This window comes from Embiotoca jacksoni, unplaced genomic scaffold (genome assembly GCF_022577435.1).
Source record: "Embiotoca jacksoni isolate LCO1_2020_lvr unplaced genomic scaffold, fEmbJac1.0.p SCAF_4, whole genome shotgun sequence".
NCBI classification, from domain to species: Eukaryota; Metazoa; Chordata; class Actinopteri; family Embiotocidae; genus Embiotoca; species Embiotoca jacksoni.
Window position 1 is genome coordinate 469,896 of NW_027185392.1, and position 139,288 is coordinate 609,183.

General features: G+C 45.0%; 11 protein-coding genes and 1 long non-coding RNA gene across 22 annotated transcripts in view; 5 read left to right on the forward strand and 7 right to left on the reverse strand.

Moving 5' to 3' along the window:
• The window catches only part of krt97 (keratin 97), a 4,722-nt gene extending 521 nt beyond the window's left edge, over positions 1-4,201 (reverse strand). The window contains exons 1-8 of the mRNA XM_069167896.1: positions 3,733-4,201; positions 2,960-3,042; positions 2,502-2,658; positions 1,840-2,004; positions 1,618-1,743; positions 579-799; positions 200-255; positions 1-109 (exon numbers count right to left, since the gene is read on the reverse strand). The exon at positions 1-109 is cut by the window's left edge and continues 521 nt beyond it. Of these exons, the coding sequence (XP_069023997.1) occupies positions 6-109; positions 200-255; positions 579-799; positions 1,618-1,743; positions 1,840-2,004; positions 2,502-2,658; positions 2,960-3,042; positions 3,733-4,119 (1,299 nt within the window). The 5' untranslated portion in view covers positions 4,120-4,201 and the 3' untranslated portion in view covers positions 1-5. The remainder of the gene's footprint in view (positions 110-199; positions 256-578; positions 800-1,617; positions 1,744-1,839; positions 2,005-2,501; positions 2,659-2,959; positions 3,043-3,732) is intronic.
• A 6,826-nt stretch (positions 4,202-11,027) lies between these two features.
• Positions 11,028-31,478, forward strand: krt222 (keratin 222). Its single transcript, XM_069167085.1, has 11 exons — positions 11,028-11,210; positions 13,405-13,578; positions 13,781-13,984; positions 16,949-17,031; positions 18,022-18,175; positions 19,988-20,260; positions 24,276-24,401; positions 24,872-25,092; positions 26,993-27,213; positions 27,327-27,429; positions 29,564-31,478. The coding sequence occupies exons 1-11, from the start codon at positions 11,205-11,207 to the stop codon at positions 29,775-29,777; spliced, it is 1,779 nt and encodes a 592-aa protein (XP_069023186.1). The 5' UTR covers positions 11,028-11,204; the 3' UTR covers positions 29,778-31,478.
• Positions 31,479-31,537: 59 nt separating this feature from the next.
• On the reverse strand, positions 31,538-42,910 carry LOC138208879 (tensin-4-like). The gene is made up of 12 exons (XM_069167086.1): positions 42,787-42,910; positions 41,093-41,332; positions 39,022-39,349; positions 38,352-38,773; positions 37,712-37,846; positions 36,028-36,120; positions 35,691-35,768; positions 35,533-35,595; positions 33,311-33,482; positions 33,152-33,220; positions 32,767-32,796; positions 31,538-32,632 (listed from the first exon to the last, which is right to left on the reverse strand). The coding sequence occupies exons 2-12, from the start codon at positions 41,313-41,315 to the stop codon at positions 32,500-32,502; spliced, it is 1,746 nt and encodes a 581-aa protein (XP_069023187.1). The 5' UTR covers positions 41,316-41,332; positions 42,787-42,910; the 3' UTR covers positions 31,538-32,499.
• Positions 42,911-44,029: 1,119 nt separating this feature from the next.
• On the reverse strand, positions 44,030-46,666 carry ccr7 (chemokine (C-C motif) receptor 7). Its single transcript, XM_069167380.1, has 2 exons — positions 46,529-46,666; positions 44,030-45,456 (listed from the first exon to the last, which is right to left on the reverse strand). The coding sequence occupies exons 1-2, from the start codon at positions 46,542-46,544 to the stop codon at positions 44,378-44,380; spliced, it is 1,095 nt and encodes a 364-aa protein (XP_069023481.1). The 5' UTR covers positions 46,545-46,666; the 3' UTR covers positions 44,030-44,377.
• A 2,098-nt stretch (positions 46,667-48,764) lies between these two features.
• Positions 48,765-56,694, reverse strand: LOC138208873 (SWI/SNF-related matrix-associated actin-dependent regulator of chromatin subfamily E member 1-like). 4 transcript variants are annotated; one of them, XM_069167076.1, is made up of 11 exons: positions 56,535-56,691; positions 55,700-55,786; positions 55,399-55,442; positions 55,054-55,158; positions 54,181-54,261; positions 53,717-53,848; positions 53,298-53,469; positions 51,124-51,296; positions 50,885-50,986; positions 50,161-50,425; positions 48,765-50,080 (listed from the first exon to the last, which is right to left on the reverse strand). In XM_069167076.1, exons 2-11 carry the CDS (start codon positions 55,704-55,706, stop codon positions 49,875-49,877), a joined length of 1,287 nt encoding a protein of 428 aa, XP_069023177.1. In that variant the 5' UTR covers positions 55,707-55,786; positions 56,535-56,691; the 3' UTR covers positions 48,765-49,874. The 4 variants fall into 4 exon arrangements, with proteins under 4 accessions (XP_069023177.1, XP_069023179.1, XP_069023178.1 ...); XM_069167078.1 differs by lacking the exon at positions 56,535-56,691 and adding an exon at positions 56,411-56,513; XM_069167077.1 differs by lacking the exon at positions 56,535-56,691 and adding an exon at positions 56,026-56,391.
• A 7,236-nt stretch (positions 56,695-63,930) lies between these two features.
• Positions 63,931-77,886, reverse strand: LOC138209428 (insulin-like growth factor-binding protein 4). The gene is made up of 4 exons (XM_069168011.1): positions 77,517-77,886; positions 68,153-68,316; positions 66,229-66,354; positions 63,931-64,077 (listed from the first exon to the last, which is right to left on the reverse strand). The coding sequence occupies exons 1-4, from the start codon at positions 77,884-77,886 to the stop codon at positions 63,940-63,942; spliced, it is 798 nt and encodes a 265-aa protein (XP_069024112.1). The 3' UTR covers positions 63,931-63,939.
• Positions 77,887-78,166: 280 nt separating this feature from the next.
• Positions 78,167-93,058, forward strand: LOC138209427 (zinc finger protein Aiolos-like). 6 transcript variants are annotated; one of them, XM_069168006.1, is made up of 10 exons: positions 78,169-78,257; positions 80,390-80,546; positions 83,063-83,146; positions 83,830-83,895; positions 84,100-84,210; positions 86,153-86,533; positions 88,291-88,458; positions 88,716-88,832; positions 89,591-89,701; positions 90,715-93,058. In XM_069168006.1, the coding sequence occupies exons 4-10, from the start codon at positions 83,844-83,846 to the stop codon at positions 91,341-91,343; spliced, it is 1,569 nt and encodes a 522-aa protein (XP_069024107.1). In that variant the 5' UTR covers positions 78,169-78,257; positions 80,390-80,546; positions 83,063-83,146; positions 83,830-83,843; the 3' UTR covers positions 91,344-93,058. The 6 variants fall into 6 exon arrangements, with proteins under 6 accessions (XP_069024106.1, XP_069024107.1, XP_069024105.1 ...); XM_069168008.1 differs by lacking the exon at positions 80,390-80,546 and adding an exon at positions 83,627-83,638 and having other exon boundaries at positions 78,249-78,257; XM_069168004.1 differs by having other exon boundaries at positions 83,063-83,895.
• Positions 93,059-96,204: 3,146 nt separating this feature from the next.
• On the forward strand, positions 96,205-114,622 carry LOC138209229 (protein AF-17-like). Its single transcript, XM_069167674.1, is given in 21 exon segments — positions 96,205-96,560; positions 97,375-97,454; positions 98,533-98,587; positions 98,678-98,787; positions 101,563-101,666; positions 102,017-102,110; positions 102,607-102,717; positions 103,139-103,240; positions 103,393-103,540; positions 103,647-104,146; positions 104,149-104,530; positions 104,947-105,146; positions 105,473-105,590; positions 105,726-105,792; positions 105,989-106,137; positions 109,411-109,587; positions 109,774-109,850; positions 110,032-110,396; positions 110,543-110,636; positions 113,262-113,465; positions 113,553-114,622. Coding segments are annotated over 21 exon segments (3,282 nt in total). The 5' UTR covers positions 96,205-96,451; the 3' UTR covers positions 113,589-114,622.
• A 3,565-nt stretch (positions 114,623-118,187) lies between these two features.
• On the forward strand, positions 118,188-125,485 carry LOC138209368 (CDGSH iron-sulfur domain-containing protein 3, mitochondrial-like). Of its 2 annotated transcripts, XM_069167912.1 has the most exons (4): positions 119,555-119,641; positions 122,677-122,794; positions 124,053-124,169; positions 124,267-125,485. In XM_069167912.1, exons 2-4 carry the CDS (start codon positions 122,708-122,710, stop codon positions 124,450-124,452), a joined length of 390 nt encoding a protein of 129 aa, XP_069024013.1. In that variant the 5' UTR covers positions 119,555-119,641; positions 122,677-122,707; the 3' UTR covers positions 124,453-125,485. The 2 variants fall into 2 exon arrangements, with proteins under 2 accessions (XP_069024012.1, XP_069024013.1); XM_069167911.1 differs by lacking the exons at positions 122,677-122,794; positions 124,053-124,169; positions 124,267-125,485 and adding exons at positions 118,188-118,487; positions 121,137-121,555 and having other exon boundaries at positions 119,525-119,641.
• Positions 125,390-132,846, reverse strand: LOC138209367 (polycomb group RING finger protein 2-like). Of its 2 annotated transcripts, none has more exons than XM_069167910.1 (9): positions 132,788-132,846; positions 131,711-131,841; positions 129,901-129,997; positions 129,745-129,800; positions 129,504-129,633; positions 129,327-129,366; positions 129,097-129,195; positions 128,183-128,263; positions 125,390-126,703 (listed from the first exon to the last, which is right to left on the reverse strand). In XM_069167910.1, exons 2-9 carry the CDS (start codon positions 131,826-131,828, stop codon positions 126,329-126,331), a joined length of 996 nt encoding a protein of 331 aa, XP_069024011.1. In that variant the 5' UTR covers positions 131,829-131,841; positions 132,788-132,846; the 3' UTR covers positions 125,390-126,328. The 2 variants fall into 2 exon arrangements, with proteins under 2 accessions (XP_069024011.1, XP_069024010.1); XM_069167909.1 differs by lacking the exon at positions 132,788-132,846 and adding an exon at positions 132,457-132,754.
• Positions 132,847-133,800: 954 nt separating this feature from the next.
• On the reverse strand, positions 133,801-136,808 carry LOC138209369 (uncharacterized). Its single transcript, XR_011179155.1, has 2 exons — positions 136,711-136,808; positions 133,801-134,271 (listed from the first exon to the last, which is right to left on the reverse strand). It is a non-coding gene; the product is annotated as an uncharacterized lncRNA (long non-coding RNA).
• Positions 136,809-136,858: 50 nt separating this feature from the next.
• LOC138209366 (phosphatidylinositol 5-phosphate 4-kinase type-2 beta) overlaps positions 136,859-139,288 on the forward strand; it is a 14,226-nt gene continuing 11,796 nt past the window's right edge. The window contains exon 1 of the mRNA XM_069167907.1: positions 136,859-137,546. Within this exon, the coding sequence (XP_069024008.1) occupies positions 137,400-137,546 (147 nt within the window). The 5' untranslated portion in view covers positions 136,859-137,399. The remainder of the gene's footprint in view (positions 137,547-139,288) is intronic.

Consider the following 139,288-nt stretch of genomic DNA (forward strand, 5'->3'; position numbering starts at 1 on the left):
TCTGTCTACTGGATGATATCTGAGTCCACGTCTTCTGTGCGGGACACGACTTTTCCATCGACGATCTCCTCGATCACGACCCTCCTCCTCTGAGTTATCACTGGTTTCCCTGTACAGGAAGTCAGAACAACACTTAAATCTGTAGAATATTTTTACTTTAATTAATAATATGTTTTGAATAAATATGATGTAAACTTACTTATTTCTTCTTTCACCTCCACAACTTTTTTCACCTCTTTGATCTGGACGCATTTCCTAAGAAGACAGAAAAGTTAGAAAGACGTGAGGCAAATGTTAAAAGAGTCGTTCGGCGCTTTTTTGAAACACCTTCATGTGCTTGTGATAAACGCAAAAATAATGGCTACCAAAAAAAACAACAAGTCTTCTAAAGGTCACAAATCAACACGTTGTTACTTGTTTGTTCATCACGTGGTAATCGGGGAGCTTTACACGCGTTGCCGGGTGCATTGGACCGAGACAGGTGAGCTGTTTGTGGCTCCAGTCTTCATGCTAAGCTACGCTAACAGGCTTCAAAATCTCTATTGCTTTCAGTATTCAAACACGAGGAGCTCCCTTACGTGACGCTCTCTCCGTCCAGCAGCCGTCGGTACTCTGCGATCTCCATCTCCAGCCTGGTCTTGATGTCGAGCAGCCTCTGGTATTCGACCGACTGCCTCTCAATGTCCGTCTTCATCATGCCCAGCTCGTTCTCCAGGCTGTCCACCGTGGTCTGGAGCTGGCGCAGCTGCAGGCCGTAGCGGGACTCGGTCTCCAAAAGCTGTCCCTCCAGGTTCGATTTCTGCAGGTGGAGAGGAAACATGAGGTCGTGCGAGCGTTTACGTTTTCTTTCTCCGTGAAGCTGCCCGATGCATACAAATAAGTGCGGAAGCAGATGCAGAAGGTGACCGACGGGTTTATTGACGCCTATTTATAGAGCGTGCAGTGAAACATCTTGTAAAATGTGTTACTGCAGTGTTTGTGTTGACGCCGGGCAGTGCGACAGGTCAGACTGATAAATGTAGAAATGAATGCATGAAGATGTGCTGCAGCTTCTTTAAGGATGTGTGTCTGCAGCAAGCGGCAACCAGCAGTGACTTCAGCCGTTGGTTTGTGAACGGCCGTTACGAAGCCTCCAGTTCGGATTTTGTCCGTCGCCATTTTGTTAGTTCGGAGCGGTTTGGAGCAGGAAAGTGACCATATTTGGACGAGCTGGGGGGGGAGCGGTGGATCTGACGGATCTGTTTTGAAACCTGACGATACTAAGACCCACTAAGAGCTGTAACCTGACTGCACCACAGGCCTGTCAATCAAACAGACACGCCCCCGAAAACACGTTTTATTGAGGCTTATTTTTTAACTGCCGACGGGATTATTTGCACATGGATCTCCAGAAAACAAATATAAGGAGCGACTTTAGCTAACAACACCGAGATAACTGAGAATTTTTTTGAGAGAAGTTGAATGGGAGTCTACGGAGCAGGAGGCTTTTTGGAGCCGACCTCTAGTGGCACTCGGTGGTACTGCAGCTTCAGGCACTTCCGCTTCGGCCTCATTTTTCAGATTCGGAAGCTACAAACACTTTTATATACAGTCAATGGTCCGTAGATGTGTCCTTACCAGGCTGAGCTGGGACTGCAGCTCGATCTGCAGGGCCTGCACGGTCCTCTTCAGTTCGCTGATCTCACTTCTGGAGGACTGCAGGGTCTCTGTGCTGCTCACCACCTGCTTGTTCAGGTCGTCAAACTGGAGGGCATCAAAATGGGCAAAAAACGGTCACTAAGGTATTCATAGCTTGATATTAAGAAGACATCTTTCTTTAAATGCAGGCCTCCTTCTCACCTTGACTTTGTACCAGGCGTCCATCTCGCGGCGGTTCTTATCGGCGATGCCCTCGTACTGGGCTCGGATCTCGTCCATGACGCTGCTCAGGTCCGTCTTAGGCCCGGCGTCCACCTCCACGTTCACGGACCCGGAGCTGACTTGGCACCTCATGGCGGCGAGCTCCTGCAGGCAGGGAGGGGGGGGGGGACAGTCAGAGGTCAGGTAAGGTCAAAGGTAAACCCCTCCTACCCCCGCCGAGAAAAGCAGAAAGAAAGGAGTGGGATCTGGACCGCAGCAACACACGAAGAAGAAACACTGCACGCCGAGGGATTTAATTAGAGATTCGATAACTGACATTAGTGAGGTCTCTGAACTGGCTCACTTTTATGAACATATTTTTCAAATGAACCTTCATGAAATGGCATCGTTGAATTTATGAGGCAGCAAAAACAGACTGACGACGTCTCGTTATCAGACGATCTCGACGCTCGTCGCAGCGCCGGCTCCGAAGTGCACGTCAAACTCGAAGGCTCCTCAGACGATCCGAACAAGTTTCGGATTAGCTGCTGTTTGTACAAGCAGACGATGTCACATCTCTTCAGAAAATAGTTGACAAACTGTCTCGCGACGGACTCTTCTGATACTGTTCTTCCTCTATGGCGTCGGTGTGACAAGCTCACCTCTGCGTGGTTCTTCTTCAGGTAGATTAGCTCCTCCTTCAGGCCCTCCAGCTGCATCTCCAGGTCGGACCGGGCCATCGTCAGATCGTCCAGAACCTTGCGCAGCCCGGCGATGTCCGCCTCCACCGACATGCGCATTGCCAGCTCGTTCTCAAACCTGTCCGGCAAAACAAAAAAGGACGGAGGTTTTTGTTGCTGTGCCAACAAAGTTCAAACCTGCAACAACAACAAACAAAACCAAAAAAAACACACAAGGCGGAGCTCCACGGAATCCAGTTCCCCCAGTTCTACCATTGTGTTAACCGTTAAAGCCCCGTGACAGCGTCCACACTACATAGCCTCAAACGATATCTCTCGGAGCCCCAGGCGACTGCTTTTATGAAATATGTCGAAGCTAATTTCAGCTGACGGGGATTAAAAAAACCCACAAAAAAACCCTGAAGAAACCTTTAACTCACTTGACTCTGAAGTCCTCTGCAGCCAGCCTGGCGTTGTCAATCTGCAGCATCAGCCTGGCGTTGTCCAGTGCGGCAATGCTGATCTAAGAAAGACCAAAAAAAAACACACATAGTCAGCATCGTCAGTGTTTTTCTTATCCACATATTAAAACCGCCACAGGTTGTTTTAGCGATTCGTTATCTTTAATGTGGGCCGGCAGGGTTCTGCTGATCGGCAGAAGAGATTTCTTTGCGCCCGACTTGGAAGTGTTTTCTGAATGGCATCACACCTCACGGTTAACCATTAAGCGTTGAACAGCAACTCTTGGCAGGGTTCGCAGGTTTCTTACAGACACAATATGTCTCCTTTGTAATGTTTTACGATGATGTGTCACTCCTGATCCACACCCTGAGGGGACGTGGTTGAGTAACCGGTGTCTGCAGTCAGTCAGTCAGTATGTTACTTAATGCAGGTGTATTGTGCTGGGAAATAGGGTAGATAAAAAGGATTTCCTGCAGTTTATTTTAAAGTCGGGCCACTTAAGAAAGAAGCTTTAACATGAAAGACAAGGAAATCATAACTTTCTCTTTTTTTTTTTTAGTTAAAAAAGGAATAACGAGTCATAAAGAACATATTTATAATGATGGCTAGAGTTAAAAAAAAAAATAAAAAAATAAAGGTTTGAAGGCTAGAAGACAGTGTTATGGCATTATTTCACAGAAGAAAAAAAAAATGGGCATTTTGGTTCATATTCATAGAACAGGTGATTACGGAGGAGGTGATTAAGGCTCACCTTTTTGCGCAGGTCTTCGATGATGACCATGTACTTGCTGTAGTCCCTCACAGTCGGGGTCTTACTACCGTACCACTCCCGGATCTTCAGCTCCAGGTCCGCATTGGAGGACTCCAGCATGCGCACCTTCTGCAGGTACGTGGCCAGGCGGTCGTTGAGGTTCTGCATATTGCCCTTCTCGTTGCCCATCTCGAAGGTGCCGCCGCCGCCGCCGCCGCCGCCTGCGAGCGCCGAAGCCAGGTCGAAGCCGGTGCCGAGCCCGTTGGAGGCGTAGGACACCCGGACGTTGTTGCCACCTGCCCCGCCGTACATGCTCGTGCCGCGGCGTGAGCTGACGGGTACGGAGTACATGGACATGGAGGATAGTCCAGAGCGCACGGAGGTCATGGTGACTTCTGGTGTTCGGTCTCAGCTTTCACTAAAAAAAAAAGAAGAATAAAGCCCAGGAGCTGATGTGGAAGAGATGGTGCTGAGCCAGCCGCGAGGATGGATTTTTAAAGCCTGGGAGGAGGGAGCGGCCTGGAAGGGGAGGTGGGGAGGTGGGGAGATGTCCGCCATCACAGGTGTGACCGCGGAGGGCGTGGTGGGGCCGGGATTCAGGTTTACCTTCAGTGTCATGCAACTGCTGTCAGCTCACATTTCCGTTGAAAGGGAGGAATACGTGTGTGGCATACTTCAGTCAGGTTGCCATTTTTAATTGAGCATGTCTGATCTTAATCTCAAGTGATTCATTATTTCTTTTAATAACTAATGATGTTTGGCTTTCAATTTTAAGGATGCCTGTGAAAACTTGCCCATTTTACCAAAATAACAAAAAAAAAGTTTGATGTGCTAGAAAGCTAACATTTGCTAAACAGCAAAGTATTTAACAAACATCATTTTTACCAAATGTCAGAGGATCACCCAAGAGGACCATGAATGTCTGTACAAAATCTGACGGCAACATAGCGAATATTTATTGAGATATTTCGGTATCGAGCGGTGGACGAACGCAACACAATACGCAGATTTCCAGTGACTCCCAAAAACGACAAATATGAGCAATTTAAGCGCCGACACGTCCGCACACCTAAATAACAACGTACCAGATCCTTATGTTTCCTTGCTTATGTTTCAGAAGTAACTACGCTTGTGACGTGATTGATGCTGCGCATGTGACGTTACTTGTGAAATGCTCAGTACGTCACGTTAAGTACGTCACGCTACGCATGTGACGCTTTATACGCGACACTACGTATGTGACGGTAAGGTTAGGTTAGGTTAGGTAGTTACTTTATTAATCCCCGAGGGGACATTTTTTTCGCTACAGCAGCATACAGGAAGCAATAGATAATAATAGAATAATAGAAAGCAATAAAATAGCAGTAAAATAGCAGTAAAAATATAAAATATAAAATGCACAGTATATACAGTATATACAGTACAGTATATATCTATATATATTATATACAACCAACCAATAACAAGTATGTGAGAGTAATTACGTGAAGCTATATACGTGACGCTACGCCCGTGATGCTCGTACGTGATGTCACGTTACAATATGCATGTTAAATAAGTCAACGTTGACTTTTGGTTTGACGCGGGACGTAAACGCCGTCCTGAAAGTTTGGTGTTTGATCCCGACCTACCTCCTCGGACAGGCTTCCTCACTTCTGACCGCCTCCATTTCTCCCGTCATAGTTACTACGACCACTAGAGGTCGACAAAAACACATACATGCAGGTTCTTTAAACACCCTTCAGTCGTGAACCGCTGTTTTCGGTAGGAGGACGAGCTGTCCCCCTGCAAAGCCCAAAAAAAGTTAAGTATGCTACAGCTGCTGTGTAATCAGTTCACACAATCACACATGCTGTTAATACCTCCCCACCCCACACAACACACACAAACACACAAACACACAAATACACACATTTCAACATCAACCTTGTGCCACCAAGGTGCTTGAACACTTCCATGGAGCCCGTTTGTTTTTTAGAAAATTAGTTTTAATTAAAATTACCATGTCTTTGTAGGTGTTGGCCCAATAATCAGAAACAAGGCAGTTCATTTCTCAGAAACCTCCAGTGTGTCGCTGCCTCAGGCTGCTGCTGTTGCGCAAGCTGTTCGAGGGTGGAGTTTAGTTTGACGTCAAAAGCGGGATCACAGGTTTGTGTGAATTTTCATGAACTCCACAGGAGGTGATGAGAGGTTTGCTGGATTATTTTTTTTTTTTTTTTTTTATTTATCTTATACTAAGATTCGAAACGTAGATAGTTAAAGTGCTTCCTCCACAGTCTTCCACGGCGTTATCTCTTTTACAGAAGCAGGTCTCCTGCAGATAAAGATCATTAGATCCTCTGTCTGCCAGTCCGTCAGCATTTTTTTAATAGCAGATGACTTTTATGTGCAGCAGGTGTATCGAAAAGCACGTTTCTCTTACCCTCCAGTGATGGACACACCACACTGGGCGGATGTATTAGGATTCAGGACGACTGACCACAACACGGCGTCCACGAATATCACATGACCCTAAAAGTCTTTGGGAATCTTCCTCTCTGTTTTGCTACCAAGCTTGTCATACCTGAAAATGTTTCACAGTGCAAGTAAATATTGATCTTGGCCTGCAAAAAAAAAAAATTACAAAGACCATATTATTGCATTTTAAACAGCAGCTTCCGGCCAGCCTCGTTTTAGATTTTCACAGTTGCTCTGAAAACCCAAACAATTCCCACGAAACCTGTTTTTTCTCAACTGTAGACATTCATCCAACGACATGAACGCTACGCTAAAATTATGTATAATTACCAGTGTAAAATGGTTCAATTAGAGATGACATACTGTAATTAATGGACCTGTCATTTAATCGTGGTCTTAATTTATGTCTTTTTTTTTTCTTTCCCTTTGTGCAGAGTAACTGTTCACTCTTTAGTAATCAGTAATGAGCCACATTTCTTAGAAGATGTGCTGGCATCGAAATGCCCCTTAAAGAAAATAGAAAAAAAACATATATATTCAGGTAAGTGTCTTTTATATACTGACATGCAATACATACCAACTCAAACCGAAGTTAAACTGAGAAAAGAGACTAAACTTTATGTTAAATGTTTAACATAAAGCTGCTTCAATCAATATTTTTATATTAACAGGGGATCAAATTACTTTGTGTGGTGTGAAAGGGGGTTCACCTGCAGAGAATTGTCACCCAAATCTGCAGTTTCCCCATTTTAGCAACTTTCAGCTCATTGTTTTGGTTTAACAGCCCACTACGCTGCTCTTTTTACTGTCTATCTGGTCTTTCAGTTAGAAAAACGGATTCATTTACCTTAAATCGCAGCGTATTTAGCATCTGATAAAGACAGTTTTTCACCTTAGTTTTGGCCTAAAGGTTGAAAGAAACACGACTGTAAATGATGCAAATGTTTCTCCGTGCCGGCTACAAATAGGAAACAGTTCGCTAATATATCAGCATTGTGCTTGTAGTGAAAGTCCCCCAAAGAGGCCAAATAGTTAGTTATTGTAGGTTTTCGACTGACAGGTGTTTAAACTAGAGATTGACACAGGATTATTTTTAATTGAGGTTCAGTTAAATTTAAATTAATTGCAATTCGCAGGAGTTCAAACAAGGGATTTGGGGTCTTGTTATGAAATGAAATCCGGCCAGTGAAGCTCTTTAACTAGGGAATTTTTCAGAAATTCACATCTCAGTTTAAGCCGCAAAAGCTGTCTTGAAAATAGTTTTTTTTTCTAAATAGTGGACAGAATCAGTTCTGAGCTAATTGCGGCCCACAGCTCTTTTTACCATGGGGCTTTAGGCCAATATAATTTTGTTGTTTATCATTCGATGACATTAAGATCATTCCCTTCAGCTCTGACGGCTTTGTGGTTTGTCCATCTAATGAAATTCTTCTCTCTAGTGGCTCCACTCAGAATAAGCTGACCAGTGCTTATTGATTGTTTGATCCCCTGCCTTGCTGTAAGTAAAAACAAAAGTGAAAAGTGGCCAATTTTGAACGCGCCATAAGTTTAATCAACACCTGAGTCTCTATTGGCTAAAATGTCCCAGTTGTGCTGTAACACCAGGCCTAACCTCAGAGATTTACAAAAGCTTTGGGACACCCCGTCCACCGGTGCCAACACCGGCCTCACTGACAGCCTGTAAGAAGCGCTCGATTCCGACTTGTTCGGGCCATTTGAAATATTTGCCCAACCTTGTTCTGAATGACAGCAAAGTGTGCCACTCCTAGTGTAATTGTTTTTGTGAGAAGCAAGAACGTAGCTGCCCCGAGGTACTTTTCAAAATGTCAAACAGATTATGACGATGATAACAGTTTTTCAGGCTTGATTTCTTTTTAAATATAATACAAATATTTGATAATTTTGACATTAATTTAACTGTTCCCCTCTTGTTAACTTTACTGCTTAAATGATCTTTGCAGGTCGTTGTTCTCATGGAAGCTTAGTTTTTCTGTTAATTCTTCATGCTGTGGTCCCACGTTATTATGTGAGAACCAGATGAGGATGTACACATTAATGACATATAGTTATCTAATGATTTTGATCACACCATCAGCCGGACCGGCGGCGCCACCCTGCCCGTCTGGTTCACCTGAGACAGACGCATCGAGCCTTTATCGCACGTTACCTTCACTGTAGAGTAGGAAAGGGCCTTCAACGGTATTTTGTTTTTCTCCTTTTGCAGGTTCATAACTTGAGAACTGTATGGAATGTATGGAATGTGTCTGGTAGATTGCCTCATGACTGTTTGTCCCCCGCTGGTATGATCGGTATTGAACTCGTAAGGTGTGGAGGGCTTGGTTGGCAGCAGTTAGGTCGACATTGTGCTCATTCATGCACTGATGCTGTCTGAGTTAAAGTTCATTGTAAGAGCGTGTAAAGAATTTCTAAAGGCTGCTCTCTGTCATTAACGTCAATGAGGTCCACCAGGAAAAACACCTGGTTTTCAATCTGTATTCCAGTTTATACAAAAGATGCCTGAGTCAAACCCTTTCACACCAAACTGAGGAAAACCCTCTCTGTTACTTCGTGCAAGGAGAGACATGTTGAAGCAGTTAAAGAGCCTTACAAAGACTTCCGTCTAAAATGTCATTGTACTTTAACATTTCCCTGTACTGGAACTAAGTGCTCAAGTTCAAACCTGAATAAATGGCAGACTAAATAAACATGTTTGGCCATCTAATGCAGCTGTCAACTGACCTTTCGTATAGTAAAGGAATACGTGAACATCTGAAATGTTGTTGACTGAAGTAGAAAGGCTTCTGGTTAAAGTTGTCAAAATAGATCATTTTGGCTGCTTGGGGCAGTAACAAGCTATAAAAAAAAATGAATAGATTATCACCTTTAAAGTTGATGCAGCAAATATGTCGCATTTAGACACCTAGAGTTGTGTTTTGGAGTCATGTGATGAATGAAAGTCCAATATTCACTTGCCTTTTAGCTCATTTTTCCTCAAAAACAAAACCAAAAAGCTCCTTTATGTTCACCTGCTGTTAAAGTGTTGCAGACTTAGCGGCTCGTCTGGCAAGAAATCTCCGAGACTTTTGAGGCAAATTGTAACTCATGTCTCGTAGAGAGACGCCAATATTTTCCAGTGGTACCGTGTGACTCTCCTTTCACGGGAGTAGCAGCCTGTTTGGTCAACCAATTAGCAATCGAACAGAAGAATGAATGAGATGGAATAACCAATCGCTGATCCCCATTGTTTGTAGGGGGGAGGTACCGCAAACGCAAGAACAAGTTTACTACGTTAGTGTCGTTCCACAGGCCTGCAGCTTATTAAATTAAAACTTTTACAACCTAGATTATTTTCCCATCATGCTCAGTTTAACGGACTGATGACAATAACAGTTTTGAGCGAGAGCGCTTCATGTGGCAGCTGTGATTGAAGCAATTGCGTCCAGTCAATGAACGGCCACTAAAAAAGCTGCTTGTTTTTGCCACCGACAGTTTCAGATATAATTGTCTGACAACATAATGCGATCCTGAACTTCAGCTTGAAAGATAATAATAGCCAATAACGAATTTAATAATGGTTTGTTGAGTTAAATTTAGCTTGGCCTAATGTTTTTAACTTTAGATTTTGTTTTAATCTTAATGTGTAAATAGTCAAAAGTAACCGCCTTGAAAATCTAGCGATATCTAGATTACATTTCTACTTTTAATTGAATGTCGTTGGAAATACTGAACTAGTTGCTAACTGTGGCAGGATGCATACATACATACAACTTGTACTGGGAAGTCCAAATTTCCGTGTTCACAATGCAAAATTTTAACTCAAAAGTTGGATTTCCGACTCGAAGAGTCAGAAGAACTTTACCAATCCCAACCTCAAAATCCAAGATGGCCGCTCCACTCTTCAACAGAAGCGAAAACCTGCAGTAGTACTGTTTATTAGCACTTATTTCTCTTATTCTATTCTTTCACTTATTTAAAAAAAAAGGACTGGAAAACCAAAACAATGAGCTAAAAGATGCTAAAACTTTCAGTAGAGGTGTGGAGAGCTCCTGATTTTCGTGTCATTTTGTTACCACGAGTGACCCCACCCACATTACTCAGGCCATTTGATCCGTTGTTGAACATAAAACTATTTGTCAGGGCAGCTTTAAATGGTACGGTGATTATAATGATTACTTTCAGCAGACACGAAAAAAAATGATGCCTGATGGGTAGAGATACATCCCAAGGGTCAGTGCTTTAAAGAGGACCGTTAATGCAAACACTGTTATTGCCGTGCCTTTTTTCGCAGCAAGTAAAAGCATGAGACAAAGCTTTCGGTGAACATAACGCCTGCAGCGGAGGCTGTTAAAGAGTTTATGTGAAGATAATCCTTTCTGTGGTTTTGGATTTAGACCACAATGGTATCAGGTTCAGTCTCCAGAGAATCGGATAATTATATCATGTATGGACAAAAACCTGCTGGCACGGAAGGTTTTTGTTTGACTATTATTCGAGAGTGGATCAAAGCTACTGTGTGTTTTTATTACAGGTGTTTCTTCAAAAAAAAAAAAAGTGTCTGTCTAACACATAAGGCTCTTTGTACGTCAAACGAGGGGATCACATGAGTGCGGATCAAAGAGCTCCTCGGCGCCCACCCTTCAGTGGAACGGAGGCTGAAGAATGTGAAGTCACGAAGGTCAGGTACTGGAGACTGTTCCCTGTCGAACTCCTAATCTGAGACGGACTTGTTGTGTTTTTCACCCTCAGTGTCCGCCTCTCGAGCCCCCGCCTCCACTCCTAAAATTCGACCGATGATTCAACACCGTTAATTCCCTGGAACACTCCGGATCTGCATGAACCTGTAAACAAGCTCGGTGGCATTCCCTGCTCTCATCTGAAATCATCTGTCCCAGACTCCCTTCAACGCCCTCAAACTATGTTTTTTCAAGATTTTAAACGACTGCTAAACGCCATTGTCAGCATCGCTGCCTTCTTGCCAAGAGGAGGCCACCTTACCAAGAGGGCGTGGGAGCGCGATGACAGTAAGTGTCTCTGCAGTCCTGTTTGCCATTGTTTGCATAGTGAGTATGCTTTGCGTGCGTGTGTTTAATTACTAATACATACACACTTTTTGTCCTCACCCGTCTCTGTCTTTTCGGACCGTACTGATGGGGGATGACCACAATCCCGACGATCTGTCTGCAAAACCACATGAGAAAGTCAGCCGGCTGCTGCTCTTCTGTCAATTCTCTGCGAAAGAGAAAGAAAGTCTAGACAGAGACAATATTTGTACAAAGGTTGTAACAGAAAGAAGTTTTCCGTATTCACAATCCCCACATCCTGTCTGCAAAGGACTCTTGTTTACCCAGCGGCGAAGTCTTCTGATAAGGCAAATCCTCAGATAGCAGTATTTGTCAATTTACAAATGCGGGGACAAAGTAAGCGCATGGAAACACATTGGAAAAGAAAACGGTGAAATCCTGCATCAAAATAGATTTAGTTTAAATTGTTATTATATTATTATCTTTTACGCACAAAGGATCAAGTTTCATCTTGAATCATAATTTTAGTAGAAGAATAATGTACTTTTTGTGCCAAGCAGCTGGATTTTGGTAGTCGAAGGTCAAAGGTCATTGTGACCCGACGTTCTTCCCATCTGTCTGTTCGAGTCTCGTAAACATGATCAGAGATGCCTCGAGGTAAATTTCTTGAAGTTTTTGCACAAACGTTCACTCTGGACTCGAGGATGAACTGATTGCATCTTAGTGATCGAAGGTCAAAGGTCACTGTGACCTTACGTCCGTCCCATCTGCCCGACATATTGTTTTGAACGTGATTTAAGAGAGCCGAAAGTTTGCGGCAGTAAATCCACCCTATTTTTTTTGTTTGTTTACCTTTTCATTGACAAGTGACAAACCGCGTTACCATTGACTTGGGAGGTAAGGCAGAGCACTGAAAAGGAGAAGGCCAATAGTTTATTTGCTTTTTTTCACCATACAAACTCTTAGGTAAAAATGTTTTGGACCCATTTATACCTTGCTCACTGGCATTTAGCATGGTTTAAAGTTCGGAGAGCTTTTCTGACTGACAAGAATTGGTATTTTCGTAGCTGGCTAGCATGTTAGCTTCGTGAGGAAGCCCCGTGAGTACGATACCAACCCTCCACCTGTTCCACCAACATAAAGTTTGCTGTGCCTCTTTGTGTTGTGACCACACGATTGTGCTACGTTTTAGCATTTAACCTGTGATTCCCACATGTGGCCACAAGGGTCACTGTTCACCAAGTTACGTAGTCTCGCTTTAGCAGTGTCAGGAGAAGTCAGTATTTTAAATGTAGTCGTTGCACGGTGTTATTTTCTTCAGTTTGGGAGCCATTCCAGGTTACCATCTTGTGTTGTGAATTTTTTTTTGTAAGAGATGCCGTCCCACCCATTTGTTTTCATTTGGATCACTTTGTGCCTTTTAAGCATTACAGTGGCGTCTCTGACGCACCCTGAGCTTAACCCAAAAAAACATCTCATCCTACATTTTAAATATTTGTTTTCTCATATTGATGTCTTGTGAAGATACCGAACTGTCTGTCTGTTTCTGCTTAAAGACGGGACTGTAGTTGTTATCGCTGATCTGTAGTCGCAACAAAAAAAATATTCCAATTGCATCATAATATGTGGTAATGAAAACCTTTTGCCCAGACTGTCCCGACACAAACACTCAGCTATTCCCCAGAAACAGCCAACACTCTTATTGAGCAAGAGGTAACTCAGCACACAGTGAGTGTTACTTGACTTCAGAGCAGAGTGTATAAAGTGTAAAGGGACACAGATTTCCCATTGATTATAGTACATGTAACCTCTAATTAAAGCACCACACACACACACACACACACACACACACACACACACACACACACACACACACACACACACACACACACCCACACACCGGTCCTGTCACAGTGTCTCCCTGAACATTCCCTCCGCAGCTTGTGTCGCTGCCTGTTTGAAAGCGGCTCAGTAATCCTGGATCAGAGAGTACAAAGGGCCCCAGAGTGCTGGTGATGTAAGCACTGTGTCCAGTACTTTACCCCCGCTGCTCTCCACCCCCCCCCCCTCCCTACATGCTGCCTGTGGCGGGGGGGCTGAGGTGGGACAGGGAGGAACATCCCCGTCGTGGCTGACCCCTGAAGACTAACGGTGACACCGGCAGGCTGACTGCAGCGTCTCTGCTCTGTCGCAGGGATCTGATGAAGCCGGGACACAGCGGGGACGGAGGAAGGTGTTGGACCAGCTCGCTGTAGAGGAATGTGGCTGGGCTGTGGGCAGCGGTGGATGGGCTCGGTGTGACCAGGCGAACAGACCGACTTACTACATTTACTGTGCCTTATATTCGTGGAAGGCCACGTTGCTTAAGGTGAGTATATGGCTGGGTAAACATTTGCCTTGTAAACGCCTTTGGTTAGCATGTGATCTCAGATGGGTGGCAGACTGTTTGCTGTGAAAGTTGTAACCTCATATTGCTCTGTCAGCTGCATACCGTCGGAATATTTGTGGCCCGTCGGAGGCACTTCCATGCGTGTGTGCGACAGTAAACATTTGGGTGTGCGCCCTCGCAGGTCTCCAGGGACATGCTGCAGGACTGCAGTCCCACGATGTGGGGTACGAACGCCCGTTTGAAGGGCTTCTTGGAGCAGGTGAACGGGCTGCAGGAGGCCAACCGGCGGCTGGAGGCTCAGGTGGCCGAATGGGGCGTCAGGGGCATGTCGCGCTCGCAGGACTGGTCCCGGCAGGAGCAGACCGCCAACGAGCTCCGCGCCCAGGTCAGACTTTTACCCATCAGGTGATCAGTGGAAATCTATTCTGACTTTTTCAAAGTGAAGTAAATTGCACTGATGTGATGATGATGATGTTCGAGAAACGCTGCCGTGTCATTTCCACTCGGGTTTTGTGACTCAGACTGTGCTCCATTATCTCAGCTCAGAGCTGTCTCGGATTCCAGAGAACAGGAGCAGGTGTGTATAATGAAAGACTGCAGTAAAAAAACACAGCCTGTTGTCTGGTTTAGTGTTGATGACAGCTGCATGCAACATGTTAATCATCTCAAATACACATTCAATCAAAGGCCAAGGTAGGGGGCTGAATGGCAGTGGGCTGAACCTAACTTTTAAGACTATTAGATGGTGGTTTATTGATTATAAACTCATCATGGAGCTGTGGATACAACGACTAAAAATTAACATAGGTTTGAGGCTGTAGAAGTTGTCGATAACTGATGATTTTCGCGTTTTTAATTTGAGCTAGATAGAAGCGGTGACCTCTTCTTGATATATACAAGCTTTATTTTGGAACCAGCTGGATCTAAAACCTCAGTTATCACCAAGCTAAAAGAAATACATTATTATTAAGAAATACATATAATACATTATAGAAAGTCATGAGTAACGTATTGAAGAGGATTACAAGCAGACGTGTGTCATTACGCCTGGACCGGAGCCAGGCTGTCACACACCACAAAGAATGCGGAAATTTTTCAGACTTTTTGAGTCACTCAACCACTAACTGGTTCAGTGATCTTACATGACCCCACCCGATGTTTTTTAAGCTGCTCCCTGGATTTACTGTCACTTTCTGTGTGAAACGCATGAGTAGGTGTCGCTGACAGACGTTGTAATTGCTTTTCTTGCCTCTCGTCAAATGCCGCGTCACTCCAAGGGTTGCCAAATGTTTCCATGGCGACGACGACGACGGGCTTGAGAGCAAACTCTGCCTGTCTCACTGTCTGCTGATCCAGGGAGTGCTTTGGTGTTAACATATAGGATTAAGTCGCTATTCATCTCCTTAAAAAGTGCTCAATATTATCTTTTTTTATTTAAACCGAAGGCTTATTGATGCGTAATCAGCCTCAGACATAATTAGGTGATCTTGACAGTTTCAATACCCACTCATCCCACGAGGGATCAGAAACAGGCGTGTGTGTTGTGGAGGTTTAGTGTGACATCCACATAATGAGTGTATGGTAATGTTTATGGTATAAAAATCCATGTTGGCTTTCCTTTAACATAGGTGTGTCTCATTCTGAAAGTGAGAAAACAAATGTAAATAAGGATTTGTTAGCATTTTGTTGTGTGATAAAAGAGAAGGAAACACTTTTTTGTTCTTGTATTTCTAATAAGAATATGTTGGATTTTGTAATCACACAGCTTTGTTATCCTAAACAGTGAGAATGAAAAGACGGTGGAGAGCACTATGAATTCGTTGTAATTATTTCACAAATCTCTGTATAATGCGATGGCACCCACCATGTAAAGTACGCAAACGGTACGTATAAAACTTTGGCACTGATTGACTTTTTTGAGTCCAGAGTTGAGGAGTGATAAACACTACAACAGAGGGGAAGTTGCGTATTTCAATTTCAGTTTATAATCACATCTGAGAGGACAAAAATGACACGCGGAGTTCCACAAAACTCCTTTGTGGGGCCTCTTCTATTCAACATCTACTTGCTCTCACTAGCTCCGATTTTGGTAAAAAACAAAATATCATACAACTACAACGCACAAATTTATTTTCCATAATCTAAGATAGTGGCAGCAAGTACATCTATATTACCAGTGGAGTATAATCCCATAAAAACTCTGATTAAGTGCATTGAACAAATCAATTACTGGATTTTCCAGAATTTTCGGTAAGACAAAACTGTAGGTAAACAGTCCATAAACTTTAGCGTGGATTGGCTTTTTGAGTGCAAAGATGAGAAGACATAAAGACTACAGAAGAGGTATAAATGTATCTTTTAATTTCAGTTTACCTAAAAGTTTGTGATTATCCGAGTGGTCAAAAATGATACTCGGAGTTCCCCAAGGTTCCTTTCTGGGGCCTCTTCTGTTCAACAGCTACTTGTTCCCACTGGCTTACATTATGGAAAACAACAAAATATGTTACCGTAATTATGCAGGTGATACACAAATATACAACAAAGATCAAACTGTATGGAAACACAATGTACAAACTTTAGCTATGATTGGCTGGGAGGGTGGGAAGGGGTTAACACATCGAGAGGTACAGTTGAATTTCAGTTTACCGAACAATTTAAAAGAATCAGTGCTACAAATCACAATGATTATTACTAAAATTAGCGTTTAACCTGATTATTTTAATATTTTATAAAAGACTGCACAGTCACAGTGGTGAACATCAGGAGTAGACATAGTGATCATAATTCATTCATCTTAGTCTCAGAATGAAAATATTATGTTGTGTTCATCTATTTTTTTGCAAATATCATTTACCAAAAATACTAAAATAATGATATTAGGCTCCGCTCATTGAACTGCATGATTGTGGTACAAATGCTTTGGTTTAAAACTTTTGACTCATCATTGCTTTTTGTTTTGTTTTGTTCATGGATGAATTCACTGTTGCAACAATCCCTGATCTCCCCAACGTGTACAAACAAAGAAATCTGGTTTGGTGAACATATTTCCTGAGGGTTATCGTTACAAAGAAAGAAAATAATGATTCCACCCCAAAACCGCAAATGTTGCCTCGGTTTGTTTTGTGGTTTGCCTCATTTGTTGGGAAGACTTTCCCAGGAAATTCTGTAAAGCGTCAGTTTTCTCTTATGACTAACAACAAAGATAAAGTATTGCAAGACTCCTGTTATTAGATTAAGATGACAGAATGTTTCAGATCTGACTTCAAACTGAATCAGCGTGCAGCGATTTGGTGCATGTTGTGTCTGCACATCTAATCGTGTGTTATTGTCTGTTTTTTGACTCTGTCAGGTCGGTAAACTGCTGATGGAGAACGCCCAACTGGCTCTACAGTCTGACAGCATGAAGTCCAGAGCGGCTGCCATCCAGGCCAGGTCAGCTGGATCTGTCTGTCGTTTTTCCTGAAAGCTCTAATGCTCGTCTCCCTCAGTCAATAACGGTCTGCCGCTTATTGATCAGTAATATTAGGTATTAGATCAAATCTCATAAACCTATACATCCTCTTTGATCCACTTCATGTCCAAAGTGATACAGTTATAAGCACATTTTTGTCTTTCGATTGGTAATATGTGGGATTATAATCCCCAATCAATGTTTGAAGTGTAGCTGTGGAGTAAATGAGGAAAGACTTCCTGTTTTGCTTTCTTTCCCAGCCCCCTCCCCCCCATTCCCTCCATTCCCCCCCCCTCCCACTCCCCCCTTCCAGTTATCTAACTCGGGCCGCTTCCCGCTCCTCTGTGAGCCAACCTGCATACAAATTCAGGCCGGGCTTTGTGCCACGTCAGCACTTTCACTTATGTATTGATGCAGAGTGACACCGAGCCACCCCCGCCCTCTTCTCCACCCACCTCCCTCAGCATGCAAACACACAACCACGGCTATACACACACATACACATCTCCCTCCGCTGTCAGCCATAAACCCCTGAAGGACAGAGGCGACACACCGCAGCCATAAACACGTCCACCTGTTTCTATAAAAAGAAACAGGTGGTGATGTGTCTCCTAACCGGCTCGATGTGTCTGTGAGACTCTGCACTTTGTTTATGACACACTTAATATGATGTCAAGGTCTTTTTTTTGTCCTTTTAGTCGTGATTTCTGCAACTCACTGCCTCACAGTCACACACCCGATCTTTCAGCTGAATGTTCAACCGAGAGTTAACTACTTACTAGCTCTTCTTGGATTCCCTTTTTACAATGAGGAAGTGGGTTGTTTGAAAAAGACTGTGGATATGTTAGTACTTGATTTATATCGGTTCAGCTCTATTTAAATTCATATATTTCCTCTTAGTACCAGCCCTTTGTTTGTTTGAGACACGGGATTGATCATAAATACTAAGTGGGCATCTGTTGACGTCGTAGGTGCGAGACGGAGGAGGGGAACACCAGGTGTCTGGAGCAACAAGTGGCTCTGCTCAGGGAGTTGAAGAGAAAGGCGGATCAGAGCAGCGTGACGCTGCAGGCTGACTGTTGCCGCTCCATGACGGAGCTGCAGGAGATGCACCAGGAGTTCGAGGTCACCGTGTGCCTTTCCCCGTTTTGCCTTCGTCTCGTCTAATTCATGCCTCTGCCTGTTTTATTGTGCCTCTCCTTGTCTGTCTGGTTCTCTGTCTTCCTCATTGGCAGTACTAAGTCTAACATTATCTGTTCTATAAAACCGTCACCTGGGGTTGGTTTTGTCACCTCTGGCGTGGCATAAAAGTTAACACCCCCTCAAGTAGTTTTAGAAACATTAAACGAGAACATATAGGGCACCCGGTAGCCGGATATATCCTGGTATCGTCAGACCCAAATTCACTGCATGAATAAATGGGTCCGGCTACACTCCACTGAGGATCGTTTCCAGTCGCCTCCTAATAAGCAAAGACCTTGAGTTAATTTTTCAAAACAGTTAGCGCAGCCATCAAATACTAGATGTTGGGCGCCAAAACTCACCCAGCTGTAAACACCAGAGACCTTCCCCCTAATGTGAGCAGAGTGCAACGCCGTGTCGGTCGACGACCATTGAGGACTTTGTAAAACACATTCAGGGAGCAAACACTTTACTTCAACATCACTCAGCCCACTCACTCAGAATAATATATTATTCTTATGTTCAACCCTCTGACTTTTCATCGGCGCAGTGTACAGGATTTAGTGGCGAAGCTGTAGATTGCAACTAATTGAAAATCCCTTCCCTCACCCTCCGGTTGCAGGCGTGTAAGCAGAATCTACAGTGGCCTCAAAAAACACGCAAGCCCCTCTTCAGAGTCAGTGTTCGGTTTGTCCCTTCTAGGCTCCTGTAGAAACATGGCGGCTTGGTGGAAGAGGACCCGCTCCCCGTGTAGATATGAAGGGCTCATGCTAAGCTAACAAAACAGCCAGTTAATTTTTGGGGGCTTATACATGAATGAAAACATACTACTCCGACACACAAGAACAAATACCTCCAAAACGAACAATTTATATCCGTTTCATCGGTTTGCTGCTAAATATCAGGTGTTAGCATGCTGACACATACACACAGTGTTCACAGTGAAGCTTCCCGCAGCTGCCGCTTCGGGTGTAGACTCTTACTTGTACACTTCTTTGTTAAAACGATGCTCCTCTCCGTCGTCCCTCTCGGACCCTTCGTAACCTCTGACCTCCTTTTATTGGGTTTAAAATGAGAAGGCAAAACTGTGTAATTATGGGAGTGGTTACTGTCATTGTGATCATGACAGGTAAATTATGTGTGACCTTTTCCAACCCTAACATAATAGCCCTATAATCATTGGGTATATATGTATGTGTGTGTGTGTGTGTGTGTGTGAGTAACATTTCACAGCATCTTCTGACTCCTACGCTGACTTCGCTCTGACCTCGTCCTCCTCTCTCCTCCCTCTTTTCCTTTATATCATTCCTGCTGACTAATACTCCCCCGACACACACTGACACGCACTTCCAGGGTCACGTACGCGCACACACACACACACACACACACATATATGCCCACATGTTTAGCTCGACAACTGTTTCTTTCTTCTTTTTTTTTTCTTACCTCTGCATTGCGTGGTCTCACTGCGCCCACCACCACACACACACTCACTTACCCACAACATCACCACTACACACACACACACACACACACACACACACACACACACACACACACACTCTCTCTCTTTTCTCTTGTCCTGTTTTTTCTCCTTTGCATTTATCCTCAGACTATTTCTGGCCCACTTTCATGTCGCTCTTGTTTTTCTCTCGCTATCCTTCACTCTCTTTGCACCCTCTCTCCGTCCCCCCCCCCCCTCCCCACCTCTCCCTCCCTCTCCCGATCTTGCTCCATCTGGTTGGCTGTCTGCAGGCAGCCCGGGCTCTGCAGCTGCAACGGGCCGACTCCTGCGATGCTCTGTTAGCGACGGCCGCGGAAGCAGCAGCAGCAGCAGCAGGAGGAAGAAGAGGGGAGGAGGAGGATGGCACAGGGATGGAGCCCACCCAGCTCCTCGACCGAACCAGAGCGCAGTGCGACCAGAGCAGAGCTCCGGGCCCCGGCGAGAGACACCTCGGCCCGGGCGCCGTCTCAAGTCCAGCCTCCGGAGCCGCAGCATCCAGGACACACAGAGGAGTTCTCAATGAGGTACCACTCCATGCACCTTCACGTATCTTTTTTTTTTTTTTTTTTTTTTTTCCTGCTCCGTGTACGTCGTCCTGGCTCCGCGCCAGCCAGACACACCCTCAAGACCGACTCCCGGGCTGTCCCACAGGCAGACGGATGCATGTGCTCCGCCGGAGTGAAATGATTAAGCGCTGCGTTTTGTTGGCTTTGGTTGAAAGGTTGGAAGCTTTCTTCTAACTCTGCCTCTCTCCTTCCCGTGTGCGTATGTATGTGTTTCACATGCCTTCTTGAAGGTTTGGCCGTGTGTTCACAGTCAGCAGCTGCTCCGTGTGAATGATCTTCATTAAACATTAACGAGCCGGATCACAACCTAAGCATCCCCATCCTTTATCTGGTATTGTTTTATTTTGAAAGTCCTGCTTTTTTTTTTTATTTTTATTTTTATTTTTTTTAGCCTATGCATCCTCTTTTTTTCCGTCATTACGTTGTTACTAAAGCACAGTCCGGCTGCCTTTTTATTACTCCAGTGTTCCTCTGCCACTGCACGATGACTTTGGTCTGACGGAGACAATAAAGTGCCTTCATCAAACCACGGTGCTAAATCAGATTTATGAAACGCTGTTGTTTCCGATTCAGTCAGTCTGTCCCGCTAACAGTTACACAATGCTGCAGTCAAAATCCCTGCATGATGTCCACAACAATCAAAACGTAATGAAGGCACTGATAACATGCAGTCAGCTGGATATTTATATTGCATATTACACAGTGAAAACCCTGTGCAGACTGGGAGCAGTTTCATTGTTTACCTCCTGAGTTGCAAAGTTGGACCGCAAACTACACGGTAGAGTCGAGAAACCCTGATGCATGCAGCAAAATTATATAACAGCATCATCATGTCCAGTCCCATTAAATCTCTCTGAAGGCTTCAAGGTACCACGTGGAGTCTTCAAGACTGTGTCCTGAACTGTTTTTCGACGCATTTAAATCCGATAAAACGTTGGCAAAGCTGAATTGTTTGAAATAAATGTTTTGAACCCTGCATTGTTTACATCCAGAATTTCCTCTTCGCTGCCTTTCTTTAGCACTTTTCTGCGTTTCTCAAGGTTTTACCATCACTGACGGTCGATCGGTTAAACAGATTGCAAGAAACACGGTCAGAAACACCACCATTTGCTCTGTTAGCCTCGAAGTATTCTTTGAAATATTTTACGATGGAAACTATAAATCAGCAGCACGTAGAAACAGCAGGGCTGGGTGCCGATAACTTTACAGCATTGACCAAATTACCTTGAAACTATCTATTTTTTTTTTTTAAATGCCTCGTCATCCTACCGAGGCTTCATCCACACTAAAATATTTTCATTAACTTTTGCTCTCTTTACAAAAACGTAAATCTCATCGGGGTCAGTGAGTTCGTACAGCATTTACCATAAAGTAGCTTGGCGGCCCACATAAAATAACGCTGTTTCAACTTATGTAAGTAAATCTCACATATTTCACTTAAATTAAAAAAAAATGTTGTCTCATATCTGTCTGGATTTCACTGTTTTAACTTTAAGCTTCTTTGTGTGTGCGGCCGGCATTTAGGGGATAAAAAAAAAATTAAAAAAAAATACCTGGGTTACACTCTCCCCCTCTAAACTGCATGAAAATGAAAGATTGGTACCACAACGTGTTGTAAAATTTTAACTTTCTTGAAATGCAACAGGTACCGCATAAATGTATCAAAATCAGACCGGCGATATGAGAAATAACCTGAGATCAGACTGAAAGTAGCATTGCTACGTGAGTATTTCCATTTTATGCAAATATGATAAAGATTTTACATTCAAATATATGTAAATATCACCGAGTAAAATGCGGTGGATCGTTAGAAGCTAAATCACCTCACAGTATATGAAGTACTTTCTTAAACTATCTACAACATTAAGATGCTACATATATAAATTCATCAGTAATATAATAATATAATATTGAGCTATTCTGTATGAGTACTAACCTCACTAATACCTCACTAATTCTCATTATTGTGAATCTGTGATGTTCTGACTTGTAGCGGAATATTCCTACATTTACTGCAATAAAGGATCCAAATCCTTCATGTGCTCGCGATGACAGATGCACTAATAATGTCTGACAAGGCATCTTGTTGGCGAGTGTCATCAGTAACGACCCGCTGACTACGGGTAATCTCGGCCTAAATGTGCTTATCAAGTAATTCCCCTCTCAGTTGAAGAGCATTTAACAGGTTAAAAACGGACGAAAAGAGTCGACGGAGTAAGACGTTAAACAAAACCCCGAAATCAGTTGCATAACTTGAGTCTTCTTTTGTTTTTACTGTGAAAATATTGTCATAACTGTGCTGAGACGGGTTCCACCGCTTCATTGCGTGCGTTTGAAGGGGGAGGACGGGGGAGAGTGTGAAACGCCTAACAGCTGTACGGTGTGTCAACACGGCTTTGTGTACACACACTGGCCCGAGTGTCTGCTCCGGCTGTCTTTACTGAAAACTGAAACGCACTGCGACCAACAGCGCCACCTGTGGCTGCTTCTCCTCTTCACTGTCGATGGGAAAATACACTTACCTACAAGGTGTGTGCCAGCGAGGTGGTTTGACAGGCTTCTGTTTTGTTTACACAGTGCAGAAATTAAACTCAACTTGTCCACTTAAGCACAGCACAAATTTAGTGGTGAAATACAAACTTGTTTCCCCAAAAAAGTTGGGACGCTGTTTAAAATGTGAAAAACAAAACAGAATGCAATGATTTATTATTTATTATACATACCCCCATATATATATATATATACAATTCTGTTAAAAAGCTGTCGGCGTGGAGTGCTGCTTGGGTGTGTAAATTGTTGTCCCTCTGGTGCTCTTCAGTTTGGGGATCAAAGATTTTGAATGGAGAACTTGATTTGTCTCCGTTTTTGTAACTGTGCCTTTATGTATTGGCTTTTTGGTTGTTGCTGTTTTTTTTCTCTCTCTTTGGAAAACTGGGTCAGTTTAAATGTTACTTGCCACTTAATGTTTAAATGTATGTTAAACTATCAAGAGATTTTAAGATTTTGATTAATATCTACATTTGGTTTCTCGTCCGGACATTATGTTTCCTATCATGTGTCTTTACCTGCTCCCATGTACTGGCTGACAGTTCATTGGTCCATACTGGTCATGTGACCACTGACCAACACATATAGGGAACAGCCCAAAGGCAGCTTATGTGTACCCTGATGAAAGCTTTAGAGGCTGAAATGCGTTGGGATGACTTTTTATTATGATTGAATAGCTGATGAATGACTGATTAAATGCTTTTTAATTAATCCCCCTGTTGAGTGCCTCAGATTTCTTCAAGTTTACAACATATCAAATGCTGAAACTAAGAAACTTAATCTTTGCTTTTTAGATATTTGTTCATTTTAAATTTGATGCGAGCAACACATTTCAAAAAAGTTGGGACAAGGGTGTGTTTACCAATGTGTTGCATTACCTCTTCTTTTAACAACACTCTAAACATTTAGGAACTGAGGAGACCAGTTGCCCGAGTTTTGAAAGTGAAATGTTGTCCCATTCTTGCCTAATGCAGGATTTCAGCTTTTCGAAAGTTTGCGATCGTATTTTTTGTTTCATTCTGCGCCAAATGTTTTTAATGGGTGACAGGTCTGGACTGCAGACGGGCCAGTTTAGCACCTGAACGGTTTACTGTTGCATTTGTGAATGCAGCGATGATCAGAGTTCACTGAAAATTATTTTTGGAAGTGTTCCTGAGCCCATGCAGTAATTTCCACTACAGAATCATAGCTGTTTTTAATGCAGTGCTGCTTGAGGGCCTGAAGATCACGGCCATCCAATATTGGTTTTGAACATTGTCCTTTATTTACATTTTACACGGCGTGAAAACATGATCATGAAAGTTTGGAGGTTTGTGGTTCTTCTGTTTATGGGTGCACTGAAGTTAAAGTGTTTGTGAGAGGGTGGCGGTGGCGGTGGTGGTGTTTATTTCTCTCTCAACATTTGGTCCTCCCTCTCCTCACGCAGGAGGAGGCGGCGTGGGCGCAGGTGAGCCTCGGCGGCGCTGCCCTGAGGGAGGCGCGAGCCGAACTGGCTGAAGCCAGGAAACAGTGGCACTCACTGCAGGTGGAGATTGAGACCCTGCACGCCTTGGTAGGAAAACACACCACGGCCGAGCATCACACTGACAACACTTCTGACAGCACAAGAAGCAGATTGTATGTGTTGAGTTGATTATCGATGATAATAGGTAAAAACACAATTTATGAAAATAATTTAACCCAAAAACTACAAATTGAATAAACTTTACATTTCTGTAAACCAGCTTAGCTTTAAAAGCTAGCATTACCAAGCTAGCCAGACCAGGCTAATGGGACCATGCTAACAAGACAAAGACAAAAAGAGCAAGCTATCCAGACAAAGCTGACACGACTAAGCTAACCAATGCAATTGGCAGTGTTGGTGGTGGGGAGCCAGTGACGGCAATCTTCCCAGGTTAAAAAAAAAAAAAACACAAAAAAAACTTTCACAGTATTAGTTTTTACATGTTTCTTTGAATTCAGCGAGGAATCATTCAAATACATAAAGATAATCCTAACAGCGCCTTGCCTCCCGGTGTCCAGGAGAAAGGCCTGGAGACCTCCCTGCAGCACACCCAGCGGATGTACTCCAGCCAGCTGCAGGACCTCTCCCAGGTGATCGCCAGGCTGGAGAGCGAGCTGGAGCAGGTGAGGGACGGTCTGGCCACCCAACGCGAGCGCCACAGCCAGCTGCTCAACACCAAGATGAGGCTGGAGCGAGAAATCACCACCTATCGACGCCTCCTGGAGCGCGAAGAGGGCAGGTGAGGGCAAGGTGCCGAGAGAGGGGGCGAAACCCAAGGGAACCAGGAAGAAATTTATTTCTTTTTTCTTTTTTTTTTTTCTTTCCTGGATTGCAACTGTTACCTTTGAGTTGAAGTGTTTTACTGGAACAGAAATTTTACTACACTCCACTGACAAAGAAAACAAAATGATTTCTTCATTGCCTCTTTAAACTCGAGTTGTCAAAACTGATCCATTTACGTGTTGGCGTTTTCATTCTGATCAAAGCCAACCATTCTGTGACGGTTTATGTCGACTCCACCTGCATAGAAATTGAAAATCCACAATAATTACAGGTTTAGACGCACTCAGGCTCCATACTGCTGTACGCCCATGAAACCCATTGAAACGGCCATGGTAAATTCACCATAAACATTCCTACAGAAAGAACAAACGTTTAATTAAGTAAAGATGACAAACTTTCTACCTCTGATTCATAGACTTAAAATCCAGCTGTGTCTTTAATCAGACAAGATGATGGAATCCAGACAGTCTTTGTCTGGTTTCTCTCTGCCAGCATCAGGGTGTTTTATTGGGGAATATTCAGTTCTTTTGGCAAAGGCCTGTAACTTTCTTTTCCGGTGTTTTTGGATGATGGATAACCACTGAGCTTCCTTTGCAATTTCACACATTACTGCAACAACAATATGATATTTTATAGCTCCAAGACAGAACTTTGACTTTCAAGGCTTTTGCGAAGGTTTCACACAGATTGGAGTGCTGTCTTTGCTTTTCCTCATTTTTCCAGATCTGCTAATGTCATTGATGCAAGGAGAGACAGCACGTTGCATCTGAAATTGCTATTGTTTGTTCGTATTTGAGAAGGGTGGGTGGCTCGTACAGTAAAAATGAGCCTTTCTTACTGACGCATCAGCACATAAAACCTAGCTGTTTGTCCCTCTATTGAGGCGAGTGTATCTATGTTCCCAGGGTCCTACGTTCACTGAATTCTATGTTTCCTGGGTCCTATATGTTCCCAGGGATTTATATTCCCAAAGTCCTATATTCCCAGGGTCCTATTTTCCCAGAGTTGTTTGTTCCTGAGATCCTACGTTCCCAGGGACCTGTATTCCCCAGGTCCTTTGTTCCTAGAGTCTTATGTACCCAAGGTCCTATGTTCCGAGGGACCTAAGTTCCCAAAGACCTATGTTCCCAGTATCCTATGTTTCCAAGGTCCTATGTTCCAAAGGACATACGTTCCCAGTGTCATATGTCCCCGGAGTCCTTTATACCCAAGGACCTACTTTCCCAAGGGCCGTATGTTCCTAAGGACCTATACTTCCATGGTCCTATGTTCCCAGGGACCTACATTCCCAAGGTCCTATGTTTCCAACGTCCTATGTTCACAGTTTCCTATGTTACCAACGTACTAGTTTCCCAAGGTCCTATATTTTTAAGGTCCTATGTACTGAGGGTCCTATATTCCCAAGGTCCTATGTGTCCAACGTCCTATCTTCCCAGTTTCCTTTGTTCCCAAAGTCCTATGTTCCCAAGGACCTGTGTTTCCAGCTTCCTGTATTGTGCAGTTCAACCCTGAGGCCTAACATTAACCCACCATAGCCCTTTTTTTTTTTTTTTTAGATTAAGTGAACACAGAGCTGGAGAACATCTTTCTCAGGTTCCCCATTTCCATATAAATCTCGGGAACATATGAATGACTCTGCTTCAAGTCTACATGCTAAGCCAACGCTAACCTTTTAGCTGTAGCTTCACATTTGGTGTACAGACATTAGAGTGGTATCAGTTTTCGGACCTGAATCAAACCTGAAAAAAAAAGGCATATTTTCATCATGTAGCTTTGACAGCGAGGCACATGAATGCATAGAGTCCACCTTCCCTCTCGGCTGCCATTGTTTTGTATAATTTCACATGTGCCTGCAGGTACATGGGTCGTAACGGGCAGCCAATGAGTCTGCGGCCATGGAGATCCTCCGCGACGGAGCCAAAGGAGAACGGGCTGGAGAACAACCTCAGCGACCCCGCCGTCACTCCGGACGAACCCAAGTCGGAGCCCCTGCCTGAAATACCGTCACTCCTCCCGGCAGAAAACGGGCTGAAGAAGAGCATCCTGTACAGACAGCAAAGCCTGGTGATCCTCACAGGTAAGACGCACACACACACACACACACACACACACACACACACACACACACACAACCTCATTACAGTCATATCCTGTTATCATAAATGGTTTATCATGAATGTCTTCTCGCAGAGCCAGAGCAAGATGAAGACCTGCCAATCTCCACGGTGAAGACTCAGGAGATCCTTCAGGGCAACGTGGTGCAGGAGAGCGCCGAGGGTCACGGCACCATCGAGTAAGTATTGATTTCCCTCCGCTGACCTGCACCTCTCTGCTTCACTCTGAAATGGTCGGTATTTTCTAGCAGCAAGCACTAACTGCAGATGAAGGCCCCTTCTGTGACTTCAAAACAACAGTTTCCTGCTTGCTTAATCTCCGGTACCCCTCCAGTTTTACGACTCCCAGGTTGCGACTGGGCGATTTTTTAACTTTTTTTTATTGACTCATTAGTTCACAATGATACAATCATCCGTCCTCCTCCCCCGCCCTGGCGACGTCTGGTCCGGCAGACGAGACGCAGAAGCCATAAATTACCCGTACATGTCGAGCGAGTCACGAGAAGTAGAGCGTTTTTTTAGTTGGCCTTGCAAGTTCTCATGCAGTAATTCCTCGGTAGCTCTGCATGGGAATTTTTCCATCCTTTTAACGGCTCGCGTTTGATGTGGAGATACCCGCCTGGTGTGCAGGCTGCAGGGCGTGGCACCTGTTATTGTTGGACGGGACATGGGCGGAATCCTTTGTTCATGCTTCAGTTATTACCAGCACACACACATCGATAAAGTCTGACACATTCATGCACAATTGAAGAATGTCTGCAGATGAGCCGTCAGACCAGAACATGCACTCATGGTCCTCAGAGTGTGTTCTGTGATGCTCCCAGTCAACAGTAAGCGTGGGAGGGTTGTTGCGGTGTGTTTTTTTTTTTCCCAAAAGGCCTCCTGCACAGTTTTTGTCCCTATTAGCTCCGATATAAAGGAGCAGAATACTTGCCTTTGTGTTTTGGCTTTAATCGGCAGACGCGGGAAGTCCTTCAGTCACTTGATCGATGCCGAAAGTGACTCCGGTCGCCGGGCCCCGAAAACGATTTCGCCAAAATGTTCCTCGAATCATTTCCTGGACGATTCTCCCGCTGACAGAACGCATTATCCTGCTGGAAATACTCCAGTTAGAAACCTCCTTACGCTCTCCAGTCGAAGCATCTGTCTGCAGTTATTGATCGCGCCGGTGTTAGCCAGCTGAACGTTCCCCAAATTATTACAGCTCCTTCACACAGGGCCCGTACCCGCGAGTCCGACAGCACGGCGGGACGTCTCCCGCGGCAACGCCGACTCATTACTCATTAAAGCTGCACTTTCTACATTAAAAATGTGTGACGTGAACGGCGTAGTTTCCTCTTGACTTTACGCAGCCATTTTTAGCCGAGCTGTTAAGACTTTATAGCTCGAAAACTACTCACCGCTCACGAGTCAATGACACATTTACACGACCAGTTTCAAAGGGTTTATGAGGCTCTACTGCCAGACATGAAACATTCATGAGTGTGTAGTCGCCAGAGACTAAAAACGATCGTGTTGTGTCGTGACCTTCAAATGAGCCCGTCGCATTATAGTAGGAGCAGGTCCACTTCCAAGGAGCCGTCGTGTTTTCTGCAGGAGCTCAGAAAGGGACAAATCAAAATCACACACTGACATGACGAACGCTGTCAGTTTGAGGAAGGCGTGCGTCTCAGTTCAGTTGGTTGAAATCTGCAGCTTCGCCACTAGATGGCAATAATTCCTGCACTTTGCTCCTTTTAAGGGCCCAAAGCAATCAGAGTCACAATCAGAATCAGCTTTAATGGCCGGGTACGTTTACGCATGCAAATAATATGAGTACAGTTTTAACTCAATATACATACAGACATGAATAGACATATAAAAAGCTAAAAGTAAACAACATCTCTTACATTAATTATATATTAGACCAATTCCTACACAGCATATGTTGGATTTTTGTTTTTCATCGGTCTGTTAGATTTCCTTCATTCTGAGTGTGAGTTCATCACAAGTTATTTGCATGTTTTTGTAATATGTTGATCTCTTATTTAAGGCCACAACGTGAGGTAAATCAAGCTCTTACATTTTAGCATCCGATTGTTCTCTCTTGCCGACCCCTGGAGGCGCAGTGAAGTCATCTTACCGACCTGCCTCCACAAACGATGAGCGCGTGACATAACACACAACAGACAAACATTTTCAGACGCGCGTAAGATGAGAAAAGACTAGAATCAAGACCCCATAAGATTTTCCATATTACCCCTCCTCCCATTATCTGTATATTTCCTGCATGAAGTGACGTATTTTCCTCCTCTCACCTCCCCGTCTCGCCAGGACGGAGAAGATCGACCAGGTGATAAAGCAGTGGGAGGGCTCCTTCTTCAGGGGGAACCCGAAGCTGCGCAAGAAGTCGGTGTCGCTGCGCTTCGACCTGCACATGGCCGCCGCCGACGAGGGCTGCGCCCAAACCAGGCAGGACAGCCTCCCTGACGTGGAGGTGCGTCTCATCATGAAGAGATCCCGCAGCATCCCAACCATCACGCCTTGACTCCTGACAGCAGCGGAAAAATCACACCACAGGAGGCGTCGCCATCCATCTCCGTCGCGCTTCGTACGGATTTCAAAACTCATTGAGCTTTTCATCAGCCGATGACCGAAGGTGAGATTTTTCTCATCGGATCTGGACTCATTACCCATCAGGCTTTTGTGGTGGTGGCCTTTTTTTTTTTTTTATACCGTATCTTTTTATCACATCGCAGATAATGATTTTAATATATTAAAACATATTTCCGCATCGTCAATCTAGATGAAGAAAAAGTGTCTTTAGAGATTATTATAATTAATGACTCAGCATAACTACAGCATTTAATCCTGAGTAAACACACCTGACGCAGGAGGCGCGGTGCACACACGAATGAAAGATGCTCTGAACTATCGAAGGGTGGATTTTTTTTTTTGTGTGTGTGTTTATAGATTTTTCTGTACGGGACTGTATGGAAATTATCTGAACATTTTCTTCTCAGTTAGCAGCTTCACATCTTTAATTCATTTTGCATCAAAACAGGAAGTAAAATGCCCCCCCCCCCCCAAAAAAAAAAGACTGCTCTGAAATGGGGGACTAATTTCCCTTCTTATGTTTGATTTGGTGGCAACGTGAGCATCGTTATCGTTATTCGTTAATCCATTAAAATATTATTAATACGTTTAAATTGAAACAATCTTAGATTATTTGCGCATGTCTGGTTATTAACCCTTTCCACCCTGGAGGTCTCTGCACTGTATCTGTTATAAAAAAAACAAACACACAATTTGGTAGAGTTGCAGTTGATTTTTTTTTCGAACCGTTTTTTTTGTCCGTCGCCATCTTGCTAGTTCGGAGCGGTTTCGGAGCAGGAAGTGACCATATTTGGACGAGTTGTTTTTTTTAGATGTCAAAACTGTCCTGCTGATGGAAACAGAGAGAATTATTATTTCTAAATTCTTTCCTGTTTCTCTGAATTGCAGAACTCAGTGTCCCTGCAGCTGTTTCTGACTAAATGTGTTTTTACAGGTGGGAGTTTAAACACTGTTGTTGCCTTGGGCTGAAGGGGTTAATGCAAAAACGTATTTGACCAATTTAACGTTGTCATATTTCATTATGTATTATTCATCCCAGTCATTTCCATACAGTCCCACAATGCTTTGCACAGCGTACACATGCAGCACTTAGAAGAACATCAGCACTGAGGTTTCCCAGAGTTTGTGCACTTTGAGGGCCTTTTTTTGTTGTTTTTTTGCAGTTAACTGAAAAAAAAAGTCTTGTGACTGAAACTGATGAAGTATTTTACAATGCTCACTGTGATCCAAACAGCAGTGAGGCTTTTAAACACTCACCAGACACTTTAGATTCCCCGTCTCCACCACAGGAGGGCAGTATTTGTAAATAGTTCAACACTGCAGTGTCTCTCCGGCGCTCCTCTCCGGTGATGTAACTTAACACGCGCTTTATGTTACACTTCACACTGAGAGTTTATATGCTAGGTTTTGAGTTGGCACCAAAGATATAAAAAAAAAATTAAAAAAAATAAGAGATGGACCACTGAACGTTGCATTTTGGGTCCCTCCGAATATTTCAATATATTATCTATGCAGTTCTGTGCTTTATTTTTGCTTTGCTTCATGAAGCACACAGAGTTCTGTAACTTCACAATGAAGCGTTATGCGTTTATCTAAAAAAATTATCATTTAAAATAAAAAATAAACACGTGCAGACTGATGTGTTTTCTTTGAAATGTTTTCATTCATTAAAAAAGAAAAATTAACCTCCATGTTTTTCCTTTGTGTTTACAGGTCAGGTTTATTTTTCTTATCATAACAATATTACAAATCCATGCAAATAAAGAAAAGGTTTTACAGTGCAGTATAATAAATACATTCAAAGTTACGGCTGTGAAATGAACGGACGTATCAGTAGTTCACTGGGTTTTCTTCCAGTCTATAGTGCAGATGTTCCCCTCAGTTTAATCGTAGAAATCATAGGAATCATTCTGCGTAAGCAACAACAATTTACATTGAAATTATACTTTGGGCAGTCTTCTACCAAGCAGTTATATTTGTATCGAACATTTTGTACACAGGGACTAATCATTGTGCTTCACATAGATATGATACAATAAATATGATTCGAAATCAGTGCATGGTCACAAAGATATTAATAAAATAGAGAGTTATGAAGGGACATGAATTTAAAAGAAAATACAGAGTGCATGCAATGGAATAGAAACATAGTTAAAGTATAGTTTGCAACACTATAAATCATAAACTGCCGTAGATATTAGCTGTAAGCTCGAGACATAAAGTGCAAAAAGAAATGTTTTTAATCTTGATTTTTAAAAATGCGAAGTTTGGATCACATCTAAGATCTCCTGGCAGTTCCAGTTCTTGACTAAATTAACATCACATTAATGTTAAGTTGAGCAGTTTTTACAAGCTGGTTACATAAAGTTTTACATAACTATAGCGCATCATTTAATTATAATCCTATTTTGCCTTTTGCGTTCTCGCTTGACAGATGTTCAGTCATGTGTATGTTCATATTTATAACACAATTACATCTGTTTTTTATCATCCGAGTCTTTGTCCTCCCATCTAAGTCAGATTTTTCCAGTACACATGAACTAGTCTGGTTTATCGACAGCAGTTTTGACACATTATTGGACGGGTCCTGCGCACGTCGGGCCCTCGGAGCCCCTTTAGAAGCTGCATCATGTCGTCTCGGGATTCCCGCGCGTCTACGGCTTGGCGATGGCCGCCTGAATGACCTCGATGACCGCGCCGCAGGGCTGCAGGGGGTCGTACTCTGCAAAGACATGGCACACATTCTCCATGCCGGCCTCCACGCCCTTCGCCACGAAGCCAAACATCCTGTCAGTGGGAGGAGGGGGGTGGGGTGGGGGGGGAGAAGGGGGAGGGGGGGCGACAACAGATTAGATCTAAAGTAACGCAACAAAACAGGAACGTTTACATTGGAAGTATAAATTAGAGGAAGTGGAGGTTACCTTGCTGCAAAACTGGAACCTTTCATCCAACTGTGAGAGACAGAAAGACATTTAAGATTAGAAAAATACCAACTATAGACTGTAAAAAAAGCACAGCTGGAATTCATATCACTGCATTCACTTCAGGCCTCTCTTACTGAGTAATGCTCACTCGCTCTCAACACTCACAGGCTCACCTAAATGTGATCAGTTACACCTGCATTTTGTTATGTGGTGAGGTTTAAAGTATTTGCACCCAAAGCTCGGAAAACCTGAGGTGATTAATGTGCTCTACACTCACATGAAAGAGTGTTTTAACCTCAGTGCACTCAGTTTTGTTTTTTTGTTTTTTTTTGCGACAGTAATGTGTATCGTTCTCAAGCTGAATCCACATTGTAACACTCACAGTCGCTCGTCGGGATCCTCTCCGCTGTAGCTGAGCAGGTGAGCGGGGTAATGGCGTCGGAAGAAGGTCCTGCGAAGACAAAAGCGCTCTTAATGTTTTGCACGCAAACCACACCTCACCACCAAAAAACATCAAATCTCAGAATGCGTCTTCTCTTACTTCCTGTTGATATCTGTCAGCGTGACACCCTTTAGAGACGCTTTCAGGTTGACGATGGTGGGTGCAATGGAAGCCGAGGCCCTCCCGAGCGTCGAGGACACGGCCCTCTGCATCGCACAGGGGCCCGTCAGCATCTCGCAGGGGACGGTGTTCAGATACATGAAATTACAAGCTACGGAGAAGACAAAACATTGTGTTAGTTTGGTAATAAATAGAGGCTGAATGCACATAAATGTGACGTTGTCAATGTCAATTTTATTGAATTAAATGAAGCCCCCTATAGATCCTTCCTGGGTCTTTCATATATTAATGCACACTTAAGTTTCACATCTGCAGCTGGGTTTTTATTGGCATGAGTGAAGTGCTCAGGTCTTTTTCCTTCAGAATAGAACTATGATATGATCTAAAACATATTTCCCTCAATTCGCAGCAGGTTTGTTGTCATTTTTTATTTTATTGTTTTAAAAAAGGTGAGGAGAGTCAGAAATATGTGTGTGAGTGTGATGGAGTGTCTGTCTCCTCTTTTTTTGTAATACATGTAAAGACATAAAGAAGAAATATAACACTATAAAGTGAATAAAAAAAGTTTTTTTTTGTGTGTGTCTGTTTTTTTTTTTACTTTCCCTCCTTTTCTGCTCTTCCAACACATTCCTTCACAATATCAATCCTGTGGCTTTACAAACCATCGTAGCACCACATGTTGAGTAACATCCATATTACATCACCAGCAATGTTTTTGTCTTTTTGTCTGCCTTTATCAAATAAATAAATGAATACATTTAAAAGATGTATAGTGATTAGACCAACTATTTCTCTACATTTAAGGTAATGTTTGGTGTTAAGTTGTGTATATTTAGGATAGTTTTAGCAACTTGAAAAAAATCGGATATTTTTGTTTGTTCATTTGTCCACCTGAAGGTTGTTTGCTCAACTCCCTAAAGGGACAGCGGAGCACTTTCTCCAAAAGACTCCTCCAGCTCCGCTGTCACAAGGACAGATACAGGAGATCATTCCTGCCGACCGCAATAAGACTGTACAATAACTCACCTCTGGCAAAATCCATCACACAACAATAACACTGTTGTCTGTGTTTCTTGGTTGTTTGTATATAATAGATATATAGATATATACTCTACTGTATATACTGTGCATTTTATATTTAATATTTAACTTTTTTTTTTTTACTGCTATTTTATTGCTTTTTATTATTCTATTATTATCTTATTGCTTCCTGTATGCTGCTGTAGCGGAAAAAAAAAATTCCCCTTGGGGGTTAATAAAGTAACTACCTAACCTAACCTAACCTAACTTAACCTAACCTAACCTAACCTAACTTAACTTAACTTAACTTAACTTAACTTAACCTAACCTAACCTAACCTAACCTAACTTAACCTAACCTAACCTTAACCTAAAGGTCAGAAAGTAAGAAAGTACTTTTATTTTGAAAAACTCCAAAATGGCCCCCTCTGTTTCCTAAACAAAGATGGCGGCCCGCCGGCTGTCGGGACTATAAAACAGCGACGCGACGTCTTTTTTTTTTTTTTTTTTTTCGCAGTGGACGAAAACATTTTTAATCCAGACGGTCAGAAGAGTCTTTAAGGATTGTGGAAATACCCTCGAAACAACGGTACGTGTTTTTAAACGTTCTCCGTGTTTTATGTGTGTGTGCAAACGTTTTCTGCTCAGTTTAGCCTCCTGGAGTTTCTCGATGAAGCTAAACGAGAGCGAAACCTACAATTATTTGTCATTAAATTAGCTTTTAAGAAACGCAGCCTCAGTGTAAACACCGGTATTTAGAATAAATTGTATTTATTTCTCCTTGACAACTTTCTCGGAGGAGTCCCAAAATACTTAAAGCTAGTTTTATTTAGCTTCTGGGATTCAGTTAGCATTTTTTTTTTTTCTTCTTCCCACGTGACCAAAAAACAACATGTCCGACTTCAGAACAATAAGATATAAGAACATATAATTTAATATATAATATAATTAAACTACTCTGAAGAATTTGTTTGGATAAGTTTAAATGTCTTGTTCATTGTTTATTTGTGTCCTTTCACACAGTGTTATCAGCAGTTGTTGATAATCTTCTTTTTACGGTTGCAGTGTTCATTTATTTGCTCTTTACTGAAGAATTAAATGTCATGTAAAACTTTGCATTACACTTTAGATGCGGACAAACTTTGATGTGATTTATATATATTTTTTTGTGCTTTGACTCACCTGTTTTGCGCTTGTCCGCTGTTGGTGCTTTTTCGTTTGCCCTCTCGTCTGCTGCACTCAGATCTGTGTGGGCAAAAATAAGAGATGAGGTTGTTCATTTTTCTGTCTTTCCTTCTCAAACACCAAGTGGCGGTGAGGCGGTGAGAGGTTTTAGTCACCTTGCGAGCGGAGCAGTAATTTGCAGGGTAAAGCGTAAGTGGTAATGGTGTGCTGGTAGACCAGAGCAGACAGACTACCTGCAAAGACATTGAACAAAATCACAGCTGTTGGTTGAGCACTCATTCTGGAATAAATACATTTAAAACAAAAAAAACCACATCTCTGTGGGTGTGAGAATACAGGATTCATCCGCGGGTGTCCACCCACATCCGCAGAGGAACAGACATGACGGGCTTTGCTCATGTCGTCATCGGGGCCGGCGGGATGTCCGCTCAGACTGATGAGGCGAGGAAATTGTTCATTGGAAATTGTCGGAAAATTTATTATTTGACTCACCAAAGTAGGGTTCCTGAGAGGAGCCTTTGATGCGCACGCCCTTAGCTGATGACTCGATGAGGAAGTGTCTGATGACATCTGAGCTGCTGTCTCCTGTTTTGATACGAGGACAAATGTCAGGGAAGATCCTCTGCAGGATATAATAGTGATATGTAAAAAGAGTCGTGACAAAGAGGCCCTGGAAGTTGTTGCATTGCAGGGTTCCCAGCCTCACATGACAAAGGAGATAGTCCCAGAGGGCCCAGAGCACGACAGAGAACATCCAGGGATTGGAAATTGAGACGGTGGGAGAGGGTTACGAGTACCTGGATGTTCACCTCAACAGTGAAATAGACTAATAACACAGATGATCTGTACTTAAAAGGGCCGATGCTGCGATTTGTTTTGGAGTGTGCAGTCCCACGTTTACAATATTTTATGACAAGCCGTCTTCCATCTTGGACAACAGTTGTCATCCCTCGTGCGAGGCTGTGGGCTCGTCAGTGATGAACTCACCCTCGGTGTAAAAGGGAGTATTACTGCAGGCCCTTCATCCCTTCTGCAGTCAGACTTCACAACAATAATTTATTTAATGCTTGTTGTCTCTTTCATCATCAACCACCACTTAACATCACAGCTGCTCTATATGTAAAGTATGTATATATATATATATATATCTCATCACTGTCATATTTATTTATCTTTTTTTTTTTTGTTATTATTGTCTCATTCATCGTTAGAGAATTTTCAGTGAAATTCCAATATTTTTAATTAAGTTTTTTTAAGAGTATGTATTAACGCTTCTTTTGTTTTGTATATTTTAATGACTTATTCACTCCTTTTTTTACTGCTGCAATTTCCCCTGTTGGGTGTCAGTAAAGTCTCATTTCTTAACTTACCATTAAAAATGGTAGTAGACAATGTGTTGCAAAAACCTAATCCTGAAACTCACACAAAACAGATTGTGTTGCCCATTTTCATTACCAGTTTCATGAAGTCACGGAACTCATAAGAAAATATTTAACGTGTAAGCTTTCACACACTCAGCACGGTTGCGTATTTTTATGTGTAGTAATCTTATTTAAATTTGAATGCAAAGCTTTTGGCTTTTCTGGCTGTTTGGGTATATTTGTAGTTTGCAAATTGTTCGTGGAAGGCAGGAAAAGACAATATTTTGACTTCTCTGGACCAACGATAACTGCGTTTCTTCTCCTTGTTGATGGATAATTGAGTAGACACAACATACCGTGAGCCTGCGTGGTGAAAGGGTCTCAGCACAGTGCTCACATGTCTTTCATATCCTGCATTCCTTGACGGCTTGATCAACTAAACATCAGAATTGTTTCGTGAGTGTGGTCCATTTTCTTGCCTCTTTGATTTGCTTACAGCGCCATAAACAGCTGGTTTTCTTTTGTGTTTACACAAGGTGCACTGTGGGTGGAAAAAAATAACAGCACTGTCTGCTGCCGGGCCAAAGATAGCTGGATATCGTCAGACGTGTTCTTTCACATTGGCAGAGTTGGGTACGCTTTTCCCCTCTCTGCCTCTCGTGGCTCTTGTACAGACAAATGATGGCACCGTTGTTTGTCTGTTATTGTGGCTTTTAAAGGCCTCCTATTTCCTGCAACTTACCAAAAACCAGACTTTTTTTTTTATAGTGGCATGTGACTCAAAAGCACACATGCGGTTATGAGTGGAAGTTTACCTGGGTAGGCGGCAGCGGTAGTAAAGTCGGTGAAGGGTTGGTCCACCTTCATGGCCAAACCGAAACTGCCTCTGTAAGAGGTGCTGTCTCTCACCATGAACGTCCCAGCTTCCCTGTCCTTTAACAGAGCTTCAGCTAGAAGGAAAACATCGCAGAAAAAAACTTGAGATGGCTGACAATTCATGTTTATCTGGTGCTACGTACACAATTTAATACTGCAGATGTATTAGAACAAGAGGAGCCAATTTGTGGTGTTTGGCAACTAAATCTGTGATGTTATTGCCAACCGATGCTGACTAAAATGTGGTCAGTTGACTGTAAAAGTTAAACGCTTCAAGATAAACAGTTGGTGGCGCTAATTATACACTCGTGTGCCTTTAAACCACAGTAGCAGAAGAGGGCGTCACGATGGTGATGACATTAAAAGAGCGCCAGTCAAACCTCAAACGGTGGAAAACAATGTGGAAATATTGATGGAAACATGAGGTTTCTGTTCATTTAATTGCAGCTGTTTTTATACGTATCAATGAATTTTTTTTTTTAATGATTATGCAAAAATGACGATCGGTTGAAATAACAGTGGCCAGGCGGAGATCCTGAATGACGAAATAACTTGTGAGCTCGAATAAAGCCGTCTCACCTTCTGCTCTGCTGATGTGCGGGCGGAACCAAAACTTCGAGGTGTCCATGACAAATTTCATCGACGGCTTGCTGCCGTTAAAAAACGCTTGGACACCCGAGCTGGGCTTCGAGTTGGACACGGGGTAGTTCTGGATCAAGTCCATATCCAACCCGGGGAGCTGACCGTACAGATCCGGCTGCGGTGCACCGTTGACTAGCAGGATGGGAATATCGGACGGTGACCCGGGGAGTGAGGAGGGACTGCTCCATGCTCCTCTGCCGTTTGACTCCAGTAGGAATCCTCGCTTCGTCAGCGGGGGCTTGTCCGGGCTGTGCCCGCTATCAAACGGCCTCATCCTGGACCCGTCACTGAAGGAGCCAGGCGTGGATGTAGGGATGGACTCTGGGGAGTCGGCATCTTCACCGGCCAAAGACAGGTTGCTGTTGCACAGTAAAAAAGAAAAGCAAATGTTGCAAAATGTACAGACCATTTCTGTATATTTCTTTAGTCTGAATCGGTTAACGTTGACTGAACAGAAAAGGAAAAGCATTTCTCGCATCCTTTAAATTGTAGTTTTAGAATTGTAGTGTCTAAAATGCAGTTTTGCAGCACGTCTGCAAATGGCCGCATGGGGTCGGATGCACATTTTCCTCCTCGTTTAAAGGCGGGGTGTCGCTTTAATCGTTACCTGCCGAGGATGTAGCTGGTGTCCGAGCAGTCGGAGGTGGAGAGGAGCGAGATGGTGCTGTTCCTGTTGGGGTTGGACAGGCGGAGGGAACCTAGGGAGCAGCCTCCGTCGTGCTTCGGCGAGGGGTTTCGCCGGTGCACGCTCCCGCAGGGCAGCGGAGGCCGGTTGGACGTCGGGGAGCTGGAGAACACCAGCGAGCCGTTAGGGCTGCAGCAGAGGCGGCTTTGCGCCGGGATGGGTATACTGGGGGACACGGACAGCACCGCCGTGGGCGACGACCTGGGAGAACATCTTGTGGGGACCAGCACGCAGTCGGAGGCTTCGTCGTCTGAGCACAAAGGGACAGAGAGCAAAAATTTTAAATATCATGAACCGTGTGGCACCGATGAACTCGGCGAAAAACAACCCCTGCATGTTCCGAGATGTCTGCGACTTTGTGCTTTGTTTTTGTTTTTTATGCCGGCGAAATGGGTTTGGCCTCCGTATGTGAACACGCAGGTACTAAAATGCACCTCGAAGAAGACATTCACAGCTGTCCTGCAGGTACCTGCCTGCACAGAACGGGAGATTCCCCCCCCAAACTGAAACGATTCGACTGGTGGTTTTTGTTTCTTTTGCTAGGATACCAGAGAGGCGTCTCGGCTTGTTCGTGGCTGTGTTGATTGGCACCGAGACAGTTTATGCCTTCAGGAAAACACCGAAGCCTTCAGTCAGCGTGTGATTCCAGACGGGAGGCTTCTGCAACTGAAGTTACATCAGGATGACGAACGCTCGTACGGATCGACGAGAACTGGACCGAATGCAGGGACGTCGCCCGCGAGTGGATTTACAACAGGACACGCTGTTGTGGAAATGAAAAGCTCTTCAACACGGCGCACGATTCCACTTTTTCTTTTTTTTCTTTATTTTACCCGAGAGTTGTCTGATTTCTCATCACTGCTGCTTGATTTCCTTCAAATCTTTTCATCTCGACAAGTCACGACCCCTCAGTTTCATAAACACCAAGACCAACATCTTGCAAGAGAAGCCGAGCAACAGGAAATCCTACACACTGTGTACACACTTTGTGATGAGTGTGAAGACACGGCCCGCCGGTACCACCCCGATGACTTGCTGAGCTCTTCTGTCTGCAGTCAAACACGTGCAGGGTGTGGCAGCAGCAGGTCTGGGCAGTAATCTCCAAGCAGCCGATTACCATATGATTCGAAGTATTAACGGTATCTAAAGAAAAAAGGGTGGATAGATTTCCAAAGCCCCAGGCAACCTTTAATGTTTGTTTAGCATGGCGAGTGTGACTTTGTTTTTTACTGTGTCACACCCTTGGAGTTTGAAGGCTGACTTTTGTTAAATTTGTGCTTTTAAAGGTCCCAAATTTGACATATCTTTTACATTTTTCATTTTTTTTTGTGTGGATTTAAGTCCTAAAAAAAAAAGAAGAAAAAAAAAGCTGCTTTTTTGAGCTCTACCAAGAACAGTCTTGTGGTCGGACCAAAGATTCACGACAGGACAAAACTGTTTTGGTTTAAGTTGCGGGAAAAGACTCCTCTAAACGACTAGAAAATGACGGGGGACAACTTCTGTCTCGAGTTTACGGCATAAATATGCACAGACCGCTTGGTATGATGTCGTTCAGCTCTCTGCTGTTTTAAAATGTCTTCTTTTTTTTAATTTTTTTATCACGACTAAAAAAAATGCAACTGTTGCAAGTAACTCACTATCACAGTCCCCATTCATGTTTTAAGACGCTGATATTTCTGTCCGGCAACGAAAAAAAGCCTGAAAAGCCGGCAGTTAAAAAAGAAAACACAGACATCACAGTTTGTGTGAGTTTGTGACATCACAATCTCGCAAAAGTCCAAATGCCACAGTTGCGTGGACTGAATGTTTTGAGACTCTCACAGTGTTTATGTAGCATCTAAACCTGCTTTATAACCCCCCCCCCCCTCCCAAAAAAAAAAAAAAAGACATCTGAATTTATACAATATTGCGGTATAATAAAGAGATGCATGTTTTTGGATAGTGTGGAATTAAAACTAGGCTTCCATAGAGCGGCTTTACAGTCATACCGTACCTGAGGGGGTGCTGGCACACGACGGACTTTTGTTGAGCGGGATGGGCTCAAATGTCGGGTCCAGTTCCAGGATGAGCTGGTTGAGATTTTCCAGGGAAATGTCGAGTTCGAGGTCGTCATGGTGACTGTTGGTCTCCGGCGCCGAGCCCATGCGGATGGTCTGACCCACTCTCAGAACGTGAGTGGGGATCGTGTGGGACATGCCTTCGGCTGCAGGCATCATGTTAAGCTCGCGGTTTTCTGGGACGAGCAGAGACGGGCGGACAAAGGACAGAGACAGACAGAGAGAGAGAGAGAGAGAGAGATCGGTTTCATTCACTCTGCGTTGAAATAACAGCCTCGCTTTTGTCCCGTCTGCAATCAAAAACCCATCGCAGGCTCTTCTTCACAGGTTCTTAGTGCGTTTTAGCCGATGGCGTTCTCCGTACTGAAACGCCCACCTTAAGTTTGTCTTTTTTGGCTTTTGGTAAATGCTTTTAGTTTGAATTTGCAGCTGCCAAATTTTGATGAGCATGAATGGAAGCTTTTTTTGTCCTTGCCATCCCACAGCGTTGTTTTCAAGCCACCAACAGCGATGACGTCACAGTTGTTTTGTAACGGGCCGTTGTCAAGCTTCGAGTTTAGAATTTGTCCGTCGCCGTTTCGCTATTTTTTTTTTTTGGAGCCAGACGTGACCATATTTGGACGTGCTGGGCTCAATCTAATCGGGAATCCGAGGACAATATATAGCGGACCTATAGCGGAAACCTGACTGCGCCACTGGCCTGTCGATCAAACGAACCCCCGAAACGTGGCTTTTTATTTATTTATTTATTTTTTTTTTTTTTAAGCCTAACATCTGATTAACGATCGGATTATTTTTCAGATGAAAACTAATAAGAAGGAGTGACCTTAGCAAACAACACCGAAATGTATTGACTTTGTATTTCACGAGAGAAGTTGACGTCCACTTTTATACACGGCCTGTTGTCGTTTTACATGCGGTGAGTTCACCGCTGTGAACTCGGTGCCAGAATACTGACGCTCACCGCTGTGATTCAGAAAGCAAACGGTATTTAATTTTTTCCTCCAGTGTATAAATCAGTATATTCCGACCTCAGTCTTCCAACATGTTTCTCAATCCGCGTTTCAAACCTCTCGATGATTGATGACTCTGGCTGAGTAAACGCTGCATGTCAGCTGCTCGTGAAGGCCGTGCGATAACGTAACGTGGGCGAGGATCAGCTCACGCTGAGCCTCCTCCGCCGTGTCCCAGACAGGGCGTGGTGCTCGGTGAGTCACCCAGGTGACGGCCCGTTACCGTGACTACGACAGTGTTTTCCTACAACAAACACAACTTTAGGAGTGAGAGCAGCATTTTGGGGAGTAAACGAAAGAAAACAGGAAAAATTCAGATTAATGATCATATTTTTCTACTTGCGAGAGGTTTTCACAAAAGTACGATTGGCGCGCGAGCTGACGTGCAACTTTCAGGTCATGCAGTGATTTTTTTTTTTTTCATATTTCAGAAAATAATGATTATCGGTATTTGCTTTTGGCCCTGCAACGAGTTTTACAGCTGATAGTAAACATGAAGGAACATGCAATCTCATAAAAAATACATCCTTGTTGCTGATACTTTGACTGATCGTGCACATTTTACTGCAACCGGCGTGCTGTTTGTAATACGTGTATATAAAGAGAAGTCATCTTACCTTTTATTCTCTTGTGTTTTGGGATTCTGTCGCCGTAATGCTGCCTCACTCACACCGTTCACTGATTTACTTTTCGTGTGCCACATGCTTTTATTAATCAAATCCCAACCCTTTTCCCAGGGAGCCAATCAGCAGCAAGGATCACCAACCCCTGCAGCTCCGACTGATGATGTCACATTAGTGTGTGTGACTCCAGGGCTATTTTTGTTTTTTTTTCTTTGTGGTTTGACTTTACACAACTAAACTGTACTTGGCTGCGCACATTTACAGATAACAGTTTCTACATCAGTACGATGAATTATTAAAAAATTTTCTTATAAAGTGACTCGCTCTACTTCCCCACTATAGCCGAGGAGTGGGGAAATATGTTTTAAAATGAGCACAGTCAGCTGTACAACAATTACACACCCATTAGTCTGACTGTCCCCTTGACACATCATCACTTTTAATTCTGCAACTGAAGCTGTACACTTCAATCGAAGTGGCTCGCCCATGTTATTGCGAACAATCCCTTTTTTTTTTTCTTTTTTTTTTTCTGTTGCGCAATCTCATCAATTACAAGTGGCTTCTGAAAAAGTTGGCTAGAGGGAGCTGAAGGCAGTGAACAGGAATGCAGTCAGAGTTTTGGCAAGTTTCTGTCCGGTTAGCAGTGCGGCACGGAGACGGCTCTCCTGAGGTGTCCTGCTTGGTCGGGGTGAAATAGTTCCTCTAGATTTTTAGGCTTCGTTCACACGGTTTAATCGCATTCGTTTTTTCAGGTCAGATGTTTGGGACAGACTGACGTAGATGCGTCCGTAGAGATATGACTGGAATCCCATTTCAAACCACCTCCAGATGTTGTTTGGATCCGATTTGCAAAAATCATATTTCATGTGGTTTTTTTTTTTTCTGTCCAGACTTTAAAACATCGATCTATAATAAAATTTGGATATGACAAGAAATGGATTTTGGCTGGCAATCTGAACAAGGCTCAAGAGTACATTTCGACTCCAGTTTCACGTGGAAAATTAATTTATCACCGGGATTATGTCCAAAAACTTCATAACAAATGTGAAGACCAATTTCCCCAAACTTGATTTAGTATTTCATAATTCTGAATTGTTTATCTTGGTTAACCAAGATGGTTGCTTGGTTACTTACCCAGTATACAAAAAGCTAGTTCCCAAAACGAATTACTTATTTTTTTTTTTTTCAATCAACATTAATTCTTGTTTTTATGCTGATATAATCAGTACATCTGAAGTGTGTTTCAGTCAATTTAATCTTTTTTTTATATCGTACAATATTGCAAATAACACAATGCAGAAAAGAACAAATAAACATTTCCGAAGAGTTCAATGTTTGTATATGTTTGATTAACAGACAGTAGAACACCAAGAAGTCGTCGAAATACTGTACATATGCAAAAAAAAAAAAAAAAAACCCAAAGTTTCCATTTAATGAGTAAAAACAAAGAGACAAAAATGGCAAAACCACCCAACTTTCCGTGTATGTGATGACCTCGGCTATGTACATATGAAATGTGTCCTTTATCTGAGACGTACGTCCGGCGTGTGGTCCGGGAGGACGGATCGTCCACGCTGAACTGGCTCTACGGGGAGAACGTGGTGGTGGTCTCAGTGTCGGTGGCCGCCGAGCTCCTCCTCCTGCCGCAGGTGTACTTGAAGAACCTCTGCTGACTCAGGCAGCCCAAGTCCTTCAGCAGCTTCATGAGGTCGTGGCGAAACTTCACGCCGATGAAGCCGTAGACGAAGGGGTTCAGGCAGCACCTCAAGAAGGCCACGCACTGGGTGATGTCGGTGGCGTACAGGAGATTGTTCTCGTAGCTGCAGTCCTCGGTTCCTCCTTTCGCGGTGACAATCGTGGTCCAAAACAGGACCACGTTGTACGGCATCTGGCAGACCAGGAAGACGGCGACCACGGCAAGGATGACCTTGATGGCCTTGTTCCGCTCGAAGCCGCGAGCCTGGCAGAGGGTGTAGCCGATGCTGCTGTAACAGAAGGTCATGATGAGGAGGGGGACGATGAACGCCAAGACGATCTGGCTCACCTGGATGCCGACCCGGAGCGGGTCCGAAGAGCTGGAAAAGGGCGTGCAGGTGTTGTTGTTTAAGTTGGTGTACACCATTTCCGGTATGGAAAAGACCAGCGCCATCACCCAGATGACGGCGGACGACACCTTGCTGACGAACACCGCTTCGGAGCGGTGGCGGTGAGCGGAGATGGCTTTGGAGATGGCGAAGTAGCGGTCCACGCTGATGAAGGAGAGCAGGAACATGCTGCTGTAGAAGCTGACTTTGTAAACCGTGTGGATGGCCTTGCACAGCATCAGGCCCAGCATCCACTTCGCCATGGAGTTGGCCGCCCAGAAGGGGAGCGACAGGGCGAGGAGCAGGTCGGCGAAGGACAAGTTGAGCAGGTAAACGTCCGTCATGGTCCTGAGCCGCTTGAAGTGGAAGACGGTGAGGATGACCAGCAGGTTTCCCGCCAGCCCCAGCAGGCAGATGATGGTGTAGAAGGTCGACATGAACCAGAGGCGGAACTGGCGGTTGGGTTCTTTCAAGCACAGTTCGGGAAAGCCGTCGTAATCGAAGCTGGAGAAGTTATAGGCGTAATCCGAGTAGTTCATGATGGTCACATTTTCTGCATCTTTCTCCAAGACGATCATGACTGTAATCAGAAGCGGATAAAAGCGAGCACTTTAAATATGGGTTTGCATGATTAGCAAATCATTGCATTCTCCTTTTATTGACATTTTTAACGGGGTTGTACAAAGTTGTAGATCTGAGAACCGACTCTCCAGGATTGTGTCAATGGCAAGCAAAGTAGTTGGTAAAGCCCCGAAACCACCTGACCTAAGCAGTATCCTGCCATCCTCTCTTTGGGCTCTAGGAGGCGCTACCGGGTCTCGTTGGCAACTAAAAATTTTAATTTTAGAAGTCCTTCATCTGAACTGTAATCAGGTGGCTGTTTTACTATGTGCTCATTTTTAAAAAAATTATTATTATAATTATTATTATTTTTTTTTTTATATGATTGGTGAGACTTCCTGTCTGGCTGGTGGAAAATGTGCTCATTGAAAAAGGGACTCAGTTCCTTATTCTTTATAAAACAAGCTCAGCTGTAGTAATGAGTCATAAAGCATGCAGTCACCGACTGCCTCCTTACAAATATAATTTATTACATGTCGGCATAGGCTGCACTATCAGGCAGAGAACTTTTATCGATCGTGTTTGTTCGATCTCACTTACAATTGTTTAACAGTGTTTAAAATGCCGCCATTGCTATTATTCTGGTTTTCAGCGGCGATTGTGGTCGGTAGAGTTGAGTTACTTCAAATACATCGTTGGCTGATAAATGTCTTGAGACACGTTGGTTTAAAAATACACGCGGAGCACCTCACAGGACACGTCTGCGTGGCCACGGCATGCGCCGTCCCCGGTGTCTGACTTTCAGTCTTTAAAAGACGAGACACTTTTGACAAACACTGTAATGAAATAATCTCACTTCCATGTGAATTTTAAACGTGCAGTAATAGGAGTATTGGACCGTGTTATCCCTCTCTAGTAGACACACTGCTTTTTTTTTTTTTTTTTTAAACAACAACAACAAAAATTACATTAAAATTTTTGTTAAGCACAATAATTTTTTTTAATGTTCTTTTAAATTGTGCTTTCATTCACCACATCACAAACATCCTCCTTTTAAAGGCATCTTTGTTAAAACCTGATAAGTTACTTACCGTTGACAGCTGTCATGTTGCCTCCGAGGAGTTCACTGCAGGTAAAGCCACCGAGCTCAGATGAGATGAATGCCAGCGTTTGATGGTGATTTCCCTTTGTTGAAATGAAGGGGAAAAAAAACTCACCGAAACCCTTTTTGTTCCTTGGCCCTCGAACATCACGTGACGAACTCGGAGCGCCACAAACTCAAACTTAAATAAAAGAAATACGGATTAAAAAAAAAAAAAAAATTACTTCTTTCAATTACTTCTGCGTAGAATACACCACGCAATTAAAATATGTACATTAGATCAGTTCAGACTCCGGTGGTGTCCGACGTTACATGTTTGTGTTTGAACTCAAGAAAGATACAGACTGACCACTAAGTTGAAAAAATACATAAACACATAACCGCTTCCTGTTGTTAGTTTCAAATTCCTTTATTATCCGTCTCTGTTTTGAAGGATTATGGCATTCCCTCTATGCACAAGCAAATATACAGCAGGTTTTTTTTTTTTTAGTCTTTTTTTTAAAGATGTTATTTATGAAAGTTTTGGTGGTTTTGATCAGTTTTCAGTTGTTGTTAAACACCATGAATCATGTTTCCATGAAAGTGGACAAACTGAGAAGTAGCATCGAGCATGCAAATGAGCTATTTCAGGGAAAACTGGTCTTCGATAGTGTCGCTACGATCGATCGAAGCGTCACAGACTTTAAAATATATATACGGCTTTTAGTGGAAGGTTTTGTTCTTACTGTGAGTTGTTCACTTGCTGTGTGGTTTTTTTTTTTTTTGTGCTGCTACACCACTCAGTCGTTGTTGGCCTGGACGGCAGACGAGGACCTCTGCAGAGCTAACCAAAACCCTCCCTCCCCCTCGCCCTCCCCCTCCCCTTCTTATCTCCCCTGTCTTCATAGAGCTCTGCAGTCTCCTGCACACCTGTATCTCTGTGGTTGCGGTTTTGGTACTTTCACTTGAAGGCAGCGCCAACCGCACAGGCACAAAAAAAAAAAAAAAAATTATCGGTCTTAGTGCAAAGGCACTTCTTTCACTTTACAACTAAAGCACTATCAAAAATGTGATCATCACACCTCCATCTGAGGCAATCCAAAAAAAAAAAAAAAAAAAAAAAAGCAGACAGACGCAGTTAAAAAAAAAAAACTCATCTGGTCTGGTGACGTTCCTCCTGAAACCTGAAGCTGATGTTTGCTGCACGCTCGGGAGGAGCGCTGCTAGTTCTGCACTCAAAACAGGAAATCAGAACAATTCCCTCTCATCTTACCCACTTCCCCTTACCTGTACTGTGCAAAAGGACAAACATGCTGTGCGCGAGCACCCTGTACGCCGCAAACGTGGAGGTTTGATGTGCGACGAACGGTTCTTGCAGCGACCTGTCACTTCGTGCACGTTTGTGTGCCTTAAAGGCAAAAAGTAATACTTCATCACCCGATCGCGTCTGTTTGAGCTGACGGCGAATTACTTTTGCATAATTGCCTCGAATTGTTTGCATTGATCTGGATGAAACGGAAGAGAAATGTGGGATTTTGTTTTCTGCCACGTGGTGTTTGACTGGTTCACTTTTCTGCTGCTTGCTGCTGCTGCTGGTGGGAGGAGGAGGTGTGTGTGTGTGGTGGGGGGGGTTATTGGTAAAGTGGAGAATTGTCACCACCAAAAGGATTTTTATTCTGATTTCTGGTGCCTGTCGTTAGTCCGTAATTTCGTTGTGTATTTCAATAATAGGCTTCTTATGTTTTAGGTTGTTGTTTATGTCATGTCTTCCCCGAGAAATGTTTGTTTACAAAGTCTAAAAGGCAAACGGCAATGTCATTTTTGTTTATTTATTTCAATTCTTCAATGAAGACTCCTTTGTGAGGCGCATTTTTTAACTATATGCTACGAAGAAAAAAAAGACAATTACTCTTTCTATGTCAACGGAAAAATCATGATCGTGACAGACCTCCATGCTTATAGAGTAAATATATATTTCACTCATAGGCTTTGTATATCAAATTTTGGTTTGCAGAGGTTCAGTGTTCAAATGAAGACTTCTTCTTCCTAAGGTTTATTATTAAACCATGGTTGACCTTTTCATGTAATAGTGGCATAAAATGAAGAGGAAAAAGACCCATTATTGTTTTCATGACAATAATTGTCAACTGAAAAGTCCTGATCGTGACAGCCCTCCGTGTTCGTAGTTATTATACATTTCTATAATCTTCTACTGAAGGATAATCACCGACAATCAAAGTGAAAACTTTTTCTTCTTTTTTTTTATGGTAGAAAAGTTTATTGGTATAAATATGCAAAAAAAGAAATTCATTTTAAGACTGCATGTATATGACTGTTCGTCAAGCTGTTTTTTTTTTTTTTTTACGACAACATGAAAATCCATGTTTAAGCAAAACCTCGTTACACTGTGTACACACTTACGGTACATTTAAAATGTTTTCTGCTGAAAACGGCAATATTGATCATAACACAGAAATGTTCTAAGCGTACTGCTTTTGATTTGATTGACAGCTAGCAAACTTGAGAACACTGGTAGTCGAGCATTGTACAGCATTTGATGATCACGTGATATACTTCCCTGGGTGGACTGGGCCGGGCCCAGGGCAACCAATACACAAGTATGATTAAAAAAAATAAAATAAAAATGCTGATAATAAATAACAAAAATAACTACTACTAAAAACTACAAACTCCTGAGACAATACTGTCACTGTAATACTGATACAGAGAGTAAACAAATATTCTCCCGCCGAGGAGATGGTCACTGAGCTTCACTCTTCACAAGTATGCCAACTTATTTTAAAGAATTGCAACATGCAAAAATAACAATAAAAGCAACAATGACACTACAATACAAAGGACAGAGTTAAATATAACACTGAGCAATGTTTGTTTTTTGCGTGTGACGGGTATTTTTTTTATTTTTTTTATTTTTTCTCATGTAGTTGCCTGGCGATCTGGCATCGGCCAAACATAGTGCGAGAGATATGCATCAATATGTGCTGAACGGGGCCTGTATGGGTTCTTCCAAATGGCAAAATGCGGCCCGTGGAGAGAATATAGTGCTTTCACATGATTTGTTGTGGCACACATTAGCAGCCATCGATTTTTAGACAGGATCATTGCTTTGTCGGCTTTAAGTGCTTTTTTTTTTTTTTTTTTGTGTCTGGGTTCAAAAACTCTGCTGAAAGGTCGTCTCGGCCTCCGGCTTTGTTAAACATTGAGCCCATCCGAACGCTCTTTGACAATCTGAGATGATTCTGTGCAATATATCTGAAATCGGAGGATGATGTCGGAAAGGCCTGAAAATATGACAGCCGCGCGGGCGCAGCTCACAGACAGTCCCGGCGTCGGGCTCAGTGCGGCGCTCTGGCCCGGCCGGGCCCCTCCGACGGCTCGCTGGTCGCGGCGTCCTCCGTCTGAGCCGAGGTGGTCTCCGAGCCCGTGTTGCTGTCGCTGGTTCCCTCCTCCATGGCTCCCTCTGGGACGCTCTCCTTGTCCTCGGACGCCCCCTCCTCGCTGCCCGGCTGAGCCTCGGGCTCCTCCGAGGCCTTCGGCTTCCCTGAATCGGAACGAACGAGAAAATCACAAAACGGCGCGGGGAGGCCGACGAGCACACGAACGCACGCCGGTGTGTCTCACCTGGTGCTTCGGCGGCGGCGGCGGGCTCGGCGTCCTCGCCCTCCTTGTTGCTACTCTCCCCGGCACCGGCTGGCTGGGGCTTGCTGCCGTGCGTTGCACAAATGTGTTTGTCTTCCTCCGCCAACACGCAGGTGGGGGCCTCCCGCGAGCCTCGGTCCCCGACATCCTTGTCTCGCTCTGCCATCCGTTTGCGGGCTGCCTCTTCTGCTGCAGCGATCTCTGAAGAAATCTTCTCCATGTCCACCTCCACCTTCATGCAGCACAACTAGAAACAAAAAACTTACACTTACAAACTTCAGGTTCAAAACAAATTCTGAAATTACAAAAAAAAAAAAAAAAAATTAAATAATCCAACTGAATGAGCAGCTTTTCATTTTTCTTTTTTTTTACTCCAATATGTTCAGTCTTGAAAATATCTGTCAAGTCAGTGAACGGAGGCTCTGCGGAGGCTAAATGGCGCCGCCTGTTGTAAACACTGGACATTGCGTTGAACTGCACAGCTGCTTCTCACAACAACAGTTATGACGGCTACAAATCGTAAATGATGACAGCTATATGATTGCCAGAACATGTGGACGGAGTTAGCCGCAGCTGGTGGCTGCGAGGCAGACGGGAGGCTGGCGCGCAAACAGGGCTGCACACTTCATGCAAAAATGAAGCTCGCGTGCAAGTGAGCAATGACCGAACTCGACGTGAAAAAAAATAAATAAATAAAACGCCGTACCCGTTTGAGCTCGTTTGTGAACGACTCTGTGGCTTCGATGAATTTTCTTTTCTTGTCCTGGTGGCGGTCTTCAATCTGAAGCAACTCTGCCTCCAATTTTCTCTGCGATACGAGACACACAGGCACCACAGTTATTACCAAAAAAAGGCAGTAAAAAAAAAAAAACGACGACAAAGCTATCAAAGTCAGAAAGCGGTCCGTGATGTGGCGTTTTGAAAAAGATGGCGACGTGAGCCTACCTGATGTACCATCAGAGACTGGACCTGGCGTTTGAGGACCTGCATGCGAGCGGTGGTCACGACGGAGCGCACGTCCGGGACGACGCTCTCGCTGAGGATCTCGCTGATCAGGCGGTGGTTGCGTTGGAAACGAGCTGCAGCTGAGTGCTTTATAGAAAAGCCGTCGTCGTAATCTGAAGACCAACAAAATGTCACATCCCAGTTGAGAAACGTAGTTGTATAATAGAGTTTCACGGTCTGAGGCTCCAGCGACCTAAAGCCAAACATAATCACGCAAATCCTTCTGTAAGAAGAACCTGTAAACAGGAGGAGCGTAATGCTCAATATTTATACAGAGTTAAGTATACGGCATTATGTAAAAGCACAACTTTAAGCAGAGCGGGGACGTTATTGTTGGGTAAATGGGACAGGCGGTTAATTACAACCCCTCGTGTGCGCGGACAGATGTTTGAAGACGAAGTCTGCAATTTTCATTCATCAGCAAATTCCTCTTTGTTTTAAATGTTTACGTCCTTCTTCTTTTTTTTTTTCATTCAAATACAGGATGATGACGCAGGAAGGTAAAAAGCCCAAACACTGAGCCTTAAAGACAACAAACGGCCCCGGTTACGGTTTCCGCACGCTGCGGTGATGAAAAATTCAGTCCAGATGGAGTCAGATTAAGACTTTTTATTTCTTCTCTTATTGGCGTTTAATTGCATTCAGGATAAAAAAAAAAAAAAAAAAAATGCAGAAACTCCGGCGCTGTCAGAAGAAGCTTTGCTGGTGTTTGCAGTTTTAGATCTGCCCGAAATTTGCGAGACCGACATCTGTATACAGCTGTGCTCGAGTCGTTTCATTAGAAATCAAAACCAAACCGACAGCGCTAGAAAAATAGCTCGACCGCGTGGAAACCAACAAGAAACGTCACCGGTAGGTCTTGTTGGCTAAATTTGAAAGTAAATTATTTGGGTTGCACAGCATTTAATTTGAACAAATTAACAACAGGCCAAATGTTGGACTATGTAAAAAAATAATAATAAAAAAAATATATATATATACATGCATACACACACACACACACATAATAAACCATAATCCTCCCTCTGTATGTACTAAACATAGCGCTCCTTTGTGGCTTTGCTCTCTGGGTATCACCTGTGTGTGTGCGTGGAAACTTTTCACAGAGCAGAAATGAATCTCCCTCTGCCATGTTGAAACTTTCAGATGTGTTCACACAGGTGCTCTGACACCACAACAGGAAACAGTTGAGGAGAGGATTACATTCAGAAGGTTTGACAAATCTGTCTCGCCGGGTGTGTTTTATCATGCGTAACGCTGTTTCGGGTTATTATGCATTTACACATGTAAAGGAAAACCACAGCAACTCCTTAAAGCGGAAGATTATCCCGATTACATTTGTTTTTCTGTTGAATTCTGCTGAAGATAATATCCCTGGTTCCTAATAAATCCACCGTTTTTCTTTGTACTCTCTGCCTCTGCGAGCTGTTTCGATGCGACCTCGTGTCTGAGAGGAGAATTTCTTTGTTAATATAGCTCAATCTCCGAGCACGCAGCCACCCGGAGAGTTAAATCTTGTTTAATTATTGCCGTACGTGCCGTCTGTTGAGAACAGAACCCGCTGGGATAGCAGCTTTGACATTTTTATGGTTTGGGCTGTTTCTAAATAGCAACTGTTTTATCTGCAGTTTTCCTGTACATCATTATCTTTCCACTGTAACCCAGCCAGACCCCAGACAAGCATCATTTCCTCGAGGTGGGTGTAACTCAGACGTCTTCTTCTGGTTTGTGTGTCAGTGTGTGTGTGTGTGTGTGCGTCAGTCGTTTAAAACAACAGAGAAAAGAATGTAAATTTTGCAATTATGCCTAAAAACCGATGCCAAGAATATCTACGAAATCCAAACACTGGCGCAAAACAAAAGGCAAGAATTTTTGTCCCGCTTTTGCAACCTCAAAAAGCAGAAAGGGCTTTTTTTTTTTTTTTTTTTTTTTTTTTCAAAAGGTAGCATTACCGGCAGTGTGGATGGCTGTAGCAGTGGAGGAGGGAAAAAGATAACACGTCCTCTGGGTGTGCGGACCGGCAGCTCTGTGTGGTCGCGCGAACAATAATTACAGCTGTCGTCGCTGTGCTCCAAACTTTGGGAGACAAAGCGTTTGAGCCGAAGCGGCCTCACCGTCTGGGTCCTCCGCCGGCTGGATGCTCATGTACGGCTCGCCCTTGTCCAGCCGGGACTGCCTCTGGCGGCTCTCCTCCTCCAGGGCCGCCTCGGCCCGGCTCTTTGCGTTGACGTAGGCCAGGTAGGCCGGCGAGTTGTGGTAGGCCTTCATGCTCTCGTTGTACTCAATCTGCGGCGGAGAAGATGACGGGAATGACGAGGGAAAACGGAGAAGGCAAGCAGGCACAACATGTTGGACCCTTGTTTCTATCAACGGGGGGGAGGGGGGGGACAACAAAACAGGCGAAGGAGGGGTTTACTCGGGAAAGGAATGATGACTGGAGGGTCCCACAAACTGTTTCGGGGGACTGGTCGCCCCATCAGAAGAAAAAACAACAACAACCAACCATGAAACACCCCCTTGTAAAACAACCAACCTTCTCTGCTTCATAGTCATTCAAATAATCCTGTTTCTCCTCATCAGTGAGGTCCCTCCACATGCCACCGATTATCTTCCCAATTTCCCATAGCTTCAGATCAGGATTGGAGGCTTTTACTTGATCCCAAACCTGGTGATGAGAACCAGACATGGGTGTTGGGGTTGGGTTGGGTTGGAGGGGCTTTACGAAGGTTATCTCTTTGCAGAGAGGTCACAAACCAGAGGAGGCCGTGTGCTTTAAACTCCATCTCCAAGTGGACAAAATCCCACTACCAGCGACGTTGACACTCTGAGCTAAATACCTGGCTTATTGTGACTTCACACCTACCTCCGTAAACAGCCACTAGCTTTGGAAAAACAAAATGTACATCTTACTTGCTACTGAGTTTACAGAATATGATCAAAGCATCGCCGTCTTCCAGCAGAGCACACGATGGCAGCAATTTCTCGCAGCGTACCTACCTTTCGACTGTATCTCATGTACGGCATCAGGGGCTTATCGGGCGGCTTGGGTGGCTTTGGGATATTTATTCCAGAGGAATTCTGGGAAAGAAAGAAAGAAAGAAAGAAAGAAGTCACAGCTGCTCCTGGGTGACCAGGAAACCATTTAAACACTTATTACTGAGCCAGGCTGAGGCTTGAGAAACCAACCGCAGGTCAAATCAAACTTGGACTCAAATACAAGATGCATCAAAGTGTAGTTTCTTATCACTTCAGTTAATTTAATTAATGAGGCCCCTAAACAAGTCAGGAACAGCACAGGGGTACAAAAGAATAACACTGACTGTGGAAAAAAAAAAAAAAAAAAATCTCACTTAAGCGGAGATTTGCCCACTGCGACACATAATGCCATTATCAGAGTCAGCCAACCACAGCTTGCACGCAGCGACTAAATTACTGCTCGGCAGCCAGAGCCGTGCCGGGAGGCGAGTCCGTAGCGCCATGGCAACGCTGATGGCATGGGTTACTCAACATGGCTGTCAGAAATGCAGACTTTTGAGCAGGCAGGTGGTATTTGAATAGACACAGATGGGACTCTCGGGCCGGTCTGAGGGAGTTTGGGAATGATGTGCATTTTTAGATTCGGTCGCGGTAAATGGGATGAGCTCGGCTTTTCTCACACCGACTATTCTGCAGCACGTGCTTTTTTTTTTTTTTTTTTTTTTTTTCTCTTTTCTTTTCTTTTTTGAACAGTGGGAAAGCAGAACCGCTCCGAACAAAGCAAAAAGGTCCGTCTCGTGAAACGCTCGCTCGCACGGGCTTCCGCAGATGTGTTTGATTTCTGCCTTTTATATTTCCAGTCACCTCGTTGTCCTCCCGTGTTAATACACCTACCGTTACCCGACTGTTGCTGCTTTGGCTCCCACCCAGTCGGTAGTTGTTGTAGGCCAGATGGCTGTACGGGTTGTACCCCACAAACCCGGCAGTGTTGGGCATTTGCTGATGGAAACAGATGAGGCAGAAAACACAAATGAGAAAAGACGTGAAATAAGAAGGAGGAGGAGGAGGGCGGTAATAGCCCAAGAGCAAAAAAAATAAATAATTAAAAATAAAGAAACGAATGAAAGAAGCTGAGAAAATGCAATATAGAGAAAGTTGCACAAAAAAAAAATCTATATATATATACATTCGAAGAAGCATTAACGTCAACATCAGATCATCTGTGGTGGGATTACTTACAGTTGTAGGGGCAGGCGGAGGAGGGGGGGCGTAGGATGGTCTCTCTGTTGTGAATGGAAAATGAAACATCAGCTGCAGATCATTTAATAATAATAATTCATCTCAAACACCCCAAAATACAGGAAAAACAAATCACGAAACACCCCGGGAACTATCTGTGAATGACAAATTAGACACGTTTGGGGTTATATAAGCAGGTCTGTTGTGTTTAAATATGCATTTTTTTTTTCTTTTATGAGTCATCACCTACAAAGAGCTTTAGCATCACAATTAGCCGGCTTTACAAAAAAAAACACCTTACTTGACATTTTTTCTGCAGGGAGGAGGAGGAGGAAGGAGGAAGGAGGAGGTGGGAGGAGGTGGTGTCACTCTGATCCCGTCATCGGAGCTGCAACACACACATGTTCAGAGCTGCACAGCATTTCATGCACAGATGTGTCGGACGCGCAGGTTCAAACGCAAAAAAAAAAAAAGCACACAAAGAATAAAAAGAGGAAAAAAGATGGTGATCGTTCAGACAACAAGGCAGGCTAACGCTGGTTAGCATCGCCGCTAGCTCCCGGTTCTATATATATATATATATATATATATATATGAGCAAAAAAAAAAAGATCAGGGTTGCGTTACCTGCTTCTTAATCTGTAACAAAGCGGATGAGACAACGAGGTGATTTAACAGACGAGTCTTCCGCGTTTTTTTTAACCAAAAAAACGGACGAGTTTAGCTACCGAAGCTAACGTTAGCCACTAGCCGGGTAGCAACAACAACAAACAAACAAACAAATAAAAAAATAACAAGTCAACGAGCGCGAGCCGGCTTTGAAATTGCGCTTAATGACAACGTTATCGCGGCAAAATACCCTCATCGGCGTTTGTTTTGGTTTTTGGAGAGAGAGAGAGAGAGAGAGAGAGAGGGTTTAAATAACGTGCACACAAAAATAAATAAATAAAAATAACGGTTAGCTCGCCTGTTAGCCGAAGCTAGCTGAAGGAAAAAAAAGAGAAAATGACACCTCGAGATTTTATGAGCAGGCGGCGACAACGTCGAGAGAGACGGAGGTTTAAATCACACGTTATTTATGATGTTACGATGAAGTGATGGCCGAGAAGGGAAAAAAAAAACCAAAAAAAACTCACCCTTCAGATTTGTTTTGAGTCTGAGTCCCCCCACCACGGAGGGTAACGTCTTTTGATACGGTGGGGGTGAGGAGGAGGAGGAGGAGGAGGTGGGAGGAGGAGGGAGGAGGAGGAGAGGCTAAACACAGCTAGTTCTGGAGTCCCCCCCCCCCCCCCACAATAAACCAATGAAACGGGGTCCACTCATATGATTCCTGCAGAATCTTCCAGAACTGCACCCCCCCCCTCCCTCCACCTCCTCCTCCACCTCCTCCACCCTCCTCCTCCTTATTACAGCTGTGTCTCGTGGGCTGCTGCTCAGCTGCTCATCGCCCCTTTCGTCTGCTGCTGCAAGCTGTCACTCATTTCTTCAAGACAGCAAAGACATATGACTCGTGAAACGAGCTTTATTTTTTTTTTTTAATTTATTTATTTATTTTTAAATCTGCAAGGTGTGCACGTGCAGAAAAAAAAAAAAAAAAAAAAGTTGGCCTACATTGGTCACCCTGAGAAAAAAAATAAAATAAAATACATCAGCATCACCGTCGAAAAGCTTGTGCTAAATGTTCTGCAACTCTGGACCCATTCATTTCTACAACAAAGGGGTGAAACGCTCAGATTATATTATTAAAAGAAGGTGGAATTATTTATTATGTCACCGTTACCCGTAAATTGCATTATGGACGCTTCACGGGCGATAAAACTGTTGAGAAAACGAGGGTTTGCCCCCTTTTCACTGCCGGCCGTGTTGTTAGAACTGAAATACTTTGCATTCTTGTTCACATTGTCCGAGAGCCGCTCAGGTCAGTAGTTGTAATAGTGTGTTCCCCAAAGATAACAACCCAAAGCCGGCGGGATTTAGCCTACATCTCTGTCCATTCAACCCGAATACTCCTTGTTTTGGATTTGTTAATTGGTTGTGTTCATTGTGACCCCCGTTTCTGTCTTGTTTACACTGCACACTTGAGAGCTTAGTCTCTTTCTGCTTGACCTGCACGCTGCGCAATATGCATTCAGACACTGTTGTGATCTCGCCTCCAGGTGTGGCGCTTCACCTCCTTTTCATTCGCCACGAGATGGCAAAACGGAAAGCCGCTACCGGGACGGGACCGGGGGGGAGCGGATTCCGCACGAGGCGAGCCGGGGGCGGGGCGGGGCGGGGGGGAAGACCTTGTCGGACACCTGCAGGCGGAGTACGTCTGGAGGTAAGAGGGGTGGGAGGTCACATGCCTCCCGTAAACTACTGTGGACGCTCGCGCATGGGGCCTCCCAGGCACAGCTGTGGATGCCCGGGGGGGAAGGAAGGGGAGGGGAGGGGGCAGAACAGGGCCCGTGACATTTTGAATTAATCAGAGGAAAACCCGGTAAAGCTGCTCTCCGAGCTCAGATCCAGACCCCGCTTCTTAAGCCTTGTCGAGCTCTCCAAAATAGACTCAGGCAGTGGAACTAAGCAGACTTGAAAGTTTGCTCTGGTGGTGAATGGTGGGGATATTTTTAGAAGCTTCAGCAGTCAGATTATTATGATGTATCTTTCCAGAGGTATTCCTCGTACAATCTGCCGTGAGTATTAGCATTAACCTGTCAGCTTTTTACGCCAGGCTCGAGGAGGGAGGGGGGCATACAGTGTTGGATTTCGGTGTGAAAAAAAAGGCTTCAACATTCGTGCGTGAATCTGTGAAATCGTCCCGCTTCACTTGGCTGCTTTCATAAATTCACAAAAGTCCACTGAAAATGTTTTGATTTCTGCGTTTGATCCGGAGAAAAACACTTTGACCTTTTTTTTTTTTTTTTTTTTTTTTTTCAACCTTTGATAGAAAAGAAAAAAAAAAAAAAAACAAGCACCGCTGACACATGTTGATCCTTGTAACTCGAGATGTTTGTGAAGTGCATCCTGGTGCACCTGCAACCTTTCATTCAAAGGCTCGTTTCCTGTTTCATTTTGGCAGCAGTGTCTATCACTGCTTTCTGCTGATTTGGAGCTCAAAGGTGGATTCTGCTGCACGTCACTTATCTAACAAAAATCGCATGTAAGCATTCAGTAAAGTCAAACATGACCGCTCCTTTTTTTGTTTTGTTTTTACATCGCTACAGCTACAACGAGAAGAGCCTGACCGATGCGGACATTTAAAAAAATATATATAATAGATAAATTAATAAACATTTAAATCATAACTACGTTATATGAGTAAGCATTTGAGACAACGTCACAAATTTAGATAGCCGTGATATTTCGAGACCAAAATATTTTGCAGAAAATTAAACCTAAGCAAGTAAATATAACTTTTAACCAAAAAGGTTTGTAAAGTTGTTTAAAAAGAAAAAAGGATATATTATATGCGAGATTAGATCAAATAAAAGTCAAATACTCAAAAAAAATCGGCCTCTAAAACTGACAATTAAAAGAGGGAGTGAGTACACGTCAAATTTTGTGACAAATTATTGGGGAACTAGTTGCAGGGAGTCAAATCTGAGGTGGTGGGGAGCTTCGACTGTGTTGTCGAGGGCAAGAAACGTGTGTTTTCGACGTGCGTTTCATGTTGGGGAACCTCGTTGCCATGGCGCCACACTTCAGGTGGTTTTACGGCGAACGTTTTCCCCTCAGACGCCTCAGAAGTTCCCAGTAGAACTCGGCGTTGACGGTCTGACTCTGGGGGACGAATTCACGGTGACACAACAACACAGCGCCGACGTCAAAGAAAAACCCACCTGGTGTCTGCCGACCTGACACGCCTTCTGAGATCTCGCACGGTGAAGCTCCGCCCCCTCTTGAAACGTTGAACGTGAAAAAAAATTAGGTGAAGCAGTGTGATGATGTGGACAAGCTTTTATTATGCATATCAAATTGATTTAAAAATAGATCTAAAATAATCTGTCAGAAGTGACTCGGTCTTTTATGGTACATTTTTGTAGGTTGTGTTATACAAGCGTAACTTAGCAGGAACGCTTCAATTAAACATTTTTTTTGTTTTTTTAAAAACACCTTTGAAAAAAATATATCTTTAACACTCCAATACCGCATTAATATTCAATAATACACGCCGGTACCGAAATCTGTTCATTCAGTACTCCTGCTGCTAATAATAACACCAGCTGCACTGTAGTTTCTAAAGTGTTTTAATCAATGTATTACAATGTGTACATTTTCATCAGGTAAACATTTGCAATGTAAATGATCATTTCATTGATTGAAACTATATTTCAGCTCTCCGATCACTTCAGTGTTTGAGTATAGCGGTCCTGTTCGGGACGAGATAACACGAGACCTCAGCTGTTTCCGAGCCCAGTCCATTGGTATGCATGCAAACGTTACTTCATATCTTCTACACATCGACAGATAATATCAAACGCAAACAGGGAAACGGTCTACTCTCGAGAAACGCAATTACAGTTCAGTACAGCAAAGTTAGAGATCAAGCAACTTACTACGAGCTTAAATACACCGTTTATGTAGTTAGAAGGGCTTCACAGAAATCAAAAGCCTGAACCGTTTGCCGTGTCTCTCTCTCTCTCTCTCTCTCTCTCTCTCTCGAAGATTACAACTGTTTTAACAGAGAAACGTGTTTTGGATGTGTTCAAGTCGCACTTCACGAGTTGATGAATTATATAGATAGGGTCCTGCTGGAATGGTCTTTGTGCGCATGCAGTTCACTGAACGAGTATCGACGTCTTTGTTTGCTGTGCTCGTCGTCTTTGGAAGGATTCTTGCAGTATTTGGTTTTTGATCCTTTTTTTTTTTTTTAGCTGTATCATTGATTCTCCGCCTGTAACCTCCTCCGTCTACCTGTCTGTGTTTCGGTGAACTATCTTTGGATACGTTTCTGGGTTTTTTTTTTTGGTTTATTTTTTTGCTGCACGTCGGGTGACATAACTCTGTTTTCCAGCGAAGGTTATCAGTGATTAGATTAAATTCCTTGCAGTGTGTAGTTGTATTGGTCACTGGGGACAAAACGTGCGGAAACCTGACTGACTTTATCTACGACAGAATAACTACGCCAACACAGAGACAAGAAAAAAAAGAAAATACTTTTGATCATTTGACCACGAGGTGTTGAATCTATGGGAAATTGATTGTCTTTTTTTTTTTTTCTTCTTCTTCTTCCAGTTTCATAAGTGAGTTGTGTAGCATAGAAAAAAACAAAAAAAACGGCAAACTTTCCTCCAACCCAGCTTTATACCGAAGAATGTAATACACCCGATTGGTTTGTCTACTAGAGGGTAAAGTTTAGCTCTGCCCCGTGAAAAGATACCTTTGGTTTAAACACCAAAAACCACGTAGTAAACACTAGTCTGTGGAGGAGCGAGCGGTGAATCTTGACTCGATCTCATTGGAAATCTGAGGACACTATGCCCCGCCCACTGTTAGCAGAAACCTGACTGCACCGCAGGCCTGTCAATCAAACAGACACGCCCCCGAATTTGCTGACTTTTAGAGGCCTAAAATCTTATTGGTGATGGAATTCTTGTCAGATTGACTGCAGAGATAACTAATAAGAAGGAATTGACTTCTTATTTTATTGAGATAAGTTGAATGGGAGTCTATGGAGTTGGAGCCTTTTGGAGCCAGCCCCTAATGGCCTTTGGTGGTATTACACTTTATGGCACTTCCGTATTAGGGGAAGTGGAAGGCTACATACACTTTTATGTACAGTCGTATCGGCAAAACATGACACGGACACTGCGTCCCTCTCGTGGATTGACGGGTGTATTACATGCTTCGGATGTTTCCTCAGGATGTACTGAAAATACATCAGAGAAAAAGGGATAAAAAATGGTCAGGTTTTTTTTTTATCAGCTATTTCCAGATTACTCGGAGAGCAACTACTTTTCACACCTAAAAGTAATTTCTTTTTTTTTTTTTTTTACTGCTTTACACTTCCAAATACAAGCATTTATGCAAATTCATTTTAAATGCTTCTCTCATTTGTTTAAAGTGTGCAAAAATGAATAACTACTACTAATACTAGTTTTCATGGCACTTCTGTTATTTCCGTTTGGAGCTGAATGAGACTCTTCAGTGGGTTAGGCTCAAGTAAGTCATATTTAAAGCTTAACTCATGTTGAGGTCAAATCAAGAGGGTTGGAGATAGAGAAAGAAATAAGAGGCAAAAATCCACGTGTGACCGCAGCTGTCGATATCTGTCGTTATCTTTTCAACATATCTCATATTACTGCACTGTACTTTGGTGGAAGTTCCTGCTTATCACTGTTTTTATCGCTGACTGCTACACCGGAGTCCTCCAAGCGAACGGTCCCTGCAGGAAATCGCGATTTGTGAACGCAAGAATTCAAGAATTAGAAGTTTTGCCGAAGGTTTCGGGCACAATGTAAGTCTTTCCAAACAAATATCAACAAAACTTAACTAATCAAAACAAACACATGCTGCCTGACCGGATAAACAGGAAGTGCCGCAGGGTTAACGGGAAATAATGGTCTTATCATTGGATTGAGAAATACTGCGTGTTGAAGTACTTCTTGAACACGCGTCTAAATCATAAAAGACTGCACTTCGATCTTCTGCTTGTGATATGTGTTGAATTGATATGATGCAGTCACACTGTTGTAAAGCTGTTACTTTTAGGATTTCTTTTGTAATTTTGAACCCCACAATTCAAAAAAAGATTGAAGCTAAAATACTTCTGTGATGTGCAGTATGCTTGGTATCAAAAGAAGCGATTACATAATGACTTTTTTTTTTTTTTTTTTTTTTTTACTTTTCCTAATTTCAGCAATTTTGTACGCAACAAAATCACTTAAACCTCCGCAAATTACATCAGAATTTTTAAGCATTTAAGCATCTTTGACAACAAAAATCACCAAAAAAAAAACCACTTCTGGAAATCCTGGGGGGGGACTGATTCGAAGCTTCCTGTCAGCTAAAAGTGGCTTTGCTACCATTCGAATTATTGTGTATTAAAAACACGTCACGGCAGCAAGTTGAACAACGCCGACCGCCCGGAAACGTTCGGCCGGGTCAGATGCAGCGACGGCGCAAAGCTGATGTTACTTTTTGTATTTCGACATTCACGTTGAAGACACGCGCGGAAGTCCTTCGTCAGCGGCGCGTACAGTACAGACGCTGCTCCTCACCCTCGCTGAGGCCAACTGCTCCGCATCCAATCACAAACAATAACTCTCTCTCCCCCCCCCCCCCCCCCCCCCCCCCCCCCCCAAAAAAAAGTGCAAAAGCCATTTTTTTTCTGTTTCGTGTTTTTTTTTTGTTGTTGTTTTTTTTTTCGTATTTTGGCACAATCAATAGCACCAGCAAAGTTCTGCCAAGCAGCCTGTTTGGAGAGAAATCCAGTACGTCGCAGCGTATTCACACCGACACGAGAGCACCAGCTGGAGAAACCAGATTATCCTATCAGCAGCGTGCAGAGTTTCAGGCTGCCAGCGGTGCACCAGCGAACCACCGCTGAGGAGGCGAAGCTATTCTGGGCTCTCGGAGATACCGATTTTGGGACTAATCTCACTTGTCACTTTGGTCTCCGTGGTGTGAAAAGCTTTATCATTTGGTAACTGAAGACAGGCGGTTGTCGCGTTCCTTTCGTTATCCCCCTCGTTTCTTTTGGGTTTTTTTTCCTTTTTGCATCTGCTCTTCCCATCTTTTATTGCTGCTCCGGCGTCGTCGCTGCACTCGACTTTGTGTTTCAGCGAACGCATTTTATGGTTTGCTTTTAACCTACGTTACCAGATGGGCGTTTTTTTTTTTTTTTTTTTTTTTTTTTTTTTTTTTAACGAAAATGTAGAACAGTAAAATGAGAGCCACAAGTTGCGCAAACTGTCTGAAAGACGAGTCCTTTGACGGAGAATCTTTCTGGATTGTCCCGATGCAGTGATTCCAACTGATCTAATGCTCCAGAAAGAATAAAACACACGCTAACAGCTCCTGTTTGATCTCAGGTCGGACTACTGGCTGGAGTGAATGCATTTTCCTTTCCTTTTTTTTTTTTATTTTAATTTTTTTTTTTTTAAAGAATACTACACTGAAGTTCGACTAGAGAAAAACAACACACTCATTACCACAAAGATCACAACTACACTTGTGGAAGTGTGCTTTTTTTTTTTTTTTTTTTTTTCCTGCCACCTGGTACTTTTAAAGCGCATGTGTCTAAAGACTCCGATCAGTCTGAACTTCACATCGTAGAAACAAAACACAACAAGTGCTCAGAAGACTTTCCAATCGCACGCTCTCGACACAGAAAACAAAAATAGCAAAAGAGCTCCGTTCAATGGTTTCCTTCTTGTCGCAAGAGCTCGAGTACCGTCGGCCTCGGGAGGCTTAAGGATGAAGTCCTTTAGTCATGTAGTTCTACTAATGAGCACCAGTACAATTCAGCTGGTCCTGCACCCCCAACCCTACCCATCCCTCTCCCACCACTCCCTCCCCCCCTCTCCCCCTTTCCCCAAACTGCCCCTCCCTCCCTCCTCAATCCCTCAGGGTCGCAGTCATCAACTGGTGGCAGTCCAGATCGCCTCGCAGCTCCAGCGGCCCCGGCAGCCTCATGCCCGTCTTCTGGTCCACGCACCAGCACTTTCCCCGCTGGCCGTCGCGCGCAGGATGGCACTGCGGGCGTAAACACAGACCGGTTGTTATTTACTCCTACACGGGCGATGTTTGTGAGTTCATCACTAACTTTTTTTTTTAGCTCGTTTTATACACGAGGTTCGATGGAAAAAGTTGAGAGACTTTTTTTTTTTTTTTTTTTTTTTTCTGCGTTTGCGTACAAACGGAGGCCAACGCGGAGACGTTCACTGAGCAGGGGGAAGCAATGACCTCCGTGAGGAAGTATTCCAAGTGTCGTCTCCTGATCAACATCAGCACCTGAGTTCAGCACGTTTTTGTGACCGCTGGTACGGGAAACATTTGTGATTGAAACTTGGAGCAGAGAAACATCAGATTTTGGGTCAAACTGTGGAAATCGTCCCGCAGGGACCCTCGAAATGTTTCAGAAAGCTTACGGCGATGAAGCGACGAACCGGGCGTGACGTTCGCGTTTCAAGAGGGGGCGGAGCTTCACCGTCCGACACCGAAGAAGGCGCGTCAGGTTCAGGAGACGCTAGGTGGGTTTTCTTTGACGTTGTTTTTGTCCATTTGCTGGTTGCTAGCATGAGTTTAGTGTTTGTTTGTGGTTCTGAGGCTTCTGAGGAAAAACATTCGCCGCAAACCACCTGAACCGACCTGTGGCGCCATGGCAACCAGGGTTCTCCAACATGACAACACATCTGCTCAGTGCATTAAAAAAAAAAAAACTCAAAAAAAATCGAATGTTTTCTCTGCTCCAGTTTCAGGTCCACGGTGAAATCAGAAATGTTTCACGTGCCAACGGTCACAAAAACGTGTTGAACTCAGCTGCCGACGCTGATAAAGAGACGTACCTTGAAATACTTCCTCATGAAAGGTTATTTGTTTCCTCCGCCTCCGTGCGCAACAGGAACAGTCTGTTACCCTTTTCCTGATCACACTTCATATTATTAAATCAATGTTTTGGTTTTATTGCTTAAAACTTGGAATGTTTTGGTTCCTTCTCATTGTTATCAACAAAAAAATAGCCATTGTACACAGAGATAGAGATAAACATGGAGGAGAATGTAACAGCTGAGGATATTTACATCAGAAACAAAAACAAGCCAAAAGAGGAGGGGGGAAGGGGGGGGGGGGCAAGGCACACAAACACGACTGGAAATGGATCAGTGTCTGCTGGATTTGTAAATAAACAGCATGCTCTGTTGACGGGGCTAAAATCCGACGAAGACATTTTCATTGTTTTGAAGCACTTTGTCCCGAATCAAAGGTCAGATGGAGTGTAAATTACACCGAGCTGTCGTTGAAACTTAAAGTGTGACAAGTCTTTTAAGTTATTTATTTATTTGCCCTCCCCTTACCCCCCCAAACATTCCCCCTGTGAACAATTCCAGGAATATAAAATTTATTGCGTGTGTTTGCCATCATGATTTAGTCTTAGTTTACAATCTGAGAGCAGCCCTGCCATGAAATGATTCCCAGTTGTCCTTAATGACCTGTGCTTTACTTCCCAATATTTTTTTTAATTTATTTATTTATTTTTTTTTAATCACAGCTCCGTTTTAGTTAAACAGTAAACAGATGCCTGTGAATCCGAGCAGACAGAGATACTCGAACCACGTTACACAATCGACTCAGCTCAGACTTTTGATGACTGGTGCCGGAGCACAGCTTTTCCTTTTATCACCGACTCCGCGTCTGCCGCTCTGATTGCACGCGCAGGCCTTATCTGTGTTTTCACTGATTGTCTGCGTGTTTGCCCAATCTTTGCAAAGGCAGAATAACAAAGCGAAAAAAAAAAAAAAAGCAGAAGAAGGAACTGCATCCAAAATCTAATTGCATCCATCATGGCAGTAAAGTGATTATTGTCCGACAGTTTAGGACGCAGAGTCCTGATTTCTCAAACGTAAATCACTTTCTGTGCGAGCTTAGAAAAATAAGGTCTTGGCGTTTCCATGACAGCCTGCTTGGAGACACGTTTGTGTTGATCTTGAACTCGGAAGACCGTCTGTCATCGACTGCAGACACGGTTTGAGTTTTGGTTTTGAAAGGGACCGTTTGAAGCGCGAAGATAGGCGTTTTTATATGTGTTGGCTGCGTCGCGCAAATTCACAGTTCACCAGCGGTACGCGGCCAAATTGGCTCAGCGTTTCAGTTAAGCTCATGTTGAGTGTTGTGCTTGAAATCGCAGACCTGCTTGGCGTGGAAATCTCCGTTCTTGTCACAGTTGGGGATGGGGATGGTGAAGAGGTCGTCGTGCGTGCGGCTGTTCGAGGCCAATCTGTCCAACGCCCGTTGTAGCTCGGCACGACACGGGGCCTGTAGGAGAGAGACGTTTGGATCTCATGTTCGCTCGCCGGCAAAGTTACCAACATAGACGTACGTAGACATTTCTATTGACACGAGAAAACTCTTGAGAAAATTGTGCAAAATTCTTTAACTTTCGAAAATGGTAAAAACAATTCATGACAAAGTTTAGCCATATACTTAAAAATCAACCATCTTATGTTATCGTTCAACTACGCCCGAGTGTAATGCTCCCATCAGTGCACTAGAGGGCGCCGAGATCGGAAATGAAGGAAGGGGAGGTTTAAACATAAAAAAAAAACACATGGTTGGGTTTAGTAAACGATCATACGTTGGGTTGAAACCACGCGACAACCAACAGCGACGTCACTCGTTGGTTTGTGAACGGCTGTTATGAAGGCTCAAGTTCGGTATTTTGATTGTCGCCATCTTGCTAGCTAGGAGCAGGAAGTGACCGTAGCACCTGAGTTCCACATGTTTTTGTGACCGCTGGTACGTGAACATTTGTGATTTCACCACGGGCCAGAAACTGGAGAAGAGAAACATCAGATTTTGGGTCAAATTTTTTAGGAGCAAAGTCTTCAACACGCCTGCTTACAACCAAGTGTTCGTGAGCCCATGCAGTGATTTCCACCGATTCCTCTTCTCCACTGTGAGCGGGCGTGTTGTCATGTTGGAGAACCCCGTTGCCGTGGTGCCACAGACCCCTCAGAAGGTCCCAGTAGAACTCGGTCTGACACTGGGGGACGTATTAACGGTGACACAACCACCGCCAACGTCACAGAAATCCACCTGATGTCTCCCGACCTGACGCGCCTTCTTCGGTCTCGGACAGTGAAGCTCCGCCCCCTCTTGAAACGTTGAATGTCACTCAGAGCACTTCGCCCGGCTCGTCGCTTCATGGCCGTAGACTTCCTGTCTCTGTTGACCATTTCCAGAGTTTGACCCAAAATCTGATGTTTCTCAGCTGCAGATTCAGGTCCGCGGTGAAATCACAAATGTTCACGTACCAGCGGTCACAAAAACGTGTGGAACTCGGGTGCTGATGTTGATCAACTTGGAATACTTCCTCATGAAGGTTATTTCTTCCTCCTGCTGTGTGAGCATCGCTGCGCTGCATTCGAATGCCACAGGGACATTTCCGCAACTTTTTGATCGACCCATGAACATATACTCGGTACCACACAGGTTTAATTTGTCACCATGCGAAAATAAACTCCTTTACACTCTTATATCTGATGGGAGCATTGTGAATCATCTGCAGTGTCTTTCCAAACCATCATTCTGAAGGATTTTTTTTTTTTAAATACATCTGCGCAATCGGGCCGACTGCATCCCAACAAAGACATAAAAACCGAAAGATAATAGAAAATAAATGGCTATAAAGGATTTGGGGTCGTGGTGAACCTGTCCGGGTGGGCGGCCCGGATAAATCTGTGTGTAGGAGGTGGTATCGCTACGTACTCCTGCAACACATATCTGCGTTAGAGCCCTGAAATGTGCGCCTGTTACTGATTAATGGGGCCGTAATGATGCTCCTCTCGCCAGTCTTAAAACGGCAAATTGATGTTAATGTCAATATGCACCTGAGCTTTATTTCACAAGGCCGCAATGAAATGTTACGGTCTGTAAATAAGTAATTTGTACTATTTATAACCCGACTGTTACGCTTGTGGATTTGGAATTATAAAAGCCCAAATGCGAAACACCTGCTGGGGCCGAGAAAGCCCCGAAGCCGCAGAGCGGATCGCCGGGGTTCGGCGATTTCCGCAAACACCGATGAGGAAGGCGGAAAGGCGGTTTCTCTCACCAGCACCGCCTTGGTCTCCTCCCTGGCGGTGTTGCTCCTCTGATTCGTGGATTTGGGCGGGTGTCGGGCGAGGGTCTTCTGGATGCAGCGCTTGTCCTGCGGGCTGCACCGGATGTTGCTGTTGTTCGGGTGTTCAAGGATGATCTCGTCCTGCCTTTCCATCGCTAAAACAGAGGGAAAAAAAAAAAAAAAAAAAAATTTAGCGTCTGAAATCCACTGTCAAACGTGTTACGTGTTCGAGTTTGTCCAAAAACATGCGCAGGGCTTTTTGTTTTACGGTTGTCGGGGCAACCCAATTCGAGCGTAATTTAGGGCAGCATCCGTCCGTCCCGCTCCGCTCGTCCTCCCTCGTCCTTCGACTTCCAGCTGAACGTGGTGAAATGTAGGCTAAAAAGGAGTCCAGGTTAACCACAAGGACTCTGAGCCTTGCTGGCGCCGCTCTGGGGGGTAATCTGCACCTCAGCTCCTGCCCCCCCCGGTACTCTTTGATTTCAGCGCCACAGCCGAGGCGCCACGAGCTGTGAGGCTTTTCTTAAAAGAACCGTACCACCCCTGTTCTGCCACCCTTGTGAACATTGTGGTCTGGGCCGCATTCACCTTTGCATCCCTGTAATCCTGCAGCTTTGCGGCCCTGCAGGCACCCAGCTGCTTCCTCAGGAAATACCCCCCATCCCCACCCCCCATCACCCCCTCCCTCATTACTCTCCACAACAACCCCGACTGATGCCAGATGGAGGTTGTTAGAGGGTATCCACACTGTCACAAGTGGGCACATGCGGGTGAGCGTGTGGTGTTTTTTTTTTTTTTTTTTTTGGGGGGGGGGACATGTAAGACGGGCAGAACGAGGGATGAAAGTGTGTCCCTCTTCGTGCGCATGCATATCTCCCCCTTTCACCTGTGGCTTGAAAGACTTGGCAGCACTTTGTGCTTTCAGCTCATAACCCAACGGCTTTTTTTTTTTTTTTTTTTTTTTTTTTTTTATACACAGACTGGCACAGGAATCAAAGCGCTCTGAACTGCGCATTTCCATTTTCTGAAGCAGTTTCTCACTCTGATCACTGAACCAGATCTGAGCTCTGGTTAATATCTCAGGTCACTGCCAGGTATCCAGTTAATTGTTGTTGGCAAAAGTGACAACGAAAGGAACGGTCGGTAGGCTCCTTAATCTTGCGCAGCCTTTTTCTCAGGCTCGCAGTGCACGAAGGAGTCCAAACCAGTGGAAGCTTTTTCTAGTTCTCAAGCAAGTCCCTCATTTTCTGGTGATGAGTAGAAGTTTTTACAGCCCTGTGACCAGAGTTTCTTTAAACCCTCATAGACAGTCATCTCGCTTGGCTCGGCCCGTCTGGGGGGGGAAGTGTCTCTCGGCTGTTTGTATTTTTAGTCCTGTCGCTGTAAAGCCTTGCCCATCAGCACTTTTCCTCCACAATAAGAGCCAACAGAGTCTCAGCTGCTTCCTTCGTTCCAACTTGTTCTCTCTCTCCTTTTTTTTTTTTTTTTTTTTTTTTTTTTTCTTTTTCTGCCAGTTCACACTTTTTCCCAATTGCACGCTCTTTTCGCAGGGCGAGCCAGAGCGGTTCAGAAGTGGGTCAGGGGTGGCATGTCCTGTTTGCTACCACTGCTGTTTTTCACAAGGGAAGTCCCTGCTTCTCTCTGCGGTTTCATTTGATTTGGATCACCAGCGTTGAAAAGAGAACTCCTGCAGGGCGTCATCAGCCCCGAGCCGACACTCTGCGATTTATTGCCCGTCACAGGTGCGCAGCAAAGATAAAGGGAAAGTCTCGAGGAAACGATCATAATCAGGACCTGGCCTTCACCTGACTTCTTTGGTATTTTGGTGCAATGCAATAAGCCAAAGCTAAGTCACCAAAATCCATGGAAACAAAAGAGTTTTTATTACCTCATTTTAATAGCAGAGCATGACGACTCTGATTGGCTCCAGTTGTCTGCATTTGGCTGACAAATTTTGAATTCTGTTACACAATAAGCCGCATCGCTTGCCCAATCAAGTTCTTACCTAAATGTTTGTTTTCACATGTCGACCGCTGCTCTGCCGCAAAGACATCAAATCAGGAGCGTCACTCGTCGTGCAAAAAACTCCTTTACGCGAGTTCATTGCGGTTACATCATTGAATCTACACCGTGACAACGAGTCCAACCCACACATGTGTCTGTTTATATGTTTGCCTTCTCTTTGGCAGTCCGAGGAACGGTGACACGAAGGGGTCATCGGATTTCAGATTCCTCTCTGAGTGGCTTTTAAGGCTGAGCTCGTAAACCCCAAAGACAAATATCCTGCTCAAATAAATATTTAGTTCTGCTCCGTGAGATTGGCAGAGGACTTTTCAGGGCTTTATACTTCCAATAACTCAGATCTTGGCTCTGAAATAGAAAGAGAGGCCATTATGGAGAAAAACATGAGATGCACCCTTTTAAAGGCTGATTACATGCTTTCATTTTAATACAGAAACGCTGGAGATCGTTTCAGGGAACTCAAAGTGAGGGAGATAGAAAAAGTCTCGAAAGCAAGAAGAGCTGCTAAGTAACTTCTTTACAGGATTTGGAACTGAACTGATGTTTTAGCCAATACGAGCTCACATTTCCACCCCGGGTATCTTTATATTGGCGTACGTTTTAACAGATACTTTTTCTCCTGGGCGATGTTCTTTAATTCAATTCTTTAAGAAACTACAAGAAAAGAAGTCTGATGAAGGAGCAACTTGAAATCTGCTGGATCTCTAGTTTTTGCTGTTCTCATTCATTTTTCTGCTGATGTGGTTATAGGTGTGACCGGTGTGGTTATAGGTGTGACCGGTGTGGTTATAGGTGTGACTGGTGTGCTTACAGGTATGACTGGTGTGTTACAGGTATAACTGGTGTGTTTACAGGTATGACTGGTGTGTTTACAGGTATGACTGGTGTGTTACAGGTATAACTGGTGTGTTTACAGGTATGACTGGTGTGTTTACAGGTATAACTGGTGTGTTACAGGTATAACTGGTGTGTTTACAGGTATGACTGGTGTGTTTACAGGTATGACTGGTGTGTTTACAGGTATGACTGGTGTGTTTACAGGTATAACTGGTGTTTACAGGTATGACTGGTGTGGTTACATGTATAACTGGTGTGTTTACAGGTATAACTGGTGTGGTTACAGGTATGACTGGTGTGGTTACAGGTATGACTGGTGTGTTACAGGTATGACTGGTGTGTTACAGGTATGACTGGTGTGTTTACAGGTATGACTGGTGTGTTTACAGGTATGACTGGTGTGTTTACAGGTATGACTGGTGTGGTTACATGTGTATGAAAGATGACAGAGACGACATAATCCAACTCGGCCTGATCAAATGAATCTCTACTCCTATAAATTTAACGTCCCTTTTCCTCTGCCGGCTACAGGTACCAGGTACTTTTCAGAATTCAGTTTTCCCGTGCCGATCGTACCCTCTGTAGTATCAGCGCTGCATCAGCAACTTCACATCTTCACTGACCAAGACGGGGCTGTTTTAGTATAATTTAGTACTGTTGAGATATTAAGTTAAACATTATCAAATTTATGCACGCTGTTTGTTAGTCCCACCTGCTCTGTCATCTTATTCATTTATGTTTAATTTCTGTCCAAATATAGCCTGGTTTCAGATTATGAAGAAAACTTATTGATTGTAGTGTCGTCTTCATGACACTCGATAGGATCTCTAACGTAACTCCGAGGGGGAGGCGACTTCTCCTAAATGTTTTGCGGCTCTCTGGCAGCCAGCTCAAAAGCCACCTCGGCTTCCTACCAAAAAAAAAAGCTCTTGCTTTCAGTCAACACTGGATGCTGCCAGAGTGTCAGCGTCTGACCGTCGGTTTCCAGGCACAAGATTTCTCCGAATCAGTTAATCATCAGCTGATGCCTGATGCTGTTATGAGAACGCTGTTCAAGACTACCGAGGAGAGTCATGAGAGTCTGGGACGTCTTTACGGAGTCCAAGTCAAGGGAAAGACAGAAGTACAGTTGGTAGTAAATCACCGACGCTGCTTCATACAGTTTAACTGATGTCTGTCAGTTTGAGCCAAAAGAGAAACAGACTTAGTGTTGAGAAAGCAGAAATAATGAGAAGAAATAAACATACCTATTTGAATACTGACTCCTAAACACTTCTGTTTAATTTCACAGACACCTTTAAAAGAATATTTCTCCCATTAATGCGCCTGCAGAACTAAGATCACAGGGAATGTAATCGCTCTCAGCAACAGCAGCTTTCTTAACTTTGACTGAAGAAAATAATTCTGTTGCTTTGGCTTTAAAACTGGTGTAATTCTTCAGCCTGAGGCCTGAAGCGCTTATAAGCCAGATATAACACGCACAGACACACACACACACGCACACTCATTCGCACACAGGTGTGGATCAGCGACAACAACATGAGTGACGGATGGAGCCGAATCTCCTCCAGATGGATCATCATCAGCATAAACATTATTATTCTTTGTACGGAACAAAAAAATCTTGGATGAAAACATGGTCCTGTGTTGAAAGTGAAGTCTGTTTGGGAGGGGGAAAAGGAGGGGGGGGACGCGGGTTCACCACCTCCTCTGAGATTCATATTTTTCTCTGTTTTCAGGAAGGAGTTCTGTTTTTCATCCAGATAAAACCAGAACTCGGCATAAACAGAGCCGAGGTGTAATTTTAAACTCCCATCGCCCGCCTGCGTATTTTTTTCTGTACGTTTATTTTCCTGCAGATGAGATGCGAGTAAACTCCCGTCGTACTGAGGGGTAATCCTGGCTGTGTCCATGCACCGCTTCTGCCCTGTGTGATGAGCGGCTCTATGAATAGAGGGGAACCTGCAGCTGCAGCTGAATTAGGTCAAACTATTCTGGGTTGCACCATTAACTTAATTTGCACTTGAATATTCTTGTTTTAAAGCGCGCGTGCAGAATCAGGGTCGTGCGAGGAGAGGGGAACTCGCCACTGCGGCATTTTCTGACACACGAATTACACGACAAGTAGTTTCCGACCCAGAGATCTGATTGGTTCAACGGCGCATTTTGGAACGTGCTCAAATCAGCATGACATCACACCCTCATCTAGAAATATCACTCTGCCTTCGCAATATATAGAATTGGAATTGAATTTCTTATAATGTGCAATATAAAGTTAGTTTTTTACTTGTTATAGGTCTATTAATTGTGACCCGTTTGGTGAAATCGGGTCTCTTTTGGTCCTTTATTGTGGCTCCCAGCACCCGTACCGTAACACCACGGATAGTCGCGCGCTTCAAATCCTAGCGGCGGCTGGCTTGAGCGGTTTGGTTTTATTACGTGATACGGTGCTAAAATCTAAGAGTCCATCGATTTCTTTTTTTCAGCGGATATCTTAGTTCCAACCAGACTGAGCTAGCTCAGCAGTTTAGTTTTTCTATGTGCTGTATTTATTCAGTTTGAGAAACCATCTCCAGGAAGCAATAAAACGGACTTGAAATCCTCTCTGTTGCCGGGGTCGTTGCTAAGGGGTCGGCCTACTTCCCGAGGGAGTTAACATTCGCTTCTACTGACGCGACTGATCGTTTTCCAGTCGTTAGTCATAACCCCGTGTGTTGCCATGGAAACGGAGATGACACAAACTAAAAGTTTGGTATTCTGAAAGCAAATTGCCCCACAAATATGAATAGATTTTGATTACGTATTTGATTTAGTTGGTAACCTGTTGTATAATCGCAATAGTACGCGTCACCGCCGTGCCAATAATGACGTTAAAGACGCTCTCGTGTAACGTTGCTTAAACGTAGGACGTAATCTTCACGAAAAATGATCTGTCAGGGAAGTGGACGTCTTATTAAAACAGCCGTTTGTTATCAGAGATGGAGACGTAGCTCCCCGTGGGATTTTATTTAAAAAAAAAAATGTCATTCCTGAACTCCTGACTCGCGTGAAGTTGTGTCCCCGTGCGGATCCGTGATGTCCTCACATTCAAGGGTGTGTGTCGCGGCCCGGGACAAAAGCCGGATTGTTTGTGTATCTCTCGGCTCCGACGCCGGCGGGGGGTCCCCGTCCCACCGAGGGAAAAGCAATTAAGCCCATCGCATTTTACCGGCGCACGAGAGCCCCCAGCTGTACAAATGCACCGCACAACCCGAAGAAAGCAAATACACAATGTCGAGGGACACCTGCTTAAAAAAAAAAAAAATAAAATAAAAATACTCATTTCTATCAAATACTTCTCGGAGGATTCGGCCCTCCCGTCTTCACAAAGAGCTGCCCGTGTATGTGTGTGTGTGTGAACCGAGTCTCCGCTGACAGCTTCATTCATTCATGCGGTTCCCTCGGTGCCTGTAGGTGTAAGACTTTTCATATCTGACATCTGTATCGGCTTGTAAATAATATCCGCTTCGCCGCGAGGGGTCTGACCACCCGACACCGGGACGGACTCGGCAGGAACGCGGGAGCCGACGCCAACGCACGCACCGTGATGTATTCTGAGTACGGAGGTCTAGCTGGGGCTTCTAAGAACGGGATATTAGACGTCTTGAGACCCGTCGACGTGATATGGAGGATGGTGCCCGTTGTTGCTATGGAAATTCAGCTCGGGAGGATAGAAGCGGACCGATTTCATGTTTTGTTTTTTTTTTCTCGTCGGCCGGTTCGTCAGCCGGCCTTGAAAATGAAGCGAGGAGCGCGAGAGCAGTGAGATTCGGATGCGCTGCAGGAGCCCTAAATTCCCTTCGATGGGCCGCCGAGATGTGCTCCTTTTTTATTATGAATTCTCCTGGTTTTTGAAAACCCTCTTCTATTTTTATCTAGCATGTTCCCTGTTGCTAGGAGTGGGACAGTGTCAGACATGTATTCAGGAGATGCACCCCCGTGTTTAATAATGCATAAGTGCGGCGAATGCCCCACAAAGGAAATCTCCTGCCTGCGACTGGAGTTGCTCTTCGCTTCTCTCCGATCGCCTCTGCGCCGCCGCGGTTCGCACCGAGCATTCTTACGCAGGACGATCTGAGCGTCCGCCCGGCACAATTGATTTATTGGGCAGCCGAGCTTCCCCTGCTTTGTTATGACAGACTCTTGGGGTGAGAAAGAGTGTGGAGGCAAACACAACTCAGATTACAGAACACGAAAAAACAAAATCTGAGGCACTTTCCCAAATGTTCCATCTCGCCGCCGGCCCAGCGCCGAGGAGGAGGGTAAAAGGACCCGCGGCTCCCCACCGGTGCCTCGGGGGCCGGTTAATCGGAAACCACGCAGCATCAAAAGAGCAGCGGTAATGTTCGGGCCCGCGAGACAAACGGGTGTGGAACGAGCGGCGACCAGCCGTGACGTCACCCCGTCGGTTTGTGAACGGCCGTTACGAAGCCTCCGGTTTGCATTCTGTACGTCGCCATCTTTGCTAGTTCGGAGCGGTTTGGTGCAGGAAGTGACCATATTTGGACGAGCTGGGGGAGGAGCCAGCGGTGGATCTGACTGATCTGATTGGAAACCTGACGACACTTCGTTCCGCCCACCGATAGCCGTGACCTGACCGCACCACAGGACCTGTCAATCAAACAGACACGCCCCCCCCCCCCCCCCCCAAAAAAAAAAAACCAACATCTTTTTGAAGCTTATTTTCTAATTAATGACGGGATTATTTTCAGATGGACCGTCAGAAAACTAATAAGAAGGAGCGACTTTAGCTGAAAACACCGAGATAACTCGCGGAGAAATGTTGTTGACTTTGTATTTCCTGAGAGAAGTTGAATGGGAGTCTATGGAGGCTTTTTGGAGCCGACCCCTAGTGGCACTCGATGGTATTGCAGCTTAAGCCACTTCCGCATCGGCCTCATTTTTCAGACCCGGAAGCTACGAACACTTTCATGTACAGTCCATGTTGTGGACCGACGGAGCCGGGGCCAAACTGAGAGCAGCCCTCGGGTTTTTTTTTAATTTTTTTTTTTTATCACGCTCCAAACAGCTTTCCTCTTCTTTCTGATTCCAGTCAGTCACGCTATGTGCCGGCCTAACCTATGCTGGCCCGGCGCAGGGAGCAGCAGGCTCTAATTTCAGCTCTGGCAGCGAGAGTGGCGATGAGCTCATCCTCATGAAGGAGCTGGACGGCGGTGGGCGATGCGCTCGAAGGCTTGTTAGGCCAGGGGAAACAGATGCTGCAACCAAGAACGGGCGTCCGGGGAGCCTTTATACCGGCTACAGCTCTTCCAGCTCTTTGGTGTTCTGGCGCTAGCAGATAGCCGACTACCATTACAGCGACTGTCTGGGAGCTCAGCGGAGGCAGCGGCGAGCCACATAGTCGATAATCTGGAAACAATGAAAAGGAACCACCTCGTCTGCGACACTTCAGAAACAATTGTCTCATATGGCATCATGGAAATCGACACCACTCCCTTTGTGGAGAGCAGAGAAAGAGAAGTTAACGTCAGAGCAGCGAGCTGGATATGCAGATAAGACGTCCAGCATTAGACATCCCACTGCGTGAAAGTGGAAACAGACTTTCTTCTTTGCAAGAGGAATGCAATAACAAAGGAGGAGGAAGAGGAGCCGGGGCCGGAGGAGCCTGATAGAGACATCAGTAGTAAAAGAAGAGGAAGAGGAGGGAGGAGGAAGAGTGAGGGCATCCATGAAGTGAATTACTGATTGCAGAGAGCTCTAATAGCCCCAGACTGGCCACACTCCATTACAGTCATTTCATACAGCAGCTTTTATTACCGCCTCCCATTACAAACAACACACACACACACACACACACTCAGCAGCAACACAATGCATCGCACTGCCTGCACAGCTACTTGCAGGATCTCCCTGTAACACGACATGACGAGGTCAGCGTGCAGTAAGACTGTCGAACGCACAGTTCCTTCACTAAAACAGGTGTGGTCCAACTTGCAGTCATGCGCAGTGCGCGCACACACACACATGCCCACCTCAGCACTCTGCGTCTTACAGCAGCCCCCACCTCCCCCGCCCCCCCCCCCCCCCCCCCCCCCCCTTTCACAGCCGGCGGCCGCAGGACAGCAGAGCGACTGTGTGCGCTCTCCCATCAGGAGCTGCTGCGTGTTCGCGCTCCGGTTGGCGGGTTTAGCGGAGATTAGGGACAAACAGGCGGCACATTGTGGCACCGCTCCCGGTCTCCCGGCTCAGGTAAAGGGCCCCCGGGGCAGCAGAGGAGGGTGGGGTGGGGTGTGGTGGGGTGGGGGGTGGGGGGGGGCGTGGAGACGCCACGTCGGGTTTCGGACACCGAAACCTGTGGCTCGCACACGCTTTCGTACAATCGGGAGGGAATCGGAAATCGAGAAGAAGTGCAAGGAAGTGTCACGAGGTCACATGCTTGACCCCCTACCCTCCCCCCCCTCCCCCCCTCCCCATCTCCCCCGCCCCCCCTCCTCACCTGAGTTGTCCTCCATCTCCCTCTCGTCGGTGCAGACCCCCTGGCCGTGCATCAGCGAGTGCAGCGGCCTCTCCACGCCACGCGGAGGGTAGCAGCGGAGGCCCGTGCCGCACCGGGGCGAGTAGACGCCGCAGTGCGCGCCCTTGGGCAGCGCGCAGGTCGGGCAGCAGCCGCAGCCGGGCTCCCGCACCGTCTCCTCGCAGCCCTCCGGCAGGCGGCAGCTGGCCAGCCTCTCCTCGGAGCACACGGGGCAGCGGATGGCCTGGTCCGACGAGCACAGCGCCGCCAGCGACAGGGCGGCGAACAGCCACAGGCCCCAGCAGTGGGACGGAGCCGCCGGCGCCGCCGCCACGCCACCTCCACGACCCATGGCAGCCCCCCGGCACCTGCACGAAATCCTTCACCCCCTCGCCTGTACGCTCCCCAGTCAGCCTCTCCGTCTCCTCTCTTGAGTGTTTAATCACTTTCCTCCCCAGCGGCAGAATTGCAGGAGTTTTTTTTTTTTGGTAAGAGGAGCGCTTTTGTCCAGGAGACTCTTTGATATTTTTCAGCTGGTTAGTGTTTCAACTGCAGGGGACACAAAGCCGCTGCTGTGTTGCCTCGCTCCGTTCCTCCGATTCAATTTCACAGCGCAGAAATAGGAGCCCGCTCTCGACGTGCGAACGCCGCGGTGATAAGAACTAGTTTCTGTTGTGGTGGAAGTGAACAGGAAGGAGAATATATATCCACCGGCGTGTTCAGGTGAGTCAGCTCGCGGAAACACACACACACACACACACACACGCACGCGCGCACGCACACACGCACGCACACACGCATACGCATACACACACACACACACACGCACACGCACGCACGCACGCACACGCACGCGCGCGCGCACACCAAAAAGAAAATCCGCTTCTTCTACAAGTGTCCGAATGCAAAGCGGGTCATCCGAAGGCAGCGTTTGAAGTAACAGCTGCTGTTTCCTCCTCTCGCTGCTGTGCAGTGCAAAAGGACTCCTGAGAATGGCTCAACACGAGTGGCTCTCCTTGGACTTTATACTGGTCCGTGGACACGCCTCCTCCTACAGAGAGAGAGGAGCTGAAAGGCACAGTGGAGAAAAGACTGGAGCTCTCTCCCTCTGTCTCCCTCTGTCTCCCTCTGTCTCCATCTGTCACTCTCTGTCTCTCTCTGTCTCCCTCTGTCTCCATCTGTCTCTCTCTGCCTCTCTCTGTCTCCCTCTGTCTCCCTCTATCTCCCTCTGCCTCTCTCTGTCTCCCTCTGTCTCCCTTTATCTCCCTCTGTCTCCCTCTGTCTCCCTCTGTCTCTGTCTGCCTCCCTCTGCCTCTCTCTGTCTCCCTCTGTCTCTCTCTGTCACTCTCTGTCTCCCTCTGTCTCCCTCTGCCTCTCTCTGTCTCCCTCTGTCTTCCTTTATCTCCCTCTGTCACTCTCTGTCTCCCTCTGTCTCTGTCTGCCTCCCTCTGTCTCCCTTTATCTCCCTCTGTCACTCTCTGTCTCCCTCTGTCTCTGTCTGCCTCCCTCTGTCTCTCTCTGTCACTCTCTGTCTCTCTCTGTCTCCCTCTGTCTCCATTTGTCACTCTGTCTCCCTCTGTCTCTCTCTGTCTCCCTCTGTCTCTGTCTGCCTCTCTCTGTCTGCCTCTCTCTGCCTCTCTCTGTCTCCCTCTGTCACTCTCTGTCTCCCTCTGTCTCTGTCTGTCTCCCGCTGTCTCTCTCTGTCTCTCCCTGTCTCCCTCTGTCACTCTCTGTCACCCTCTGTCTCCCTCTGTCTCTGTCTCCCTTTGTCTCCCTCTGTCTCACTTTGTCACCCTCTGTCTCCCTCTGTCTCCCTTTGTCTCCCTCTGTCTCACTCTGTCTCCCTCTGTCACTCTCTGTCACCCTCTGTCACTCTCTGTCTCCCTCTGTCTCCCTCTGGCTCTCACGCAGACACAAACTTATACACACTGTCCCTCACTTGTCCTCTCTCCGTCTCGGAGACACACAAACCCTCCACAGTCCCACATATCTGACTTATTTCACGTGAACGTCGCTCTCATGTATTGATTTTCTCCAGATTACTCTCCTCCTCACTGCGTATGTGACGCCATAACATTTGCGTGTGCGTGTGCGTGTGCGCGTGCGTGTGTGTGTTTACGTCCAGTGGTCAGTCTGGTCCAGTCCAGTCCCCCCCCCCCCCCCCCCCCCCCCCCCCGTTGCCCCTCATACACCCCCCACCCCCCCTCCCTCGCTCTCTCCCGTCCCTCCCCACCACCTCCACCCCTCATTATCTGGGCTCCCAGATCTCTCCTCCTTCTCCCTCTCTCTCCTCTCCTGCCACTAACTGGAGTGGGCAGCTATAAAAGGCAAATGGACAGTCGAACACACACACACACACACACACACACACACTCACTCACACACTCTCCCACCCTCTCCCACCCACCTCCTCCACTGCTGCCCTGCCCCCAACCCCCCGCTTCTAAAAAAGCCTCCCACCGGTGGGATATGTTTTAACAGCGCTGCGCGGCCGGGACACTTTATTATACGTGTGTGTGTGTGTGTGTGTGTGTGTGTGTGTGTGTGTGTGTGTATGTGTGTGCGCGCGCGTGCGTTTGCGTGCGTGTGTTTGTGATCATGAAAGAGTCTGTAAATCCAGTGTGTTACTTTGTTCCTGTTTGTGTGTGCAGATATTCCCTCCGCCCTGCCTTTAAGGTTTTTAAATCATGGCTTTTTATTACACGCCGTCTCTCCCTCTCTGTTTTTTTTTTTTTTTTTTTTTTTTTTTTTTTTCCCCTCCTCCTGTGTTCCCCTGCCTCCATTTTGCCATGGAAACCCAGCATGCATTGTAATGCCTTTTGTGCGAGTGCGTTCTTTCAGCTTTTTTTCTTCAGGCTGGTGGCCGGTTGCCATAGGCGGGCCGTGGGCCGCGGCCAAGCCTCACGAGGCCTCGCAGCACTCAGGTGGAGGAGCTGCGGGGCGCGTTGTCGGGTTACGACGAGATGTCGACGGCGTGAGATTGCGTTTCTGTCAAAGCCCGGTCCGAGAAAGGTGCAACTTGTTTTTTTATAACGATTTAAAAAGTAAAATAACATCTGTTCAGCTTTTTAATAAACGTCTTTAATGAGAGTGTAAGAACGACCTACTGAAGCAGTTAGAAGTTGGTCCCCGCACTCTCATGAGGGCCAGCAGCTTCATTATGTGTCATTTATGAGGTGTGTGTGTGTGTGTGTGTGTGTTTAGAGAGGGTAGGGGGGGTTTCTGGGATGCAGGGTGGTTACTCAGAGGTTAACGGTGGCTAGTAATGCTGTTTTGTAGATGCTGGCTGTGCTAATGAGCTGTGTGTGTGTGGGTGTGTGTGGGTGGTTTTTTTTCCAGTGTTTTGGGGGGCCATGTTTTGCCTCTGTTAATCAGGAGAGTTTGTTTTGAGGGTTGATGTGTGACAGAAGTCTGTGTGAAACATGGACATTCGTGCCTTAAAGGATAAGTTCACAATTTCCTGAAGTCCTAAAACAACAATGAGGTTACTAGAAAAGTTTAAGCTATTTCTTGTTGTTTTTTTTTTGTCTCTCTACCTTTATTCATTCTGTTCACACTGGCTGTTTACCTCGTGACAAACCGGTCGGTTATTATAAACAAAACACTGTGAAAACCCCAAAAAACAAACTGGAAAAAAAAAGTGTTAATTTCTCGTGCAGATTCCAAAGTTTTCAAACATACTGGCTATGTCAAGTTAATATACAGAGATGAATAAGACATCTGGAGTAATTACATATAAGTACATGTTTTGCAAAAATAAAAATCAGTTATCAGAGTAGAAAAATGTGTCTCTTGCATACAAAACTTGTGTTCTTTTCTCTTTCTTGGAAGAAGTTATTTTTCACCTTTAAGCTACAAGCAGGAAAAACAAAGCAGGAAACAGTTTGTTACAGGATTTTAAAATCCCTCTGAAGGGGGGAACAAAATCTGAAGTTTATCTGAAGCTAATACGAATTATACAAATCACATCGCCGGGTTCGCAACACAATGAGGAAACTTTACGAACTGCCCGAAGCTTCGTGTTTAAAAGCTCGTTAACGTTAAACTGTTTTGAGAATGAGGACCGAAGATTTTGCCCCACAATCATTTCCATTAAAAGAGCGTTCAGCTCACAGGAGGGAGAATTACAGGATTACAGGTGGTCGTACTCGTTTTCAAACTCGAGAATGAGCTGCCGTCGTTTCTTTGTTTCACTGATTCAGAGGAGACTTTTTAAGGGTTTCCATTTCACATTGTTTCTTTCTTCTGTGAGTATTTATGCACAGACTGTCTATATAAGTGTTCGTAGCTTCCAGGTCTGAAAAATGAGGCCGATTGCAGAAGCGCCTTCAGCTGCAATACCACCGAGCTCCACCAGAGGTCGGCTACAAAAAGCCTCTGTAGACTCCCATTCAACTTCTCTCGTAAAATTCTCAGTCAATAATATTTCTCCGCAAGTTATCTCGGTGGCGTTTGCTAAAGTCGCTCCTTCTTATTAGTTTACTGTCGGAAAATAATCCCATCATTAATTACATATTAGACTTATAATAAATCCGTGTTTTAGGGGGCGTGTCTGTTTGATTGACAGGCCTGTGGTGCAGTCAGGTTACAGCTATCGGTGGGCGGGATGTAGTATCATCAGGTTTCCAGTCAGATCCACCGCTCGCTCCTCCCCCAGCTCCAAATATGGTCTCTTCCCGCTCTAAACTAGCAAAATGGCCACGGACAAAATCCAAACTCAAGGCTTCATAACGGCCGCTTGTTTGCACAAGTTTGTTTATTTTGTATTTTATTTTTACTTTATGAGGCTTTTTGTGACCGTTATCTGTGAAAGGTGCATTATAGAAATAAACTTCACTCATTTGTGGAAAGACCTTTAAGTGTTCACGTGGAACTGATTTTTAATTCATTGCAGATTCAAGCATCAGCTCTTCATATCGCATATATTATCCTGCTGTTTTTGTAGTGAGCTCTGAAGTTGATTTATTAAATGCCTCTTAACATCACTGCTTATAGCTTCAAATGTAGTAAAAACCCCCTTTTCTGCTTCTGTCCAAAGCAGCTTGACACATATAACTCTAGTGCACCCCAAATAAATAAATTACAATATGAATCCAGAGAGCTGCAGTCCACGAAGCAGAGGGGGTTTTATTGACTTGTTTTATTGACTGGAGAGACTGAGAAGTCGCTTTGTTGTTTGGCCACAAGATGGAGTCATAACTGTTTAAATGGGGAACCAGTCAGGAAGCATGCGGACGGCCTGAAGTGATATCAAACCCATAATCTACTCTTTGTTTCCCCACAGAAACGTATCGGGACTCTGCGCATTCAGGTTGGGTTAAGATATGTTGATACGATGAGAATAAAAATGCTGAGGAGGCATATAAACCTGCAGTGTCTGAGTGCTCTGAGTCTTTGTTGCTGCACCTCGTGTGTAAAAAAAAAAAAAAAAAAAAAAAAAAAAAATGCGCCCCTGTTCCTTTAAGGCATCTCTTCAAACTGCACCGCTGACTTTTTTTCTGTTTTTTTTGCGTGTATTCCATATTCAGAGAAAGTCCAGCGGCCGGCGGAGGGAGGAGGAGGAATCTCCAGCTGTGAGAGCAGTTCTCCTCCAGGTGCTGAGCCACGAGCAGGTAAGATCTCTTCTTCATCATCATCATCATCATCATAATCACCACTCAGACTTTCTGTTCACCTGCAGACATGTGCTTTGAGATTTCACTTTGACTGAGAGAGTTTCCTATCGCTGTAAGTTGTAAGTGATGGAAAACTACTCTGACTACGTCGTTTTTTTAATTGCAGTGAATATAGATCTTTAAAACTATTTTTTAGAAGTAAAAAAAACTACTGATTAAAGCCGCTTTAAAAAGTGCAAACTGCTATTTGTTTTATTCTGGGTTCTTTCTTTAAACTGTGCTGGAGTCACTCCGTCTCCTGCGTGACACAAAAAAAAAAAAAAAAAAAAAAAAAAAAAAAAAACCCGGCAGGAAATACATGTGCAGCGAACATCATCTCTTTCTCATCAGGCTAAATGTAGACGCAGGGCCGAGCAGTCAACCGTGAGCTTTTTTACTCACTTTTCTTTTCTTTTTTTACCGCTGCCCGACTGACAGGAACAGCGAGAGGCAAGTGCTGCTTCTATTTCTTCACATGCTCAGTAGAAATAGTAAAAGGTGGGGGGGCGAGGGGTCTTTTATTAGAGTGAAGAGCCGTCAAATAAAATGTGACTCCTTTTGTGTGAAGTGTCTCCCTTCGTTACTCCCGAAACAGACCTGGTTTTTATTTTCTAAAAGGAATCATTTCCTCTTCTCCGTAGAACATTTTGTCATCATGAACTCAGACAAACATCCTGACTCTACATCTTCAGAGGCGGACGGGATGGGTGAGTGTGTGATTGCTTTATCTTTTTAGACGATAAGGTGATCCGTCTGCACACGTTTCAGCTCAAAGAACTTCCTGCACGTTTGTTCGTCGCCGAGGTGTTTTTGTTTTTTTCTTCATGTTGCAGAAAAGGACTTGTTTTAATTGAAATAAAAAGTAACGCGCAGTGTTTTTTTCTCGTGTGCACGATGTGTCACCTCCTCAGAGACATGCGGTGATGCAGCAGGTGTGAAGTCGCAGGAGGAGGAAGAAGAGAGGGAGGAGAACCCGTGCAGCGAGGGGGGAATGCAGCAGGACGAAGGTGTCGCGGATACACGTACGCGCGCGCGCACGCACACACTCTCACACACTCACTCACACATTCACACTCACTCAGACACTGACACTGACATCGACATCTTTCCATTACACTCCATTGTTCTCAGACCCTCAGATGTGGTACTGCCTCGACCAATCAGAAACAACCAGATAGACTTGGAACAAAATAAGCAATAAAACAAACTAAATAAAAATAAAAAATAAATAATGCCAAAGTACACACAAACATATAGACGAGCAGTAAGTAATACTCGTGAAAAAGAATTTAAATTAAGTAAGAAAATGTCAGTGAAAATAGCTTCCGTTGATGACGTGGTCCCAAGCAGTCGGCCCCCTCGGAGACAGTCCGGATGTAGGAGCCACTGAAAGCTGCCGGTCCAGAGACCTGAGCAGGTGACAAGGCGTTCGGGGGTGCAACAGGTCGTTTATCCGCTTACACACACACACACACACACACACACACACACACACACACACACACGCACACACACACAGAGTAAGACTTTAAACTTAATCCCACACTGAGCAGGTAGCAAAGGCGATGAGCATTTCTTTGCCTGGGTACTTTTAGAATTGTTTTTAAATCATTGCAAAGCCTGACGCCAGCCGACCTCTCAGACCTGCTTTTGAGATATCGGCCTATGAGATCGTCCACTGCTGATCTCATGGTTGTTCCCGGAATCGCTACTAAAGCTTATGGGGAGTCATTTTTAGCCTCTTTGATGCTCTGGAATATTTTACCGGAGGATCTGAGGCCCTTTACTCTCTGTGGAAAACTTCAAGGCATATCTGTTGCTTTGTTTTGATCTTCTCTTGTTTTTATTGTATTTTCTAGCTTTTTAATCTTCCCTCTGTGAAGCTCTCGGGGATGTACTGTCGCCTGAAGGGCTTTTGTATTAGAAACAGTGACCGCTCTGCTTTCCCACATGATGGTTTTTTTTTTTTTTTAATTTTTCTTTATGTGGACATGTTTTTCACATTGTTCTCGTGGCGTCAGCGTCATGCAAATATGCTGTCAGAGCGAGCTCTCCTCTGTATTGCTGCCTACCACCCTGTCGACCTTCTCTGGCTGCACTTCCTAAAGCCCTCGCTCTGCGTCTCATGCAGCAGCCTGCGGTTCCGCTGCTCTCAGGCTCTGGACTCTATATCTGGTCTCTCGGAGCTCTGTGTGTGCAAAGTTTCCATCGCACCTCTGAGCGCTCTCCACGGTACGAAACGCCACTCTGCAGCTCATCAGCAGCTACCGCCGAGACCACAGTGTGGTTTCTGGACGTAGCTTAGTGTGCTGCCTGTGTGTGTGTGTGTGTGTGTGTGTGTGTGTGTGTGTGTGTGTGTGTGTGTGTGTGTGGGGGAGGGGGGTTGGTTGGTGTGACACCTTGCAAGAGGGTCCTGCACACCGGGGGCCTTAGGACGCTGTGGTGACGACGACAAAAAAATATTTAGTTGGTCAAATCCTGTGTGTGTGTGGGGGTGATTAACAGGAAAACTCGGTGTTGTAGAAATTAGCGCTCGGCTCATTGAGGGATTTCGGTGCACAATCTACTTTTAATCCTGGATGTCTTTGAGCTAAAGTGCTAAGCAATCCATCTGGAGTGTGTCTTTGAAATCAGACGAGGACTCTGTGTTGTGCGTCTGAGGCGTCTGCCGTCGTCTCTCTCTCTCCTGCCCTGGTTCTAGTTTCTGTGCGCTCAGAGGAAATGCCTTCCCCCTTATCTCAAGCACACATCTTCTCAATCTGTTTGTGAAGCGATGCAATCGGCCCAAATTAACCTGCCCCACTCTGGAGATGTGCTCTCGCGCTAATGGCCGCTTTTTTAAGTACAGAAATGTAGAAGTGAAGATGTGACTTTAGCTCTTTATTTAGAAGTGGAAAATGTGCCGCGAGCTGCTTCGGCTTCTCCAAATATTTTGTCTCAACTTTTCTTTTCTACCCCGCTCAGGTGCGATAAAGACGGAGGCCGAGGACGCGGAGGACAACGAGCGGCATCCCGGGGCCGAGAGAGACGGAGAGCCCGCGGAGGCGGGCAGCGAGGACGGCATGGAGGAAGGCTTCGACGAGGAAGAGAACGACGAGGAGGGGGACGAGGATGTAGACGCCCCCAACGAGCCGCAGGACCTGTCGCTGGTGGAGTACTCGCGTTACGACGGCGCGGCGCTGCTGGACGCCCAAGCGGCGGCGGCGGAAGAAGAAGAAGACGGGCCCTACGCGGCCGGAGCCGACGCCCGCAGCATCCAGACCACGGGCAAGCTGAGATGCGACATCTGCGGCCTCTCCTGCATCAGCATCAACGTCCTGCTGGTGCACAAGCGCAGCCACACAGGTGAGCAGAGACCCAACACTTGACCACAGACACACACGCATGCACACCGGTTGCGCAATCATCGCACACCGACCTCCTCCAGATGTTCGATCGAGGATTGAAACACACACACACACACACACACACACACACACACACACACACACACACACACACACACACACACACACACGTGCATCATACATGACGCATGCAGACAGATTGTGAAATATCCTCTATTGTCGTTTTAATAGAAAGAACAAGAAAGAACTGTGTGATTTGATCGCCGTCAGAGATATGAAGAGTTTTTTCTGAGATTGTTATGAAGGAAAACTTTTTTTCTTTTTTTTCTTTTTTTCTTTTTTTACCTAAAATTGCAGTAATTTGCAAAAACGACCTGATAAAGACTCCCGTGTCATCACTTCCTCCGATAAACAGCACGCTGGACATGACGGATGTGTCGCTGTCGCGGGGGTCGGACAGTTTTAACTCAGTCGGGTATTCAGATCTGTCGGCTCAGAGCCGAGCAGCAGTTTGGAAAACAACGATCATCCCGCACACGTGAAGCATTGTGGTCGGCCGACATTCTGTTCACATGAAACAACGTTAACCGCTGAAACGCGCAGCTGTCACACTCTGCATTTAAACATAATGAACATGACGATCATCTTTTTCCTTCCTCCTCCGGACTATCAGAGCCACATCAAGGAAAAGAAGTAAAGAGGGGGAGGATTAATTTTTTTTATTTTTTTTTTGTCCTTTTCTTTCAGAATAAAGATGAAATGATATTTCCGGAATAAAATCACATTTCAAGATTAAAGGTGAACGTTTGAGAATAAATCAGAGTGCCGGCTTTGCAGTCGTTCTTCAGAATCTCAAATTCGGCCTCTTTTATCGCACAAACACAGTTGATTAATACGTTTTCGGGGATTTTGAAGTGAAATTGTGCAGAGAGTTCAGAGGGAGAAACGGGGACAGATGGAAACGGACGGATGTGAGGGTTTCCATGGTTACACCTGCGCGCAAAAACAAAAGAGGGACACGTTGTATCGACCGATCGAGTTGTTTGATCCGGCATGTGTGAAGCCGAGATGAGCGTCGGCGCTAAACAGAGATCCAAACACGCTTCATTGGATTCTCGACATTTTGACTTTATTCTGGAAATATGATATCGGCGTAAGAAAAGAAGATATCGAGGTCGCCGTAGTAAACAATCCCTCACGCGCCAGTCCGACGGCGTCGCTCGGCTTAAAGAGTTTTGGTCGTTTTTGTCCCGACGGCTGGAACTTTCTGAAGCCGTTTTTCAACGTTGGAATTTGAGTTCTCAGCAATGTGTTTGACGTGCGCGAGAACGTCGTCTTTTTACATGACATTACGTTTCATTTAGCTGACGCTTTTATCCAAAGCGACTTACAATAAGTACATTTCAACCATGAGGGAACAAAACCCAGAACAACAGGAATCAAGTCTTGTCGGCGTGCACTGTCGTCCTGTTCCCCTTTTTAAAGATGGTGAACGATTGTGTGTGTTTTGCAACTCACTGCAGTACAAAACAACAAAAAAACAACAACTGAAGACCAAAAAAAAAGAAAGAACCCAGCAAATATCAGAAGATTCCCACTCGCGAGGAGAAGATCGGCGTGTTGTTCAACGGTCTTTAAATCGATTTCCGTTGTGCGATCAGTGAGTCCAGGAGCGTCGTATTTTTTGATCACACAGGTGTGTGTTGTGTGTGTGTGTGTGTGTGTGGGTGTGGGTGTGTGTGTGTCTGTTTTCAGGTGAGCGGCCGTTCCAGTGCTCTCAATGCGGCGCCTCTTTCACCCAGAAGGGAAATCTGCTTCGCCACATCAAACTGCACTCCGGGGAGAAGCCCTTCAAATGCCCCATGTGCAGCTACGCCTGCCGGCGCCGTGACGCGCTGAGCGGACACCTGCGCACCCACTCTGGTATAGCAGACACACACACACACACACACACACACTATCACACACGTGAGCTTCACACACACACCTGCGTACGGTGTCAGGTCGGCTTCCAGTAACACACCGCCATGTCTCACGTGTTCTCACATGCAGACCTCATCACTTCTGTAAGAAAACCGCACACATTAGGGAAAACAACAAGAATATGATAATACTCGCTGTGTGTGTGTGTGTGTGTGTGTGTGTGTCGGTGTGTCACTAACTGAAACTGCCACTTGCAGTCGAAAAGCCCTTCAAGTGCAACCATTGCAGCCGCAGCTACAAGCAGCGCAGCTCGCTGGAGGAGCACCGGGAGAGGTGCCACATGTACGTCCAGAGCAAAGGTCCCGCCGACAGAGGTGAGCAACTCTTCCCATGCGTGCACGAACACACACACGAACACGCACACACACACACACGAACACACACACACACATGCTGGCGTTCACGTCCTCGCAACGCCGCACACGCTTACATTAACACGTTCGTCGATACGCGGCGGGAGCGACATTTAAAGCAGTTGCTGCCAACAGATCCTGTTTTTACGGCCTCGTTAAAAACCAACGAGCGCCGAGTCATTACAGCGAAGTAGGTTGCGGCCGCCACGCTCAGCGCAACGCGGACACACAATATGTAGGGCAAATGTTTTGAGCCCAGACACACAACCCCCCAAAACCACACACACACACACACACACACACACACACACACATAACACCTCCACACAACTGACAGGACAGTTGCACGGTTGCAACACCAATACGACGCTCGGTCGTTTCTGTGACCACCGAATGTCGTAAGTGCGTTTTGTTTTTCTACGCCTGACAGTGGCGTCGCGGTGAAGGAAGCACATCCTCACTCTGTGGTCTCTCCCCTCCTGCCGCCGGTGGAGGCGAGACAGAACCAGGAAGTGAGGTCAACGCAGCCTCTGATATCACATCAAAATATCTCCTTCCTCCCAGTGTGACTGCGCTGTTTTTTTTTTTTTGTTTTTTTTTCTCTTCATAACACGAGGCTCAGACAGGTGGACACACACACACACACTCGCAGCTCCCTTACGCATCATTGCAACTCTTTTTTTCTTCCTCTTCTTCTCTTTTTTTTTCACCTCTCGCAGAGGACGGCCAAACATCCAGAGCTCAGATGGGAACGGAGCGCGCGCTGCTGCTCGACCGGCTCGCCAGCAACGTGGCCAAGCGGAAGAGCTCGATGCCGCAGAAGTTCACAGGTAAGAGCGAGGCCACGCAGACACGAGGGAGGGAGTCGGACCTCGAGAAGAAAACCCACCGCTGCTGTTTATGTCTTTTGATACTGCTGCTGCTTACTTGGCTCTTGGTTTTTTTTGCAACACAGACTCTTGTGTTTTGAAGCCGTCCGTTTTGTCTTGTCTGTTCTGTTTTCGTCTCCGCCGGCCTCCATCTCTCGCCAAACAGGAAGTGAGGGCAGAGCACCTGCCTCGCGCCACAGAGCGGTCTTCCACTGGCCTAAATTCTCTGCAGGAATTGTGCCATAGGTGGGTACGCCTAACCCTGCATGTTTAAATATTATGAAATGCATGCAAAGAGAGAGAAGAGAAAAACCCGCATGTTGAACTTCTCACTGCTTCGATTTCAAACGGAGATAAGTTGATGAATAATATCAGTTTCAGTAAATGGCTGACTTGACACGGCCGATTTCCCAAACTTTATGGGCGTAACACACACACACACACACACATTCACACACATACATTCACACATAGGATTTTCAATAGTTGGCTCTCACATCTCTGGTTAAGCTGAACTCTGGGCTTGTAGTTTCGCAATCAAACCTCAAACTGCTCGCAAAACGAGTGTGTATCGGCAAAAAAGAAGAAGAAAAAAAGCCTCCTACGTCTCTATCGGGTCGGCAAATGAAGTGCAATCTTTCAATATGACAACCACATGGAGTAAAGAGAAGCAACCACAGAGAGAGAGAGAACAGGCGGGAGGCGAGAAAGAAACGTGAGCAGGTGTCTCTCTGTCGATACTTGTGAGGTGCAGCTGCAGCAGAGGCCTTTCGTCGTCTGCTTCCTCTCCGTCCTCCGCTGGCTCAGGATGCTCTTCTGCTTTATAGCTTCCAGTCATCAGGGGTGCGAGGACCCCCTTCGAGGGCCCGTAAAGATCTCTTCGATCTCGTCCGTGTGCTGCTTGCTTTTCTCAGCTGCCGGCTGAAGCGTGCGAGAAACCTCCTGCCGTTGAGTCTTTCCTGTCGTCTTGCCAGGTGACAACGGCATCTGCCTGGACCTGAGCTTCAACAGGGAGCTGGTCCACCGGCTAGACGTCAAGGACCCTCTGCCGGGCTCCCCGGGGCCCGACGCCCACCATCAGAACCATCCCCCCCTCCTCTCGGGCCCGGACGGCGACCCGCCTCCCTCTCACCGGCTCTACCGGCTCCCGTTAGGCCGGGGCGACGTCGGCTCCATGGGCCTCACCAACGGCCACAAGATGGGCATGCCGCTCCTCGGCCTCTCTCAGCCGCCCCTCGGCGTGGACTCCTTCCATTCTGACGTCTCCCAGGTGTCCCAGCCCGTCCTGTACAGCTTGGGTCACCTGCTGGGGGGGATGAGTCACCAGAACGGCGTCCCCCACCCGCAGCCCGTCCCGCTGTCGCCCATGGAGGCCCTGCGGGTCATGCGGGCCGACGGGGATGGCGCAGCGCTGCCGGGCGCCGTGTACCCCTGCGGCCACTGCCGGGTCATCTTCCTGGATTACGTCATGTTCACCATCCACATGGGCTGCCACGGCTTCCGCGACCCGCTCGAGTGCAACGTGTGCGGCCACCGCAGCCGGGACCGCTACGAGTTCTCCTCCCACATAGCCCGCGGCGAGCACCGCCTAGAACTGAAGTAGATCGCACTCAGCACAGGCGCACACACAAGGGGCGGGCGGCACGGCCCGGGAAAATAACATCACCATATCACAAAAATATGACATAACATACGGTTTCAACAAAATAAGTGTTATAGATGAATTTGTCAACGGGCAGCAAGTTTCCTCCAAATATTTCAGAAAAACTAAACAAAAGTGTTCTCTCGGGTTTGTAGTCCGTAAACAACAACGATAACTGAGACGGTCGGGTGCAGCTGTGTCAGCAGGAGATCCGCCGCTCCGCCGGCGCTAGCACGATTAGCGTCACGGCTTCCAACGACGTCCTCGCCGCTGTCGTCAGATTCTGTGGAGCAACGGGATAAAATAAATAAATAAATAAAACACGACCGTCGATTAAACTCACGTTGAGCTGAAAACCTGTCGAATGTAGCGTTTGTTTTTTTTAAAACACGCTTGTTGCTTGATAAGCTGCGAACGTATGCGGTTAACGGTTCGTAACGCTTCAATGTCATTACGTCAGCAGCGCTGAGTATAGATCGGACCGGCGTTGCGTCGTCCCGCCTCTTACCGGGGAAAACAATCCCACATACTGCACAGACGGCGACGACGAACCGAAGGAAGTTGAGACTTTTCTCCAAACTAACCGGTTTAAATAATAACGATACGCTGAAGAGTTGTTGTGTAGTTAGTTGCATCAACGATATTGTAAAAAAAAAAAAAAGAAAAAAAAAAGAAAGTTTGTCTAATTTTTTTCCCCTCTGATATGTCCCCCATAAAAACGATCCTGATAGAAGGACTTTATGACTCCAAGCTGCACGGAGGGAAGACAACAGGACGCTAACGTTAGCCAGCATCCTGTTTGTCGAGCAACGTGGAAAAAGTCAAATATTTCTCTCACCTGGAGACTCGGTAAGGTTCAAAAATAGAAGTCTCGTAGGACGCCTCTGAACACAGAGTGGGTTTACAGCACCGGCTTTGATACCAGCCGGGAGACTAAAGAGATGACTGTGGAGGGACCACATGAAACTTTTCCATCTATAGTTTTTTTCTACGGCAGGCAGAGTGGACATATATTCATTTGACAGGGTGTTTTTGGGGTCATTCACAAAATAATTCTCCCCTAATTTGTTTTCTATTAGTTTGGTTTTGTGGCGTTATTTTTGACAAAGTGCCACTTGTTTTCCTACAAAAGGGGGCGGGGCTGGCTGCAGACTAAAGTTTCCAGATCTCCCGCTCTTATTTATTGCCAAAACTTTTTTTTATAAAAAAAAAATTATACCAGTGTTATCGTGAATAATATGACATGGAACACCCTTAATACAAACACATTTATACGTAACTCTTCTCAGGCAGATACTGCTGCATGAGGACCAACACATTTTAGTCATTTTAGTATCAAAAATGAAAGCATGAAGTAGCAGCTATATCTCTGTCTTTTTGTGTGTGTGTGTGTGTGTGTGCGTGTGTGTGTGTGTGTGTGTGTGTGTGAGAGGTAGAGAGACGTTAAAGGAGTGTGATGGGTGTCAGAGTGTTCTTACTCATACTCTAGTCATCTGAAAACATGTAAAACTGTAAAGTGTTTATTCAAGAGTAACTTGTCCTTTGCTGTTCCTCTTTATATCACAAAGCCATATATTCACTCAAATGAATGCATTTATTTTGTATCTGCCGGGTTTTTGTGTTTTGTTTTTTTTATGTGTAAAGGTGTAGAAATAAAAAGACAAATCCTTCCTTCATCACGCGTACGCTGCAGCGTCGAGAAAAAACACGTTCCAATTCAAGACTGCCGACACACACACACACACACACACACACACACACACACACACACACACACACACACACACACACACACACACACTCACACACTCAAGAAAAAAATCCTATTATCTAGAAGGTCACATGTCTCTTTTTTTAAGGTTGTGGTTTGAAAAAAGTGCGTTTCACGGCTTCAAAGGACACCACTTCACTCTGCACCCTCGCTCGGTTTTTCTCACTCCAGAGTACATCGCTGATTCAGTTAGAGACGCCTCGCATTTCAGCAGAGACGTTTTGTGTCGCACGAAATAGAAATGCGTTAAAAGGAAAGTACACAACTGTGGTCTAGCTGAGAAGGTCGGAGGGAGCTGGGGCATAGAGATACGAAGTTCAAATAGGTCCAGAATAAATATAAATAACACGACTTAAGATTTATCTAACAACCAGTCATCAAATTGTGAGGAAAGAGGATGAGCGTCTATTCACGGGCGTTTTTTAATTTTTATTTTTTTAAGTGTTTTTAAATGTTCTGAAAATGATCACATTAGAGGAGGGGAGGTCACATGGCGGCATGCAGTTGTATTTTTTTTTTTATGGGATTGTCCCTTCGTTTCATCACGGGATTGAGATCCCACCGTTTCTCCTCAGGAGGAGCGTCCATCTGCTGGGGGAAGTGTCGCACTGCACGACAGCGGCTTCTTTTCTCTTTATGCATCATCCCTGAGTGTCAGGGGTTTCCAGGCGCCGCGAGGGGCCCGCAGGCAAAAATGAACAAGAGCTTAATGTCGTTCCTTTTAACTTGAAAAGAAAAGATGCTAATGCAGATGAGTGGTTTCAGTCGTCCCACTTAACTCTCACCTCACCCACACGGACAGTAAATTGTTCTTATCTGGCAATAAAACTCCACGTGGAAATTTAGATGTGTCAGAGGAGAAATTAGCACCAAAAAAAAGAGGGTTTTATGGGAATTTGTGATACACATATAGATATATATATATATCTATATGTGTGTGTGTGTGTGTGTGTGTGTGTGTGTGTATCGGGGGAAGTTTCGGTGAGCTGCATGCATCTTCGGTCACGCCTCGCCGCCCTTCGCAACCAGAAGAGGGTGTTGGCCTCCAAATCCAGCTGCCACCTCGCTATCTGTCCCCTCCATCGGCGCCAGTTCTCCTTTTTCTTTCTCTCGGTCTGAAGAGACACGGCACTTTGTGAGGCAAACTGTCATCGCAGCCTCGCGTCCACATGTCACATTAAAAAGCCCAGTCATCCATTTCAAGATACAACATGCACCGCTTCTCTTTTTTTTCCAATTATAACAGGCAGACTTCAGGGTATTTGACTTCTGAGTAGTTCGATGATGTTGAGTAAGATGGTGGCTAAAATAAGAGTCAGGGTTTTTCAAGGTAATGTGGAAGGGTTAAAAAATCGTACCGGGTATTTTTGTGACACATCAGCTTGTGAGCATTAAAGACACATGTAGGGAAATGGGAATAGACTGTGAAGTCCAATTTCCACCTCGAAACCCAGACAGAGTTTACTCCAGAGTCAAAGAGCGTCAACACAGTCAACATGAAAAGCTTCTGCTGACATCTGCTGACTGAGTAATATACCTGCTTCAAAGCCAGAATTCAAAGTATAGTCTATGCTGATGCACTATCATCGATATCAATCATGTTTGAGTCATGAAACCTCGGTCTGCGTCAGAGGGACAAACTAATATTGTTCTGTTTGCATTTCGAGAGAAAGCCATTTAAAAAAAAAAAGAAAGAATCGAATTCAAACGTTTGTGGATCATATCAAACTTTAAATTCACTGAATAAATCTGAATGAAAAGAAATACGAATGTACAATCCGGTTTCCCCCCCAAAAAGTTGAAAATCATGTAAACCCGCATTTAGTTGAAAATAGAACTAAGACAATATCTCAAATGTTTAAATTGAGAAATGTTAATTGTTTTATGAAAATAATGTTATTTTTTTTAATTTAATGCTGACATGTTTTCAAAAAAAGTTGGGACGGGTTCAACAAAAGACTGGAAAAGTTGCGTCAAGCTTGAGAGAAAAAAAAAAAAACCTGGGGGAACATCTCAACTAATTTGGTTGCCTGGCAACAGGATTGAATATCAAAAAAACAGCATCCGAGAGAGGCAGAGTCTCAGCAGTGGAGATGGGGAGAGGTTCATCCCTCTATGAAAGACTGTGTGGTCAAATAGTGCAACAATTTCAGAACGTTTCTCGATGTAAATTTGTGGGTTCCATCATCTACGGTTCATAAAATCATTAAAAGGTTCGGGGAATCTGAAGAAATCTCTGAACACAAGGGGCAAGGCTGAAAAACAATATTGGACGGCCGTGATCTGTATTAAAAACAGACACAATTCTGTCGCGGAAATCACTGCATGGGCTCAGGAACACTTCCGAAAACCATCGTCTGTGAACGCGGTTCATCGCCGCATCCACAAATGCAGGTTAAAACTCCACCATGCAAACAAAAAAACAGATATAAACATGATCCAGAAACATCGCCGCCTTCTCTGAGCTCGAGCTCATTTAAAATGGACTGACGAGACCTGGAAAACTGTCCTGTGGTCTGACAAGTAATTTGACTAAAACATTCACTTCCATGTAATTTTCGACTATTATCATTACGATATTAATTCTTAAATCCGCTGTCTGCCATAACGAAATAGTAATCACGAGTAAAACGGAGGTTGTAGTGACGTTATAGTGGTTTAGGTGCTGCACCGTCTTACAATATCAGGGAAAACCCTGCAGGTGTATTTTTCACACTGAGGATGTTTTTCATTTCGGGTCAGGACACTGGATGGTGAAATAGCTTGTAATTGTTGCCCCGTTATTCTCTTTAAATCCTGCAGATGGCGCTGTTGCAACGCACTTGATAAAGAGCGCAGCCAGCGGTTTTTGACTGACTGATCCACATGTTTTACTTATCTCATTTTATTAAAGAACAAGGTGCGCAGGTTGGGTTTAATCCGACTGGTGACGTTTTATTTTTTTTATTGTTAATAGTCTGATAACATGCGGCGAAAAGGAGGTTCGTGTTAAAAAACAAAACAAGAACAAGTTGCTGCCTTTGCTGTGACTTTTATTCCGACCCAGAGGAGCAGATCTGAGCATGCGCACTGCATCGGCTCTATGGGGACGGGGAGGACATCACGGAAAAAACGTAGCAACAGCACCACAAACCCCACGCCGAGATTTCGTCTCTCCGCTGCGCCAAAACTGCGCGACGGACGCGGCCCACGACTATGCCCGGTGCGGCGTTAGAGTCCGGGACGACCACTTGACGGGCCTGGCCGAGGTCTGAGCCGTTGCCGGGAGGGGAAATACATTTCTTCATGTGGGAGCAGCATGCGGGAAATGGTCGGAGGCTGCTGCGTGTGTTCAGACGAGCGAGGCTGGGCTGAGAATCCGCTGGTGTACTGTGATGGACACGGCTGCAGCGTCGCTGTCCACCAAGGTAACGTTAGCCGCCGTTAGCGTGTGATTACCGGGGCAGCTGTGGCGGCCGAGCCGGCGGCTGGAGGCTGCCGGAGATCGGTCGGTTCGCCTTCTGTCTACGTGCGTGTTTCTGCGTGTGTGCGTGTGTGTTGATGTGTGTGTGGGAGGGGTAGGCAGGCAGGCGTGCTGTTTGTTGTTTCCTCTCCGCACACATGATCGAGCACACAGGGCCAGGCGGTGCTGACACCGAGCCCGGATGGCGCCTCGGCGGCCCTTGAGGTCCGTGAGGGCTGTCTGGCCCGGTCGGGTCCGCTGCACCCTGCAGGAGGAGGCGTGCGTCTGCGCGGCGGTGCAGCCCCGGTGAGGCCCGCCGGTTTAGGACACCGTGTTACGTTGTGTCCACTCGCTTTGTTGAGGAGCAGATAGCTCAAGAGGATCTCAGGTGTTTCCGAGTGGGACCCCCGTGAGGGGAAAAAGGGGGCAGATTTCGGACTCCTCTCCGCCTCGCACCTCAGAAATAAATTAAGATTGTGTTCCCTAAAGTCATGAGAAAGTGTTGTTAAAATGTGACCCAGAAAGATGAGTTAGGATCTGGACAACATCAGGTGAAGCAGAGATCTGTCTCTGTTAAATTCAACTTTATATCAAAGACTGCTCTGGAATGATTTTTGATCAGGATGACAGCAGCTTTAACAGGTCAACACAAGATGTGTGTAAAAAAAACAAAAAACATTATACACTGGAAAATCTAAATAATATGGAGGAGATCAGGTGGATGCTTTACTGTTTATACGTTGGAATCTTTTCTCTCTGTGTGTGTGTGTGTCTGCCAGCATGCTACGGTATCGTCCAGGTGCCCACCGGCCCGTGGTTCTGTCGGAAGTGTGAGTCACAAGAGCGGGCGGCCCGCGTGGTGAGTACGCCAACACACACAGCATGACACCGGTGGGGTAAAGTAACCGAGTACATTTACTAGAGTACTGCACCGTAGTACAATTTGGAGGTATTTGTACTCCACTCCGGTCCATTTGATGCTTCTTTGTACTTTCCATCCTCTACGTTGAGGTCACACCTTCACGTATCTCCAAATTTGTTGGTTTTAATCTTGAATTTTTCTGCTAAATTGTCGGAGTAAATGTTCCTTTTTCGGGGGTTGAGAAAATTCTCCTACTTCTTAAGCTAAATAAACTCTAGAACTTGGACTGGTTGGAAAAAAAAGCATCATCGGGAGCTGTATTTCTGACCTTACTGATGTTTTAGAAATATAAACATGTAATAATGCAGAGGTGCCCCAAATCCCTTCTTATAAAATGCCAAACACTAATCTGGATGTAGGACTGCGGGTCAAAAATAGATGTTTATGTTATGTGAAATTACGTTTAATTAAAATGTGCTATATTTGAAATGGACGTCGATCTCTCATCTCGACTGGTAGCGCACAGTCACGATATGATATAATAGGGAAGCAAGGAAAACTTATCCATCAACCTTCTATTCATCCGTCATCCATCCATCCTTTCCTCGTCCATCCCTCATCCCTCATCCATCCATCATCCTTCTAGCCATCCGTCCACTCATCCCTCATCCATCCATCATCCCTCATTCCTCATCCATCCACTCATCCATCTATTCATCCGTCATCCATCCATCCATCCATCAACCATTCATTCATCCATCATCCATCCATTCATCCATCTATCTATCCAACCATCATCCTTCTATCCATCCATCATCCTTCTATCCATCCTCCATCCATCCATCCGTCCATCATCCATCTATCATCCATCCATCATCCTTCCATACATCCATCATCCATCCATCATCCTTCCATCCATCCTTCTTCCATCCATCCATCCATCATCCTTCTATCCATCCATCCATCTATCCATCATCCTTCCATCCACTCATCCATCCATCCATCATCCTTCCATCCCTCCCTCCCTCCCTCCATCCCTCCCTAACATGCTCTGCTCTCTCCTGTGTTGTCCCAGAGGTGTGAGCTGTGTCCCCACAAAGATGGCGCCCTCAAGAGGACAGACAGCGGAGGTAAATATCTTCCAGTACATTTCCATTACTCGTTCATAAAGAGCCTCATCAGTACCACTGACCTTCTGCCCGTCTCTCTCTGCCCATCAGGCTGGGCCCACGTCGTGTGCGCGCTCTACATCCCAGAGGTGCAGTTCGCCAACGTCCTCACCATGGAGCCCATCATCCTGCAGTTCGTCCCCCACGACAGATACATCAAGGTACGGACACACACGCCGCTCACACTGTCGGTCTTCATCAGAGGAGGGTGCCCTATAAAACCTAATTAAGCCGAATTAGCTACTAACAGTTTATTTTTACTGTATGCTGCTGGATGAACTGACAACTGTCAACGAACTACTTCGATTCTGAAGAAATGTTGAAAACACAAAGATTCTCGGGCAACTTCTGTTCTGCTCCTCTTCCTGCGCCATTAGCCTGTACAATATCTCCTGATTCTGAGAAAACGGCCTCAAAATCAGGTTCAGGAATAGAACTGTGCATCAGGGTCATGTAATTATACCTATTAAGTGTCAAAAGTGAATTCGGCGTACTTCTTTTTCCAAAACATGAGGCTAAAAAAGAAGCTGAATTTGCAGCGTAACTGAGATTCTTAGATCCGGATCTTGTCGTGAAGAGAGAAAGTCTCCAAAAATGGATTACCTTTTTAAATTTAATGTATTTTTTGATAAGAATACGGTGTTTAGGTTTTTATGGTTTTAATGTCTGTACTTAAACTCAGGTATTACATTGATATCTTTATAAAAATGTTTGAGGTTGTTCATAATTGGTCATTCTAATTCTAAAGTAGGTGAAAAATACACTTTTTTAGTATTAAATTCTCCACTTTAAGTTAAATTTAAACATAAGTTTTGGTTCCAGGCCACAAAAATATCCAGAGTTGGGACTTTCAGTGTCAGAAATCCCACAGAAAGTAAAAGTGAAACAACAATTTCTCGGCCAATAACAAAAGCAGCTTCATGATGCAGCTCGATGACGTGCAGGAAACAGCTCAACTCTGGCTGCTTCCTTAACAGGAAAACCAGTTTTTGCCTCTCGGCGCCGTCACTGCCTCCACCTGCAGGTCAGAGGTGAACGTACTGAGGTCACGGCCGCTCCCCGGAGGCTGCTGCAAGGCATTCTGGGAAATGTGGGAGAAGGAGAAGCAGTTTGAGGAACGACAAAGAAATACACAACAGCTCAAACAGCAGATGGAAATAGAGTAAAAATAAAAATAATCATCCGCCAGCTGCTTCCTGCTTTTTTACTAAGAATTTAATCTTCTTTGATTCTGAACTGTCGGTCAGAGGGAAAAAAAAAACTGAAGGCCTCCCCTTGGGCTCCGGAATTAGACTTTTTACTGATTAAAGAAATTTTAATCCCCCCCAAAATAATCTATGATAGAAATAATCATGTTTTATTATTTATTTGGATCGTCTTCTTTCTGGAGCTCATGCAACAACAACAACAAAAATAAAACAAACAAACAAACACATTAAAATTGCACTTTATTCACAAACCAGAAAAAGAGAGAGAGAAAAAAAACTCGACGAAATTTCTCGACGATCAAAGCGACAAAACGGAAAAAATAAAACAATCAAATCAATCAATCAATCAATCAGACGTGATTGGTAGAGCTCTTTTCATACAAATGTTTTCTAACCCAAAACAATAACACACACACACAGGCACGAGTAAACTACAACACTAAAAATACAGTATACGGTTATACTAACTAATAAAACCAACTGAAATGTATTTATAGATTGTCAAATAAATCAATAAAATTCACTTATAAGCTAAATCAAATATTAAACTCGACTAAAAACAACTCTAAACTAAAACTAAATCTAATACTCCTCCACGTTAGTACTCTTACTGGTGTCGTACTTTGATTTCAACAGCGGCGTCTCAAATCGCACACTCTCTTCTGAACATTTGACCGCCGCTTCCTCCGACGCCTTAGTTTTGTTCGGCGACATGTTGAGTTACGAAACGCAACGATATTAAGACCCCAGAGAGTCCGGCGCTCAGAAACCCGACAGTCAAATGTTCCGCAGAACAAAAACGCAAGACGAGTCTCCTGCCGTTTTATTGTCACCCTACATCAGCCGTCCCTCCAGCTTTCTTCTTCTTCTTCTGGGTAAAGTCTTTGATAGAAGTGGATCCAGAGCAACGCACAGCACAAAGAAATCAATACGTGCTCGGAGCGCATTTGTGTGCATGCCTGCATATAAATGCACATGTGCGAGTGTTTGAGTGCCCGGTTTCATATTACCGCGTCAGCTACAGTAAATTGCATGCAGCTCCCCCCCCCCCCCCCCCCCGTCAGAGCCATTCATCCGCACTTTGGCCGCCCGCATTCTTCGACAGCGTCACAATGGACAGCGAAAAACTCGAGAAGAAACTCTTCCCCTTTTTTTTTTTATTTATTTTTTTTTTTATTCCGCGCTCGGTGTCGGTCGTGTCTGCGAGCCGCCGCCGTCCTCCGAGGGGAGACGGGGGCTGAGCGGGATGTTGGGAGGAAGAGGGAGAGAAAAGGGACGGAGTGAAAAAGGTAAAGGAGCCTGCTGTTCCTTTGTCCCGCACCTGTTCCTAGGCCTCTTCTGCAGCACACACACACACACACACACACACACAAAGTGGAAACACAAAAGCTGTGTGTGTGTGTTTGCTTTTGCAGGCTCACATCTGTATGCTTTACATATCTTATCCGGATACTAAAAGCTCTCTTACAACATCTGGGCAACAGTTTTGCTTCAAGAAACCTCATCTGTTGTCTTGACAAGCAAAAAAAAAACACAAAAAAAACTTCCTGATCGTTTACAGTCCAGCTGCAGAAGCAGTCTTTCAATCCTCTCCGCAACCGCCGTCAAACAATGATCCACATCACACGCGAACTTACACACACGCACACACACACAGCCCCCCCGGTCACACCGCCGCGACACCTGTTGTTAATAATGAGAGTAACGACTGATGCGTCTCCACACCAGACCTGTTACATCTGCGAGGACCAGGGGAGGGAGAGCAAGGCGGCCTGCGGAGCCTGCATGACCTGCAACCGCCAGGGCTGCAGACAGGCCTTCCACGTCACCTGGTGAGTGTTAGTTTTTGTGTGTGTGTGTGTGTGCGCGCGCGCAGAGTTTTTCATTGGTGTCCGGGCGGTGGTGGTCAGTTATTTTACCAAAAAGCTCTGCATTTTCATGTCCTTTTGGATCATTGCAATATTTGTTATAAAATGCATGAAAAGTATTAATGACCAAGCATCGGTAAAACATCCGAGATTTAATCCGTCGGGGATCAAACGCTTTCAGGCGACACTGGCAACACCCAGGTGCAGCTGTCTGTGTGTGTGTGTGTGTGTGTGTGTGTGTGTGTGTGTGTGTGTGTGTGTGTCTCTCTCCTGTTTCCTCTCCCCCGTGACCCCGCGACCTCTTGTGTGCTCAGTGCTCAGATGGCCGGTCTGCTGTGTGAGGAAGAAGGACCAGAAGCCGATAACGTCAAATATTGTGGCTACTGCAAACATCACTACAACAAGATGGTAAAACCACAAAACAAAACAAAAACACAACTAATATGAGAAAACCCTCCTTTTAAACGTGTTGTTTTAATGCACTATAACATTTGTCGTGGATCAGCCCGACAGAGTTTCGCCTTTTTTTGTTTTTCATGCTGTTATTCTGTGTGAGGTCGTGGTGCCGGATTGTTTGTTATTTACAAACACAACAGAAGTGCCGGCCCGGTGCGTTTACTTCCTGGAGTCGTTGCTCGGTCGACCGGTGGTGACGTCACAAATCTGAAAAGTCATGTTGCCCAACTGATAAAGAGTTCACCTTGTGAAGCTCCTGTGAAAACAACAACAAATTGTTTTTCTCCTTTCGAATTCAATAAACAAGTAGTAGCGATGTTTAGAGAGTGGCGGTGCTCGGCGAGCTGTTTCGCCGTCCGTCTATTAAACTAACCGGCTCGAAGAAAAACAACACGCAAAAGTTGATTTCATTTTACATTCACGACTTTCTTCTTCTGGTTTTTAACAGCAGAAGAAGTTGCGCTCCAGTGAAAACACAGGCAGCTCCTTCACTCATCCCAGGGGGCGCTCTAGTTCCCCGTCACAGGAGAAACAGCACCACCACCACAGACCGAGGAAGGTGAGCCTCACTGCGGTCGCATCGCAGACTGTGTATGAAAAGTGTTCGTAGCTTCCGCGTCTGACAAACGAGCCCGATGCCGAAGTGCCTGAAGCTGCAATACCACCGAGCGCCACTAGAGGTCGGCTCCAAAAAAGCCTCCGGCTCCATAGACTCCCATTCAACTTCTCTCATGAAATACAAAGTCGGTGAATTTTCCCTCCACGAGTTATCTCGGTGTTGTTTGCTGAAGTCGCTCCTTCTTTTTAGTTTTCCGGCGGTCCATCTGAAAATAATCCCGTCATTAATAAAAAAAAATGAAAAAGTAGTGTGCAATTCGGAATGCAGGGTAAGAAATATTTTTGGTAAAATGGGATCATGTTGGCACTGGTATAAAAAAAATTCTAAAGATATGTGTGTGTGTGTGTGTGTGTGTTTTCAGAGCCATAAGGATAAGATTCGGCCAAAAGAGCGCCACAAGAAGTCGACCGACAGCCTCAGTTCTTCTGTTTCCGTTTCCGTGACGACGAGCAGCATCGAGAAGGTAAAAAAAAAAAAAAAACACAAATGTGTCTGTCACTGTGAAGGTGGGATTTAAAATACCCGACGTCACACGGCCTCATGATATAAAAGATCATTTTGACGAGTCGTGTCTGGTTTTCATTATTTCTGTTTTGCCCCGCGTCTGTTGGACAGATCTCGTCCAGTCACCACGGCAACAAGGAAGGCGAGGGGAAGCCCAAGAAGCTGAGCTCACACAGTCACGGTCACCGCAGCAAGAAGACGGGAAGCACCGGGAAGAGCTGCTCCTCCTCCTCCTGCTCCTCCAGCCCCTTCAACACAGGTACCACGTGAACGACGAAACCTTCAGTCAGGTGTGTGTGTGTGTGTGTGTGTGTCCGTGTGTCCGTGTGTCTGTTTGTAACTGTGTGTGTGTGTCTGTCCTGCAGGCGGCTCGCTGTCCTCCGCTCAGGATTTCCACCAGTTCTCCTCGTCCTCCCGTCTGGAGCGCGACCACGAGCGAGGAGGCGACGACCACAGCGGGGAGGAGCGGAAAGAGCGCCACAGGCGGCCGGCGGTCCACGAGGAGGACGTGGAGGAGGAGGAGGAGGAGAAGGAGGCGGACAAAGACGAGGAGGAAGAGGAGGAGGACTGTAAATACCACAAGCCGCCGGCGCTGACCCCCGCCGACGGCCCACTGGCGGGGTCACAAGGTCACGACAGGTCGGAGGGCAACGCCAGCCCCTTCGAGAACAAGGTCACCATCTCCACCTTCGGCTCCATCATGCGCATCACGTCCTCGTCGGGCCTCGGCAGCAGCAGCAAGATCCGCAAGATCTCCTCCTCCTCCTCCTCGTCATCGGGCGACTACAAGCCCTCCAAGTCGCTCTGCAAGCAGCTGAGCACACCGCCCATCCTGGAGGAGGCCGGCCCGGAGGACAAGGCCACGCCCCCCGCCCCCCGCCGCCGCCGCCACCGCCGCCCCGGGAGAGGCGGCACCGCGGCAACAAGAAGAGCCGCCACGGGCCGGGGCGCCCGCGGGGGAGCAAGAACCGAGAGAGGAGGGACGAGGAGCACCATCACCACCACCACCACGCGGCGACTCCTCCTGTTTGTCCTCCTCCTCCTCCTCCTCCAGCCTTAACTTCCTCTCTCTACCCCAGCCCCTCCTCCATCCTCCACCCCGCATTCCCCTCCGCGCTGCCTCCTCCTTCTCCCGCCGCGACCACCACCTCCTCCTCCACCACCATCTCCTCCTCGTCTTCCTCCTCCTCCTTTTCCTCCTCCGCGGGTAGTTTCTCCACAGGCCGCTGCAGCTCGCTGCTCGGCTCCGGTGAGTCTCAGCGAGTGTGTGTGCGTGTGTGTGTGTGTGTGTGTGTGTGTGTGTGTGTGTGTGTGTGGTCGAACTTCCTGTGCGTGTGTGTTTGCACTTTGCCGTGTTTGCTCGCAGCTCCACTCTGAAGTGTTGAAATGTTTCCGGCAGCTTATCTGAACATCAGAGTCGAACACAGATCCTGTTTCTCTGCTTTCAGAATGTTTAGTAAATCTGCCTCTGAGTATTTATTCAATCTGTGTGAGGCAGAACAAAATGCCCCAGATAGAGTTTTTTTTTTTTTTGATGTCTGAGTGACGAACTTCCTGCCCTACTTTCTCCCTTCGTTCCCTCGTGTCCTCAAACCCGGCAGGACTCTCACAGCTTCTGAGATTTTAAAAATGACGACAAGACACCGTCATCTTTCTTTCCCTCAGGTATCTACTCCAGCCTCAAGGACCCTCTCACGCTGGGCGGGGGCGTCTGCAGCACCCCTCTGTCTCTGGGCGGAGGCGTCTGCAGCACCTCCCTGTCCCTGGGGGGGGGCATGTGTAGCACCCCTCTCTCCTCAGGGCTCCTCACGTCCCACGTCTCCTCGCTGTCTCTTCCGTCCATCAGCGCCGCGTCAATCGCACAGGTAAACGTCACGCAGAGGACTGAGGTGTCGCGTTTTTAATACACATTTTTCTTTTTAAACGTACGACAAACACGGCCGAAAGAAAAAAAGGGGGGGGGGGGGCGACTGCAGTAATGTGGATCAGATGTTCAACAAAACGACAGTAATATGTTAGTTTATGCTGAACATTCGAAGGCCAATTGTTGTTTCTGCTGACGTGTAAAACTGGAATATCTATTTTGTTGCCGTTGTGTGTTTTTAAAATAAATGAACAACAGAAATATTTTCAGTATTCTCCAGATGTTTTAACTTTGTCAGACAGATGTTAACGTTCTCCTGTCTCGTAGGTGCACCCGGGCTCCAGCGCCTCCTACAGCCTGACCTCCTCTCAGCCGTTCTCCAGCTGTCTGTCCGCAGCGCCGACGCTGCCGCCACTACTGAGTCAAGCCCAGACCTCACTGCCAGGTGTGCGGAGGACACTTCCTCTGACACTTTTCTTCGAAACCTGACTGTAAAATCTGCTGACGGTGCACAACGCCTCAGTGATTCAGTAAACGGAAGCAAAGCTCACGACTGTTTGTCCTCTTTTATTTTTTTCAGAGTCCGACCTCGACGACTGTCGCTTCCCGTGTCAGGGGAACTCGCCGAGGGAGAGTCTGTCCTCGCAGTACGTCTCCGTCTTCTACTCCTTTTGTCTTTTGGTGTCGAGTCCCGGGACGCATGAAAATGAAAACTGCATCAATTGTGTAAAAGAAAAACAACAACCTCCAGAGACGCAGGCTGAACTCCTGCGTCCCCCCCCCCCCCCCGCCCCTTTACTCTCTTGACTTCCTGTCCGCCGTGTCCTTCCCCTCCGCTCGCAGGTCTCCGATGAGCTGTCTTCCTCTGCTGTTCGACCAGAGAGACGGGCTCGGCGCCGGAGTGCGAGCCCGGCCCGAGAACGTCCCGCCGGCCAGCTCGCACATCGAGCTGCTGCTGGAGAAACACGGCAACGGAGAGATGGGAGTCAACAGTGAGTGAGACGACCGACGAGCAGCTCACACATTAAAAAAAAAACACCAGATGATCGAAGGGAGAAAAATGTATTCTACCCGAAATTCAGGGAGGTTTTTCTGTCTTTACGTCAATCTTATTTCCTTTGAAATCCTTCAAATTAAAATAACCTGAGAGGCAGAAGTCACTCATTGGTTCACAGTTTTGATGAGGAGTCACATAACAACGCAGGTCAGAGAATATCAGGGAATTCAAATTTTAAAGTAAAATTAACATTTTTCCAACTGTTATAATGTTTTATAAACAATTCAATGAAATAAGATTAAATAAGTACTGGTGTGTGTATTTACAGTGAGGTACATCAAATTGGGAAGACAGTGATACAGGTATAATTCTGACTTTTAAAAGCTCTTCAGAGGATTTGATAATTTTTTTGGGGCCAAGTTGTGTAATATAAACAGATTTTGGTTTTTTTGCATGTTTAAATTTGAAATGCATTTCATGAAAATATTATATTTTTCAAGTCTTTTTAAAAAATTTTTTATTATTTCAGGTGTTGACTGTTGACCGAGTGTTTTTTTTTTTTTTTTTTTTTTTTTTTCCGTAAACAAGTGTCAAATACTTCAGTAAATATTTTTATTTTATGTGCTGAGGGAAGTAAACGTGCAGGAAAATGTAAAGTTCAGGAACCTCGGCTACAAAATGATGAATTGAAATACCGAGCGATGAGATGAGACGACCGAAAAGCCGAACGTGAAGTTTGTAAAACGACGATAGATCTCCTAAATATGGGAGAGAGAGTCCTTGTTGCTGTTCTCGTTTGAAAAAGTGTTTGCACGTTGCAGTTTTTTTTTTTTTTTTCTTTTTTTTGGTCCGAGTGTTTATAAAAGTGCGCAGGCCCGAGTTGTGGCGCATCATAGTTGTGCGGTTGGTCTAAGCAGTGAAAGGTTTTCGCACTGGAGCTCGTAACTTGACGGGAGTAAAACGATGTGTCTGTTTCTTGTCCGCTCAATGCGCAACGACAGCCTGTTTTTCTGTTGATTCGGGGTCGTGGAGTTTCAGCTTTTGTAGCCAGTGGAAGTCAAGAGAGTTTGACATTTGACTTGTGGAGCGGGAAACCTGCAAAAAAAACTGCTGCAGTCCGCTGTAAAATATACGGTGTGAACTGCACTCGATTGTGTTTTACCTCTACGCTGACAATCTGCTGCCGTTTACAGTCGATGAATGTACTCGATACTGAAAGCGGCTTTTTTGTTCTTTTCCTCTGCAGTGACTTCATCAGCTGACACTTGTTTTCGACTCTATTCTTCACTCCTTTTTTTTTTTTTTTTTTTACTCTCGGCTCCTGTCATCGTTTTTCTACTTTCGATCCATTTATTTCTTCTCCTGAAATCGGGTCCCTTCTTTCCTCACAGCTTCCTAACTGTTTTTTTTTTTCTAAATCTCCTCCCTCCACCCTCTCGCTGAAGGAAACACCTCCTCAGTCTTCTCCTTAAATATACGTATCTGTGCTCCAGGGACGACTTTGCTTCAGCCTAATGAGTGTGTGGAGCTGCTCCACCCTGCAGACATGAGACAGAGGAGTGTGTGTGTGTGTGTGTGTGTGTGTGTGTGTGTGTGTGTGTGTGTGTGGGCGAAAAATCAGTGAGGAAACGTTTAAAGGGATCAAATTCCTCCCTCAGGCCGCTGCTGAAGTGACACAGGAAATGAAACGAAATATACTCGTGTGAATCTTCCAGAGGTGTTTAATAATAAAAAAAATTTTTAAAAAAAGGATGAAGATGGAGGATTTTTTTTTTCTCCACCTCCAGGAGCCGTCCAGTCACGTCACATTGCATCGTGGGATGTTGAGTAAAGATAAAATGAAGTCAAGCAGCAGACGTCGGAGGTTTTTCAGGACACAGCCTCAGTTCTGTGACCTCCTTTTTTTTTTTTTCTTCTTTTTTTCTGCTTCAACCCTAACCGGGGCCCGAAGAGCAGAGTAATTGGAAACACCTGTGTGGGGGCGCAACCTTACAGAGTGGACTCAAACAGCCATGTTCAGCTTACTGGGTCGGTCGTTTATCAAAGATATTCCACCGTGCATCAGTTGATAGTTAAGCCTTAACTGATTTATCCTGATACACGCAGGATGAATATCTCCATTCAGTCATAGTTAAATTGAAAAAAATCGGACTTTTCACTCGCTGGTAACTCTGTAACTCGGAAGTGCGCGAGTTATCTGGAGTCCGTTTCATGAAAATCTGTCTGGAAGTAATCCTACTGGCAAGAGAGGACAAAACACAAAACTACAGGATGAGAGAAGATGCAAAGTGATGCAGTGTTGGCCTGACTCATCTTTTTTTTTTTTTAAAAAAGGAGAGTTTTATTCCTAATCTTTAAAGTGGGTAGGATGTCTGCCTCCTGGAACAGAACTGGTTCCACAGGAGACGGGCCTGAAAGATTCTACTGTTGGAAACCAGTAACCACGAGCAGACCCAGCACTCTGAGAGTTAACTGTTCTGTTGGGATGATATGATACTTCAGAAGGTCCTTTTATTTTTATTTTATTTATTTGACCTTTATTTAACCAGGTAATATCAATTGAGAACCAATTCTCATTTACAATGATGACCTGCATTTGTTGATGCATCTTGCGGCAAACGGCAACCAACAGTTGGATTGTGAACGGTTTGTTTACAAAGCCTCGAGTTCGGATTTTGTCCGTCGCCATCTTGCTAGTTCGGAGCGGTTCGGAGCAGGAAGTGACCATATTTGGACGAGCTGGGGGGAGGAGCCAGCGGTGGATCTGACTCGATCTAATTGGAAATCCGACGATACTACGTCCCGCCCACCGATAGCCGTAACCTGACTGCACCACAAGGCCTGTCAATCAAACAGACACGCCCCCAAAAACAGGTCTTTTTGAAGCTTATTTTTTTAATTAATGACGGGATTATTTTAATCTCGACCTCCAGAAAACTAATAAGAAGGAGCGACTTTAGCTAACAACACCAAGATAATTCTTCGAGAAAATTTTTTGACTTTGTATTTAATGAGAGAAGTTGAATGGGAGTCGATGGAGCCGGGGGACTATTCGGAGTCGCCCTCTAGTGGCACCCGGTGGTATTGCAGCTTAAGACACTTCCGCATCACTTTTCAGAGCCGGAAGCTACGAACACCTTTATGTAGAGTCTGTGGTTGAAACCCAGTGTTTGTTAATGTATGTGGGTTTGTGCCCAAGTAAAAGTCTGTGTGGGAATCGTTGCAGACCTCCTCTGAAATGCTTTGTGTCTCCTCTCGTGCCGCTCAGTCGTGGAGATGCTCCAGTCGCTCCACTCGCTGCAGCAGGAGAACCAGCGCCTCCAGGACCAGATCCTCAGCCTGACGGCCAAGAAGGAGCGGCTGCAGCTGCTCAACACCGAGATGGCCGTGTCCTTCTCGCCGCACATTCACGCCGCCCAGATCAACTTCCTGTCGTCCAGCCAAGGTCAGAGTCCCCCTCACTGTTTTAACGTCACCGTGTCGCGTAGAGCTCCACCTCATCTCCTCCTCCCCCCCCCCCACGCATCCCTCCTTCCTCCATCACACCTCAGGTCATTTATCGACGTTAGATGCTACATATGTTGTGACAGATCGAAACATCAGTGTGACCCTCCGCCTCTCCTTTCCCCAGACCCCCTGTGCACCAATAAGAGCCCCCTGTCCAAAAGCTGCTTCCTGAATGACACCTCCTTCGTTACCTCGTCGGAGGTGAGAAACTCCTTGATCCTTTCTGACCCTGAACGCACCACGCAGACCCGTCAGTTTTGCCTTTTAAGCCTCTTTATAGGATAAAATTACAGATGATACTTCTTGTTCCTGTTTTTTTTTTGTTTTTTTTACAGTAAACTCCGGTATTAACAGCTGATCACCTCTTTTGCCTTCGTTCCAGGAGCTCCACTCCGGTAGTCCGTCCCGCAGTAGCTCCTCCCTCTCCTTCCAGAGCACCCCTCCCCCTCAGCAGAGCCCCGCCCCCTTCGGCCAACCGCTGATGAACGGCTTGAGTCGAGGTCTGGGCGACGGTCTGGGCGGCGGCGGCTGCGGCTCCTCGCTGCCCGTGGTGGGCGGGTTCATGGCGTCCCTCGCAGGGAGTCCTCAGCTGATCATGAACGGCGTGCTGGGCGGCCTGAACGGCGTGATCCAGTCTTCGGGGCCGAACGCCCCTCAGAGCGCGCTGCCGGCCCTGCGGCCCCAGCCGCCGCCCCTCAACCCCCAGGCGCTGGCACAGGGCTTCCAGCTGCCCAAGAGCGTGAGCCCGTAAGTCCACCCCCCCCCCCCCCACACCCCCTCCTCCGTCTGTCCTCAAACCACCGGAAGGACACGGCTGCCTTAAGTGAATAATTACACTCGCACTGTGTCGGGTGATTGTCGGCCGTCTTAACGCGACGCCGTGTGTGTTGCAGGTCGTCTCTCCTGTCCGAGCAGCAGAAGCAGCTTCTCCTCGAGCAGCAGCAGCAGCAGCTCCAGCAGTTCCTCACCTCGCAGAACTTCACGCCTGTAAGGACGCTCCCCTCGTTCACTTTTCTCACTCGTTCTCACCCGCACGCTTCAAATGTTTTCACAATCTCCTCGTGGGATCTCCCGGGTTTTTTTTTCTCTTTGGATAGTTTCGGAAGACGAGGCGCGATCAAAACGTCGTGAAACGTGAGTGGAGCGCCGCACGGCGACGCACGCGGAGCAGCTACAATTCGTCGCCGTAGACTTTCTGAAACATTTCAAAGGTCTCTGTTGACCGTTTCCAGAGTTTGACGCGAAATCTGATGTTTTCTCTGCTCCAGTTTCAGGTCCGTGCTGAAATCACAAATAGTTTACGCACCAGTCGTAACAGAAACGTGTTGAACTCGGGTGCTGATGTTGATCAAAAGACGACACTTGGAAAACTTCCTCGTGGAGGTCGTAGCTTCCTCCTGCTCCGTGTGCATCGCTGCGCCGCGCTTCGTTCACGAACTGTTTAGTTGTAGGCAGCAAATTTAAACATTCACCCAGAATTATGGCTCCTTGTTGTTACCGTGACGATTTTCTCCAAACAAGTCTGTTTATGGCCGTTGTGTTATAAATCTTTAGCTGGCTGACACGCCCGACCATCACACGGGTGGTAAAATATTTAGTTGTTTGGATTTAATTAAAGCCTCTAACAGCCAATCACGTCCCCTGACCTTTTGGTTTCTGCCAGTCAATGACGACCTGTGATCGAGACGCGAGCTAAATCAGGTCGATTTGAATGCGCTTTAAAAGCAGCAGCCGTCCTAAAGAGGCTTCACAGACCCACAGCAGACTTTTTAGATTTACCCAGTCCTAAAATCATATTTATATCCAAGACAAACTAACACGTTCAAACAAATTACTCCTTCATATTTCCTCATATTGCAGAATGGTTCGTCTCCCAACGATGATCTCCTGCCAAAAGATTCCCACTAAGGAGCTGGAATATCAGCCGTTAATAATACTTTATGCGTAGTTAGTTAATAACTAATAATGCCTGCTGAAGATAGACGTGAGAGTAACCCTGCTGAGTCGCCTCCAGCAGCAGCCGAGCAGACGACTTGATTTGACTTGCAAACTGGTGAACGTCTGGTGCAGCGAGGCGCTGTGACGCAGTAAATATAGAAACCAGAGGGTTTCCTGTGTGGCTGCGAAGCTTCAGCCGGTGCAAGATGCTGCGCTCCGACACCAGAGAAACAGGAAGTGTTCACAGATGAGAGAGGAACAGGATGAGTCAGCAGTTCTTCTACAGCTGAGAGGCTGCAGGTTTAGTTTATTTAAAAAAAAAAAAAAAAGAATACAGACGGGATAATCGTCGTGTTTGCTGCTGCAGAAACTGAAACCTGTTTGATGTAAGATCCTTGGTGTGTCTGAACTAAACCAATCCGACGTGATTGGCCGGCGGCGTGGAAGTGAGGCTCAGTGCTCCCAGTGAACAGCTCTGCTTTTATACCTCACGCTTCCCGTTTTTCGGGTCGTCCGTCCCGTTCTCGTGAACACGATATCTCAAGACAGCCTTGAGGGAATTTTGTCAAATTTGGCACCAACGTTCACTTGGTCTCAAAACTCAACTGATTATATTTTTGATTGGATATGTAAGATCAAAGGTCACCGTGACCCCGCAAAACACATTGGCGACCGTGACTTCAGAATTCACACGAATTACGACAAAACGTCCCCCGTTTTCGTGAAGGCGATTTCTCTCTTAACGCCTCGAGGGAATTTTTTTCGAATTCGGCACGAACATTCACTTGGCATCCGAGACGAACAGATTGGCTTGTAGTAGTTAAAGGTCACTGTGACCTCGTGTCGGACCCGTCATCCATCCGTCCCACTCTCATAAACGCGTTATCTGGTGAATTTCTTCAAACTTGGCACAAATGTCCACTCGGTCCGAAGGATTAAACTGAACAGATTTTGGAGGCCAAAAGGTCGCTGTGACTTCAAAAGGCACGTTTTTTTTTTTTTCTCAAGAATTTATACGTTCACACGTGTCTTAATAGGATAAAATGACGACGTGACGTATTAGATCCAAAAGGTCGAAGGTCACCTTCGCGCCATCAGCTCCGTAACTGATAAACAGAAGGGGAGACTGGGACCATCTTTAATATGGGGTCAGATACTTGAGTTGGAGACACTAATCTTGGATGTCCAGCTTGAATCTTCCACATTTGAAGCATCGCCTTCTTTAAAGTCTCTCCGACATATTTGATACGAGTCCGGAGAGACATGGATGGAAACTGACGTCTGACTGGTCGGAGGAGTCGGGACGGCCACGAGGTTTCTCTTGTGTTTGTGGCACTTCAGGAGGGATTATCTGAAATGTCGGCAGTTTTTAAGCACATCTTTCACAACTTTGTTCTCACCGACCACTCACCGAGTGTTTTTTTTTTTTTTTTTTTAAACCTTTTGAATAATGTTAAAAATATGTAAAAAGTTGTTACCACCAAGCACATTACTCTTCTCTGAAAATTAAAACCTTCTGGACAAAAAAAAAAACTTCTGGCTGAAAACATCATTCGAATATTCTCAGATCTTTGTAAGAACAAAACGTGGTTTTAGCTGGGATCACCAGCGTCCGATCAGCTTTCCAGATGTTCTTCATCCCGCCGCCTCCTCTTCCTCCTCTTCCTCCTGCAGGAGCAGCAGGCGGTGGTGTGCCAGATGCTGCAGCGGCAGCGGGAGCTGCAGCGCCTCACGCTGACGGGAGCGCTGGCCTCCACGCCGGGCTCGCCCATGATCGCCCAGCCGCCCGGCCTGCTGTCCTCCGTCTCCCCCCTGCAGGGCGGCCAGGGAGGGGGGAGCCTGTTCGGCCTGCAGGACAACGTCCTCCACAAGCCCGGGGTGAGTGGCGCCGCACGAATCTTATCGGTACCGGGTCCGTCTCCTTGCCGGTTTTTATTGACGCGAATCCCGTGATGGCGTTTTCAGGCTGCGGGAGAGAAGGGCGGAGACAAGAACGGGTGAATTCGGGAACGCCGGAAGGCAGCTGGCGTGAAAATACCCGTCGTGGCGGCGGCGCCTCGAAGAACCCGAGGTCACCTCGCAGGACTTTTCTCCTTCTCCGTCACCTTCATCTTTCACCCTCTTTTATGAATGTATAACAGGATGGACTTTGAACATCAAGGTGAAGTTGTTGTTTTTGGGTTTTTTTTTCCCGTGATTTCTCCATTACCGGAGGTTCTTCTCATAGGATTTGTTTTGTTTTGTTTTGTTTATTTTATTTGCGTGTAGGCAGCTTTCAGAGAGCATGAAAACGGTGGTCTCTTATTAAATTGCACTAATTTGTTAGTTGGACCCACGGGGGCTGCTGAACCGAAGGCGGGGCTCGTCTCTTCTCGGACTTCTCGGAAGAACCGGCCGCTCACCGAATTCCCCCCCCCCCCCCCCCCCCCCCCGTCCCGCAGCTTCGAGCGGCCGGCCGGCCGGCCGGCGAGAGGAAAACCCGACTTCTCGCGACCTCAACTGTCTTCCTCGATATTTTGTCTTCCCTTTGTGTTCCGAATTTCTGAACCTCATCCAGATCTTCTCCGTGTTTTGCCGCTTCTCGCCGGCACCTCTCATGTGAAGGGTCAATATTTTTTTTTTTTTTTTTTTTTTTTCCCCCGTTGTGTGGTTTAGTGGCATTTCAACACGGAGCTAGTTATTACCTCAGACTTTCTGCCGACTCGTTTTTTTTTCCACTGTTGACGTTTTTTTGTTTTTTTTTGTGCAGACTCGTTTTTACCAAGACAGCCTTCACTGGATATAAACGCCCACCAAAACAAAAACAAACAAAAACAAACCTGGGTATCAACTCCTTTTAGACGTAAAGATGGCACAGCAGCATTCCGGCGTCGGCACCGCACCGACTTTTTATTCCGAACCACCACCACCAGTTTCTAAAGACTTTTATATCCTTGCAGTTGCTATCGAGATTAAGCAGACGAAACCAAACATTTGGAAATTGTAAGTAAGAAGAAATTCATTGTTTTTTTTGTGTTTTTTTTTTTTTTTTTTTTTCCTAAACAAGTGTGCACTTTGCATGTTCGTAGCTAACAGAGCAAATTAGCCATCCACGCGGTTCCTTGTAAAGGACGCTCGGTACTTACTAGGCCACTAGGGACTGAACAGGTGTTTTTGGTTTATATGAGTATTTTGCACTCTTGTCCTGAAGTGTCAGTTGTTGTTTTTTTTTGTTTGTTTTTTTTAAATGTTACATTCATACATAGATAAATCTTTTCATGTCCAACGTTAGCTGTTCTTTTAGCAATACTGGATAGATAAATGCCTTAATGATGCTAGATTTACAGAGGAAAACCACGAGCCCAAAGGCTTCACTCTCTTCTCGTCTTTCTTTGATGGTGTTTTTTTTTTGTTGTTTTTGGTTGTTTTTTTTTATATCTCGGGCACACAGGGGTGGGGTGTGATGGGGGGGGGGGGGGGGCACGGGCACGTTACAGAAAATGAAAGCACTCCTTCCTACAAACCTGTTTATACTTTTGATAGCTGACTGATGAATTCAAACAGTTGAAACGTGTGAGTAAAGCGTATAGTGGTAACTGAAGTGTCAAACCATTTTCTATTGTAATTGTTTTTTGTCTTCAGGTGCAACGTTCTTTAGTCGTTCGTGCTTCGGAGAAACGGGGACTTGTAGAGGCCTCTTCCGGCGAAGCCTGCACAGCGATGTCATTACAGAGGTGTTCACTATTATTTAAGTTCTGCGGCGACAGTGTTCGATACGCGGCGTGACCGTTGACACCGCTGAGACCGAAGCTTCTCCTTCCGCTCCCCGCTTTTCCGCCTCTCGTCGAGCTCGAGCTTCACTAACCGAGGCTGTTTCACTTTCCTTCCCCCCCCCCCCTCCCCTCTGAAGGAGGGATCGTTTCGTTCTCTCTGTCGACGGGACGCCTTTTCGGACACTTCTGTTCGCAATCTTGATCTCCCAAACATGTGACGTGTAAGTTTTGTTTTGTCAGCGGCTCACGCGGACGTCAGAGAGGTACGACGGAGCGCGAGGGCTACGTTCAGAAAAGAAATTAGAGGAGGAAGTTTGGTTTTTTGTTGGGTTTTTTTTTAACGTTTTGACAATAAAGTCGAAATGTTGACGATAAAGTTGAAAATTAGAATTTGCGAATGACGACGAAATGTCGACAGTAAAGTCAAAATGTGCGTAATGAAGTTGAAATGTCGAGAAAAAAGTCCCAAGTGTTATTTTCAAAATACTTGTGAAACTTCATTCTCGACATTTTGAATTTATTCGCAACGATTCGACTTCATTCTTCAGGTTCCGACTTTTTTTTTACCACTTTAACTTCATTCTCGAAAATTCTAGTTCAACTTCACTCTCGACATTTCGACGTTTTTCTCGAGAGCAAAATGAAAAACGAATCGCTCCTCTTATTCCTTTTTTTTTTTTTTTCCCTTAACGTGGCGCTGATACTCGGTCGTAGAAAGAAACTCCAAGCGGCTCACTCGTCGGTGATAAATACTGTAGCAACGACAAGAGGAGAATGTTGATGAAGTTGATAAAGACATGAGCCAATGCGTGACTCCAAAGCGGGAGCTCTGCGATGTACCAAGTGTGATTTTGTTTTTGTTTTTGTTTGTTTTTTTTTTTCCTCTCAGCGTTGACAAAGTTCGGATCGGACCTGAGCGGTTCGAAGGATTTCTGAAGTGGTTTCTTTCTCATGTTGCACTGGGGCGCTTCGAGCCCAACTGTAAATCTTTTTGTTTTTTTGTTTTTTTTAGTACCTTTTTTTTGTTTTGTTTTTTTTAAAAGATTTTGTTGGAATACGAGTTGTATACTTTAATATGTTTGTGTAAGGACACATTCATTCCTTTAAGCTTTGAAGTTTGGGTAACCAAGATAATCCATGTTATGAATGTCGTACTGTGTATCTTTTATGTGTTGCAACGTTTAAGCACCTGGCTCTGAACGAGGTTCGGCGGAGAGCGAGTTAACTATCGGGATATGAATTGCATGATATGCAGTGACGTCTCTCAAATGTATTGCTAAATACCAAGTAATAACTATGCATAATTTTAAATGCATTGTTCCCTGACAAGAAAAGGAAAAGAAATTAAATGACGTGAGCACTGAATTTTAAAAAGGACAAGCACGTTGTCGTTGTACAGTGTATTTGTTTGAGAGAATTGATTGAAACAAATTTGACGATATTCAGATTAAAAGCCCTGTAAAGTATTTTGATATTTTTGTGTGTAAAATTAAAAGGATGGATTAAGACGACTTTTTTTTTGTCAATAAATGTATTTTACCGAGTCGTTTTACATTTTCTCTGGTTGATGAATCACTTGACTGTCGATACTCTCCGCGTTATGTGGAAAGCAGCCGGCCATCGCAGGTAAAAGTGCTAAAGAGTTTAACTTTATAGGTAATAATATAACAGCTACTAATACCTCCGACGAACATCGTGTTTTCCAGAATCTGATACAGATGTCTTCAGCGAGTCGGAAAACTGAACGTGGGATTTAAAAGCTGCGAGTCGGGTTTTAATTTCGGCCAAGTTTGGAAAACAAAATGGTTCCAACACATCTGACAATAATTCAGTTCTCAAATCACAAACACAACACGTGCTGACGAACACGATTAAAACGCACTCGATCGGGCAAATGCACCACAAATTAGGCGATAAAAACATATTAAGGAAAAATATGAATCTTTTACTTTTAGGTGTAAGTGCAACCGTTTAAAGAAATTGAAAAACAATAATAAGACCAAAAAACACCCAAAGTTTAAAAAAAAAAAAAAAATCGGGTCTTACGAGAATAAATGTTTTTTTTTATTGAAGGTTATTTTATGTCCATTCGTTTTTTTTTTTCCATCTCGAGTGTTTGTGATTCGGCCACCCGCCTCACTCATCAGCTCTCGCCCTCGTTAAGACTTCACAAGCAGTAAATTGGGGTTTTATTAACAACCGATTCGTATGGTTGTGATGTAATTTATTGTCGGTTATATTCTATTAATAAAACTAATTTTATATTGTAACAAATTCCCTTTTGGTTTATGATTTATGGGAAGCGTACCTCAGTTTTAGAAATGTAAACAAATTCAAAATGGATTTCTTTTAAATCCTGCAGTCGTGTAGCCACGGCAACATGATACTTCCCGTTTCCGGTAAAAGTTTCTATCTGTGCGCACGAGTGAAAACTTTCAACGGGACATTTTTCAAAATGCCCAAAGCCCATATTTAGGCAGCGTGCAGGTGAGTGATGACCACCTTTACCCCCAATATTATAGTTATTAGAACTCATAATTTTAAAAATAATCAATATTCTTTGGTGTTTTTTTTTTTTATGAGGCAAGATTTATAAAGGGTAATACCACAAATTGGGTTATTAACAATACTGATATTAAGACCATTAGTATGTGTTAATGAATTGACATTTGTAAGTAAATAAATACCAAATTTCTTCTTATAAATGACCTGAAAATAACTAAATGGTTCATTACCTGCCAATAAAGTCACCTTTTTACTACATGTTTCATTAAAGGTGTAATTATTCCTTTAAATGTTCTGAATGAGGAAGAAGAGGAAGAGGAGGAGGAGGAGGAGGAGGAGGGGCGTCCCCAGAAGGAGTGTCCTCGGCGCGGGTGAGCTGTTCGCCGTCCTTTCGTTTCCATGTCGTAATTTTTTCCTGGAGTGAGTCTCAGGTTTTGTGAGTCTCAGGTTTTGTGAAGCAGCCGCGCGCGATCATCACTTGGAAAAGTCGCTCTCGTGTGTGCGGGAAGAAGCCACGTCACGACCCGGTCCACGTGCGCCCTGCGGGACGATGAACACTTCCAGGTTTCTTGTCGCAGTGCGGAGACGATGCGCGCTGAACTTCAGCCGACCTCAGCTGCTCCTGCTCGCTTCCTCCCCCGGGGTGAGTCAGTCCCGCATGTTTCTAAGTATTTTTTTTGAACTGTTTAATATATTATAATGTGTTGTCTTACTGCTTTTTCCTGTTGCAGCAGATTTTTTTTAAAGTACATGGCAAGAAATAGATATCGGAGGCTGCCGTTGTTGGTTTTTTTTTTCTGTCTGTCTTTGTTTTTCTGTTTAAACAAACTACCCGGCACACCCTCCGTTCACCTTTAGCACCGATGTGTTCAAATAATCAGATACGTCTGTCATAAAACTGGGGCCTACGTCAACCTGCGGCTGCAGCCGGAGGTGTAGTGTTTTTGGGGGTTTAAGCGCAAACGTTCACTTGGTTCCAACGGTGAGCTGATTAGATGTTGGGGGTCAAAGGTCGTGGTCCCCTGTGTCCTCATCAGTCTGGTGTCGGCCTTTTTTTTTTTTTTTTTTTTTTTTTTTTTTGTGAACACAATATCTCGGGAACGCCTCGAGGGACTTTACTCGAATTTGGCACAAACGTCCACTAAGTCGGAAGGTTGGACTAATTCGATGCTAGAGGTCAAAGGTCACTGTGACCTCACGTCCCATTATTGTAAACGCAGTATCTCGGGGAAACGCTTTGAGGCGCTTTCTTCACATGTGGCACAAACGTTCACTTGGTCCCAATGGAGTAACTGGTTCGATTTTGGGGGTCAGGGGTCAAGGTAACTGTGAACTCACATTTGTCCCGATTCTAGTGAACACAAGATCGCAAGAACACCCGGAGGGACTTTCTTCAAATGTGGCCCAAACATTCACTCGGTCTAAAAGGAGGAACTGATTCGATTTTGGCCGATCACACGTCAAAGATCCCTGCGTTCTTGTGAACAAAATATCTTAAGAACACCTTGAGGGGGTTCTCTTCAAATTTGGGACAAGTGTTCACTTGGTCCCAAGTATTGATCTTATCTAGACCTCACAAAACAACGCTGCGGCTCCGGGAGTCATGCGGTGCAGCTCCATCACGAAGCCTGGAAGTGTAAATATTTTGTATGCGGTGTAACAGTGAATCGCGTCCTCCAGGTACGGTGCCGTCTACAGTCCACGCAGCCCATCCCCGCGGCCCGGCTGCCCTTCAGAGTGAAGCTGACTGCTGGGAAAAGCTACGCTTGGTGTGCTTGTGGTCATAGCAACAAACAGGTGAGTGTGTGTGTGTGTGCGCGTGTGTGTGTGTGTGTGTGTTGTGGCAGAGCTCGGGTTTCAGACACACCTGGACTGGAGGACACCTGTTGTAAAGCAGGAGGCCGGTCATTCGGCTTCGGCTCATTTACTGCTGTTTACATTCCCACCAGTTTGAAAGGCTGCTGATGGAGACAAACTGCAGCGCCGGGAAACCAATGAGAAGTCTTTGAATTTAGCGCAGACACACGACCACACAGCGAAGGAGTGTTTTTTTGCGTGACTTATTGATGTCACAGCAGGAAAACCACTCCGTCCACCTGAAGCCTTGAAAGTGTGATAAAACGAGCATACCTCTGATTAGTGCTATTTATTACCATGAGTAATGTTTAAAGCTCGTTAATAGAGTCGATCCTGTTCCAGGTAGATTATCAGTCATAGTATAAAAACAGTAAACTTACATATTATGTGTCCATAACTAAAAACATTTACACGTAGTGATTCGGGGCTGATCGTCAAGGCAGCTGCAGAGTATCTAAAAAAAAAAAAAAAAACGTGGTTTCTACAGAGCTTATAGCTGCTGCACTTCATTTGTGCACAATGACATTACCACAAACGAGAATTTATGATACGTCTGAGGAGAAGGGATTTAAAGGGCCGCTGCATTGAGTGATTTTAAAGTTGATAAACTGGGTGTGTTGTGCAAAGTTCAGACCAAGTGTAGTTTTGAATTTGGAAAATAGTATTATTTATAAAACTAGTCTTCACGGATATTAACGGTTGCATCGTAAAGATGTTTTACACATTGTAGTGTTTTATAAGTGTAAAGAAAAAGGACTTAATAAGATTGATCAAATGAGAATAATCCACTTATGTCACTGATTTTAACATTTTAACGGATAATTCTGTTTTATTTCAACCTACTGTATTAATTTCCTTTATTTGTTGTAGCTCTGTGGGTCGTGCAAACTTTGCACCCCGAAGCATTTTAAAAAAAAAATCTGTTTTATGTTTTTCCTTCAAGTGAGACTAAAAGTAAACGCAGAAGTTTGCCTCCTGAAACGGCCTTTTTTTTTTCTTTTTTTTTTTTAGTTCGTTTACATGTGCGAGTTTGACTTTTTGTGAAACTCAAAAGAGCTCAATACTGTTTAGCAGTGATTCCCAAACTGTGGTCTGTGTACCACTTGTGGTACGCGAGTCTCCACCTGGTGGTCTGCAAGATCCTTGAACTGAAACAGTTGAACTCCAACTGGCCCAAATCCCCCCAAAAAACTCATTTAATTTCATTACATAGTACAGACAGTTGTTACGTACATCACTACGATGATGTAAGAATCAGTTGTTAGTCATTTAAATACTTTAGAAATAAGATTTGCCTGTGAAAACTTAGCCAGAGACACAAGTCCACACCATTATAGTATTAGGCAGTAAAAAAAAAAAAAAAAAAAACCTGAGATGCATCTGATCAGAAGATTTACTATCTGTGTCCTGACCCTTTATTTTTACTCTCCGACAGCCTTTCTGTGACGGAGCTCACAGGTCGAAATCCCCGAGCATCTCCCCTCTCCGCTTCACCCCCGACAGAGACAGCACCGTCATGCTGTGCGCCTGCAAGCAAACCAAAAACGCTCCGTACTGCGACGGCTCGCACTTTAAGGTCATTTTCCAGGACGCGGTGAAGTCGGTGAAAGGCCTCTTTAAATGAAAAAAAAAAAACTAGGAAAATTATCTTTATTTTAACTCGTCAGAATCCTGTTGTTGAAAATCTTTATTTTTTTTTTTTTTTATATTAAAACTGAATGATTTACTGCAGCCTGTCTGTGTCAGGAGATCAGTTGATGTTTAGTCCGTATGAATTACAGTGTTTTTAAATCATGGTTTGCAGAATACGTTCTCAGACTGATGTAAAACCATTAAAACGCTTTAAAAACGTTGTTTTCCCCGGTGACGGATGAGTTTTTGTTGACACGAAACACCTGAAGCTTCCGACTGACCGGAGATTAGAAAAAAACCTCAAAACCCTCAAGACGCCTCAGAAGGTCCCGGTAGAACTCGGTGTTGACAGTCTGACTCTGGGGGAACGAATTCACGGTTGCACAACCACCGCCAACGTCACAAGAAAACCCACCCGGCGTCTCCTGAACCTGAAGCGCTTCCTTCGGTCTCGGACGGTGAAGCTCCGCCCCCTCTTGAAACCTGAACGTCACCTCAGAAAAACCTCGCCCGGCTCGTCGCTTCATCGCCGTAGACTTTCCGAAGCATTTCAAGGCTCTCTGTTGACCATTTCCAGAGTTTGACCCAAAATCCGATAGACTAAAATAGAAGTTGAGATGTAAATATGTACGCGCATCCAATTCAGCTTAATCTTGCGTAGTTTAATTTTTTAAAGTATTTTCTGACTAGTTTGAACAAATTGAAATAAAACTGCTCAGTCCATGAATTCATTTCATGCTCTACACTTTCAATTGTTGTCCACTTGTGTTGAAATCACACTGCACTCCCAGATATTTTAACATTTTCATCTACTTCTGCAGAAATCTAATGATTTTTACATTTTATTATTTTTTTATTGTTACCATTATTTAATATTTTGTGTGGATTATCATCCTAAAATTTAAAAAGTTTTTTTTTTTTCCCTGCATCTTCTTAAAATTAACCCATAACATTATTACAGACTCAGAAGTATGCAAAAAAAAATTAAATAAACAAAAGCAAAACATCACTTATTAGTGAATTATTAGTTTTGTATATTTATTGATGTCGTCATTTTTATTGGGCTAATTATTGAGTTTGAATTCCGCCTCCTGATTGGTCCGCCTGCTAACACGTGACTCATCCGGAAGCGATTTCCCTGATCACGGCGGTCAGTCGCCAGGTTGTGAAACCTTCCGCCGTCTCTCGGAGCTTTTTCTTTCGCTTTTCTTTCTCCGTTTCATTGACTTCATTCTTCCTTTTTCACTTCCTGCACCTGCGGCGTCATCTTTTTTTTTTTTTTTTTTTTTTTTGGGTCACGTCTCGCTAAGTCACGCTCGTTTGTTTGTTGTTGTTGTTGTCAGCGGCGGCACGTGAGCAGCTGTCAGCGTGACCATGAACAGGTTGGTAAACAAACTGGACCTGAAGTGGGTCCGTTTCACCTTCAGACCACCTTGGAGTCCAGCTACGGCAGCCGCAAAGGTAAACTGACTTCTGCGAGTCTCTGCGATTAAATATGACGCAAAAATAATTGAAATGTACTCTGGATTTATTATCTTAAACATTATTATTATTATTATGTAACCAAAACATAGAAATACAGGGAGTCTGAATATTTGAAATAATAACTGCAATATTAATAAGGTTATATCTCATGAGATTTAGCCTATTGTTGGTTTTAAATTGGGACTAGAACCAATGTGGTGTAGATGGAAAAAAGAAACAGTGAAATGTCCCTTTTATGCATTTTTCACAAATGGAAAAACGTTTCACAAGTCAGAAATCTAGTCCAAATAATTTTTAGCCCCTCTATGATAATGTAGTCCGGGTTTGACCAGTCCAAGTATAGCGTTTTTTAGATCTGAACCAGGTCTAATGTGGTCTGGATGGAGGGGGAAAAAAACAGTGAAATGATCCTTTAATTTGCTTTTTTTCCCCCCCCACAAATATAACAAAAGTTTCACAAATTAGAAACTGTGTTTTTACAGAATTTGTAGTCTCTCTGTGATAATCTACTCCAGGTTTGACCTGTCTTAAGTATTGTGGTTTCACATCTGTACCAGGTTGAATGTGAGAAAAGAAACTGAAATATCCCTTTTTTGATTTATTTTTTTTCCCCAAACAAAATAAAAATTTGACACGTTTTGAAGTGTGTTTCAGACCGTACGAAGGCTTCATCTAAAATGTTTAACACTTTTATGGCACAATGACTTTCCCTTAACGTTTCCCTTCCGTGACTTCAGTGCAGCAAAATTGTAAAAAGTTTCCAGCTACATCATCCAAAATTTAATATCGAAATGATGCGATGATGGCTGTAGTTATTTTTCAGATTAAAAAAAAAAAAAAAACATACAGATGAAAGAAAACAAAGATGATGATGATGATGATTAACGCCACCTAGTGTGAAACAGGACACCACTCGGCTCATCATTGATCGACATCACTCATCAGTGACCTTGAAACTGAAGCAGCTGGATGTCACTCAGACATCGTTATTGATATTATTTACACCCGTGTGTTTTTCATGTCATCATTAAATCTGAACCCATCTTCACCCGGAAAAAAACCCCGATGATGTCAGTCAGTCTTAAGAGGAGACTAAATAACAGAAAACAGGTTTGGTTTTTTTTTGGTTTTTTTAATGTTACTTTTTATTTTGGAGCAATAAGAGTCCATATTAGACGGCAGGAACGTCATCGTACAGCTGCTGACAATTAAAGGACTCTTCCGCTGTTTTCAGGCCGGGCTGTCCACCCTTCCTCCCGACCCGGTCGTCCCGTCCAAGAAGCCGTTCAAAGTGGAGCTGGTTGGTGGGAAGCGTTACTCGTGGTGCGCCTGCGGACACAGCAAGAAACAGGTAAATATAAAAACAATTTAAAAAAAATCTCTCAGTGTGAATACAAGTAGAAACACTTCTCTGATTTCATGTGTGTGTGTGTGTGTCGTCTCTCAAGCCTTTCTGCGACGGAGCCCATAAAACCAAAGCCTCCGGTCTGTCGCCGCTGCGCTTCGTTCCGGAGAAGGACGCCGCCGTCCGGCTGTGCGGATGCAAACACACCGGCAACCCGCCTTACTGCGACGGCACGCACAAGCAGGACTTCATCGCGTCCGCGCCGCCGCACGAACCGACCGAGTCCTGAACGAGGACGTGAGAGGCACAAAACACCCCGTCGGGTCAAAACGCAAAAACACGACCCGACTGCGACGCGGGTCTCCGAATCTCGGCTCCCGGCGCTGTTTTTCGTCCGCGAGATTCAGACGGAGGAGATGAACGTTACCACCAGAGAGATCTTTACGTACCGTCTATACTGGGGAAACTGTCCCTTTAATAGTTAGGTCTTTTTGCACATAAACAGGCAGAAAGTCAACAGAAGAAGAAACTAAAGACGGGATTTCATTGTATTTTTGTGTACGAACGACGTTTAATTTTTACATGGAAAATGTCACGTCGTCTTCCCCTTTCATTTTTGGGAGGTGTGGGTGTGTGTATTTATGCTTTTGTCACTTTAAGTTAAGAAATAAATAGTTTATGCACCAGGTAGGTTGATCTGTCTGCAACAATGCTATAAAATAATAAAATGGAAAAAAAAAAAAAAAGGGGATATTTTAACTGGAAAATCTGTTTAAAAGAACAGTTTGTCTTCATAACTTGGATAACGTCTGAGGAAAATGTTGATCCTCCCAACGGCCTCATCGTTTCCCTCTGAGACTTTCTATTTCCTGTTGGCTTGCTAAAGTGTCATGACTCTGTGGCATCTGGATGCCAGTCATGTTGCCGTTGCCTAGCAACGGTGTTGACCATTTGAACACCGAGCATACGGCGCACACGACCTCCCACGTCGTAACCACGAGCTCGCGAGTTCCAGTCGAACGCAGCCCGTTTGTCCCGCCCCGATTAGTTTCACCTGTCCCTCGTTGTGCTTCCCTCCCCGGTGTATTTTAGTCCACGCTGTTCTTCCCCTCTTCGTCAGTTTGTCTCAAGTTACCGGTCTGTTGCCGCGTCGGACGCGACACTAACCTGTAAACGGAACCGCCTCATCTCACACTCACGTACAATCATAAACAAGGACGCTCGGGTCAGAAAAACCTAGTAAGTAAACATTTTATTGACCTAAAAACATGCACATATGGCTGATTTAAAAAAAAAAAAAGAAAAAAAAAAAGAGAAAGAAATAGCATCAGTTTTTGTCAAAAAAAAAAGTAACAAAAAGGAATGTTGAAATTTCTGGAACTACGACATACATGGCCAAATATTCAAATCCCTTTTTGAGCTCTGGGAACATGGCGGTAGTGCTTCTGTAAATATAAATGCTTCTTCCGGGTGGTTTGGTTTGTGTGACGGGACCTGAACAAAGTGCATCGACAGTCGTTAAAATAAAACGTACATGTTAAACCTGATGAGCCGTTTGCTTATACTGGACACTTATACAGCAGTTATTAACATGACTGTTTAAAGGCAATGATTAGCTTTTTCTTTTTCTTCTTGTTCTTGTTTTTTTTTTTCTTTTCTTTTTCAGTCCTTTACATCCATCCTTGCGCGGCGAAACGCCTCTCTGCGTTTTTCAAATGGAAGCCAAATCAAAGTGAATGGAAATGAAAACAGACCCACTGCATATACAATACAAAACGATTACAATATCTTGTATAAAAGATAAGTTTATACATATGTATGCACACATGCTCACATTTGATACATACTGTACAGTCTGTATGTGTGCACTGTTCTAGTCTAACACACATAAACACACACGCACACACACGCACACATACATACGAGTGTCTATTTGGCTGCACGTCTCAGTCTTTCCTGCTGAAAGATTTCAGTAATCTTCCTCGTGGTCGTCCAGAAGGATGCGCGCTCGTCCTTTTTTTTTTTTTTTTTTTTTTTTTCTTCTTCTTTTTCCTTTTTCTTTTTTGTAGTTGTTGTTGTTGTTGTTGTTGTTGTTATCCTCTGTAGAAACAAAACGAGGGAGCAATTCAAACACTGTCCTCCCCGCCCGCGCCCGCGCGCACACGTTAGGTCGTCGGAGGCATGCCGCTTTTGTCGCCCCCCCTCGCCTCCTCCTTGCCGGCGCCGGAGCCCGTGCCGTTCACAGTCACCTTGCGGGCGCCCGGTTTGGAGGCGAGGGCGTGTCGCTGAGCGTTGCCGGGCGCGGCGGTACCGTTGGCGCTTTGGATGGCGGCGGGGAGGTTGTGGGACGCGGGGCTGGACTGCGAGGAGGCGCGGGGCAGCTGGGCCGCGGCGGGACTGTGGACTTTGTCGCTCTGAGAGTCGCTCTCCGACGTCGGGCTGGTGTTGACGCCGTCCGAGTGGCCCTGGGCGGCGGACTGGGACGGCCTCCGGCGTTTCCGGGTGGGTTTGACCAGATACTGCAGCGGTATGGGTCCGGTCTGCGCACAAAAGAGTTACACAGCACGTCAACAGGAGGGAAAAAACCAACAACGACCCCGGAGGCAGATTGTTACGAGGTGCAATCAAAAAGTCCGGAGACCGTGACTGTTGAACGCAGCGCAGTGATGCACACGGAGCAGGAGGAAGCAAAGACCTTCCTGAGTAACGATTCTAAAGTCTTGATCAACGTCAGCACCCGAGTTATTTATAGTGGTTTTTGTTTTTTTTGTGACCACTGGTGCGTCAACATTTGTGATTTCACCTGAAACTGAAACAGAGAAAACATCAGATTTTGTGTCAAACTCTGGAAATCGTCAACAGAGAACCTTGAAATGCTTCAGAAGGCCTACGGCACCGTGGAGTCTGTGCAACCGTGAATTCGTCCCCCAGAGACAAGACTGTCAACGACGAGTTCTACCGGGACCTTCTGAAGGTCTCGGGTCAGTCTGGGTTTTGTGCTTCCTGTTTAAATTTTTAAATCACTCCCCATTTTGTGTTCCTCTTCTTTCACTTCCTGTCTTTTGTGTGATTGCCGGCCCCGCCCTGATCGGTTTCATCTGTCCCTCGTTGTCCTTCCCTCCCTGCTGTATTTTCAGTCCGTGTGCTCTTCTTCCCTCTTGGCGAGTTTGTTTGTTACCTTTTTTGAAACTCACTCACTGGACTTGGTTTCTGTTCCCCAAAAGTTTGACACGAAATCTGAGATTTCTCTGCTCCAGTTTCAGGTCCACGGGGGAAATCACAAATGTTCACGCACCAGCGGTCAGTTTCTCGCTTTTTATCGCTGCGGAGGAGCTCCGGTGCCAAATTACAGACGGTGCTTGGGCACGGTAGAGCGTACCAAGCGTGGCAGGACCTCCGGGAGAAGTTAACTGCTGCACGTCGGCCGGGTCTCAATCAGGTACGATTTTTGGTTATTATTGGCAGAGTCCCTGAACTTTTTGATCGCATCTCGTTCTGCTGCAAGAAATTCTCACAAGGGAAATGCGTGTTCGTCCGAGGCTGAAAACAGTCCCCAACAAACACAACAAAAACGACAGCTGTTTGAAGCCTTTTTTTTTTATTTTTTAAATGTACCTATACTATGTGAACTGTTGTCTAAGTTTTATGGCTTCAGTAGGAACCACTGGACTTGAAGCTTGAAGGCATCAGTCAGGTTTCACTGGATTTGTTGACAATTGTCGATCGCAGTTGTCGTTCCGTTCTGTTCGCAACTCACAAATAGGGAGTTTGATATTAGCAGGAACTGTACAGAGTTAAATCTTCTCACCAGACAGCAAACTTGACAAAGTCGTCATGATGAAGAACCAAATTGGTGATTCACTCCGTTTTAATAAAAAAAAAATCTTTCTTTTAGAAAGAGGATTTTCCTTTTCCTTCCCGGCAGCCACCGGTTTTTATTTCACACCAGTTTCTGATGCAAATCAACTTGTGAAGACTGTTTAAGTCAAAAGAAATGGAGAAAAAAAAATGTCACTCACTCGTCTCCACTCGTAGAAGTAGGCGATGTCCATTAGTGTGTAGTAATCCTTCAGGGGTTCATCTCCGTACAACACCTCCACCTGCAAACAGTCCAAAAAAAACCCAACATTTAAACACAGAGTGACCGCGGGAAAAATCTCCATTTGACAGGTCAGGACTTGAAACCAGAGAGGCTCGTAATCATGTTCTTCTGTTGCAAATGTGTCACACCAACGTTAACGACCATAATAAAACCGTTCTGGCGAAAAGTACCTCTACAAACGAACATCAACATTACGACACGAAAGAAAGCCTCCGTTTAAAACCGTCTCAATAGACTCAAGTGTCCCTTCTTTTTTCTTTTCTTCTTTTTTAAAGTTTGCGGTTTCCGTCCAAACAGATTTTATCCTGCTGCGTTGGCTGGGAAAATGTAAACAACTCATTAATCTGCTCTGAACATCTCAAAGCTGTTTTTTTGACTGCCAACAAATTTTAAGATCTTTTTTTTTTTTTTGTCCGTAGTAGACGTTTGGCTCAACGACGGCAGGAACGGTCCAGATGTGCTCAATCTAATTAATCAGAATGATTCTGTTCCAGATCACCGCCACGGACACTTCATGATGCACAGCCACTTTTTTAAAGTGATAGTAGCACCTTTTATACCCTCCCTGCTCCGACCCGTCAAACTGTCGGCCGTTAAAAGGTTTTAAACAAGTTGATGGATTTACAGCAGAAGTAACTGATTTTATCGGGGGCGGCTAAAAGCCCGGATTAAAAATAAAATGTCAGCCCGAGTTTGGCACGATTTATTATTTTTTTTATTTATTTTTAACCTGCCTAGTTTGACAGATAAGTGACGTCAGAGCGACGAGGCATTTATGTCACGGAGCCCGAAACCGTGACGCATGCGAGGCTGCAGCGTGTCCGTAGTTACCCGGTAGTTGTTGGGGATGTCCATCTTGCTCCGGAGGAACTTTGCTAAATGCATGACGGACATGGCTGCCGGGCACTGCAGGAAGCGTTTACCGTTGGTCTGAGAACGAAGAAGAAGAAGAAGAAGAAGAAGAAGAAGAAGAAGAAGAAGAAGAAGGGGAATAAATCCAGGATCAGGACCAGAAAGAAACACGGTAAATCGGCGGACGTTTGTTTTCTACTCCGCTTTACCTTGTCTCCTTCCAGCTCCGAGTGCTGCCTCTCATTGTTTCTGCGGGAGAATATCAAATACAAAAATGATGAACGGGCTCTTCTGAGAATATTCACACTCGGCAGGTCTGAGATTTTAAACTTCTCTCTCCCGGTTTTTAAGTTTTTCCAGCAGGCGTTCAGGTGCGGCCGACTCACTTGTTCCTCTCGTAGAACTGTATGGACAGACTGATGATCTCGTCCTCGGCGATGTTGAACGTCTCCACCACCTCGCCCGGCTCCAGCACGCGGTTCTCTGCGTAGAAGTCCCGCCTCCGTTTCATCTCATCTGGGGTTCAAGAACAGGAAACAAAAAAAAACAAAAAACAAAACGGGGTTCACACAACGGGAAGCGACGAAACGCCGGCGGGAGAAGAGTCGAGACGATCCGCCGCCTCACCTTTAAACAAACCGGGGACGAGCTTATAAACGATGTCTTGTAGAGTTTTATCCGCTCTGGGGAAACAGAAAAAAAACAAAAAAAAGAGATTCCTTAGATGTTAGATATGAGACGCGGCGAAGCCAGACGTGCGTTGGATGTAACGGGTGTGTTTACCTGATGCTGAGCTGTGGACACGTCTTGTGGACCTGGACGTCACAGCGGGGACAGAACTTATTCGTCTCGAGGAAGGCAACGATGCAGGTTTTACAAACTACACGAGGAGACAGGACGCAGATTCAGTCGGCAGGGTCACGAGTTTCAGTTATAATGAGACTATTAAATGTTATCCGTTACAATGAATCCATTTTATCAGAGGGGAAATAAAATCAAATGCACGAATCTAAAAGCAGGATTTTCTTCCGTCGCAGTTTGTTGGCTGTTTAACGATTTTGTACCCGGCTAGAATACAATTAAATCGATTTTTTTTTTTTGTCTTTTTTTTTTTTTTTTAACTGACATTAAACAACATTTCCAACTGAGCAGCAGAGCTCCCGTAAAACAAACAACAATAACAGTACAAAGATAAATAAATGAACAAATATAAAAGTCGGCAAATTTGTTACAAGCAGACACACGTTGCTTCGTATTCAACTGTGGTGTTGCACAATATTATGATCGAGGACAAATGACTTGATATTGAACGTAGCTGCAACTATTGATCATTTTTTATTTTAGATTCATCTGCTGATTATTTTCTAAATTAACTGATGGTTTGTAAAAAAAAATTCTGAAAACAGAGAAATGTCCAGAATCGTTTCCTGTTTGCACACACACACACACACACACACACACACACACACACACACACACACACGCACACACACGCACACACACACACGCACACACACACACACGCACACGCACACGCACACGCACACACACACGTCAGCCCGTCTGCCGTATTTTCCATCATTGTTATTTTGTAAGAACTTCCAAACATCCCTGGAATTTTTTTTTTTTTTTTTTTTAATTTTTCTTGAATATTAAATCGATAAATTGACATTTTCCAGTCATGTTTAAGAAGGATGTTTGTTACCGAACTGACAAGACGAAGCCGAGACGTGGAAAAGTATGTTCTATAGGGAGGCTGTGGCTCAGTCGGTAGAGCGGGTTGCACACCGATCGGAAGGTTTGGTGGCTCGATCCCCGGCTCCTCCTGTCCACGTGCCTAAGTGTCCTTGAGCAAGACGCTGAACCCTAAGTTGCTCCCGATGGTGTACCATCAGTGTGTGAATGGGAAAAACCATGTTAAAGTGCTTTGAGACCAAAAGGTGATAAAGCGCCATACCAGTACAGACCATTTACCATGAACTTGATGAACAACTGATTTTCCTGACTTTTTTTTTTTTTTTTTTTTTTATAGGTGGAGATCATTGATATGGTCGGCCTCTCTTCTCTGCGTGTGTGTGCATGTGCGTGCGTGCGTGTGTGTGTGTGTGTGTGTGTGCGTTTGGAGACAGCTGCTGAGGCCGACAGGCGAGACGGGACAAAGATGCGCAACATGCAGGTTCATTTTAAGTTTCGTTCCATGTTTCCACGTTGAATAATAATAACCATCAGCTTTCAAATCAAGGTATAAATGATGCAGCTGCAGCTCTGCATGCAAATTCATTTAATGCAACACAACAATGTCTTTGTTATTATTTGCTCTTTTGAGTATGAAGACCTTAAATCTGATCCAAAAGATGCATCAGGAGCCTCTGCAGGCAGCACAATAATTCACATGACTGTTGTGCACATTTATGACCCGTGAAGAGCCCTCCTGCCTTCCTAGTCTTTAAATGAACCTGAAGCTGGACTTCCTGTCTGACTCCACGTCCATCTCACCTTCCTACAAAACACAACGGGATCCAGCAGCATCATGTTCACGTGCGAGGTCTAATACACACCGGAGAGCATGCATGGAGGGACGTGAGGGACTTACAGGAGTGCAGGCACTCTACAATGGTGGTGGCATCGATCAGGTAGCCGGCGCACAGTGGGCAGGTGAGGTGCGGATTCAGATCTGTGATCTTGATCCGGTTCGGCTGCATTTTATCCATTTGGACTGCAGATCTGCAGAAGAAACACACGGCACGAGTTTTTTTTTTTTTTTTTTTTTTAATAAACAGTACGGAGCAGCAGCAGATGGATGTGTGCATAATGCTGGTCGGGACTGTGAGCGTCTCCCATATTGACAATGAGTGCTGCTCTCAGACAATGTCTGCAGCTCGTCCTTGGGACAGCAGCCCGTGAAACCACAACAAACGGCGGCGGAGCCCAAAGAAAGCGGCTCTGACTCCCGTTTAAACCGTCTGAGAGCAGCATGCATGCAGCCGGAGGAGGCTCCAGCAGCCCCGACACTCAAATCGCCCCTGTGTGGCCTCATCTCGTGCGGCGGCTCCGCTCCTCGAGCCGCGGACCAACAAAGAGCGGCTCCATTTCTCCGGAGCACCGCGGCCCGAGCGAGCGGCACGGCCGAGCTCACCCGGAGAGAGAGCCCGGACACCGAGGGGGCTGCAGAGCCGCACACAAAATCACCCTGGTACACAAAGCAGCCATCTTAAATTCACTGACAGGGCTGCTGGATCAGGAGGCGAACAAGAGACTCAAATGTGACACCGTGCGCTTCGTGTGCGGTTCCGCAAACGGCGGCGCAATAAAGAGCGACGAGCGGCGCTTCGTTCCTACCTGATCGCACATCAAAGTTCCCCTCTGCTCCCGGCCGCGAGCCGCACAAATTAGTGGGACTTGGGCAGAATTTGCAGCAGCGCCAGAAAATGGCTTTTTTCAGCCCCGTCAGAGGACTGCCCATTTTGGATCACGTGACATTATTTTGTCGCCTGGTTCTCGGGGCAAACAGGGTGTCCAATCCACCCAGAGTCTGCAGGCCCTGATCTCCGCGCGCAGGTTCGTCCCGTTCAGGCCGCGCGCCGATCCTCGTCTTTATTTCTCCCGTTATCGTTAATTTGTGTCCGTCGGAGGCACGTGCCGCTCCGCCCTCCGGTTCGCTCAGACTCACCGTGAAGTATTCGCGGTCTGATTCACTGTCAAGAGGCCCCGCGGGCCTCCCCGTCCGGGGCCCGAGCCAAACGGTTGGCCCACAAAACACACGTGAGGCTTAATTAGAAATAAGAAGGAATTAGTTTCGTTTTTATTTAATTTTTTTTTAATATATAATAAAAATCACATTTCTCAAATGGAATTCTTAGAAGGAATAAATATAACGACAAATCCGAAGGTGTTTATTTGATGAATACATATACAAATGGCTCATAAATGCTTAACAGTTTTAAATAAAAGTCGAATTTTTGTTACTTTCAGGTAAAGTTCAAATGTTCTTACAAAAATTAAGCAAAATGCAAATAATATTACTTCTGTAATTCTATAAGATTAGAAAAGAAATGAGAGATCTCTTCCTCTAAATAACGCCGTTAACAATAACAACAGAACCAGCAGGATTACAGAATAAAGATTAAAAAAAAAAGAATTGTTAAACAGTGTAAACTAACAAAGAGTCAGCAGGTGTTTTTAAAACAGAAAACTTCCAAACTTTCTTTCCAAATTTGTTTTAGGTGATAACAACTTTGGACTTCCATATTCATGACTAATGTGAACAGATTTGATTGGACAAAGCATACTGATGCAGGGAATATATGAACTGTGTTTATGAACATGTAAAGATGTTTATATATTAAAAGAAAAAGAAAACTGCATTCTTCAGGGAGCCTTATTTCTGTCATCTTGGATCATGAAGTCTTCACAGTGAGATCTCCTATAAAAAATTTTTTTTTAAAAACAGCAACTACAACAAAAACAAAAAGCAAATGGCAGAAATAGTATTAAACACTGCATCCTACATTTCCCACAATGCAGCTCACTAGCATCTGTTCACCAGACTGTCTCTGCCTGAAGGAAACCTTTTGTCTTTCAAAAATCCACATTTTCTGCAAACCTGCGGGTTGTTTTATATAAATTTGAATTCTTCAGGTTTCTTTTTCTCGACGTGACAAAAGCTCCTCAAAAACTACAAAATTCAGTTCAATGAAAATGTATTTGCAGAGCAAAATCACCACTGAACACGGTCTCAATACAATATGAGCATAAAGAACAAACACATTAAAATGTCAAAGCAAAACAGTTTAAAAAAAAAAAACATTAATATCTCCCTGGCAAGGAAATATTGAAATAAAAAAGTATACAACTGAAGGGGCCTATTGTTAGGATGGACAACCACCTTTAATTAGTACTGTTAAATATCAATATCAAGGAAATGTCCATGTTAAAGAAAACAATTAAAAAAAAAAGCATGGGGTCGTAGTGGCTGCATGAGGAGATGGTTTAAATTCATTTTAGTCGGTTCTTATTGTAATCTTTATCAGAAAGGTTCCTTTTTAATCTTGATCTTGAAAGCAGAGGTCGTGTTGGCCTCCTGGAGCCAAACTAAGGAGCTGGTTCGACTGCAGAAGGTCCCGAAAGCTGAGGGCCCGTCCTCCGGCTCTCCTCCTGGAACCGTGAACGAGGTGCAGTGTGAGAGACTTCTGCTGGTTTGATTATAAAGAGATTTATAAGAGCAGAACTTTTAACAGGATGCCGATGTTGGGAGGCTCCAATAAGGGAATTAAGTTCCTTCTTGTCAACTCCCAGGAGACATTTTACTTCTGTGTTTGTGTTTGTGTGTTCTTGTTGTCTCATTTCGACGACCCGCCACAAGTTCTCTGCATCTGTGTCACTCTCCTACTTCGTTTACAGTCACCCTGTGTTTCCGCTTGTGTCTCTCGCTTTACCCACCAGAGGTCCTCGGTCTGTCTCCTTGTTCGGCCTCTTACCTGCCTCCTCACCCGCTCCCTGTTCACCTCTTAGTCCCAGCTGGCATCAACACACCCATCGACCCCAATTGTGGTTTTAACGTAGGTTTCCTCGTGGTTTTCGGACTTTGCTTTCCACCGTGCGTTTATCCCTGTTGCCTGGACTTTGTAGTCTTTAGTTTGTATGTAAAGTTCTTTTGTTTCTCCTCATTGTTGTGTCATTGTCATTTGTATTTAGGTTCTTTTCTCTGTGAACTGTGACAGTGTTCTCATGCTACACATGATGAGCAACATACAAGTTCATGTTTAAAATCAGCTGCGAGTCCTTTCAAAGTTGAGTCATTCTGTAATTATATTTTACCTTTATAATATTTTACTGGAGCACTTCTGAGCTACTGACTCTCCCTATACTTATATATCTCATATATCTTTATATGTCTATCTATATATCTCTATATGTTATTTTCTGAATCTCTAGATAGCGATCTATATATTTCTATATCTTTATGTTATTTTCTATATCTCTAGATGGCTATTTATATATCTCTTTATATCTAGCTATAGCCTATATCTCATATATCTATCTGTCTATTTATATATCTCTATATGTCTATATATAAATCTCTATATGTCCATATATATATATATATATATATATAAAAATAAATAAATCACAATTTCTCTATATGTCCATATATATATCGCTATATGTCTATCTATATATCTCTATATATTATTTTCTGAATCTCTAGATAGCGATCTATATATTTCTATATCTTTATGTTATTTTCTATATCTCTAGATGGCTATTTATATATCTCTTTATATCTAGCTATAGCCTATATCTCATATCTATCTGTCTATTTATATATCTCTATATGTCTATATATAAATCTCTATATGTCCATATATATATATATATAAATAAATAAATCACAATTTCTCTATATGTCCATATATATCTCGCTATATGTCTATCTATATATCTCTATATTTCTACATATAAACCTCTATCTATCTATCTATCTATCTATCTATCTATCTTTATCTCTGTTATTCATTTGAACATATAGCTGTTAATGCATTCGTGTGTGAAACTATTTCCCAGATTTTGCACAATGTTGTTAAACTTGTGCCTGTGGTCTCCTGAGGGAAAAACACTGTGCCGTGAGACGTGTATCTATCTCACATCTCAGTTATGCAAAGCTGCGACTTCAGGTGGGGTTTGATGGACATTGGTGTGACACTCTAATGCGACTCCTTATTGCCCGTATTTATTTTTGTATTAACATGGTGACAGGCAGCAGTGGGATCAGTGCTAATTTAATCAGAGCAGAAATGCATGCAATATGTGAAACAATTTTATTATCCAAAATCTGAGAGGATATTATAAATATTACTCTCCACTACTGCCTGAAGTTGTGTACAAGGCTTTAAAGCAGAATTTATATCTTCATGTTGGTCAATAAAACCAACAAAAATGTAAACATAAAGTGAGTAAACAATTTTTTATTTTTTTTTTGGCCTCAGTATTTCTGCAGTCCACCTGATCAAATGATCTCAAGGACAGATACAGGAGATCATTCCTGCCGACCGCAATAAGATTGTACAGTAACTGTACAATAACTCACCTCTGGCAAAATCCATCACATAACAATAACACTGTTGACTGTGTTTCTTGGTTGTTTGTATATAATATTGTATAAAAAATTTCCCCTCGGGGATTAATAAAGTATATACCTACCTACCTACCTACCTATATACTGTATATACTGTGCATTTTATATTTATATTTAACATTTTGTACTGCTATTTTACTACTATTTTATTGCTTTTCTATTTTTCTATTATTATCTTATTGCTTCTGTATGCTGCTGTAGCGGAAAAAAAAAAAGTCCCCTCGGGGATTAATAAAGTATATACCTACCTACCTACCTACCTATATACTGTATATACTGTGCATTTTATATTTTATATTTATATTTAACATTTTGTACTGCTATTTTACTACTATTTTATTGCTTTTCTATTTTTCTATTATTATCTTATTGCTTCTGTATGCTGCTGAAGCGAAAAAAAAAAAAAAAAAAGTCCCCTCGGGGATTAATAAAGTAAAACTACCTACCTACCTACCTACCTAAATGTGGGAACCCCCTGCAGTTCCCCAGGCGGCCTGCTAGGGGGCACTGTTGACTGCGAAGTGCAGGTCCCGGACGCCATCTTGAGGAGACCCCGGGCGTAGCTCTTGGTCGGTGGCAGCTGACAACAATCAAGGAGGGTTCATCATGAGGGGATCACTCACACCGGAGTAAAAACAAACAACAACAACAACCCAAAATTAAAAAAATTAAAAAAAAATAAAAATAAAAAAGGGTCGGCTCGTCACGGAGGGAAGAAGGAAGGAAGAGGCAGCCGGGGTCCGGCGACGGTTCTCCGCTCCCGTTCAAAGCGACAGAGGCTGCGCGCTGTTGAAGCCCGATGGCCGGCTAGCTGCTCCGTGGGCTTCCACCAGCGGCCTGCTTTTATCGGGAGGAGGGGAAGGGAGGTGACGGCGCACAATGCTCTGCCGCTGACTCCCGGTCATCCCCACCCGGAGAGACTCTCTGCGACGACGACGACGACGATGCACTTCTAAGATTCTTCTCAACGCTTTTCACTCGGGATTTTATTTTTTATTATTTTTTTTTTTAATTTTTCCTTTTTTTTTTTTTCCTCCGTGGCGCGCGACCGACAGCGAGCCGCGAGCCGCGACACAAGACAAGCAGCGCGTGCCGTGAACCCCCCCCCACCACCACCACCAACAACCCCCCCAAAGCCGGAGACACCATGTCGTCCAACTGCACGAGCGCCGCTGCGCCCGTCAGCGCGAGCAAAACCAAGACGAAAAAGAAGCATTTTATAGGACAGAAAGTGAAACTATTCCGCGCAAGCGAGCCCATTCTCAGCGTTTTAATGTGGGGTGTCAACCATACGGTAAATACGCGCCCCGGCGTCCTTCCCTTGTGCGGTTTGTTTATGCTCGCTGTTTTGATTTAGCCGGAGCTTCGTTAGCCGGCTTCCTCCCCCACCCACCCTCCACCCTCCTCGTCCCTCAAGCCGGCTTCGAAGCTTCCTCTCGGCCGCGTAAAACATGTTTTGTCTTATTTTTGGTGCACACTCGCCACGTATTGAAGTATTTAGCGGTGTGCTTGGACTGTAATCTGCGGCAGGTTTCAACACGGTTTGCAGGGGAGCTGCTGCTGCTGCTGCTGCTGCTATCACGCCGCGTTTTGCCTCGATTTTTATTTATTTATTTATTTTTATTTTTTGTTTAAGTGTAAGACTTTTAGAAAATATTGCACGTCCTCGACAGATTGTGGCTTTTTTTTTTTTTCTCAGAGCACAAAGTGTGTGGGGGGTGGGGGGGTTGTAGATGTTTTGTGTGGCATCACAAGTCGTGGATGGTGGAGTGTTTCAGTCGTGCCCTGCTGCTGCTGCTGCTGCTGTAGTGCGGGCTCGGAGTGGGAGGGGTGTGACAGGCAAGCCGGAGCAGCAGGTTACACACACGCACGCACACGCACGCATTTTCAGCTGCAGACAGCTGCATGCACGTCGTTCAAATAAACCCGCACTTCACCCTTTCTGCATTTGCACCCTTCTGCATTTGGCGCGTTATTCCATCACATCATTTATCTCTATTAATAGAGCAGAAAATCTCCCCTTCACTTTTGGCTGAGGCTGCCCTGCGGCTATGAAAAGCACAGTGGAGGGCAGGATGGACGCCACAGATGGATGCTGGGGGGGGGAGGGGGTTGCGCCAGCAGTTTGGGGGGGAAGTCACTGTTGCACAGTTTGATTGATGCATTAAAAGCAGCCTCTCAGGTGTGACACTGAAGTATGCACAGTGTTTTCATTTGTGCTCGCGTGGTTGCTTCGCTCTAGGTGTCGGTCCTTTTGTTATTTATTTTTGCTCTTTCATAGCCCTTTTTTTAAAAGAATCAAATGTGTGGTGACCCCATGAATTGTGTTCCCCTCCGATCCAACATTTGCTTATGAAAAGTCACCACGCACAGAGGCACCATTATCGCAGACAAACAGGAGTTGCGTCAATAATTGCCGGAAACTCGGAGGTGGACTTCTCTCGGCACATTTGATCCCGCGGCACCGATTTCTGCGAGAAGCACAAACGCGAGCGCCGGCAGATTCGGCGAAATAATGACGCGGCAAAGAAAATGCCTACTGCTGAGGAATTAAGGGAGCAGCTAATGATATGGTTGTCACTGCAGCGGCTCCGGTATTCGGCGGGTGAACTTTGGCAGCGGGTGTGTGGGTGCAGCGCTCGGGCCCGACCGTCCGAGGTGTGGGTGGGAAGCCGATTCAAGACATCAAACAGAATCCTCATCAAAGCAGCTCGTCGTCGTCTTCTTCCAGTCAGAAGTTGCGTGCGTGTTTAATCGTGGCCGAGCTGTGATTTAGTGGTGGTTTTGCACTTTTCATTTTTATTTGAATGCGGTGTCAGTTGGTGTTCAGGTGATGTACTGCACCACCTGTCGGTTTTTGTGTGACGTCAACAAAACTGATTTACGAGAAGCACAAGTCAAAGGAGTGTTTGTCTTCGCTGCCGACGCTCTTTCGGGACACCGTCATACATATTTCTTAACGTATTACTGCGTCTTGTGATGAATTTGCCTGCACGGGCGTTCACTTCACGCGGGGCACTCTGAAGCTACCAGACT

Bases quoted from the DNA above. Each gene is read 5' to 3' on its own strand.
- LOC138209368 (XM_069167911.1), top strand. From the start codon at position 118,395: ATGAACACTTCCAGGTTTCTTGTCGCAGTGCGGAGACGATGCGCGCTG. The intron at 118,488-119,524 runs GTGAGTCAGTCC...CGCGTCCTCCAG, and splicing joins TGCTCGCTTCCTCCCCCGGG to GTACGGTGCCGTCTACAGTC. The intron at 119,642-121,136 runs GTGAGTGTGTGT...ACTCTCCGACAG, and splicing joins GTGGTCATAGCAACAAACAG to CCTTTCTGTGACGGAGCTCA.
- LOC138208873 (XM_069167076.1), bottom strand. The intron at 53,470-53,716 runs GTTGGTTGTTTT...TCTCCGCCGCAG, and splicing joins ATGACTATGAAGCAGAGAAG to ATTGAGTACAACGAGAGCAT. The intron at 51,297-53,297 runs GTGAGGCCGCTT...GTTGGTCTTCAG, and splicing joins GCCGGCGGAGGACCCAGACG to ATTACGACGACGGCTTTTCT.
- LOC138208879 (XM_069167086.1), bottom strand. From the start codon at position 41,315: ATGATGCCTGCAGCCGAAGGCATGTCCCACACGATCCCCACTCACGTT. The intron at 36,121-37,711 runs GTAAACTTCCAC...GTATCAAAACAG, and splicing joins TACCGCTGCCGCCTACCCAG to GAGACAGCAGCTCAGATGTC. The intron at 32,797-33,151 runs GTGAGTGTTACA...TGTCTCTCACAG, and splicing joins GAGGATCCCGACGAGCGACT to TTGGATGAAAGGTTCCAGTT.
- krt222 (XM_069167085.1), top strand. The intron at 24,402-24,871 runs GTAGGAAAACAC...CCCGGTGTCCAG, and splicing joins TTGAGACCCTGCACGCCTTG to GAGAAAGGCCTGGAGACCTC. The intron at 27,430-29,563 runs GTAAGTATTGAT...CCGTCTCGCCAG, and splicing joins GAGGGTCACGGCACCATCGA to GACGGAGAAGATCGACCAGG.
- LOC138209367 (XM_069167910.1), bottom strand. From the start codon at position 131,828: ATGGATAAAATGCAGCCGAACCGGATCAAGATCACAGATCTGAATCCG. The intron at 129,801-129,900 runs GTAAACACACCC...CTGTTTCCCCAG, and splicing joins TGTCCACAGCTCAGCATCAG to AGCGGATAAAACTCTACAAG. The intron at 128,264-129,096 runs GTAACTACGGAC...GACTGTTTGCAG, and splicing joins ACATCCCCAACAACTACCGG to GTGGAGGTGTTGTACGGAGA.
- LOC138209428 (XM_069168011.1), bottom strand. From the start codon at position 77,886: ATGGGTCGTGGAGGTGGCGTGGCGGCGGCGCCGGCGGCTCCGTCCCAC. The intron at 66,355-68,152 runs GTGAGAGAAACC...TCTCTCCTACAG, and splicing joins AGGAGACCAAGGCGGTGCTG to GCCCCGTGTCGTGCCGAGCT. The intron at 64,078-66,228 runs GTCTGCGATTTC...TTACGCCCGCAG, and splicing joins GAGATTTCCACGCCAAGCAG to TGCCATCCTGCGCGCGACGG.
- LOC138209427 (XM_069168005.1), top strand. From the start codon at position 83,664: ATGCTCAGTAGAAATAGTAAAAGGTGGGGGGGCGAGGGGTCTTTTATT. The intron at 84,211-86,152 runs GTACGCGCGCGC...TACCCCGCTCAG, and splicing joins CGAAGGTGTCGCGGATACAC to GTGCGATAAAGACGGAGGCC. The intron at 88,459-88,715 runs GTATAGCAGACA...TGCCACTTGCAG, and splicing joins ACACCTGCGCACCCACTCTG to TCGAAAAGCCCTTCAAGTGC.